The sequence below is a fragment of the Eretmochelys imbricata genome, chromosome 12, assembly GCF_965152235.1.
Source record: "Eretmochelys imbricata isolate rEreImb1 chromosome 12, rEreImb1.hap1, whole genome shotgun sequence".
NCBI lineage: Eukaryota > Metazoa > Chordata > Testudines > Cheloniidae > Eretmochelys > Eretmochelys imbricata.
The window spans coordinates 25,736,923-25,881,101 of record NC_135583.1 but is presented as its reverse complement, the minus strand read 5'-3'; the positions used below and the strand labels follow the sequence as shown (position 1 = coordinate 25,881,101).

Genomic DNA, 144,179 nt, shown 5'->3' with positions numbered 1-144,179 from the left:
CTATAATTGAAGTGGACTGCATTCAATATTAAAGTTAACTAACAGGAATCTATGACAATCAAATTATGCTTTCATATCAGATTGTGGCTATGCACGTTTACTAAATCACCCAAAAGTTGTTATTTGCTTGACTAAAATGCTGTAACAATGCATCAAAGAAGAAATTGAACAGTTCTCTCCCAGAGGAGAGACTACCGTATGAAAGCCCCATTAGCAGTGAATTTCATTATGACCTACGCTAACTGTGTTTGATGGCCTCTGTGCCCATTTCCCACATCTAATGTAGGTTTGTTCTCTGTGTTAAATGGGCTGTACATCACATTCTAAACCTAATCTGCCTTTATGAGCATGAATATGTTTTTCTTGTTTGCCATTCCACTCTCAAAAAACCAACCCACTCTCAGTTTAATTCTTTGCAATTGCTTTGAGGGTTTGTTGTACATATAAGGGGAAAACAGGTGAATTAAGGATAAAGGTGACCTGGAACAGTCAATTGGGAAGGACCCTAAACTCTTTGTGGGAAAAGGATCCTACTGGGAACAAATTCCACAATGTGTCTTGCCATGGGGCGCCAGAAGGTTTCAGTCAGTTGCTGCTTTTTTTGTTTTTTTTAAAGACTGCTAGTCAGGGGGTGTTGCTGGGGAAGGAAAAATGGGATCCCCCTTCTCTGAGCATTAGTGTCCCACTTCAGAACACAGAAAGCAGATAACCCGTTCACAGCATAGTGCTGAGCGCTGTCAGCTCTAATGGTAAAAACATCATAGCTCTTCCTATAATAGTGCTAATGAATCTGTTATCAAAGGCTTGGGGAGTGGAGGGGGAGAGAAGGATTTCTGGACATATTTCTGTTTAAGAAAATGTTAAAAATAATGCTCTGATTTACAACATTGCAGTCAGAATGCCCAAGCCTTCCCCTGAAAGAGTCCTCCTGGCTTTCGAAGCAGAGTAATAGAACATCAAATATAGATGTGGATCACTAAGTGGATCCATTAAGTTGTACATGAGAAGTACAAGGGGTCAGGGTTGGGGAGGTTGCCCTAGTGATGACCATTGCTGAAAATTTATATTTCAAATGCAGCTATTCCTTTTCTGTGAGAGGTCAGCGTCTCAAAATAGATGCTGTAAACTTCTGTAGTTCCTGGTTATGGAAACACTTAGAATATGCTAAGCTTACTCTGATTCCAACCCACAAACCTCATGTATAGAATTTCTGGCAATCTACTTTGTGTTGGCATCTTCTAAGTGGTCTATTTGTGTCTCCTCCTGGACAGGGGGAATTCTGCCTTTGTGAAATAATAAGAGTGAAACCATGTGACACCGTTAGCCTGGAGGAATCTCTGCAGGCTCCCATTGATAGTTGGCAGGTGCACATATTACACAGATGAATAGAGCTATTCAGTTCTGGGTAAAACACCTACTGACTACTTATCTACCTCTTCCTTGCCAAATGTTAATTACAGCGATGTCTATGTGTGTGTGTGTGTGTGTGTGTGGTGGTGATATCAGACTTAGTGCAAAACATGTACCTTATCAGTCATCTGTGCTGCTCTCAGCAGAGTCTGTTTTCACCCATCTCCTCAAATGAGGAGGACAGGAAAAAGCCTTCCTAAAGATTAGGCTCCTGGCAGTTTTTGTTGTGCATCCTTTAACAGCAAGGTTCACCTTTGGCACCAGATTTTTAATAAAGGTTCATAAATGAACTGATAACATGTGCATGAACAAACAGCATCATGACATTCAGCTGTACAATTTTCATCATTAACGGTTATTTTAGTACCTTCCCAGCCAAGAGTAAGTTAGAGAGTTTCAGGTGTTTATACAGCACCTAGCACCATGAGGCTCCAATTCAGGAAAGAATTCTCCTTCACCATGGCTAGATATTTTTCTGTACTTTAAATTCTGGTTGGCTGAATATAGTCTGACTTGCTAGTTATCTTTGTCTAGCTTCTCCCCTCCACCCTTCAGAGATTTGTGCAAATGAATTACTTGGTGAAAGATACAATGCAGAAAGATGTAGGTAATAAAACCTACAATAAAACCAGTCCTCCAAGATTCCATTTAGGCAAACCTTTACACCAGTGCAGAGTCCCAGTTAAGTCAAGGGGCTATTCATGGGTGCAGGGATGCAGCCACACACAACCGCTTGTTGGATCAAAGCTTTATTTCTTTCCACTTAACTTTTGAAAGACTAGACTTTGCCACAATTCTTTGTGGGGTTTTTTTTTCTTTTAATTTAGAGTTGATTCAGTCTAGGAACAGCTTTCAGCCGGAGGCTGCCATCTCTTTCAAAGTTTAGAATTGAACAAATGTTAACATGAAGGGAGATTTTGTACTGAAAAAAATAACTCATTCGCCTCCACCAATAAATGCACTGGACAAAGTGACTGGGGAGAGGAATTTTATCTACGGGAGGGTTCAATTAACTTAATGATCAATTGCATCTACATTATCATGCACCTAAAATAAATAGGTATGTGAAGTTCTAAATTCAGCTGTTGCAATGGAGGACCTACCTTTGAAGCTAATTAGGTCAGATTTCTAATCCTTTCAAAGTAATTGTGAATGGATTGCATTCAGCAGCCTTAGAATATATTTCCTGATGCCTGCTACAATAACACTGGTTGGAATCATCCTACTCTCAGATAAGCAACCTTATCGCACCAGTACTTAGGAAAACATTAATTTGCAAGAAGAAATTAGGGACTATGAACTGACTTCATGTAAGTGTTGCTTTTAAAATGGTTTCTATTCCTGCCTCTGCTGATGACCTGCTGTGAGACTTTGGACAAGTCACTTCATCTCTCTTTGCTTTCCCACCCATTGTCTGATATGTCTAATTAGACTGTAAGCTCTTCAGGGCTTGTGACTTTCTTTTGCTCTGTGTAACACAGCACCTAGCACAATCATGTTGGATCTCAGTGTTACGTTAATACAATTCTTTAACAATTCGTAAACAGATCCAATTCCTAGTATTACAGCTGCCTCATCTTACTGCAAGTTGAGAGAAAATTTGCAATATCTGAAGAACTCTGAACTGGAGTGGAAATGAGACCTAAGTGAGCTGAATAAGAGATATGGAAGAAAAATAATTGCTGAAAATCATAGTCATATAAGTAACAGTTTTAGCTCATGCGGGGACTAGACAGCTATGTACATTGATATGGGATATCGTTTTTTGACTTTTAAATCACTGTTTCAAATTCAGTCTAGTTCCATAGAGGCCAGGTGTCCATCTTCTGGTGTTTTAGATAAAATGACTTTGTAGTCTCAGTCCAGTTTCTAGCAGGCAGGTTGCAATTGTCATGAAAATTGCCATCCTTCTTGGTAATCTCAGCAGACAGGTCAAGGTGTGAGTGGGACAGAAGCTTGAACCCTCCATCCCCTATTGCGGGTCTCTCCAGATAAGACTAAAGGCACGGTCTGGTGCATCTCCATTAGCAAACTCAGTAGTAGTAATAGGCTCCCTTGCACCCTGGTGTTGACTACACTAGAAAATTTCGTAGTCCTAATTCACCACTGGTGCATCACGGGGGTATTTCCACTGGTGGGGGCAGTGATGGAAGCTGTACTGCAGGCAGGGCTGGTTCCAGCTTTTTTGCTGCCCCAAGCGGCGAAGGGAAATAAAAACAAAAAACCAAGCCTGGTTGAGCTGCTGCTGAAGAGGAAGAGAGGGACTGCAGGGCTCGCTGCCAAATTGCCGCCGAAGACCCGGACGTGGCGCCCCTTTCTATTGGCCGCCTCAGGCACCTGCTTCCTTCGCTGGTGCCTGGAGCCGGCCCTGACTGCAGGCAGGGCCTCCAGCATGTTTCCTAACTGTACTGACAACTTCCAGTTTTGCCATTCCATCGCTGTTGGAGCTGCATTAGTGGTGAATTATGTTTACAAAATGTGTAGTAGTGACAGGGCCCTAATATGAGGAAGCCTGCAGCTGTCTGTGTTATGGACAAACAGGACTTTGGTCTCCAGAGCTGTGAATCTGGCAGCTGTCACTAGTACCATGTTCACTTATTTAAAAAATATTATACAAATAAATTGTTACCGTGTAGTTAACTCAGAAAACATCTTACGGCTGCATGATAACCAGCAATGGAATGTAGCTGGGCAGTGGAATTCAAAGCTATGCTTTGGTGTTGCACTGAACCTCAAGCCGTGAGATAATTTAAAACTTCTTGAAGTGACAAGTTCTTATTATCCCAGCAGTAAAGTAGAAAAGCACATGTGTGAGAGCAGTCTCCATTTTCTAGGCCAGCTGTTTCTCTAGTGCATATATATGTATGCTAGAATAAACATATTCCACTATCTTTAACAGAAACCATAAGCTCTGTGACAGGATCCAAGCTGTGCATGAAGCTAGTCACATGGGCCAAAGGTCCTGGAAAGTTTCTCCAAGTCTTTATGCCAAAAATAGCAAATGCTCAGTATCTAAAATCAAAGGGTTGTTATAAATAGACTCCTCTAAGCCTGCAGAATATCCATGTCATTTGTCAGGAGGGTTTATTTTCGTTGAGAGCGTTGACACCACCACTTGAAAATCAAGGCTGATAGAAAGACAGCGGGTGAACTGTGGGCTCCAAGAGTAACAAAGAACAACGTGACTCTCATGTGTGCTAAGCAGGGGAAGGCTACCACTCGTGAGCTTTATATAGTTATCTGGTCTCTTCAGTGTTGTAACATGGACCTCCCCTCGTTTTGCTTGGGTCCTCCAGTATCCCTGCATTTTCCTTCACTGAAAGGCCTTACAGCAGGGTGACCCTCCCTCTACCCCATAAGGGCTGGATGCTGCACTGTATGGCGGCCACATGTTAGATATTTGAGTGTTACAAGATATCATTCTCCCAAGAGCTGAGTTTGCAGCCTCTGCATTATCCCAGCCCTTTCTGACCCAGAAACATTGAACTCTGACGCAGTGATCTGCTGCTAGACTCCCCGGCTCCCTATATATCTTCTTCAGATGGTTGATGTCCAAAGTCATGCTTCAGGAAAAAGTCTGAATCAAAGGGGTCTCTTTATCTACTTATAGATCCATCATCATCCTGTTCATATGAATACCTCACCATCTTTAATGTATTTATCGGCACAACACTCCTGTGAGGTAGGGCAATGCTATTATCCCTATTTACAGATGGGGAACTGAGACACAGAGCACTTAAATGAGTTGACCCACATCATACAGGAAGTCTGTGGCAGAGCAAGGACTTGAATCCAGGTTTCTCCAGTCTTAGGCTAGTCGCCTAACCACTAGGCAATCCTTCCTCTCCCTGAGGAATGGTGAGTTCCTCTCACAGGCTGATGAGTTCAGTACAAGGTGGTACAGCAGAGTTGGAAAATTCTGTGAACTCTGAAAAAGGAAGCAGTCAGCTATTCTTTTTTTTGGTGTATTCTGCAGTTGTCGTAGATGTACACAGCGGTTTGCGACACAGATAAAGAGAGACTCCCTACCTTGAAGCTCTTACCAATCTAAAGAAGATAGATGAGCACAGGAAGAACAGATGACACAGAGCAAGGGAGGATGAGAGAGAGGACAGTATAATGACTGGTCACTTGGGAGGCTAGGGAACCGACCTTGAAAGTGACAAATAGGTTACATGAAGACTCCCCTCGCCAGAGCAGCCAAGGCTAGGACAGGCACCATCTGGTATGTCCTCTGTGACAGGAATCCTTTGGATGAAGGGCTTCATCCTGTGGGCCAGGCTGGGCTTCTGAACTCGAGCCACATCCACCCACTATCTTCTGGCTAGAGACTGCTGCTGATGGCAGAGCGCACACTGTGCCGCTGTGGAGCAAGATCCGCCCCTTTGAGAGCGTGGCGTGTGGGATGGCAGCTTCGCTAGCTGGCCTGCCAGTGCATTGCTGTGTGCTGTCGATTCATCCTGCCTGACTGCTTGTCTGTGTGGTGGGGAAGAGGGCTCCTGTGGCCTCTTGGCCCATCGATTCTGCAGAGGGCAGGACTAAGGCGTTAATTTCCTTCCAATTCATTAAAACTAATGAATTACCCAACTGGGAATTCCAGTAAATCCGAGAATATGTCATGCCTATATTGAGTGAGAACTCCATGGACCTGTCTTTCCTCTGCTTTCTTCCTCCTAAAAAAAAAATTATATTTTTTTAAATCTCTTTTGAAATCAGACTCCTCTCCTCCCCTTTTCGCACCCTCTGAGTGACGTTTCTGATCAGCCAGGAAGCACATTAAATATAATGCAGCTCTTGTTGGAAGATACATAGCTCAGTCTGGCCTGGAAGTCTAACAGCAGGATTTCCAAGTTCCCTATGCCGGCAGGGCCTGGAGAGTACTGTGGCAGCAGGATGCTCAGCCCTTGAAGTCAGAAGGAACTTCACATGGCCATGGAGCGTCCCACCAGCAGACATGCAGAGTGTGAGAATAGTGCAGGATGGGGTCTTTTGGGAGGAGTGATGGGGAGGTAATGGGCAAGAGGGGAAATGCCACTCCTACCCTAGAAAATATTAGACGTAGATAAGTTACTGAGCAAGTCTGTTCTGCTGCAGGGGGTGTATTTATGCAAAAATCTCTCCTTTTGGTTTTTGGGTTATGTAAAACAGATAAAATATGGAGAAACCTGTGCATCCAATGCTCAAATAAATGAGAGCCTGCATTGGCCTCCAGCCTGAGATAAGCATCCTTACAACCATGCAGCACACACAGTTTTGAATGTACTTTTTGCTGCTTTTATGAAATGATTAAATCAGTTGTTATAATAAATCTCTTTTGTATGAACAAAGTCATGAGGTGTGATTCTTTTCTCTTTACACTGGTGTAAATCTGAAGTAACTCCACTAAAGTCAATGGAATTAAACCATTACAAAACCAGCTCGCATGAGAGCACAATCAGGCTTTATAACCTACATATTACACAGGTCCAGCTCTACTTAGAGGTTCACAAATTCTTTGTCACACTGGTTATGCAAATTTTCTGTATGAACATGGAAAAATTCAAACAAGTCTAAAAACAATACAATTGATTTGCCCCTGGGTTCTTGTAAAAGTGAAGCCCCTGCCAAGTTTCCAGGGAATGTGTTTGATAAGGGCTGGGCATCCTCGTGACCTTACTAAATACTACCCCTAGTGTGGGAATATATCTTACACACCATGCTGAATAAGAATAGTAACAAACAGATAGCTAAAAACAGACTACTTCACACCTTGCGTAAATTATTCCAGTATCTGGTGGGCGATGTGCTAAAACCAATGTGTGAGACTGGAAGTTTGATTTAAAAATAAAGGAGTATAAAAAGAGAGAACTCAAATGGTAACTCTAGGGTAATTAAAATACTTTTTTAACTGGCTTCTTTCTGAAGCTAAAGTTACACATGCAGGCTTACTCTGCAGTTCACCACGTTAACTATGAATAATAAGATAGATAACAGGGGAGCTCATGTTTCCTTCTTTTCCATAGGTTGCTAGTGGAAAAATAGCATTTCAGAAATTACAATGTCACAAAGTGAAACTAAAAGTATAGGGGTCACCACTAAAGAAAAACACAACAACATTTCCCTTCAGTATCACACCATGGCATCTGAAAACCACCCTTTATTTCCCATTTTAAATATAGGGAAATAATACAATTTCTCAGGTACCACGGTCTGGTGACTTAATAAATGCTGACTTTTTTTAATGATGACACCCGCCTGGCTTGGCATGTAATGAATAAATAGAAATTCATTCAGTATCAAAATGTATACCGAGAGCGTTGTCTGTATTTGACATAGTCAATCTTTCTCTGTGTCCCAATACCACCTGCCAGTTTAATGTCCTTTCTTACTATGCAACAGTTAATATACAGTAACCAGGCCAAGTGAAAAGGTACATATGAGGGTTTGATGTTCATTTTAGTATTTGTCAACTGTCTGCTTTATAGTGCATTTAAGGTATAATGAGAAAGTTTACAGCAGAGATCAGGCTATATTGATAAATTTAATTCATTATTGAAGATAAACATACAAACTCTTTGCAAATATGTTTGATTGCCATACTGCCTAGTTCCCCTGGTAACAAGGCTTTGCCATTATTTAGTAAACTACAATAAAATATTACAAGAGTACAATTTGTTCTTATGTAGTGTTGACAGCCAACCAAACTGGTTAGCAGCATCTAGAATGATTCAACTCATCCAAAACGCACGAGCACACTCAATCAATACATCATTTTTTTTCCTCAGTCACGATTGTGAAGAATGTCAAATTACACTGACACAGAAATGCTCTTTATTGTTTAAATGATCAATTAGGCTTCTCCCAAAGCAATACCTCTATTGTGTTAACCAATGAAAAACTGTGCTGTTCAGTGGTAACAAATCTTTAAGATTAATTAGGAGTCTCATTATTTTTTTAATCAAATGTAGGTTTTTTGTTTTAAATTTCAGCCATCTCTTGTTGTTGTTTTATTCTATCTTAAATAACATTTTCTTCTAAGTAGTATTTTTTCTGGTCACACAGTTGACCTTCCAACTAAAGCAACTAGTTTCAGCAGCATAAATACACACTGGAGCTCCTTTCATTCTGATTTTGAACTGGGCTTTGAGAACATACTCTCCTACTAAGATTAACATCACATCACCATCCACTGTAGACTACTGGAAGCTGAGGCATCTGTCTGACAATAGAAGAAAAAGACTTTGATAGATTATTTGTGTATTCGAGGTGATGTAATTTAGTTCATCTCTCATAATCAGACCAGAATAATGCTTTCTGTTTTATAATCTTATTTTTAGATTCCAGTGATTTCCTCTCCCCCCCCCCTTCTTCCATACACACCAAGTTTTCATGAAAGATGCTTTATAGTGAGCACAGAAGATTGCAAACCCTTCTCACTCTTATCATAGGACAGGTACAGCATGGACCAAAGAAATTGGCCAGATTTTCAGCAAAACTCAGCCATACTTTCAAATGTACTCAGCATTCATCACTGGGTCCGATTTTCAGAAGTGCATGGCTCCTCTTTAGGCAACAGTATCAATTGTGCGTGATGAGCCCTTCTGAAAATTCTGTCTAATGTGCTGAAAAGCGTAAACTGTAAGGGACTAATCCTGTAAGATGCCCATCGTCTTCTGAGAGTTGGTTAGTCATTGAAACCAATGGGAGATGAAGGAGCCTAGCAATTTGCAGGAATGGGCCATAAATTAGGTAGGTAACTAACTAAATAATGTGAGTAGGGAGTAAGTAAATTATGCAGAGAGAATGCAGCCACTGGGAGAGCGTTATTGGGTACAAGTATATCGTGTAAGCTGCTTTGGTTTCATTAAAGTTATTGATAGACTGTTAAAATCTTGTGCTCCAACGCTGGTTGAGACAGCATCAGAATGGATATTAAGGGCCTCTGAACTCAGTGGTAAAACTGACATTGATTTAGTTGGGCATTAGACTGGGTGTGAGCCCTAATTCAGAAAAGTTAACCAAAATAAATCCGTTTTGAGGCGGGATTATCCATACTAACCTTAGTATCTCTGCTTGGTCTGTCAAGAGATCCTTATCGATGCCAGTTGTGATGGTGCTTCTGGTGATGTGTGGACAACTAAGAAATGGACTGGCTCCACCAATTTCATAAACTATTAAGAAAGTCCGATGATTTATTTGTTTTTCTTTTAAGAAAACCTGTATAATACTATTAGCAGTATATTATGTGTCATTGCCATTTTTATTTTTTGTGCTATCAAGTTGAAAGCTCTTATTATTAGAGCTATATTTTCAAATGCAAAAGGCTAATACATTATTGACATTTGTTACTGAAGCAAATTAAATATTGAAACTTTCTATCCCATGGCTGAGTGGGTTGCAGGATGTTTACTTCTGCACTTTTTTCTTTTTAGATAAAAGTAATGTTAAAGTGTTTTTAAATCCTAACATCCACATTATTATAAAACGTGGCAGAAAAATCTCACTTTCCTATCATACGTTTACGTATATGACTTTTCACTTTAAATTTTCCTATGTAACTGTTATTTTGCTCTTTTAAATTATATTAAAAGATGCAATGATTTACCATTCAGAATCAAGACAAAATAGACTGTACTGTCTGAGAAGAACTATTCATATATTCCCCATTGGCTCCACCTGCAAGGCACCCTTTCTGCTAACAATGGGTTTTTTAATATTACAGCTTTTACTCCATGCTCTGCAGATATAACTTTCAACTGGAGACTGCAGTGTTCTGGGAATCCTTGCAGACTCTGGAATGTGCCATAAATAGAGCATGCACTCAGTAGCAGGAAAGCATGACTTACTTCGTAACTATATACTTGCCACAGATCCAGCTTCCATCCAAAGTCAAATTGTTCTTGTCAGGGATGCCAAGTTGTCAGTCCTGCAGAGAAAGCACTTGCAGTGTGCAAGGTGACTTCTCAGATTGGGGAGGGGGAGGAGGCGGAGTGAGGTTTCCCTTTTGCTGAGTAACTGCTTTCAATCATTTCACTAGGCTGTGTTTGTTTTTAATTTGAGTTACCTTCCCAGACTAAGATCAGACTGATTTTGTAGGTTTTCAAGGAAGCCTGCAGTACACTATTCTGAGGTGTGATCTCTGATGAGCCCATATTGGGAGGAGCGGTTCTGCTATTGAGAGGAAAGTGAACCCCCGCCCTCCCCCGAGGAAGATGAGAATATAATTGGACTAAAAAAGTGAACCTTCCTCTTAATTCTGTGCAACATTCTCAGCTGTTAATATAGTAACCCTTCTAGCTCCTCTAGAGGAAGGAACCAATGTGGGGATAGCTGCTCCAGCACCTAGACTATATAGGGCGTATATTCATATTCTAGTAAGCCACTTCAACACCACAAGACTTCATTGAACTGCTGAGCAGCCAAAGCAGAGGCATAAGGGGCATTCCCAAAAGTGCCCCAAATTAATAAGCATTGGTGCAGTTGAAATAGGGAGGAATGCCCCCTCTCAACATTGAAGCTATGGAGAATACTGAAGAGTGGAATACTGGAAAATCTCTTGTTTCTCGGGGGGGGAATTCCATTGAGTCCTATGTATTTTTTGAATAAAGAAATGAAAGAAATATTCAGTACAAATGTTGGGGAATTATGGGACTTTATAGGGTCATGATCTAGGCACTAGACTCTAGTGGTCAGAGCACAGGACTGGGATCCAGAAACCCCTAAATTCTAATCCTAGCTCTGGCCTTAGACACATCAATTGTCTTTGCTTTAGTTGCCCTACCTGTAAAATGGGATGATAAAATATTGCTCCTAGCTACCTCCCAAGAGTGTTGTGAGAACTGAATAATTAATATTTGTGAAGAGCTCCAAAGATGAAATTTGCTATGCAGTGTCTAGGCTAGGAGCTGTGGTACCTCCTGAATTACTGAATATCAGAAATATGTAAAGAGGCAACTCATAAGGGCTGCTACTTACCCAGCCTTATCCAAAGGGGACAGGGCCAGTTCTCAAAGTGAAGCTTAGCAATAAAGGAAGCAGCAAATACAGAATGAGTTGTCTCTGGGATCTCTTTTCTTGGTCTTCCTGTTCAGTTTTTGGAGGAGATTTTGGAGGATGGGCAGTGGCTCCCGTTCACTTGCTCAAATCTGTGACTAAAAAGCTGTGGGATTCTGCTTTTACCTCATGAAAGTACCTGGATTTCATTTGCCAGATATGAATCATTTGTTAACATCACCAGTGGGGGAAAATTATTATACACCAATCTGGTCCCATGAGATTTTTTGTCTTTCTCCTCAATTTCTTCTCTAGGGGGTGATTACCCTCCTCTATGCAGCTTTAGTATTGATATTGGCACTTCTGGCCTGTAAAAAACTCATTACTCAGCTCATCAAAGTAATTACTCCTGCCTTTACTCCTTATAAGCTGAAATGAAGAAATCAACCCTTCTTGTCTGATTTCAGAAAAACAGCAGGATCAAGAGACCCAATCTTGGATGGGACTGAAAGTAATTAAAATCAAGTTCAGGGGGATGGCAATCATGTTCTGAGTTATTGCTTTCTAAAAGTGTCACCCATGTGATTCTCAATTTTGAAAGTGTCAGAATGAGACAAAGATGGAGACAGGTCATTTATGGGTTTGTGTGGGCTCCACTGTTGCTAGTTTTGTCTTTAAAACACCAGCAGTCTTTAAGGTGACTTAGCCAGCCATACTAGAATCACCTCAGCCTAGGTGATTCTCCAGTAGCATGGTGCCAGGTATCAGGGGGTAGCCATGTTAGTCTGTACCCACAAAAACAACAAGGAGTCCGGTGGCACTATTTGAGCATAAGCTTTCGTGGGTAAAAACTCCGGAGCAGGTCTAATGACTCCTACACCACTTTTCTCCCTTCTGCCAGGAAGGGAGGCGTGGTTGGGGAAGGGAATGTGGTTTGGTTTCCCCCATGTCATAATGATTCCTGGTTTTAATATCAGCTCGTTGGGACTTTTGTGTAACTCTGAGCAGCCTTCAGGCTGCTGTAACTTATACTTGGGGGAACTTGTCTGAAACACATCCAACCCAAGAGTGACCACAAGACCTCCTCTGCATCCCCCTCCTCATCTGAGCTAGATGTAGCTCAGGATGTGTGCCAATATTATAAGATGTATGTAAATTCCAAAAATATTTGGGATCATAGCTTCAAAGGGATTCTGAAAATGTGGAGCATTTGAAATAAAAACTTTGCTGATAATGTGAGGGATTGTTAGTGGTAGCGAGAGCTAGGTACCACGCGAGTAACTTTCCTTGCTGTTAAGCCAAGGTCCTCAGTCTGAGCCTGTCGTAGCCCTGCTTTTCTAGCCCTGGCATCCTAATGACGCTGAATTATCCAAATTGAAGCACTGAAACCCAACGTACCACCAAACCTGTATATTTAAAAGCTTTTTCTATTATTCTTTTCTTGGTAATTCCATTGGTTCTAGTTAAAGCTTGGTCTGTCTCCTGAAGTAAGTCAGATGGGGCCTCTTTCCAGTCTTGTCAGATTTTTGTCTTTTTTGCTATTGGGAGGCACCATGAAAGTTTAGTTTGACAACTGTGGTTCTGCTACATGTTGCTATAGTGCTCTGATTTGGTCCAAATGACAGAGGAAAATCTGAGGCACGTAAAACGCCCTTTGGTACATCTGTGGTAATAAAGCAATAATACTTATAGCCTCTGGCTGGATCCTGCAACATCTTCACTTTTCATTGGCTTCTGTGGGAGCTGAGAGGATTGGGCCCTTGTAGAGCATTTCATCTGACGAGCTCGAGGTACGTCACAAAAATCTTGAAACCCCCTCTGCCAGGCAGCAAAGTCTTATCCCCATGATACAGAAGGGCAGGATGAGTGCCAGAGAGGATAAGGAGCTTCCTGGCAGTCACACAGTGAGTAAAATTCAACTGTCCAGTCTCCCACTCTAGCCACAAGGTACATTAGAAAGTAGATGGGAAAGACTCAAGAGGACCCCAGGCAAGGGGGGAGCATATTGCAGCGCAGCCACATCAGGAAAAATGATCTCCTACTTAGGCTGAAGAGGAAGCTTTAAAACCAATTTGTCTTTTATTTTGAGCTCAGGGACATCATCGCCTTTCACCTAGAAGATGGCGTAAAACCTACTAAAGAAAGAAAGCCACGCTGACGGCAATGGAGTTCTGTTGGGGTACATGAAAATAAACCAGTCGGTAGAACTCAAATCTTAAAGAGTCAGGGATATTAGAGGAAAAATTAACAGACACTTTGCCTGGAATTTTCAAAGGGGCCAGAAGGAGTTAATTCATAGAAGTTCATTGAGAGTTGGGTGCCTAACTCCTGTAAACTTGAAAATCGCACCCTGCAGACTTTTCTAAACTATTACCCATTCATAGGGGAACTCTTTTTGTATTATTGGTGCACATGCACTATTTATTCTTTGTTCACATATAGAAATCATCCAGCCAGGGTCTGGGCACTGGACAAAAATTAAAAAGAACATGGCTGTGGTCAGAAACACCCTGTAACGGGCCTCCCCACTGTTCACAATGAATCATTTTCTTTTGTTCTGCCCATCAGCCTCCCCCAACCCCCCACCCCTCCAAAAGCTATGGAAAATAGAAACATTTTGCCAAGTGTTGTGGGGGTCAGCACACATGGGCTTTGCTGGACACATGGGCTTTGGTAGAATTGCTGTCCTTTGGGACAGTGGTTGCAATCTCTGGAGATTCTGAGCAGGGAGGAGAAGTGGGGCCCCTGGTCCTCTCCCTAGGATTGTGCACAAGAGAAGCAATGAGCCAGATGAATTCCTAGTGCAACTCCATCTAACTCAGTGAAGTAACCATAATGGGACAAACCCATCCCTAGTGTAATCTGCTCCATAAAACCCTAAAAAAATACAAAGTGGTGGGAACAGCTCTTCCTCCTGCCCCCCCAGTGCTCCCAGGGCATGCCCTTGCTTTGCTCCTTCTTTTCATAGAAATCCTGCTGTGCCTGTATTTATTTCTGGTTTCTTCTATTTTGATACAGCTACAGTAGATCCTTACTTGCTGGGAGGGTTACAGAGAGTTCAGCCTTCTAGTTTCTTTGTATAAACAGCTCTAGCTTTGGAAAAACACTCCCAGCCTCCTTTTGGAAAAGGATTTTTTTTTCTTGAACAGGGAGACCTCCTCTTTCCTAAGGGCACTATCCAAGCTTAACAGCGATTCTTTTTTCACTGATTCAATTGAAGTAGCCCTTAGAAGAAACCTGTGTATTAAATACAGTCAGAGCTGCAGTGTGGTTTCATTTGAAAATATGCTCTTGGAGGTCTGTAAGCCCTATGAATTACTGCACTGTACCCTGAGAGCCAAACACATGTAGTTCTCATCACCTTTGTATGGCATTATGGCTCTGATTCAGCAAGGTACTTAAGCACATGGCTAACTTTCAGCACACGCTAACATCAGTTGTTAATTAAGCACATGCTTCAATCAATGAATTGTGGGTGCAGTACTGCGTGCACAAATTTAAAGGCAAACAGAAATGCCACAGAGCTATCTGAATAAAAATAAAGTTACAGTGGGCTCTTACTAAGCAGCCACACAATACATAGCAGGGAACACATTTGGACAAAGGGTAAAATGAAAAGCTCTTTTTGAAAATCTGACTCAGTGGTTTATTCTTAGTAATTTGGGACCTGATTCAGCAAGGTGCTTAAGCATGTTCTGACTTCAATGAGGTTGTTCATGTGCTTAAAGTCAAGCACATGTTTAAGCACCTTGCTGAAGCAGCCATGACGCATACGAAGGAGTAGGTAAGAGTCTGATTTTATGGTCGAGCTACATGCCTGATTTACTCTAGATTTAACTTGAGCAACTTTTATAATACTGGTTTTTGCAATTTTTTTCTAAGATCTAGATAAAAATCTGAATCTTGTATAGGGCTTACAGACAGCCTTATTCCTGCCTTACTCTCTTACTCACTTTAGACAGAAGTCAACTTCATTGTTCCAGTCACGGTATTTAAAATGTGGTGCCCAAAATAGCAGGCGGCTGACAACAGGCCCCTATCTAAACAGAACATGTTTTCCATTTTATCATATATACGATTTATAAAGAAAGAAGCCGGGTTGCTGTAACGGGAGAAGAGATGTTACTGTCTCTGTCATGGTGAGATAATAAAAAGGGGTTTAAAATAAGTGCTAAAAGGCAGTAGGTGAACCCACTGGTGTTAGTGAAACAAAAAGTCTGAGCAATGAATTTTTAATAGCATCATAGGAAATAGGCAGCTTTGGGATTGTCACCCCCTCTGGTGCAGAGTGAATCTCATGGTACCAGAAAGGCCCGTTTCATTCTAGGGGAGGGGGGAGTCATCCTGGGGGTAGGAGTAGATTTAATTCTGCTGGAGGTAGATGGGCTTTAGGAGCAGTGGCTGCAAAAATGATGCAGTGACAGTACCTCCTTCTTGACCGGTGCCCTCATTATGGGGGCTGTGCTGTCTGGCTGTGAGCCAGCCCAGCGGAAGGTGGATTCAGGCACCACCGCAGCTCCCTTCCTGGCTAACTTTCCAGCTGCAGGAGCCCCCCCACCAAAGTTATCACCGGCTCATACTGGCACAGACCCTGCATTAGGGACCCTGGCCCTTTAAATCAGTGCGCTGTAGAGGATTGTCAAAGAAAGCTGATTAAACTAAAATCAGAGCATCTGTGGGATGGGTGTGAGCTGCCAAGTTCTCAAACGTCCCCCAAACTGTGGGGTGTCTTGGTTCAGACCCATCCCTGCCCTGTGCTAGACATGTGCAAACCTTTATTTTGAATGTACTTAATGTGCTGTGATTCCAGAAAAGCAAAGGGGAATCCTAGCCCTGTAACTGACTCATTCAGGCAGCAGCCTGAATTTGCACATCATTGTTCTTTCTTCCATTAGTTGTTATTATTTAAATCATACTTAGTACTGTCATGGTTTTGAAAAGAAAGAGTTCCCTGAGTGGCTACAGTTTGGATTTAAAACATCAGCAAGGAATTGCCAAAACACTACTGTTTAATGTCATCCGACAGAAGGCAGCCATTGGCTAACATAAGGCAGACTCTGAGACATGTCAGGGTTGCAACTGATTATATCGGAACTCAAATCTCAGAGCATGCTTTTGCACGTTTGGCTTATATGTAGTGCGTGAGTATTGGTTTGTGCATTTGTGGCAGGTCGGTGCACACAGATCTGCACTTCAAAAGATTTGTAGCTGAGCGGGCCGTGTCCCAGTGACAAAGGGCTTTGGAAACTTGAATGTTTCCAGTATTGTATGGAAGGACAATGAAACAAGGCTCAGAAAGCCTATGTGTGGGATTTAAAAACAAACTTAGTAGAAATGGACTGAATAATAAACCTTACAGAGAAGCATAGTGGAATCTCTTCCTCTCCCTGAAAGATTTATCTCCTGTGGTCATAATATAAACATCACAGTACTGTGGAAAAAAGTTCTGAGTAACTCCTGCCTTGATTTCGGTGAATCTCTGTCGGAGTTACTCTATGCCGAGACATCTATGGCCGAGGCACTTTATTGCTTTCAAGTTAATTGAAATCCTGCCCAATGTGTCAGGTCTGAAACTTCAGAATCAGGGTACAGTATGTGTAGAATATTTCCAAGGCACTCCAATACCATGGTGATGAGTACAGTATAAATACTTAGGTAGATAACATGACAATGTAGCGATTTCTGGTTCCCTGGAACCTTTTATCCTTTTGAGAATATAACAGTGGAAAGAGTACATTGAATTGCCTTGCTTTTCTAAGTCAGTGCTCCTTAGCAATGAAATGATTAGGATCTGAAATAAAAAAAGCTTGCATTAAATTGTTATATCGTCAACTCGTAGGTGTCACTGTGGTTACTGGAACAAATTCCTAAGTGGTAGGGATGGAACAAAAGAAATAGTTTATAGTGTTTATCTGGTTAGCTAAATATTTAGTAGATCCAGACTTAGCTCTGTGCATAATTTATTAATAGAAACTATTTCACCTTGTTTATTTCTGGTGGGGTTTATAAGGAAAGCTTCAGGAAAATGTTTTGAAACATTATAGTGTTGTTGTTTATATCTGTTCTGCAGTGACATAAGCTGAACTTGCCAACTTTGTCTTCAGGGAAGACTCTGCCACTTGGGACTTGATTCGTTTATGAGATTATTCATTGAAGGAGAATCTATATAAAGTAAATTTACTCCAAGCAAAAATAAACATATGTTGCAGTGTTTTCCTTCTGTCTTGTTAACAAGGTTGTTTATTGCTTTAAATATTTAATACAACTCTATCTTTGTGCTTCTTTTCACTCCACAGTATATTCATTTCCAAGGATCTTCACACACTGGGCTATTGAATTTTTATCTTTTTTATTGCATTATGAAAGAGAATTCCTGTTTTAATGGAATTCTGCTGAGATGTTGTATGAATCTGTTATTCATCATGCTGAAAGCCAGATAAATAAAGACTGCTAGTGAAATACACTACATTTTAAATAGATTCACTGAGAAATGATTCAGTCTTCAATTGAATATTAGGTAAAGTGCAAAGGAGTGACAGGAGTAGGAAACTGTCTCAATGGTTTATCATAGCACGGAAAACACAGGCAATGATTGTCAGGTTGAATGCTGAAAACAGCTGAATTACTACTACTTCCTTCAATGCTTTATGTGAAAGCACATTAACAATGCTCAGATGCCAGAGTAGTGGGCATGACATAGTTAGACAGAGGCTGGTGACATTGGGTCACAATTGTTGGGTTTACAATTGTTATTTCTCTGCATTCTGTATTGAAATACAATATGGAAAGGGCAGAACATCTCTGGAACTAGGTACCAAGAGATCTCATTCTGGGATGTGGCCTGAATAAATGATTCCAAAACGGGGTGCTTTAAATAAGCTTTGGGGAAAACTCAGTCTGTGGGTCTACAGTCCTGAAGATCCTGCCCTGGAAAACATTTTTGTTGCCCAATACTAAGACCATGGGATCATAACTTATGGGATATTTTCAAAGAATACTTACCGTACAGAAACACATGATATTTCCTTTTTTCACAGAAATCCATGTAATAAATCTGTCCAGACACCCTAACGAAAATCTTTGGCCCAATTCAGAAGTACTGTGAATGGGTGCAACTTATGCCGGGTCTGCGTTTAGTCTTGTATCTCTAGGCCTCTTCTTTCATTGGAAGGACCCTACCAGTCCTTGGATGTGTCTTGTGGTAAAAGATTCCAAAATAAGTTACATCAGCTTAATTATGTCATCTTCACATGGCTGATTAACATAATGAAATGAGCTTTGAGAAGGTAACATGCCTGGAGGTAGAAGGGGAAATATAGTGACTGAACTGATTTTGAGAGGCAATGAAAATAACCACAGGTTTGCTGACAGAAAGACACATGCTCAGGTAGGAAAGATGGAGGCATAGCCAATATTAGGATAACAGCATATCCGTACTACTAACGGCTGTCCATACTACAAACACAACTGAATCAAGTGACATGATGGCAACACAGTTGCAATTTGTAGAGTGGACAAGACCTAACCATGTTTTAACTGTGTTTACAAAGGTAAGGTCCTGTTTATACTACAGGTTGCAAGTATGTTCTGTCTAGGTCAGGGGACAACTGAATTGTAACTGGGTTTCCTGACTCTCACATATATGTACCATGAATGAGCCCTTAACACGTGGCTGGTGAAAGAAAAGCAGGTTAGCTATGCTGGAAGCCATGACCTATGTTAACATTGGTTTTCCTATAGAGGTTGGGGTCTGAGTAGGTTGCATAGTGCCAGGGATCAGAATGTAACCAGTGACTGGCCCAAGCCTCAGCATCGGAGCGCATCACAGCAGTGCCCCATCTGACACCTGCCAACCTGAGACCTCCGACACAATGCAGGGTTAGCCCAGATGAAAGCGGACACCTGAGATGTCTATTTCTGTAAGTACAGATATTTGTGGCACAGTCCCATGCATCAGTGCAAACATTGTTATTTGACCAGATAAGGCCTGTCCTGTGAGAGCTATTCATGATGGGTCTGATCCTGTGAGATCCTATGAACTCCTTCAGGACAAGGCATTTGGGATTTTGCAGGATCAATCCCGATGTAGATACTCAGGGGACAGAGATATGTGCTTTTTCTTTTTCCTGTTTAACTTCCTCCATTATATGCAGTGTCGCTGTAGCCATTTCAGTCCCAGAATATGAGAGAAACAAGCTGAGTGAGGCAATATCTTTTATTGGACCAACTTCAGCTGGTGAGAGAGACAAGCTTTCAAGCCACACGGAGTTCTTCTTCAGGTCTGGGAAAGGTACTCCCAGCGTCACAGCTAAATGCAAGATGGAACAGATGGTTTAGCATAATTAGTTAGCACGTATGTAAGGGACTGCTCAAAGGAGAGTGGCCCATTAACACCTCTGCAGTCAAAGAAGGGGGTTACAGATTGTAATAAGCCATAAATCCACTGTTCCTTTCCCAGGCCTGAAGAAGAGCTCTGTGGTATGTCTACACATACCAGCTGGCTTGGGCTGCAGGGCTCTTTCATTGCTGTTTAGACATAGCATGACTGAGGCACAGGCTTTAAGACACTGGAAGGTGGGAGGGTCCCAGAGCCCAGGATGCAGCCTAAGCCCAGAAGTCTACACAGGAAGGAAACAGCCCCGCAGCCCGAGCCCCACGGGCCCAAGTTGGCTGGCACTGTCAGCTGCAGGTTTTTCTTTGCTGTGTAGACATACCCTGTTTGGCGCGAAAGCTTGTCTCTCCCTCACCAACAGAAGTTGGTCCAAAAAAGATATTACCTTACCCACCCTTTCTTCCTCCATTATAAGTTTCCTTCTGTGCTTATGCTATAAGAACAACCCGTGTGACTGGAACTTGAATATTTTAGTGTTCCCTGGCTTAGCCTAGGTTACTTGCTCCATTCTGGATTGTTTATGTGCTGCTGCTTTGCCTTTGCTGTTAGGCAAATGCTAAAAATAAGAATTTGCTTATCTAATTTGCATGGATCTTGGTTCCATGTGTGTGATTTCATTGACTTCCTTTCCCCCAAGCAGTGCACAGATGTTCAAAGCCTTATGACTATGGACTATGCATTCATTGCTGTCATAAGGCAGTGTGTTTTTTTTCTTTCAAAAGTGACATGCCAAATTGAGACAGCCCTGATTCTTTCTATGGGGAACAGTTAGAGAGCACAGTTCCTTGCTCTGTCTGAGCAGACTCTGGGCTCTGTGCTTTGGGGATCTAATTATATTTATTTCCAGGACTGGAAATCTCATTAACAACTTCCTAAAAATCTATATCATAAAGATGTTTTGTAAAATGTGTTTTACAGGGGTTAAACCCATTATTTTCTCCCTCTGTGTCTTTGCTTTAAAATAAATGTAGGGCTTGTGCATGGCATAGTGTTGATAGTTGGAAGGCAGAAGGTTACTATTTATCCAGAGACTGGTTATGGTACAATTAGTGTCAATGTCAGCTTCTCCCAGCTGCCCCACACATGTGCTTTGAGACTTGCATGGAGAAGCCATCTCTGGGAACAAAAAGGTAGCTTGGTCTCCAGGCCCGTCTTGTCCCTGGCTGCTCTGTCAAGACAACCAACACAAGTGCCTATTGATCAGTTGCAATATTGTTTTTCATTGTATGGACAGCTGTCCTCAAGGAACTGGACTTAGACCACCATCTTACATCACATTGGTCACCAGGCAGGCCTTAGATGGTAATAATGTGGGCAGGGTTGGAACCATAATGGCCATGTATTCCATTACCAAGCCCGGCTCTAAACCACTGGAATGTTTTGAAATGTTACCTCATGGTGATAGTTTCAGAGACAGGCACAGCTGTATGCACACAGTGGCACATACCTAATTGCATACAGCTATCTAGTGTATGCACTCTTAGGCAGATAGCTATACGGTTGCACTCACAAATTCCTGATTTACACACATGCATTCGGTATGTACGTTCACTAGAAAGACATGCTCAAATGTATGAGTATAACTGCATGCACCAGACTTCAAAAAGCCTGGTTCCTGATCGTCTCCTTCCAGCCAACTGGAAGCATGCTGGTAGGTGATATGCCTATCATGCCAAGCCTAGGTCTTAAATAAGGCAGAGCAGCCATTTTATTGATATCTGTTGTATATCCCAAATCAGTAAAAAGCCACACCTGGGTTGTACACCACTGATGCTTACACATGACAGGAACCCCCCCATAGATTGATTTCCCATTGTTTCTGTGGTCTTGCACAGCCTTCTGCACCTGCTTACAACTGATAGGTATGGTTTTTATAACTGAATTGAGCTATTAATCATTGAGAAATATCACCAGATTCAGTCTCAGCCACACCTGGGTAAATCCAGAGTCATTCGAATGACTTCAGTTGATTTCGTCCAGATTTACACCAGAATTGCTCAGATTATAATTTGGCTTCTGGACTGCAATCTCTTTTTCGGTCTGGGATGGGTCAGACTCTTTAAGGGAATAATGAAACAACTAAGGAAAATCAAGCAAATTTCCTCTCTGACAATGTGATGTGATGGCAGAAAAGGCCATTGTAATTTTGGGTTACATGCACTGAGACCCCCCATTCTGGATCTGGGACGGATAATCTAGTATCCTCCTACTACAGCCCTTTGTGAGAGTACCAGCAACATTGCATTCAGTTTTTACCAGTGAGGTATAGGCAGACGTAAGGGAGTACAGAGAGGAGAAGCTCAAAGGATTAAAGGGCTGCAAAGACAAGCAAGATTAAAAGAGCTAACTGTGTCTATGTGATGCATTAAAAGGGCATTGATAATTATATACAAATATTGATGCATGGAAACACTGAGGAGGAAGAAGAATTTTTAGCATGGTGTATTGCACACTGACTGGTGGTTTACATACTTCCTCTGAAGAATAATCAGCAGGGAATAACCAGAGGCAGTGTAAAGAAATTAAGAAAAGGATATTTTAAACGAAACACTAAGAAACATTTCCCAACAGTGTTCTATGCTGTAGTCTCTCTGGGGCTGTGGTTGAAGCCCCTGTTGCATGAGATATTTAAAAACCTTCCCATCTCCAATTTCTATAGTTCTGAGCCTGTCAGGTTGTGCAGATGCTACCTTGAAGATTCCAGGTGAAATTCTGGCCCAGTTGAAGTCAATGGGAGCATTGTTATTGTCATCACTGGAGCCAGGATTTCACCAATAGTTTGCAAGAATAACTTCTATGTATGTGGTTAGAAGAAGTGGATAACCCATTATGGGCCCAGAGTTTCTTAAATAGCCTCTGTTTAATGAAAAAGTGCAAGATACATCACAAATGGCTCTAATAAAGGCAAGGCCTACCTGGATGTATCTCATTTGGTGTTAATGAAAGGACCTGGATTTACCCCATTTATTGTAAATCCAGACCCTCCGCTTATCATCATTTATTTAGCTTCATAGTCCTTCTACTGAAAAGAGCTTTCAGAAAGACATTTCTGAACTTTGTGGAAACATTCTATGCTCAGAACTGGCAATGAGGAAGTAATGTAATTAATTACAGTTATGCAATGGCACTTGATAAATGAATGTGGACTGTAATGGAAGAAATAAAAGCTAATGCTATTTCTGGGATTCCACTTAGTAAATATCTTGAATAAAGACATGGAGCATCCAAACACAGAAGTTGTGCAGTAAGGTACAGATGGGTTTGATCTGAAGGTCTTGGTAGGTTACACTGAACTTAGAGAGGACAGAGGATGTTCTCTCTTTGTTTCCCAACTCCCTGTCCAGAAGGACACATTTCACCTGAACATTTTTTAAAACTTCAAAAGAAGTTGGGTGAAATGAATATTGGTGAAAGGTGGTGTATGGAGAACCCTTGAGAAGGAAGTCCTCTGGGTATCCATAGAACAGGGAAAGCACAGGTAGGATTGCCAATACCCATTTGCCTCAAACTTGCCTCAGTCGTTCTTTAGTTCTTGTCATCTCTGCTGGGCTGATAACAAGTAATCAGTTAATTCTAATTCTGCTGGTTGGCTAGGTGATGTGGGAACTGATTACTAGGGACTTGAAATGAGACCATCAAACTAATTACATGTAGAACCGCTGAACAGCTCTGTAGGGGAAAAACTACAAGTTCCATTTTGTTTAGTCACTTTGCCATTTTGTTTGTAAGGAGTTGTTGTTTCTCCATGTTGGTGACCTTCTTCTTGAGACAATTGGCACATTTTTCTCTCTAAGGCGGGAAAAAGAAAAGGTCACATGGCCTGTGTTCTGCCTAATAACAGGAGAGCATAAATGACTCCTGCACCCAAGAGGAGAGGCTTTCCTTCCTGAATGGCAGCGCAGTACATGTCCTAGCCAAGACTTCGAGGGATCTACAGAACACCACAGAAGAAGATCCTAATTCCATAGTTCCAGCTATCAGTTCCTGATTGATTCCTATCTTACCTGTATCCTGAACTCCTGTGTCCTCACCTAGCTGTCCTAATGTATTTCATCCATGATGTGCTCTGTCATGCGTCCATTCCTCTGAACTTGGTGTAGTATGCTGTGTACCTCTGTACACCTCACCTGTAGTAAATTCCCCTTTATCCTCATGGGTTTGGGACCTTGACTTTATGTCAGTTTTGTTGTGCCAACCTGTACCTGTATGCCCTTTGTGTATTGTTTTGCTGGGGTCCTATAAGTTACTGTTCCCTGTTTGAGTCACTGTTTAATAAAGCAGTTTGCTTTATAGTTAATCCTCTCCTTAATCTTCTCTCCATTGATCAATGCGGTTTGGGGGAACGAGTCTTCTGGGTGGGGACTCTGAGGTGTGGAACCTAGAGCACATCCAGTTAATCATAGGCAAGATCTGATTTCCTAATTAACAGCTCCAGCTACATACAGCTGCTACCAACCAGGGCACATCCCCAGCTGAAGCCAGGATGTATTTGTGTGTTGATAAGCAGAGGACTGCAATCTCTGGGATTATTAATCCAATGTGTATTATGAGTACTCCATTCCTCTATGATAGAAGCTTGACCATTTCTAAAGCTCATAAATGACCTTGCAAGGGCAATTGCACAACTTCAGGGGACAAATTCCAAGCATTTTGTGTGTGGTGCTTGCCTCTTGTGAAGCTCCTGATACCGACATTCTGAAAGAGAGGTCATGCGAAAGCCAGCACTCCTGTAGGTTAGGGCTGTGTCTGGATTGCTCACCCTGAGAAGAGCTGTGGGTGGATGTAAATCAGAAAGGACAGCAGTGTCTGAACAAGCTCTTCAGATGAGGAGCTCCCACGGATGAGTAGGGGAGTTGGAGCTGACAGGTAGAAAAGCCAAGGCATGAATGTGTGGGCTGCTTAACAGACTTCTGTCACAGATGTATGAGTTCTGACACTAAGAAAGAATCAGTCTGCAGCAACAGAACCTGATGTCACAACCCAGCCCTTGCATGTTGTTCTTCTCATCTTTGTCCTCAAAATTGAAATGCAAATTAATCTTCATTTTTTTAAATGGATCAACAGAACAATTCCATTCCACCTTAATGACCAAGAAGGATTCAGCTAATCTTGTTGTCTGGGTTTTGGAAATTTTACAGGAGATTAAATTATTCCCTCTCATTACATTTGCTATGCAGACTACATTTATGACTGTATATTGTGGGGTGATGATTTTTTTAAGTAAGGCTGCTTTGATAACATTTCCACTATATTATCTTTTACAATTTCATTTGTCCATTTACATTGCTTTTTAAATTCCTTCCTCCCTTCACATTTGACTGACAAAACTGAGTAACAAATTTGAGTTGCTATTTATAACTTTCAGTGGGGGAGGTTGTTTTGTGTTGATTACATGGTATAGTTCCTTCGGTTCTGTTCCTTCAAGTTTATCCAGTTCTTGTTCCTCTCCTAACAAATCAATTGGGCAACAACAAAAACAGCTGCACTGATCAGAAAAGCTGCTGTGCAAATCCTTTCTTGCACTGGGGATCCAATAGCACATAATGTGGTGACCAATTTGTTTGCTTTCAACTATTTATTTTTTAACTGCATGTGTTTCCTGTCCTGAATGGGGAGCAGCTTCAGTAAGAGAACCAGACAGCCCTTGCAATAGACCTGAAGCTTTCATCCATATACATTAAATGTATACATTTATAAAGCTTGATTAATGTTGTGTTATCTCTGCTTTCCCATATAAGAAGGGAGTTTGAATATAGCACAGCTGCTGTGTAGGGTTGCCAACTTTCTAATCGCACAAAACCGAACACCCTAGCCCCACCCCTTCCCCAAGGCACCCCCTCCCCTGCTCACTACATTCACCCTCCCTCAGTGGCTTGCTGTCCTCCACCCTCACTCACTTTCACTGGGCTGGGTGAGGGCTCTGGCTGGGGGTGTGGGCTCTGGGGTGTGGCTGGGGATGAGGGGTTTGGAGTGCAGGATGGGGCTCCAGGCTGACGGGTGGGGCCAAGGGATTTGGAATATGGGGTGGGCTGCGGGTTGAGGCAGGATTTTGGGGTCTGGGAGGTTGTAAGGGCTCTAACTGGTGATGTGGGCTCTGGGGTGGGACCATAAATGAGGGGTTCAGGGTGCAGTAGGGAGCTCAGGGCTGGGGCAGGGAGTTGGGGTGTGGGAAGGGGTGAGGGCTCCAGCTGGGGGTACGGGCTCTGGGGTGGGGCTGGGGATGAGAGATTTGGGGTGCAGGAGGGGGCTCCAGGCTGGGGGATGGGGCTGAGGGATTTGGGAACAGGGAGGGGGCTGCAGGTTGAGACGGAGGTTGGGGTGCAGGAGGGGACTCTGGGTTTGGGGGGTGCTCAGGGCTGGGGCAGGGGGTTGGGGCTTGGGGTTGGGGTGTGGGCTTACCTCAGGCAGCTCCTGGTCAGCAGCACAGTGGGGCTAAGGCAGGCTCCCTGCCTATCCTGGTTCCGTGCTCCGCCCTCGAAGTGGCCAGCAGGTTGGGCTCCTAGGTGGGGGGCAGAGGGGGGCAATGGGAGCGTGGGGCTGGTGTTTGGGGCAGGGACAGTGCGCAGAGCCCTGTGGCCCCTCTGCCTAGGAACCAGACCTGCTAGCTGGTTCCAGGGTGCAGTGTGGTGCCAGGACAGGTAAGGACTAGTCTGCCTTAGACCCACAGCATTGTGGACCGACTTTTAATGGTCTGGTTGGTGGTGCTGACCATAGCCACCAGGGTCCCTTTTCAGCTGGGAGTTCGGGTCGAAAACTGGACACCTGCAACCCTACTGCTGTGTGATGCTGTTGTGTTGCCTTTGAGAAAGGATTAAGTGTGTGGAGGAAAATAGCACAGAAAGGGGAAAGGTCTAAACTAAACTGACCCCTCAGAGTTATCTTGACTCTGTTCCTCTGCATTTTTCAGGAATATGATTCTTTCTGTGTGACTGGTAGTGAGTCACTTACTGGCTGGGGAAAGGAATCTTGTGGACACACTTTCAAAATCTACCTAATTCTGCATCCATCTTTTTTCAGGCATGCTAATTAGCACCTGTCAGAACTCTGATTGTGAGGAAAAGGAGTCAAGACTGTTTTTTTCCACTCCCAGGTTTGTTGTTACCATCATTTGCCATAGTGCCTTTGACATTAAGAAGGCAGAATCTGCAAGCTAGTTGACTACCCAGTAGGGCTGAGCTGCCTACTTCAGTTGCAGATCCAAACTCTTCCAAAGTTTGGAGGTCTTTGGATCTGATTTGTTTGTTTGGGCTGTTATTTTCCAAATTTGTATGCATAAATGCTTACTGATGGGGGAATTTTGCATCACTGCACAGAATTAATGCCCCCCGCAGCTTTCTTTGCTTCCCTGTAGAAAAATGACTTCTGACAGGGAAGCAAAGGGAAGCTGCAAGAGCGGTCACGTGCCCCTCACCAGCAGTGTAAGCAGGTTAGTTTGGGCGCTGAAAGCAGCTGGTAGACACGTAAATCACTGTTGGACGGGAGGGCTCAGCAGTCATGCATGTTAGAGAGAGAGAGAGACATTCTGTCCTTCTCACTCACTATTGCAGCATGCTCGAAGTGGAGGGGAAGGGCTTTGGGATGTTTCTGACGAGGTAAGTGTGAGGTAGGCTCTGTCCCTCAGGCAGAGCAGAATGTAGCAGCCTGCCTGCTTAGTGAATTGTTCTCATTGTTCTTAGAGCATTCCCCAGGAGTATAAAACATGTAAAAATTTTAAGGATCCTTTATATTGCCAAAGTGGTGTAAAGGAGCCTTATTGTAAAGAACAGTGTGACCTTATAAATGCTTATGGTGCTTTAGTGATTAGAACTGGTCTAAATTTTTGGACTGAAAAAATTTCCTATCAAAATGTGCTCCATAAACTGTTTGCTACTGACCTTTCTGGAGATGGTCAGTAGCCAATATAAATTGTGAGTTTGAGTCCCCAACCCTCACTTGCTCTCCAGTTGCCTATGATGTAACACTGAGAATATGGCTGCATATATTTGTTAATAACTAAAAGTAGAGGCTATGTTGCTATTAGACCGGGGGGGCGGTTTGGTGACTTCCTCCAATGCTCCCCACTCCCATTCTCCATCCATTGTTCTATAGTTTAAATAAATTACTAAAATAATTGAAACCAGCATGATTATACTGCATTATTTTAACAAATAAAATATGCAGAATTTTGCAGAATTTTAAAATATTGTGTGCAGAATTGTTAATTTTTTGGCGCAGAACTCCCCCAGGAGTAAATGCTGTTTCAGTGTGGTTAACCCGCATGATGTTAAAAATGCCTCAGCAGTTAATGTAGCCAGGATAAGGGTGTGTGTGTGTACATGCACATACAAGGTAGGAGTATATTTACATATCCACAATTGCATACATGCCTGCTCCCTAAAATCAGTTCCTAGCTGATCCAGGGGCATTTAATTGAGCCATGTCCCCACTCTTTCACCTACATAGCAGTTATGTATTCAAGTCAGATGCATTTGTGCATAAATCAAAAGGATCAAGAGAGAGCTTATAAACTTTTACATCTGTTTCAGGTCTAGAGAAAACAATTACCATATTTAAGGTGTTATAGCCACTCTGGGGATGGAAAAAAGTTTAAAAATACACTTCGTGTTTACATTCCTTTTACAGTAATGGCTCTATTCTCATTTTTGGTTCATTTGTTTAATGGCTGATTGCTGATTTTTAAGCTTATTTAGGATTGGAAACTGTCTAGTTTCGGCCCCTCTTTAGTTGCGTACTATATATGGATCTAGACAACTATCACCCAATTTCTGTTTCAGCCGTGACTGCAAAAATTGTATAAGGGTTGTGGGAGTGGGAACGGATGTGCTGTCAAAGTCATCAGGGTATAACTGTGAATATCTTACACTTTTAACAGTCTGGTTTTAGACTTTAACAAAGTACGATTTCTGTTCCCCTTAACTGCTTAGCTGCTGAATGTTAAGGTAGGTTCTGCCAGAATGCACTTTCTGTGCTGCTAAAAATAGCAGGTATGTCCTAATGATTTCCGTGTAATGTTAATGGTGTAGTATAGACCACAAGTAAAAGAATTAAGGAACTTGGCTGCATTTGATATCTGACTACCCGAACAAAGGCGTTCCACAGGACAGATCTGAATGTTTTATTCAAATATGGAGGTGCAATACTGGTTTATCACTAGAGCACAAGAGACTTTCATCTGACTTGTTCCTGAAGACGGACTATGATACAATCTGTTACCTTTTGTGCTGCATGGCTCCTGTTTACGATTTGAGAAGAACCTTGGGAGTTAAGTTCTTCTTGATATAAAACTTAATTCTCAAGGAGCTAATGCATTTTCATTTGCCGCTTAATCTTTTTTTTTAAAAAAAATCTCTTACTCACTGGAAGAGGCATCATTGCTCCATTTGTTTAATTATAGCTTTACTTTTTTTTTTAATGAATGCAAGTGTTTTTACAGTTTGAACTATAACTGAATATACTGTATTAATTCCATGCTGCAATGCATCTTGCATGATTGCAAGGAGTGGGTTTGTGTGACCATCTCCCGAGGACACTCTTTGAAACAATGGTTCAGCATGTATCAGGCTTGCTTGGCTAAGTATTGGTAATACTAAGCAAATACAGTACTCCTCAAAGTGCACCTGCTTGAATCATAGAATCATAGAATATCAGGGTTGGAAGGGACCTCAGGAGGTCATCTAGTCCAACCCCCTGCTCAAAGCAGGACCAATCCTCAATTAAATCATCCCAGCCAGGGCTTTGTCAAGCCTGACCTTAAAAACTTCTAAGGAAGGAGATTCTACCACCTCCCTAGGTAATGCATTCCAGTGTTTCACCACCCTCCTAGTGAAAAAGTTTTTCCTAATATCCAACCTAAACCTCCCCCACTGCAACTTGTGACCATTACTCCTTGTCCTGTCATCTTCTACCACTGAGAATAGTCTAGAACCATCCTCTTTGGAACCACCTTTCAGGTAGTTGAACCTGGACGCTATTCCATGAGCTAGGAAAGAGATTTATTTTACTCATAGGTATCATCTTTTTAGGACAGGGGATGAATATGCATAACACAAGGACAACAAGAAGAGCAGAAATTCAACTGGTTTTCATGCAGTGAGGTTGCACATTTATTACAGGAAGCTTTACCTAGCTATAGCAAAGCCATTTATGGAAATGCCTCCACGTTCCAGACCCTAGTTCCTTCTGCCTCTGAGAGAGCCTCTAACCTGGTAGAAGCTAGTTCACTTGGGTTTAGTACTAACCCCACTGCGCCATTGTTCAGGGTTCTAGGACCTAAAGATCAGCTCTGCATCCCTGTGTTGGGTGGTAGAATCCAGCACCCTTCTGCTACGGGATATCAGTTGTCTCTGTTTGCTAGGTGGAAACTCTACTGGAGTTTACTCTCTTCAGAAATGGAACGATGGACTCATGGAAGCATGCCCACCCCAGAAAACCAGCAAAGCATATTTTGGTCTGACTTCTGTGTGGGGTTCAGTCCCAAGTCTAAACTGAACAGGCTGTACTGCATGCCCTAGTCACTTCAGCCTCAGGAGGTCAAAAAAGTTACTAAAACCAGGAACAAACAACATGCAGATGGTGGATTTAATTATTTTACAAGTTACAAACTTTGAGATCAGTTTCAATTGTAACAAAGGTCTCCCCCCTTCCCTTCTCTTTCAATAGAGCTTTGTTACAACAGAACCAAAACACTCTTCTAATCCCCAGGGATAGTTGTGTGTATGGGTTTTTTGCTGTTTTATTTTTGTTTTTTATGAATTATAATTCAAATGACTGGATTGGCAAAAGCCCCCTCAGCCAATTGACTGCATTTTAGTTTCTAAAAATGATGGTTCATTTTTAACTGTTTAGACCAGGAAGGGGCTGAAGTTTCACGATGTGAGCATGACCATATAGGAAAATGACCTTAAATGTGATCATAGGCACAGGCTGTGGTTCTTAAAGGTTACTTTCATCAGGCACTGAAATGAAACTTTCTGCTAATCAAACGTAAGCGGGTTATGTCGACAGAAAGCCGATGAGCAACTCCAACTGTAAAGCTAGCTAATAAGGAGGTGTCTACAGCTACCAGAAAAACAATAGGTGGCTGGATTTCTTCTGCTTGACTTAGGAATAGTTCGTGCTGCTTTTGCTCCTTCCTTTATCATCATGAAAACCTAATTGGCAGTGACATTCTCAGTATGTGCTTGTCTCTATATTTGCCACCTTGGACTAATAAAACAGGACATCTCTGTCTGATTAAAAAGACAACGTGTAGCTTGTGGTGATAGTAGATATGTGTCCAGAGGGTGCAGAAGGGATGTTTGCGCTTGCTCACAGAAAGCCAAAAACCAGTCAGGGAAAGGCCAGAACTGAAAGCTCCTTAAAAATGGTTCAAAAGGGGAATTAGAAAAGGGAGGCCGAGTTGACAGAGTGGCCCCTCAGTGGATTTTCTCTGTCCTCTCAGAGTTCTCACACATGGGTTAGTGTCTGAGCTCCTGTAACGGTCCATTGCGGGGAAGAATGAGAATCCTTGCTGTGAATACAAGAGCTGTGCAACAGAGCTCCTTCCAGCAGGTGACATGATGACTTTCAGGACAAAATCTCTTATGGCTAAGAACGTCAAGTAGCTACTTCTTAGAATTGCCTACCCGTGGCTTGAGTCCGGGATTTTCAAAGGAGCCTTAGGGAGTTAGGTGCCCAGCTCTCAGTAAATTTCAGTGGGAATTGGGCACTTAACTCTCTGTCTCCTTTGAAAAAACCTAGCTTTACACATTAGATTGTAGTGACTGTAAGGGATCATTATGGAGTATTGGGTAAAACCCACATATTTTCAAAATGACTGCCTAGCCCACAATACATAGACTCCCAATACCACAGCAGGTTATGGAGAAGCCAGGCAAGTCTGTCAAGTAAATAACATGTTTTTTGGAAAAGTACAAGGTTGTATTTCTAGTGAGGCCTAAATCCAGCCTCCCACTGTGTGCATGCAATCTTGAACATACACATGCATGCACACCTTGGTGTACCATGACCCATGAACCCTATTGAGAATCTCTCACCTGCATATCCAGGTGATAGAATTGTAATTTCCGATCCCATCGGCTGAGTGCACAGGGGGTTAGAGTCTATTACCTTTGCTTGCAGGTGGTGCTGCATCGAAGTGTTCACTCAGGAGTGTTCCTGCGCAGAACAGTGCAAACACAAATGGGAGCCAAGCTCTGAAAATCCATGCCCACGCTATGTAGGTATCTGATTCTGGTTACACAGCAAAAATAAAGGAAATCACAAGCCAACAACTACATTCAAATAACACTGATTACAAACAACCCTCCCAGAGAGTTGAAATGCCACCCACACCTTGCCTCCTCCGTCACCATCGTTGTGCTGAGGAAAGTAGGTTGTTATTACTGTCAGCAACTGTATCTGCATCTGCCAGGCATATTGTTACTAATGAAATACAAGAACACAAACTTTTGTGCTATCGTTGCAATGATCCAACTTTTGAACATACCAGTTTGGCTTAATGAGTTATGAAGAGGGTTTTGGGGAGAGGAACTGTTAATATCAATGTCCACACATGTCCTTACCCTTCTCCACCTCTTACAAACTCTCCTTGTAAGCCTCCGCTTCACATAACCTGTCTTCATATTTGGGCATTGAATGCAAAGCAGAAGTACAGGCCATCTTAAATAGTCAGTATTTTAACAGATTGCTCTATGACCTGCAGCTGGTTTATAGGTAGTTCTGTGGCTGTCTATGAAAGAGACATCTCATTTTTCTGGCTAAAATCCAAGTTGTGTGTTTTAATGGAATCTCAGTAACACCTCGCCCACAACTAGAAACACGGGGGGTAACATTTTCAAGAGTCACTGAGGCCTGGTGTACACCTAAAACATAGGTTGACCTCACTATGTTCCTTAGGGCTGTGAAAAATGTGCAACATAGTTAAGTCGACCTAACTCCCACTGTAGACACAGTGGATTTACTATGGAGATGGAAAATCCCATTTCATCACTGTAGCAAGTATCTACACTACAGAACTAGAGCCATGTTGCTGCAGCATCACAGTGGTGCTGCTGTAGAATTTATAGCGTCGTCAGACCCTAGGTAACTTAGGAGACTTAAGGTCTGATATACAAAGATAGATAGGCATCTAAAGATAGGTACCTAGTGGAATTTACACCTAAGTAGTTGAGATACTTAACTCCCCTTTACTTCAATCCTGATGATGTCAGTTAAAGTCAATAGGTTTGCAGAGTTTGTAAGTCAACACAGAAATTGCCCCACAACTTTAAGTGTCATCGTCCATGACATTCAAATTCCCTAAAAGCAATATTTTAACCTGCAAGAGACAGCTCGTAGAATCAGTCACTGTCAGTGTAAGTATTTAGTGTGTGTGTTTTATACAGAATTGCATGTGCGGTCAGATAACTACAAACAATGGGCTAGATCCTTGACTATGGCTGAGATATGCTTGGTGCAGTTGGGCTGGCTGGTGAGCAAAGTTACCTTTGTGTGCCTTCAGTCTTCGAGCCAGGCCAGTCCCCAGTGGAATTCTGGGTGGCTTTAGCGTCATTCTGGCAGCCAGGGATCACCAGGATGGAGTGGGTATAGGAGCTTTTCTGGCTGCTTTTCCACCACCCAAGGATTTCACTCACACTAGGGATTTCTCAGGAAGTCAGTTCAGCCAGCTTCCCAGCAACTGGCCTAGACCTGAGATTCAGGCTCAGTAAATATTAAATCTGCATGTTTATTGGCAGTGTTTCCTTGCTGATGTTTCATGGCCATGGGAAACAATGTGAAAAGCAGTACCTTCTTATGTAGATTTAATTGAACAGCAGAGATCTGAAATGAGCGTTAATGTTGTTGCTTTAATTTCTTATAGTGCATATTTATTTTCCAGCATAATAGCAGAGAAATACTTTAGTGAACAGAGTCTAGTTTATAGGTCACTTAACTTATCAGAGAAAACAAAAGGGTCATTTAATTACAATATTTAATTAACTCTATTGGATTCATACAATTTATAGCACTATAAAATTCATGAGCTCCAATCATCATTTAGCCTCCCAAATTGCTTAGTGCCCCATGAAAATTTCACAGCAGGTAGAAAATGATAGCTTCCCAGAAATCTACAATTCTTTAGAATCTTTTAAAGCAAAAGTTATTATTTTTCAGTTGCAGTAAGCTGGAGCAGAAGGAACAGAAGAGTATTTTTCCACAGTGCTGAATGAGGCCACTAAAATGGTAACTCTGAAAAGTACTTCAGCTTTCATTTGCAGTTTCTGATCTTGTCACTGAATAACTAGAACCCATGAACTTCCAAGGGGCAGGAAGAAGAGAGTTGAGAGTACTATTTGTAAGAATGAACAGGGATGTAAAATAGCTACTGGTTGTTTTTCAGCAATTATTGTTAAAAATTCAGTCTTACAAAGGGGGATTGAAGTGAATTATACACAGACAATGTGATTGGGCTACTCTATTATATTGCAAGACAGGCTAACACTGCTTATCGCATCAGGGATACAAGGCAATTTTCTAATAATAAGTACCCTATCTAAAGAAAAGAGGGAACAAGTTTCTACCAAATTAGCAAGGCTTCCATGGAGTCCAGACTAACCTAGACCTTGTGCTGCTCTCTTACTTACTTATTTGGGGCCTGATCCTGCTTTCATTCAAATCATCAGGAGTTTCACCACTGACATGAATGGGAACAAGGTAGGGCTTTCTATTTGGGCTCAATCCTGTAAGGTGCTGAATGCCCTCAATACCCAGTTAAGAGTACCTATTCAGTACCTTTTAGAATCAGGCCCTTAAAGAGAGAAAGGAATCACATTTCTGCTGGTGAAGATGATACAAACCTGGAGTCCCTGGGTCTTTGATCCTCTCTGTCTGTTCCCAATTTACTTTTTCAAACAAATTCAAACAAACATTCTTACAGTAACAAAAAACATTCTAGTTTGTTTTCTTAGTTGAAGGAGGTTTCCTAGATTAAAGAGAGATGACATTTCAGTTACTTTCAGTCACTGCACTCTTTGTGTCATAATCCCATATACTGTACCATATTGAATGTGATTTGACACACACACTGTGTTGGCTGACCTATCCATTTGCAAGTGTTTTGTAAAATAAGCTGGGCCATTATTTTGCTGTGTCATGCATGTCATGGACTATAAAGGTTGTCACAAGCTTTGCGTTTCTTCTTTTTATTAGCTCCCAGGAGGGTCAAATGAACAAAGATTATGAGCATGAAGAAACCTGGGGGGAGAAATGGAAAACAAAATGAGTTGAAGCTAACGAGTTGAAGCTTTGTCAGTGTTCACATTTTTGTATTAGAACAATTCATAAACCAGACGTTGTTTTTTGCTTTTTTTGTTTTTTGTTTTTGTAAATGATATTGGAAGTGAAGAAGAAAAAAATGTGAACATTATGGCAGATAATAATAAGAATATCAAAACAAAGCTTGTGTATCAGAGAATACTTCCACTGAAATGCTACCTGTGCTAGAAATGAGCAGACATAGATTCTCTAAAACAAAGTAGACTCTGGTTTGTTTTGTTTTTGTGGGCAATTCCATACCTATAGTTCCCAAGGTACCAACAATAACGCTCACTGCAGAAATCACTGTAGGCTTCCCTTCCATTCTTCCAACCTCTTGCATGCATTCTCCTTCCATGGTACACAAGCAAATAGTCACTGGGTTCAAAAGGAAAGACAAAGAATTCAGGATTAACTCCCACGAGGGAGATCAGAGATGAATAGGGACAATCCCCTGAGTTGAAAGAGCATTCTCATCAGAACTCAAACTGGAGGGGAGGATGATGAGCTCCACATGGACAGATCTTGTGCCTGCCTGGAGCAATCAATTCCCAAGTGGGCACATTCTCTAACATGTTCCCCCCCTCCCCCCCCTTTTTTTAAAAAAAGTCTGTACTAACAATAGTTGGATAAGGCATACCTGCCTATATTGCCTCCTCCACCAAGTCCTGTACTGATTCTTGTGGTAAAGTTTAGTACAAATGTAAGGCAGGGTGTGACGTTGTCTGATTAGAGTATGACCATGCAAATCATTGTTGCTACAACTGTTATATAATTGCAATGAATCTTATACAAAGTGTGATGCATGGCCAGAAAGGGCTAAGCAGCTTGCAGGCTGATTGACCCAGATTCAACCTTTAGGGACATATTGGTAGATAATGTTTGTGTTTTTGTGTGTTTACATATATATTGACAGGTTTCAGAGTAACAGCCGTGTTAGTCTGTATTCGCAAAAAGAAAAGGAGTCCTTGTGGCACCTTAGAGACTAACCAATTTATTTGAGCATGAGCTTTCGTGAGCTACAGCTCACTTCATCAGATGCATCTGATGAAGTGAGCTGTAGCTCACGAAAGCTCATGCTCAAATAAATTGGTTAGTCTCTAAGGTGCCACAAGGACTCCTTTTCTTTTTACATATATATTGTTATCAGTGTAATTGAGCAGTCCCTGTCTATTCTGTTAATTCAGAGATCAAAAGGAAGTATTAACATTTAAATGAACTATAAACATAGGATAGCACAGTATTCTTCTCTCTTTGAAATGTATAGCAAATCACCTGCGAATGGTGGAAAACAAGCAATTGTCTTATGTTAATCTGTGAAGCTAATTACTGGTGATGCTTAGGAAATAGGTTTACTTCAAAGTCTCCATGATTGCCTACTGTTCGCCTGAGGACTCCGACCTGTCAAGAGAAGGCCTGGAACTGTATAAAACCCCCTCAAGTCCTGATCCTTTTTACCTCAGATCTACTTGATGCTTCATGCAGGGGAAGCTTAAGACATAAGGCTGAGATCTCCAGTCCTAACTGGATCACCCTGAATATGGACATTGAACCTATTGACTAAATCTGAAAGAACCCTTTGCAACTATAAAGCTCACCATCTCCACTATGAATCTGATCTCAGAACTGTACTCATGTCTGTATGCATACTGATCTTTTAACCAATACTCTCTCTTTTCTCTTTTAATAAATTTTAGTTTAGTTAGCTGTAAATTAGCTGTAGATTAGCTGTAAGCGTGTGTTTGGGCACGATCTGGAATATTCATTAAACTGAGAGGTAATGTGTGTAATCTTTTGGGATTGGTAGAACGTTTTGATATGATGAATAAGATTTTCAGTAAGCCTCATTACATTTGACTTGGGTGTCTGGGAGGAGGCCTGATGCTGGATTGCTTGAAGGGAACTGTGTTGGCTTCTCAATAACCAGTAAGGTATTATAGAAGCAGTTTTGTGTTGGTTTGGTAAATTTAAGTGTTGGAATATCCACCAGCTTTGGGGATTGCCTGCCCCATTCTTTGCAGTTCACCCTAATTGAATGACCTCAGTGCGGCTCCCCCGGGATCCCGGTTACACAGGGTTACAAGGTTGGGAAAGGAAGAGGAGCCTGAGTTTGTAGCTGAACTCAGCTCTGCCTTATTTGCAACAAAATAAATCCACCTTCTTGACAATCCAAGAATGGGAATCAGAGAAAATTACCTAAAACTATGAAAGAAAAGGATAAGCAGACACAGGCAAGGACCTGGTATTCATATGGGTAAAACTCAAACAGATGGGAACTCAGGTCAGCTTCAGATTAGGATTCAGGGTTTAGTTTGCCCAGATTAGTTCACCCATCCCCATTCTCAACCAATTTTTTTGATGAGCACCTCGCATATCAGAGGTGTAAACAACCCTGAACCAATTCTCTGCCCTCGCCTAGCTATTTGGCAAAAATAAAAACCATCTTCGGTATATTTTTAGCCCTAGCTAGCAATGTTACAGGGAGAGAAATTGCAAAGAAATCATTAGCAAAATTATTTTAAAGTTGTAACATCTTCAGCAATAACAACTTTCCAACCCTACTTAGCACAGTTAGCTGTATAAACTAACATTTTAAAAGCAAGAGCTTGGCTTGTAATCAACTCTGTACGTACCAACAAAGCCTAAATTCTGAGATATCAGTTTTAACCCTTTCGTGAGAAAATCATTTGCATTAATAGAACCAGGTGAACAACTTACAACAAATAATTTATAAGGTGAATTTAGCTCTTTTTCCTGTTCATAGATTATCTGCAAACAGACCTGTGACTTTATACATTTATTTGAGATTCAAATTGTTTGACAAAAGCTTTGTGTGACCAAATCTCTGTGAAATTCTTAAGCACCCATCCTGCAAAGATTTATGCATGTGCTTAACTTGCACGAGTAGTCCTTTTGAGTTCAGTAAGACTAATCATGTATTTAAAGTGGAGCATTTGTCTACGTAAACTCACAGATGCACTAGTCAGTTTCACTAAAGACCCAATCCCAAGACCATTGAAGTCAAAGGGAATCTTTCTATTGACTTCAATAAGACTTGGATCATGGGACATTCAATGAAATTAAAAGGTGGCAAATTCAAAACCGCTAAAAGGAAAGACTTTTTCACACAATACATAGCATTTAGATGTCATTGCAAAAGAAGTCATTGAGGCCAGGAACTTAGCAAGATTCAAAAAGGGACTTGTCATGTAATAGATAACAAGAATATCCAAAATTATAACAGTTAATGCTCACAACAATTTTGGAAAGGATATTAAATCTCAAAAATCAGGGTTTAAACCAATGTCGATTAGATTAGATTGGTAGATTACTGGGGTGGGCTGGGGGCGTCAAATTTCCCAGGTCTGCCTACTGTGAGTTCTTAGATCTTCCTCTGAAGCATCAGACACTGGCCTTTATAGCTACCTCTACAAAGGGAAAAAAAAACCCACTGCTGGCCCAGGTCAGCTGACTTGGGCTCGTGGGGCTCAGTCTCCAGGGATGAAAAATCACCATGGAGACGTTCGTGCTCAGGCTGGAGCCCAAGCTCTGGGACCTACAGAGGTGGAGGGTCCCAGAGCTTGTGCTCTAGCCTGAGCCCGAATGCCTAGACAGCAATTTTAGCCCTGCATCCTGAGCCCTGCAAGCCTGAGTTAGTTGACCCAGGCCAGACACGGCCATGCTGCGGATCTTTTATCCCTGTATACACATAGCCTATCAGAGACTATGGAGTAGATAGACTTCAGCCTGACCTGATATGGCAATGCCTCCATTCATAAGGTCCATGCCCTTATGTGTTCAACGGAGCAATAGCTCAGTAGCCTGTCATGATCTTGTGAGGGTGAAAGAGACTTTTAGTGTACTCTTCTCTCCTGTCTTCCCAGCACTATAGGTGTGCTATGATTTTGCCACTGAAATCACAGAATTCTCTTATTTGAAAGTAAATGCCTGTGTTAATGAATTGTGTTACTGCTACAGTTCATTATATGTATTTACTTTCTTACTGCAGTCTTTGGAACAGTAGTCTGATTAACTGGTGCAGAGGAATAATGATGCATCGATATTAAATGTTTCCATTTATCTTTTCAGTGTGTTCGCACTAAGGATGTTCCACTTAGTGATCCTTAAAATAGCCCCTCTAAATGGGTCTTTTTCAAATACAAGTGCAATGCATGCAGATGAATCTGTGTAGCAATTTTAAATACAAATATCAAAACATTACAGACTCCTGAACCCGCGCACATCTATTGCGATGGGTTCTCAAAAATGTAAGTGCCTGCTGACCTTATAAAATGTAACTGAGGCTTTTGAAACATCTTATGAATTCAGACAAAACAAACATAAGCTCATATAAACTGCTCAGAATTACGCTGGCACAGACCCAAAAGATGACACCTGTGATACTCCTCCTGTTCTGAGCTGCTTTCACTTTTTAATGTTATAATTTTCTCTACACCACTTAGAGCCACGTAGGACAGGTTTGCTAGCTTTATATACTAGCAGACTGTGCTGTGCTATGGCACGTGCCTTCTTTTGAACCTGAAGTAGACTATTCGCTGTGTTCAGTCCTGTATGTTCTGCTCATTATCCCCTAAGTAAATTCCACTAAGTTTGTCAAATAAGATTTACTATTTATGTAGACTCATTCTTAACAGCTCATGTTTCTTCCCTGTTTGTAATCTCATCTCTTGTTCATGTGTCTTGAATCTCTCCTGCCACTGAAGTGAGACTTACTGGGCTTGCCTTCTCTGACTTTAGACCCTCATTCTTCCTCCAGTCTCCATACTTCCCCTCTCTGTCCCTAAATAGCAACCATTATTAGAAATCTCTGTATATGGATCCACAGCCACCCAGCCATCTCTCACATCTCACATGTGGTGCTTCTCCATCCAATTACCATATCTTCATCTGGGTCTGTAGTAGGAAAATTACTGTGGATATTTACTCGGGAGAGGAGCGGTAAGCGAACTGTTGACATGTGCACTGTCTGTAGTTAAAAATATGTTCTGCATTGTTCATACAATCCTTGAACAGGGCACCTTAATTATGTAACTCTTTGGGGCTCTAACATCCGGTGTTTATCCTTGAGGAAAGCTTTCATTTTCTTTACATGACACAATTAACATAAGAGGTTCCACAAGAGATTAATTCGGTCTAGGTTCTTGGTAATGAGACACAGATAAGGTAGAGAATAAAATAAGTGACTGCATATCTTTTGTTGAAGTTGCAAATGTTTTCGCAAAGGCAACAGCTCAGGTGCAAAACAGGAACATAGACTTTTGGTTCTTGGCCTAAGGCAAAAATATCATTCATGCATTCATGTACATGCTGTCCGAGAAACAAAACTGCTCTTCCCAAAATGTGTTCTGGCACTCAGAACAGTTTGAAGGAACGTAGCAAAAATAGCGTCAGTGGGAATGCACAGAACAGCCTCAGCATTAGGCCACTAGAAGCTCAATGCTACGTGGTTTAATTCTCTGGAAAATTCATTTTTATTTTTGCTGAAGCATGTTCCTAACTTGGACGTTTTGAGTAACAAGCATGAAATCTTTCTCTGTTGTGCTTAATAATTTGCACTGGCTGGAGAATTTTGAAAGAATCTACAAGTCCTGCACGTATTGAATAGCTTGCTGTGAATATTTCACCTCTTACTTCAGACTTGTGGATTTTAAAGCCAGAATGGACCATTCTAATTATCCAGTCTAAACCCCTTGTCATGAGTCTCCCTTATGGGCCAAATCATGGACTGCTTCTCACCAGGAGGTATGGGGAGAAGGTGGCTGACTGGAGATACTCTGAGGACTTTCATCAGTGCAAAGCAGACACATGTACTGTGCTACAGTGAACATACTAAACTGTGCTTACACTGGCTACAAAAAGGAACAGCATGTGCTGTCACACACTAGGAGGCACACAGTGTGGCAGGGCCCTGCCCATGCTGCTAGCCTTGATGACCATGCTGCTTGGTGTAGTCACCGGCCCCACACAGCCTGAATATTAGGTCTATGCTGTCTGGCTCCTGCACTGATGTGCTAGTTGGAGAGGCTCCCTGTGCCTGCTCCCTTCCTAGGGTATTGGCAAAGGGGAGCTGTAATTATTTAGCCCTTCATTTGGAAGTGACCAAGAGTGGTCCAAAGAGTATCCTTGGATTTTCTGGTCTTTCTTTGTGTGTCTTCTCTTTGCCAGGCGATCTCTTAGTGATCCTTCTTCCTTTCAGAGGGTTGCCAGGGGTGCACTGTGTCTCTAGTTGAAATGTGGAGCAATCACCCACCCCAAGACGTTCTGCTGTTGCTATTGGCTCTTAGCAGGCGTTCCAGCTTTGCAGCCAGCATATCTGAGCAACCGTGTCAAATCAGGGACTTTCCTGAGGTTGCACTTGACCCTGCATCTCCCCCCGTGCGAGATCTCTCTGCTGTTACCAACTCTTTGTGCTGCCTGAGGTGAGGCAAAACTATTTTTACAAGCAGATGTCTTTACTGATAGCTTTAAAATTGCAGCTCCAGGGTGGCGCATGGGGTGTTGTATATAATGAGAACGGCTTGAATAACAGAACACCAGTGTGATTATAAAAAAACACCCTCTAGATTAAAACCCAGAAAGCGAACTGAGTGAGTGCGACCTGAGATGACATTCCAGTGCAGGCGGTACATTACAGGTGCCACATGGAAAGAGCGGAAAAGAGAGGCTAGTAGAGACCATAATTTACAAAGGAAGATCTTTGTAACTCCTTAACTTATTAACGTGGAGAAAAGAGTAGATGGGGGTTCTCAAACTTCATTGAACCGTGACCCCCTTCTGACAACAAAAATTACTACATGACCCCAGGAGAGGGGACCAAAGCCTGAGCCCCACCACCCTGAGTGTGGGGGGCAAAGCCCAAGCCCCACTGCTCCAGGTGGGGAGGCCAAAGCCCAAGGGCTTCAACCCCAGCAGGGGGCCTGTAACCTGAGTACCCCTGCCCAGGGCTGAAGCCCTTGGGCTTTGGCCCCGGGCAGTGGGGCTCGGGCTTCAGCTCTGGTCCCAGCAAGTCTAAGCCAGCCTTTGTGACCCCATTAAAATAGGGTTACGACCCACTTTGCGGTCCCAACCACAGTTTGAGAACCACTGGAGTAGATTAATGGACTGTGTTATAAGAACCCTCTCAGCATGAAATGCCTTCTTATTACCTGGTAGTTGAATGTGTTGGGCTTTAGATGGAGTTCCACTGTCTTTCAGGATAAAGGTAACAAGGTGCACTTTGGGTTCCAGCCAACTGATTCCCATGGTGAGATAAGCATGTGTGTCTGCGGAGTAACAGAGAACATGCAAAATGAAACAGAAGGACAAATATCAGAACTGGGAATGAGGAGGGAAGGAGCGAGGGGACAACAAAACAAACCAGCTGTGGCTTGCAGTCACTCCCTCTTTTCTAACCTTACACTGATCTTGGGCTGCTGTGTACCTTAGGAAGCTGTGGGGCTAAGTTACGGCAGCCTCCCTGCGCCACCATATGGTCTGTAGCACTGCCTGGAATCTCTGCAGCACTATGTTCTGCCCTGCCTCTAACGTACCCCTCCCAGGCCAGCCCCTGCTCTTGTCCGGGGCTTGCAAAGGGGTGCTTGTGAGACAGCCGTACAGCTGTCTTCCACAGACCTGGCGCCAGGATAATTGTCCCCCAGTTGGAGCCAGGATTTGTAGGCCTCCTTTTTGCTGCTCTGGCAATTTTACCTGGCCACTAAGAGGAGGGGTGATGATTTCACCCATTATTTTTATCAGAAATGTGTGTTATGTCACATCATAGCAACCTTAACTCTGACCCAAAATAAACCCCATTCCATCAGAAACCTCAAAATACACAAAGGAGAGAGGAAATACACACACACACACACACACACATATTAAGGACACACACTGATCAATATCAACTGCAAGGAGCATACATAATGTTACCATAACAACGATATATGCTTTCCTATTAAACTATATTTACAACATTATTATCAAGAAACAACAATAACAAGGACTTACTTCCTAAAAGATCTTATTGTCCATTGACAAATATATTAAGTAATATTTCCCATTAACAATAGCCCTTAAGAGAAAATACATTGATTTTGGTATCTGACTAACACAAATATTATACTAAAATCCCTACTGACCCATCTATCTCTCTATCTTAGAGTTTTATACAGCTGGTATCTATGCATCTTCCATGTAAACACCTCGTAGATCTATTTGTCAGATGTGAGAACTTCCTTTGACTTTTGAAAACTAACCAGAGGTTGAATTAGTTCAGAGGCTGATGACAAAACCTTTCTCTGTTGCTATAATTCCTTTCTCAGTAAGCTTCATCATTGAATGATAATCACATCTGGCTTTCAAATACTGACAGTTTCTTAAACACTCTACTGCTCCTGCCTTTAAAAACTGCCACTTGTGGGAACCAAACTTGAAAATGTTTGAAATTTTCTATGTAATGTTATCTAATGGTGTAGGCAGATGGGCACAAACACACAGAAGACAATTTCCAAAGGTTTCAACAAGGAGCCATTTTAAAGTCTTTTGATCTCCAAGTGCCTACTCAGTTTAATCAGCATTTTCAGAAAATCTTCTAGTTGCTATTGAGACTTAACTGAAAGAGCTGGAAAGCATGAGACTATTGCTCTTCTTTAAAAGTTACAAGGAGATCAAAATCAGCCTTATAATGGGACTATATTTTCAGTCTTACCTAAGGAGGGAAAACCTACTGGTTCTCCCTAATAAAACGACCCTTATGTGCTGACCTGGAATGCTGGCCCCCCGACCCCACTCCAAAAATACTGCCCTCCACCACTTGAGTGGAATGGAGAACTATCAGTTCAGCAGTTAGCTATGGAAAAATCCTGTTGCTCTCTCTAGGCTGAAACCAGTCAATTGAAGGAGCATGATCAAGTGCTGATCCTACTCCTACTTGAAGCCAATGACAAAAACTCCCATTGGCATTATTAAGGGCAGGAATTGGGTCAGTAACTCCCATTGAAATCAAAGGGAGCAGGATTGGACCCCCAAACCATCCATAACAAATAATATTTCACCACTTGGCTTAATTAAAACTCCTCTCCTTCAGATACATCCCGAGATTTCCAGGGGTGAGAGGTTTCAGAGTAGCAGCCGTGTTAGTCTGTGTTCGCAAAAAGAAAAGGAGTACTTGTGGCACCTTAGAGACTAACAAATTTATTTGAGCATTTTCCACTGAATGCATCCGATGAAGTGAGCTGTAGCTCACGAAAGCTTATACTCAAATAAATTTTAGTCTCTAAGGTGCCACAAGTCCTCCTTTTCTTTTTCCAGGGGTGTTTAACCATGTGGAACGTTTGAAAGTGTAGTAAAAAGCTGTTGGTGTAAGACCAAAAAAAAGGACAAAAGGCAAATTTTGAAATCAAAATAACTTTTTAGTGACCTGTAGTTCAAAACCATTTGCCAGATGTCCTTCCCACTTCCCACAAACATTCTCCTTGGCCTTCGTGTTCAACGTGGGAATTCTCAGCCCAAACAATTTTCCTAAGACAAAGTTAGAGCGGGACTAAAACAGGGTTTTGATCACTTCTCTGTAATGAACCATATAGTTACCATTCACACACCATTGATCAGGTTGATCCTCCAGTTTCTCCGAAGCATGGGGCTATTGGCAAGAGCAAAAATCAATGGGACACTGTTTTCTGCCCCATCAGGGTCAAATGCACTGATAATGATGGATTGCTTTTCCCTCTGAGGTGTGCAGAGATGGGATCTGGAGTAGTCTCCTACTAGGAATGGAGAGTTATCATTGACATCCAAGATGCGGATTGCTATATCAGCAGTGACCATCATTGATGGGCTACCTGCAAGAAAACCGCAAAGTGAAACAGATAAAATTGCAGTGAAATTATTTCTGAGCTGGAATTACAGCTGTTTACAATATTTCCTTGCTCTTCTGGAAATCTGGAACCAGATCTTCAAAAGTGTTCAGTACCCAACTGGCACCCAGCATACTGAACTGTTTTGAAAATCTGGCCCTGATTCTGGGTGCTGAGCCCTTTTGAAAGCTTTGGCCATAAAACTTGAGGAAGTGGGAAGGTTTGTGTAATTCCGTGAAACCAGACAGGCATATAAAGGAAATAAGGTTCACAGAAAGCCTTAATAGAATACAGTTCTGAATCAGATACTATAATGCAATCATGGGCGAACGTCTTAGGTAATATAACAGCTAGTATCTTGGAAGCTTCCTCACATTTTCAGCCCGGCCATACAGCATGACTCATTTGGTCTTGAGAACCTTCAAGTAACTTGTAATGAGGAGTATGAAAGCACATTTCTTTATCTAACTTTGTCAGAAATCCTAACCCTTTCTCACCATAGGAAGTCAGTGTAGACTTTCCAGTGCCAAATTTTCAGGTGTTCTCAACCATTTACACCTATTGATTGCTAGCATACAAGTGAAATGCACTCAATTCCAGCATCCAGTCTGCATGACCAAATTCTTGTTTGTGTGCACACATGTATGCATGCATTTTTGTGTCTGCACATTTAGTGACAACAGCTGAAAACATGGCCCCCAGCTGTCTTTAGTGCATTGGTAAAATTAAAACCAATAATCTTTATTTTTTTAAACTCAGTACTTGGGTCTGAATGCAGTCTTTCATGTGATGTATGACATAGATATCACTTGTAGGAGAAAGGGATAAAAACACCTCTTTATGCTGGCTTGATACAGCCACACTCAAAGGAACATCTGTAATTTTAAGCTCTTCATAAAAGACATGTTCCTAGATCAGAGAATCTAAAGAAGGATGACAAAGATGTTCAACGGATGAGAATTTAAGTCTCAACCCATGTGAGGAGGATGCTCTTAGGTGAACCCATTGATATTTCTTAGAAGTTGCAATAAAACAATATGTATTGGCAAATACTTCCCAAATATCAGACCTAATCAGTATAGTCATGAAATTCCTGTCAGAGTTAATGGACAAAGATACGCGCCAAGGCTGTCCATGTACTCTGTCCCAACCAAATGATCAAAAGCCAGAATGACTCGTATTGTGTGGCAAGTCCTGTGAGCCTCAAGTTGAGTCACTAGCACCTTTACCAATATAAATTTGATAAAGTGGCGGTAGGAAAAAAAGATCCCTTACTAAGTAGTAGCAGCCAGTATCTGTGTTAGAACTGTAGAGGTGATTCCACTGTTGCCAGGTCAGTAATCAGAACACTATGTGTACAGTTACAGATAGTTCTATGAATGGACCCTCCCGCAGTAATGAGGGAACACTAAGCTAAGACATCAGGATGCAATCCTGGGATGTGCCGAGTTCCTTCCATAAGGTGCTGAGCTGCCTCCACTCCTACTGGCTTCAGTGCCTTGCAGGATTGGGCCTTTTGAACACTTGTGGCTATTTATATTTTAGAATGAATCATCCTATTTGTTTCTCACTGCAATTGTGTATAAAGAAATGTGATCAGTCATTTCCTTGACCTTGCCCCTTTAAATGCATTCAGTGATTTACCATTCAGTGGTGATGTTGGGTTTCGGCAATTTGAATGCCAAGCCTTTCATCCACTACACACTACAGCCAGATGACTACTGCTTCATATGACACACAAGATTTTTATATAATTACAATACTTGCGTTCACATATGATTCTTTCATTGACAGTGACAATAGTAAATTCTCTGTCTGGTGTCAGACACAGGTGTGAATCAGACAGGCTGAAAGACGAATGTTCTTGTCTGAATTAGTTGGGGTTTTTTTTAAGTAAATTTGTTCATGACATCATTGAAGTGTGAATCATTGCTGAGAAGCAGCGTTTATAGGAATAAATGGTTGATATGCTTTACTTAACAGCTTTGGTCTTTAAAAAACAACCTCGTCATTTTCCATCCATACAATCAGACCACGCACCTGTGTCCACTGATTGCAGTGGTGGTAGAGTTAGAAAAATCAAAATCAAGTTATGCTGTTTGGGATGCTGAATGTGAATTGAATATCACTCAACAAGCCCTCTTGTTAAATACAACTGAAAGAGTTTTTTAAGTCAGGACATTTCAATAAGGCCATCCATATACAATTCTTAGTGTGGAGGGGGATGGGAAGACAGACTGTTAATCAAAGCCATTTCACCACAGAAAGAGTAGCTAGTTTTTCTTTAGGTATGTTTCAAAATATTTGTTAAATAATTTGTTTTCTTGGCATTAATCAATTTCCCTTAAGTTTCCCAGCTCTATAGTGGTCACTTTATTTTTAGATAAATAAATAAACAAAACACCCTGGGGGGGAAAAAGTGATATCTCAGGTTGGTTGGTTGGTTTGAAGGTGAAACAAAAGATTAGAGTCTTCTCTCAATTACATTGATGTGAATTTGGTGACTTAGTGATGTTACTTCAAACTTACATCATATAAATGAGAGCAGAATTTGGCTGTAACAGATCGTCAAAACTACTAATCCTTGCAGTCTGTATATCTCAGACTTGGATGCATAGATAATGCATAGGTCCAGGAGGTGCAACCTGTCCTTTTCAGTAGTAAATGGACCACCAGTAAGTCTATGAAGGAAGGATTTTGGTGAAGGTGTGTTCTGCTGCACATTTCATATACGGTAATGACAAAACTGTCAGTTTTTACCTCATAATGTAAACACAAGCCCAGCACTGCTTACAGAAGTCTTTAGTCCCAGGTTCCTAAAGTAAGCAGGAGTGAAACCTTAAGCTAGAAGTGGCAAAGAATCCTGTGGCACCTTATAAGGTGCCACAGGACTCTTTGCTGCTTTTACAGATCCAGACTAACACGGCTACCCCTCTGAAGCTTAAGCTAGAAATCTCTCTCTCCATGCTGTTTGCAAAATTAGTGAAATCATGCAAGGTTTCATAGACTCATGATGCTCCTGTCTTTGTAATCAAGACAAACTACATGGAGAAACTCCAATCTGAGAGGTGTGTCAAAGTCTAGAAAAAGTAAATCTTTTCTGTCTCCCTTTTTGCAAATGCATATGTTATGCCAATATAGACTGAATGTCTTATTTAGACATATATCCACTTACAAACCTGTTTGCATCACCTCTGAGTTTGGTCCTCTATCTCTTCCCTGTGCCTGAGAGCAAAAGAAACCTCTCTCATCCAAAACCAAATACACATTCTTACCTTTGTCCTGAGCAATAACCTGCACTGTGTAAACATTCTGCATCATTTCTCTGTCCAAAGTCTGCATGACTCTAACTTCTCCAGAATGCTCATCAATGGAAAGCCAGTTCATTGAATCATTTCTTAGGGAGTAACTGTAAAGTGAAATGTGATAGAGGTGATCTATAGTATGTTCATTTAATATTTTATTAAATGAATAATCAGACCATGGCCTACTGTTTTGTTATTAGCCTGGAATATCATTGCACATTCACAACGAGCAGAATATGCTTTATTCCTCATTAGCCTGTCAATTCTACTATGCACAGTTATGATGCAGCTATTAATTATATAATTCCCTTCACCTTTCCCCTGAACAGTAAGATTCAGACTGTGGCATAAAGTCAAAATCACGAACGTGAAAATAAAGGAAGAAAATTCCAATCTGCTAAATCATAGAATCTGCTAAATCAAAAATTAAGATGGAATTGATAAAAAAAATCTAGTGAGTCTGAAATATTCAAGCCCAGAGCTTTAAAAACAGACACTTCATTGTATCAATAAATGTGAAAACAACCCTGTCTCCTTTCAGGAATTCTTAAAGGAGTATTATCTTTAAACTGGAGACAGTAGATAGAAATTCTCCTGGGCCATAGTCTCCCATGGAGGGATACAGGTGATTTCCACTGAAGTCAATGAGAGGGCCTCTTATTCTGTGGAGTGTGTGGGCTGTGTAGATCAATTTCAGTTCAGTGAGTTAAATCACTTGTGGGCCTGATTCACAAAAGTGATGGTTTTATTGCTACGGGTGAAGAGTTATGGGTGGCAGGCAGAAGAGATGGGGTTGGAGAGAGATGCACACCACTATTCTCAATCTGACGTTTTATCTGACTGGTGGTGGTGGTGGTGGTGGAATTTTTAGGGCCACATCATCAGCTTCACCAGCACTCCATTCCAGCATGCCCCTGGCTCCAGCGCATCCTGCAAGGAGGATTCCTGGAGCTAGCTACACCAAGTCTGTGCCAGTTGACAATTCCATGACATTGAAAGAATCCCCACCTGCATATTCATGGACTTTGATATCTGATATGGTGGAGAACGGGGAGCCAGAAAATGAACCTGAGGGGGACGAGATGGATGTTAGAAAGGCCAGATGAGAAGGAAGCTGCAATAGCCAAAATGGGAGAGGAAAAGACAATGCTAGCATGTTGTAGAATGCATTTGGAATAGAGCCATGCAGCACTTTCTGAAGTTACCTCTGGCTTTCCCAGGGAAAACTGTATTTCAAGTACTGAGTACAAAATGGAAATCCAGAATTTTGAAGGCCCCCAGGAATCTGTTGGATAGGATTCCCTTTGTGTTTATATTTAATATTGAACACTACTAGACCAGCAATTAATCCATTTTTTAAAGGATCAGATTAAAATTGTGTCCTTATTTTAATGCTGTTTGGGTACATGTTTACAGGAACAAATAAGAGGTAATTTGAACTGTAGACTGTGCTCTGAAGGAAATTATACACTGGCTCATTAATTCCTGCTTGCTTTCTGGCAGGGTGCCAGGGCATCTATAATTTACCTCCTCCATTTTAGCCAGAAATCCAGACATTGCCTCTAAAACATGCAAGAATTTTTCATTCTCTTTTGCCCTGGATGCTCTTTAAACAACTGCAATTTCCATTTTAGGTTTTGAATAAAAAGTGAACCGTTAACCTTCTATTTGGTCAAAAAAAAACCCCAAACCCATGCTTCATGGGCTATTGCAGATGAGTTTAGAATTTTGAATGTATTCATCTATAAATATATTTTTCTATCTACTCTCCCCCATTTAAAGGTAATGCTCACATGCTGGTATATGCAGTTCCTGTTCATGTGTTAATTTGACAACCTCTCCAGCATCATTAGGGAAACAAACTCTCCATGTCCAAATGAACAAAACGATCTCGCAGTAAGCATTCCTTATACTTGACTTTTACATTTATTCAGACAGTGAAGGATATAAATGTGATCACATTTATGAAAGAATAGGTACTGCATTGCCTAAACAGGAGCCAGATTATGGCCTACACAGGAGAAGCTCGAATAAAGTCTACATGTTTCAACTCAGTTTCCTACAGATCATCCCTTTAACTTAGGTGTGGATTTACTTCATTGCTACTAGCAGGAGAGGTGTGGGTGTAGCCCTCAAAGCCTCTGGGTAATGGTGTTTCTACAAGGAATTTTCATGGATCTTGGGGGAGCCATGGAGGGCTGGGGCAATTGTGCCCCCTCTCTATTCCCTGCTCCCACTCTGACCCACTTCTACCTGCCTCTGTCCCTCAGGTTGTTTCACAGTGCAGCGTAATCACTGGGTTAGGAAACTGATAACACAGGGCTTGATCTATTGCCTATTCAACTCCACAGCAGTCTGTCCATATGGATCAGGACTAGAGATGGCAGTATTATACATAAGGAAATCCCTACAAGTTTGAGTGTGGTATGGTGCTTTTCTTCTGGTTCCTCACTGCCCAGCCACATTCCTCCCAGTCATGGATTCACCAATGTGTGGATGTGGTGTTTTGGACTCAACCTTTATACCTTTGGCTCCCTTCTAGGGGAAATTCACAATGCCACCCACTCCACCCTTCCTGGGGCTTTTCTGAGGGTTGGGCCTGGCCCCAAGTGTTGGAAAGTTGCCAGGGTGGGGAATGTCCTTTTGGACTGAAATAACATATTTCCCTCTCAAATCAAAAGCATGCCAGCCTCTCATATTATTCTTTTTGATCAGCCAGTTCTCTCCAGGCATCACCTCCTACAGTTCCTTAGTGTGATAAATTCCCTAGTATGACTATTCTAGTTCAAGGTGTTGTCATTTCAGGGTTATAGATTCATTACTGAAGATGGTTTTGTCCCATATATCACAGAATCAGGCCAGGGGTGGCTGTCTCTAATGATTCCTGCTGTTGGGCTAAACGCCATGTCAAGGCGCCAGAAACAACCATGTTAACTGAACACATCATTCTGGGCTCTTCAAAGGAGAACATTTCAGAGTGCTTTAAAAAATCATCAGTCCCAAAGGATGCAATATAGCACAATTTCATCAGATAAAGGGAAAGTCTTACCTTAATGATGGTGTGTAGATGTCAGGATCAGTAGCCTTAACAGTCAGTAGCACTGTTCCCAACTCTACGCTTTCTGGTATGCTGACCTCATACCTTTTCTGTGTAAGTACGGGTGCTTCGTTTACATCCTTAACCAACACATGCACTGTAGCTGTAGAGCTGGCATCCTGCTCTTTCTCAACCAGTTCTTCATTGTTTCTCACCGAGACAATCAAAACATACTCCTGAACAGTCTCGTAGTCAAATTCCTGTAATCACATTAATTGGGTGTCTTTTTAAGTCAGGCTAGTCAAAAATTTCCTGACAAATTTTTTGACAGAAAATCGGGTTTTGTGACTGAATGAAGGCTTTCACTAAAAGTGGCTGCTTTCTGTGGAAAGTATTGTCTTTCAGTTAAAAAGCTGAACACCCAAAAGCCAAAAAGTTTAAATTCATAAATGCTGTTGCCTCAGAGCAACAGTTGTAGTCTGTCTGCCTCGTGCCCCCATCCTCCTCTGTGGGCCAGGTTCCCTCGCCAGACTACATCTCCCATGATACACCAACATTAAAAAATCCCATGATGTTCAGCAGGCTGTGACTCAGCAAGAAAGGAGACTGTGGTGCATTATGGGAGATGCAGTCTGTCCAGGAAGCCCAGACCAAAAAAGAGAGAGGGGATACAAAGCACACAAACTACAACTCCCTTGAGGCACTGTGGTACCATTTTTACTAGAAATTTTTGGTTTTAAATTTTTTGCCACAAAGTCAAAATTTTCCATGGGGAGAAACCATTTTCCAAATAGCTGTTTTTGTACATCACCATGTTTAAAGATAAGCTATTTCAATCACTGTGTTTTGAATTATTAAAAAAAATAGGAATGAAATAAGTGTTTCATCTGAATTCTTAACAGAGATGAACTGAAACCAACCACCTATATCTAAAGCCCTTTGAATTTCACTGAGAGGAAATTTGAATAGCCAGATCCAAACCTATGCCTAGATTTTTGATCTGGGTTGGAACCAAAACTAGAAGGAATGTAATTTGGGTTGTCTGTGAGTTACATTTATTGAGAACATACTTTTTCCATGACAGCTTCAAATGGTGAGAATTTGAGACTTCTACCACTTAGCCCAAATTCAAACCCTACCCTAAACTTAATCTCAATACCAGTCCTTCTTTAATTCATAGGACTGAGTTCTGCCTTCAGGTATCTTGACTGGGGGCTTACACCTCAAGGCATTTATGTTGTATTATGTACAATAAATCTTTCAATCTATAAAAATACAACAGTAATTACTCTTGTGTTTTGGACCATTACTATCAAATATCCTATTCTATTTGTGAAAGGGTTTCCCATTACATTATTAACATTTGTGGTTTAACATGTAAAACCTGCAGGTCAGCAAGCACAGCAGGAACAGTTCAGAGAGATGCTCATTATATGCAATATTTCACTAAGGCTTGGGTGTAGAAATCTCCTTTTTTCCTTATTTGGTCATGGCACAATACTCCATGAGCATTCTGCCTCCTCTGTGTGCATTGAAATCCCCCCATTAAGAAACTACAGGTGAGTCGCATCATATGCTTATTTAACTTACGCAAATTCAACTCTACGTGCTTGGCAAAAAAAAAGAAAAATAACAAGATATCTGTAAATAGTGTGGGTGATTCTGCCCACCATTCCACTCAATGAGCATATGCCCCGGAGTGAGCGTGAGATGGGAGATGTGAATTTGCTGTTCCTTCAGTCAGTCTCAGTTCCCGCGTGCCTCTCACAGTGTGAGCATCTCGCCATGCTGAGTGTGATTCTAGTGTTTAAAGATACTGGACGTATTTTTCATACAACGTGGCCCCTAAACGCAAGCTAACAACTTCATCTTGTGCCCAACTGAAGAAACAGCAATCTGTTCCAACGCTGGAGGAAAAACTGGCTGTGTTGGACTTATTGAGAGATGGTATGTCGGTCTCCAACGTGGCGCATAAATATGGCTGCAACGAATCTAGCATCTGTGCCATCAAGATTCGAGAGAGAGAAATTCGTCAAGCCGTGGGATCAAGTGCTCCAATAACTGCTAAGGTGACGAGCCAGGTGCGTGATAAGACTTTAGTGAAGACTGAAAAGGCATTAAACTTATGGCTGGAAGACATGAACTGTAAAGGTGTCCCTATCGATGGCAACACGTTGCGAGAAAAGACTCTTAGCCTCTATGCGCTGTTCAAACCTCCCGCCGAAGAGGGACAGCCTTCTGATGAGAAGGAATTCAAAGCCAGCCAAGGTTGGCTTAACAGCTTTAGGAACCACTTCAACTTCAAAAATGTGCAGACTACTGGTGAAGCTGCATCTGCCAATGAAGAGGCAGCAAAAGCCTACCCCGAACAATTAAAGAAAATCATAAAAGAAAAGGGCTATCTTCCGGAACAAGTTTTTAATGCTGATGAGACTGGGCTCTTCTGGAAAAAAATGTGCAACCGCGCTTACACTTCGAAATCAGAAAGACAAGCACCTGGCTTCAAAGCAGCTAAAGACCGTGTGATTGTGTTGTTTTGTGGCAATGTGGTTGGACATTTAATAAAGCTGGGCTTGCTCTAGAGGGCTTCAAATCCCCGTGCCCTAAAAGGCGAGAACAAAAATCTCCTGCCTGTGTCCTCGCAATCAAATAAAAAGGCTTGGGTGACAGCAGCATTATTTCTGGATTGGTTCCACAAGTGCTTCATTCTGGAGGTCAAGCGGTACCTCGAAGAGAAAGGACTTGACTTTAAAGTGTTGCTGTTCGTAGACAATGCTCCTGGCCACCCTGTGGCACTCTGGTTTGCGCATAACGACGTTGAAGTCGTCTTTTTTCCCCCTCAATGCCACCTCCATCCTCCAACCTCTTAACCACGGCATGATTCACTGTTTCAAGGCCACGTACACGAGGCTTACATTCTCATGGATACTTAGCACTATGGATGCTGATCCCAATCTTAATGTGATAGAGTGTATACTGTACTGTATGGGCGATTTAAGGGATTTTCAAGGGTAATTTTGTCTATACGCGATTTTCGCCTTACGTGCTGACTTTAGAACCTAACCCCCGCGTAAGATGCGACTCCACTGTAACTTGTTCTGTAAGTATTCCTCTAATAAACTGAACCTGTGGAGACTTTGGTATACTGCCTCTGTCATAATGAGGGGTATGACAACATTACTGAAAGGAAGATGCAATTGTTTTATGGGATCTTTTAGAAGAGGCAAAATAGAAAAATATAACACTGCCTCTTTAATTCCAGAGAGGAAGTGTGATGTGCTGGTTAAGTACAATATTGGGAGTCAGGAGATACTGGTTCTATTCCCAGATCTGCTGCCAAGTCACTCGGGGACCTTGTTCAAATCATTTCACATCTGTGTTTCATCTTTCCTATGGGTAAAGTGGGGCTAATTTGTATCTAATAAGGACCTGATTCTGTGCCACTGAAATCAATGGGAGCTTTGCCTCTGACTCTAGTGAGCATAAGATCAAGCCCTAAGGAAGCAACTGATAATGTTTTTGAAGTGAAATCCTGGTGCTATGTAAATTTAAATTATTAGGCACTGTAAAATATTTTGTTTTATTCTACCTATAAATTGCAATCATTGTCTAATGTTTTTACATGGAAATACAGAATGCTACTGCCACTACTTAGCACTGATCTAATACTTTTGTCTTCCAAGTTTTTTGTTTTTAATTATTAGGAGTGTGGGAGGGAGGGGGAGGTCCCAGCCAAGCCAACCAGCACTTCTGACAAGAAAACCAAGGGCCCCAAATTGGCATTAGGGAGGAGGACATTAATGAAACCCAACAACCACAATACAAGGTTGATAAACACTATTATCCCCATTTTCCAGATTGAAAACTGAAGCAGAGCCACTTGCCCCAGGCCACAAAGAGGAGTCAATGTTAGGATATGTTTACATTGGCGCTCGAGTAGGCATATCTGTGTTAGCTTTGATTGAGCTAGCATGCTAAGAATGGCAATGCAGCCATAGCAGGGCAAAGGCATTGGGATGGGCTAGTTGCCTGAGTACATACCTAGCGTTTTACACAGGATTGTACTCGGAGCAGCTAACCCATTCTGACACCCAGGCTGTTGTGACATTATTGCAACTTTCCGCTCACTAGCTTGATCAGAACTAGTGTAAGTATGTTGAACCGAGCTGGAAATTATACCTCCTGGTCCAGTGTAGACATACTCTTAGAGCCGCATCTTCTGCTCTCTTTTCCTGTCTGAATTTAGTTGAAACTCACTTCTAATGTGTTTATTTGTTTAGATACAGAAAATGCTTTAATTTCTCACTTCCTTATATGTTAAAAACCAGCAAATTAACCCCCACCCCAAAAAAGCCCCTAAAAAGGAGAAGGGATAGGAGTGTGGGAGGGAGGGGGAGGTCCCAGCCAAGCCAACCAGCACTTCTGACAAGAAAACCAAGAGCCCCAAATTGGCACTCGGGAGGAGGAGCATTCTGAAAACAATGATGACTTGATAGAATCTTGGTTTTACAATTCTCAGCAATGATTTACTTCCAGATGTGCCTGGTTTACGTCAGAGAGCACACAAACCACAGAGATGGGGTAGAATTATTAGTAACCCTGCTGGTTTACTAAACACTAAAACAAAGTTAACATTCCTCTCAACGATTTAAAATAATATTAGAATAATGTAATCATCATCATTCTGTAAGGGCAACTTTTAAACCACAGACCAAATAAATACATTCATGGATTGAAACAGCACTCTGGGATTGGCTGCAACTCACTTTTTGATGCAGGATTCCTTCCTGTCTCCTACTGATTACCATTGTGATTATGTGTAGCTATCTGGGTTATAAGAAAAGGAGTACTTGTGGCACCTTAGAGACTAACCAGTACTCCTTTTCTTTTTGCGAATACAGACTAACACGGCTGCTACTCTGAAACGTAGCTTGGTTATAGTATCCCTCTGAACTATAGGCTTGTGAGAAGGAAGGAGATTGATAGATTACTCTCCCAGTAGGTTTAACCATAGTTTTGAGCGTTCTCTGGTAATAACAATTACACTTAGCACTTACATTTTCAATACACTTCATGCTTTTTAACTATAACTCTCACTGCACCCTTCTGAGGTAAGTGAATTGTGTAATCCCCATTTTAGGAATGAGGAAACTGAGACGTGGGAGAAAGTGACAAGACCACATAGCAACTAGAAGTTAGTGTCAGAGGATTAGAACTCAGGTGTTCCTGGCCTTGTGCTCAGTACCCTCTCCTTTGGTACAGAGATACAAGGAGATTCTTCTGTGTAATTTCCATCTTGGCTATGAGCCAAGTGCTGTCCAGATATGTGTGTGATTTCAGCTACCCCATTAACTCCAGTGATATGCTAATCTGATGGTGGAATTTGGTCCGATATCCCTGTTATCAAGATTAGAATTTACCCCTTAAATTTTGTGCTTCAGGGGCCTGATCACAGCCCATTGAAATTCATGGGAATCTTTCTGCTGACTTCAGTGGGCTCTGGATCAGGCCCCTGGATCGTGACTTGTGGTTTACGCCTATAGAGCATTCTGGGCAGGGTCAGCGTTTTGTGTTCAGATTTTAGGGTCTAACACTCGTGGTGGCTGAATACCACAAAGAAATTTGTGGATTCAAGAGCTGCTTTTTCTGAATCATTCTCATTACATTGTTCCTGACTGTTGGGTTCTCAGTCCTCCTGCTGTTCTAGAGGAGACCCTCAGAGCAACTCAAACCTTCAGATAAGACAAGTGAGACGTCTGCTGCAGTCTAAAGGCCAGAATTTGCAGCTCATGACAGTGAAATACTGGCTCAAGCCAGGGATGGTGCAAGGTTCTCCATGCAGTTCAGCACAGGCATCTCAAACCTAACTTGCCACATCCCCTGCTATTTCAGTCCTGGCTATCTCCTGAGCTAGGACTCCCACCTGTGATATTAGAGGGTGTATTTGTCTACCAGGTATTCAGCTGATACTGCCAAACTCTAGTATTTATGACCCAGACACTGCAATTTGGACAAAGAACTATTTGAATTTTTCCTATATTGCTTATGACCTCTCGCCTCTGTGCTATACAAAGTCATATGCTAAAAATGAAGCTCTGTGCCACTGAGCTCCTAGTTTTTAAATATTATGTTTAACATTATACCACTAACTTTTTTCAAGACCTTAACTCTCCTTATAAGTGTCACACAGCAAGTAAAAAGGTAAGGCTTTAGCTGACTTCACTGAAAGGATATTATCACTTATACTGCTGTCTATTGAAGAGTATCAGCACTTTCGGTGATGACACTGAAAAGCCAAGCTTTTACCCTTTCACTGACGTCAATGGAAAGGTAAGACTGGTTTACACAGATATAAACCAATAAGGATGTACTGCATTATATAATTACTAAAAGTTAATCTCCTTTGTTATTAATGACTCATATGGTCCCAGCACAGAACCCTCATTGCCTTTTTATGGCTTTGATTGTTCCTTCTTGAAAGTGGAAGAGAAATGGATACATGATAATATAGAAGGGCTCAATCATACAGTCCTTACCAGGCAAAATTCCCACTGAAGTCAAGGAGTGCAGGGTCAGATTTCTAATGACAATCTCTTTTCCTAGGGATGACGGCCAAATGACTAATTCTGATGTTTGTTATTTAACAAGTACAATGACTTAATTATTTACTCAGTCTGTAGTTGACCACTTACTATTTTAATTCAAGCCAAAATTGCCAAATTAAAGTGAATAGATAAACTGAAACTTAATTCCCAGGAGTTTAGAGATTTTTTTTATGAGAAAGGAAATAGTTTAACTCCAAAGTTTTAGAAAGTTGTGTATTATTGTCTTTTCCCCACCTTTCTCCTGTAACTTTATACTGCATTCTGCTGGCTCTCTACAAAAGAGCAGAGTAAAAGGAATATCTGTCATAGGAATGAGGAGTTTGCTATAACCCTGCTCACAGCCTTGTCTGTTTTTCTTCAAATTTTCTATTGAGACTGCCACTGGTAGGAGCGCTAGTGGTCACTGGTGTTCATGAGCAGCATGTCATGTAGACCTTGAGCAGAGTTAGACAATACCATGCTTAAAACATCAGCAGTTGTGTAGAACTAGTGCTCCCACAATTGGTACCAGTGGTATTTTAGCAGTGGGATATTTTAGCAAAGAATTCCTCCCAGAAGTGTTGACAAGGCCATTGTGAGCAGAGATCGCGCTAACTCCTTTTTCCTATTGCAGATGTTCTTTTTAGCTTAGTGCCCATTAACTCGGCTCTTTTTGTGGATCCTCAGAAGAATGAAGTATCAAGTTAGAAGAAGAAAGAAGTCAAAAAGATAAGTTTCAAAGTGCCTCCTTTTTGGATACTGATCGTGGAACATTAGGCATCCCATGAGCCTTTTAAAATACAAGGCAGATGGACAATCCTTTCTAGGGGTCTTGTCTTCACTGATAAAAAAATGCATTTTATTTTTTACCTCCGGGTAACTAATGTGTGTAAGCTATCCTGAGGTAAAAACACAGTGAAGACAAGGCACTTTGGTTTTATCACGAGGTAAACTACATACGGTCAACCCCAGGTGAGGATATAGTGCTGACCTCACCTAGCTTAATTTGTCGTAGAACTCAATTGGCTTGTATTCACTGTGTTTTTACCTCAGGATAACTCACATGCATTAGATACCACAAGGTAAAAAATGCACCTCTTTTTTAGCAATTAGACATGGCCTAGGTCTGACAGTCGGGCACCTTTCACAAACACTATATATGCTTAAAAAAAATTCAGAACAAAAGCCCCTTGGATTTAATGTTCGGAGGTAGAGCTGGGCTGCTTCTACAGTCTCAGTAACCCCTATCCTCATTAAACCATAAACCAGAGACGGGTGAGACTGCCTTCTAAGATATGTTCATACACTGTGGGTAGAATCTGGAATGTCATTTAGAGCTGGTCAGGTTCATCCATGTTCAGACAATTCAGTGATAATGACATTTACCTTATCATATGGTGCCACAAGACAAAGGAAAACTACACCATAAGTAACTGTAGTGACTACAGAGAGTGCTAAGTAGTAACTAAATAATAGTATTTTAAATTAAAACAGTTCTGTTATCAATATGGTGGTGTTATCAATCTGGTACTGTTGTCACAGCAAGAGACCAGCTTCTTAACACTTTTCAGGAGAGCCAGTCTCAAGATGCAGAACAGGACGTGAATGGGCAGATTCTGTTCTTAGTTGGTTCCACCAGAGTAAATGCAGAATAACTCTACTAAAGTCATTAGGATTACTCTACATTTACTTTGGAGGAACTGAGATCAGAATCTGGCACAGAGGTTTTAATTCAGAAGTGACACTAAACTGCTGTAATTTACACCTTATTCCTGAGCATCTGAGTAAAACCAGCTAAGATGCAGGGTTTGTCTATAGGGAGAGTTAGTGTATGGCAAGCCCACATGTAAATCTATAGTGCACTAGATTGCTATACTCTGATTGGCTGTGTGGATCCTGGTACCACACACTAAAAGTTCTATAGTGCATTTTGACATACTGCTGTCACTTCCGAACTTTTAGTGTGTGGGTAGCAGGATCCGCATGGCTAGTTAGTGTACGGCAAGCTAGTTCTCTGTAACTTTTCACTCTGGCTGGCCGTGCACGAAGTCTCTGTGTAGACAAGCCCTCACTTTTTACACTCTCACTCACTTACAAATAGGTAACCTACACCCAGTTACATATCGCCTCTAATTTTGGCCCACTAAGTCTAAGGGAATCTACATTAGTGTACTTGACTGGTTGGAGGAAAGGGGTGTAGAAGGAATAGGAGGTGGTAAAAAGAAGTATATTAAAATAGCAGGGCAGCCTACTGATCTGAGGAAATTTAAACATAGAGGGCCCACCCCTGTAGTTCTTACACACACACGCTCCCATGGATTTCAGTGACCGTGTTCCAGACTAAAAGCACATAGTACCTTTTCAAGCCAGATGCTGGCTGTGCCATTTTGTGGATTGCTTAGAATTTTGAAAGTTTCATCTTCATTTCCCAATTCCACGGAAAAGTTTACGAACTTGAACTTCATCTCTTCATCCGCGTCTGTTGCTGTAATAGTTGTTATTAATGTACCTACTTCTGTATCCTCAGGAAAACTGAATGGCCCATACTGCATTTAAAAAGATAGAAGAGAAATCAGAAGTTCTATTTCTTATTGTGCTACTGTTTTACACCTTCCCTCAGGTTACTTTTAGGTGCAGTAGAAGAAAAGAAGTTGGTATAAGACACGATGATTGCACCAGTGGTTATAAGTATAGGATGATTATTGGACAGTCTCTATTTATTTAATCTAGGATTGGTTTAACTAGGATATGGTTTACCCATATTATTTGCATTATTCCTATTATGATAGTGTCTAGAAGTCCTATTGTGCTATGAACTGTATAGCCATGTAAAGGAAATTATCCATGCCACAGCGATCTTACCTATGAACATACCAAGTAGTTATAAAGAAAATGGAGGGGATGAGGGGAGGAGGAGGAGATTACAGTAATATAAATATGTTGTTGCATAGACAAGCTATGTGCACAATTTGTAGGTAGCCAGTTTTTATATAAACGGTAAATAAGCATGGTAGTATCTTAAGCCCATAGAAACTCTCCATTTTTCATTTTTTTTTACTGTGACAGGTCTTTGACTCTCTAGCACATGTAAATGCATTTGTTATTGTAACCTTAGACATAGTAAATTAACATTTGTGATGAAGTGCCAGGTCTCATACATAGACATTAAGGGAAGGATTTTCAAAAACACTTATTAACTTAAATCTGCTCTCACTGAAGTCAATGAGAGTTTTATCATTGACTTAAGTGGGAGCATAGTTAGGCCAACACTGAGCATGTTTGAAAATCCTACCCTTAACCTTTATTATATCTATCTACATATGGAAGTGATTAAGCTGGAGGGCTATTTGCATTATATTCAGTGCACCAGGGTGCCATGCTGTAAGATGTCAGCACTCCTTTGACAGCTAGCTATCAGAACAAACTTTCCAACTCTGCTGTGTTAATCTTTGAATTCTGTCCCCACTGAGATCAAACATTGCACCTTCTATAATAAGAGTGACAACATCTTAACAGGGCTGATATTAATCAAGAGCACTTGGAATTTCTTCTGTGTTTTGTGCTGTGTTTATTTTACCCTTAAGCAACCCAGGGAAACACTGAAATTACAAGCAAAATCTGTTGTCATTCTTTTTGAAGTAGTACTCAGTTCATCAGGACCGTTTGTGTGAAGCAAGTGAGCCTTTGCTTTTATAAAATAATGTTGCCATCAGTAAATAGGATGTTGTCAAAGCTGCTACAGTCAGTCAAAACCCTGACCTGCCGTTAAAAGTTTCATGAGTTGCTTTTCAGTCTTTTAACAATTCTTTGTGTCTTTATACACCCAATTCAGTGTTGCTAACGCTCATGATTTTATTGAGAGTCTTGCGATATCTGGTGGTCTTCTTATAGCCCAGCTCGTAGAGACAGGTGATGAGGTGACAATCTCAACCTTTATTTAAAAAAATATGAAGAGTAAGTTTTTTGCCCTTGTGTATGTGGAGAAAAGCGTAAAACTGCGACCTGAGGGTCACCTCTACAAGTCCAAAAATTAGAAAGGGAAGAAAAGAGCCGCATATTTATTTTTTCTAAATTTTGTGGGGGGGTTTTAAGATAATCTCATGATTTGCAGGGCCAGACTCATGGTTTTTGAACATCTGCCGTTGTCAGTACTGTAACTCTCTGTGCATGGAACTACCCCTCCATGAACACACCCTGGGGCTGAGAGGTGTTCCCTTAGTTATGACTTCTGCGATGAGTAGGGAGGGTAACAGTAGCTCGAACTGGAAAATACAGAAGTGTACATACCAACACAAGACATCATAATACCTAGACTACATTTTTATCTTTCTTGCTTGGACTGTTGAATCTAATGTGCTCTGGATTCCCTTCATCAATAGAACTGAGGGGAGAATACAGCATGTGTCTTTACAGTGCTGTAATATCCATCACTTTGTGGATATCTTTAAGACCATACCATATCTTCCCAGTCACTGATCTACAGATGTTGTAAATCACTCGCATGCTGTGTAAGAGGGTTACCTTTGTCTGTGAGAATACAGGAGGGCTGTCATTTACATCCACAACTTTAATCAAGACTGTACAAGTGCTGCTGAGACCTGGAAACAAACACAGAGGATTTTTGGTCCTCAGATTTCTTGACCAAAGTAAATATTTGGTGCAGAACAGCTATTCTGTAATGGAAGGATGTCTGGGATGCCTGGTACAAAGTCAGCAATATTGTGCTTTTGAGAGGAGATGATAATCTGTTTCTATTCAGGACCTGATCTGAATCTGAAGACTACAGAAGCCAGGAGAGCAAAGTCTGGGTGCTGTGTGTAGACATCATAAATGGGAGTTGAGATAGCAGTTCCTTAATTCCAAAATTGTCTGTATTTCAATGTGTGTGCACACAAATATAAAAAAAAATTATCTAACACATACAACGCACTGATCCACTTTAAAAATTATCTTTCGCTCCCTCTCTTCTGTTCCCCAGCCATTCCAGTATGAAACCCTGCCTCCCCTTCAGTTGCACCGTATGTCTCTAGTGCATGGGATCACTCACAAGAGTTCAGGAACTATTTTTTTCTCCAGGGGTTGCAATGTGTTTAACACTATAATCTGCATGTGTGAGGGAGCATGATACATTGGTTAGCAGATGAGATTGAGCCCAGATTCTCAGATGGTTTAAATCAACAGAGCTCCATTCACTTCACTGGGGTTACACCAATTTACAGTAGCTGAAAATCTGGCTTTTGAATCCTAGTTCTGGCACTGCCACCTTGTACAAAGTGTTAATAATACTCATTTCTTTCCCAGGGAGGCAGGAGGTTAATTGCACTGGAGAGAGATAGAAACTTTACAATCCAGCCTGAGTAAAGTGCAGCTGTGCCTGGAACGGAACTAAGACTCTGACAGACACAGACTTACCTATGCTTGGCTCCTGGAGAAGGTCAACTGTGCCGGCCCTTTTATTGGTTTATCTTATTGTTCCCTTCCTTACAGCTCAGCTGCACAGACTGGCCCATTGCAGGGGTAGCCCTCAGGCTCCTCTCACTACTTCTGCCTGCCCACTCCCAACCCATCTCTGCAGCCTAGCAGCAGCTGCTTTTCCTCCCACCCCTTCATGCAGTCTGGCAAGGCCAGTACCCAGTGTAGGGACGAACAGGTGCTTCTTATTTTTTGCACAGGTGGACTACCAGACTCATAAGTGGCCTTTAGTATTTGTAAAGTGCCTTGAGATCCTCCAGTGAAATGTTACAGAAAAGGCAAGTGTTGCAGTCGCTAAGCTGCACCGCATGACTTAAACTAGCAGGTTTAGTGGTGCTGTGTCACTGGGTGATCGCTAAATAATCATCTCAAGTCATGATAGTGGGCCATATAACAAATTTGTATCCAGAATGTGAATGCCACAGCTACTGTCTGACTAAATATTTACATGTAGGGGACCTACTATACTGAACAGTTTCCCCAAAAAGGCAATCGTTTTTGGACTTATTGAATTTCTAGTCCTGGAAAGTGATGCATGTTATGACAATTTCATGCCAACTGCAATTTGATCGATGTATTTAACTGAGGGAGTGTTTGTTTTAGGTGAGGTGGTTTTTTTTTTACATTGGGCACTGCAACAGGTTAGTAACAAATCACTGATCAGACCCCATGATCCTTCAGAAAACATACCCCCTTCAGTCCCAGCAAGATCTGCTGCGAGAACAAGGAGGTGGTAGTACTTTGCAGCATTGGTCTTCAGTTCAGAATCCTGTAATGTTATCACTCCAGTGTCTTTCCCAATATGAAATAAAAAGCCTTCTGACGCTTGAGGCTCTTGGCTCAATATCTCATAAGCAATTTTAGCATTGTTGGTCTTTGGGTCATCAGCATCTTCTGCTTTTACTGTGATAATCTCACTCCCTGCATGCAGAGAAACATTACCAATGAATAAAGGAACTATAAACACAGCAATTAAAAAAATGACTTTTTAAAGCAGTGATTTATTTGTCATTTCAACTCTTCAGTTAGCATAAGAGATGAGCCTAAGTTGCAACGTTTAGAACCAGATCCAAACTTTTCCCAAGATCAGTGTGTTTTGATCTGCAGTTTGGAGCAATTTCTTCTTAATATACAGGATTCAGTGAATACGTTGGTACATGATATCTTCACAGGAATACAACCAAAACAAGAAACTAGACAAAAGGGGCATTTTTGAACATGCCTATTTTAGGTAATATTACTGTAGGCAGGTACCATTTTCGGTAATATAGTTGCCAAATTTTCCCATAATTAAATTACAAAGAAAAGGAGTCCTTGTGGCACCTTAGAGACTAACCAATTTATTTGAGCATGAGCTTTCGTGAGCTACAGCTCACTTCATCAGATGCATACCGTGGAAACTGCAGCAGACTTTATATATACACAGAGAATATGAAACAATACCTCCTCCCACCCCACTGTCCTGCTGGTAATAGCTTATCTAAAGTGAGCATCAGGTTAGGCCATTTCCAGCACAAATCCAGGTTTTCTCACCCTCCACCCCCCCACACAAATTCACTCTCCTGCTGGTGATAGCCCATCCAAAGTGACAACTCTTTACACAATGTGCATGATAATGAAGTTAGGCCATTTCCTGCACAAATCCAGGTTCTCTCACTCCCTCACCCCCCTCCAAAAACCCACCCCCATACACACATAGACTCACTCTCCTGCTGGTAATAGCTCATCCAAACTGACCACTCTCCAAGTTTAAAACCAAGTTAAACCAGAACATCTGGGGGGGGGGGTAGGAAAAAACAAGAGGAAATAGGCTACCTTGCATAATGACTTAGAAGTTACCTACTACAGGACAGGCCTAACAAAGAAAATAACAGAACTCCACTAGCCGTCACCTTCAGCCCCCAACTAAAACCCCTCCAACGCATTATTAAGGATCTACAACCTATCCTAAAGGATGACCCAACACTCTCACAAATCTTGGGAGACAGGCCAGTCCTTGCCTACAGACAGCCCCGCAACCTGAAGCAAATACTCACCAACAACCACATACCACACAACAGAACCACTAACCCAGGAACTTATCCTTGCAACAAAGCCCGTTGCCAATTGTGCCCACATATCTATTCAGGGGACACCATCACAGGGCCTAATAACATCAGCCACACTATCAGAGGCTCGTTCACCTGCACATCCACCAATGTGATTTATGCCATCATGTGCCAGCAATGCCCCTCTGCCATGTACATTGGTCAAACTGGACAGTCTCTACGTAAAAGAATAAATGGACACAAATCAGATGTCAAGAATTATAACATTCATAAACCAGTCGGAGAACACTTCAATCTCTCTGGTCACGCAATCACAGACATGAAGGTCGCTATCTTAAAACAAAGAAACTTCAAATCCAGACTCCAGCGAGAAACTGCTGAATTGGAATTCATTTGCAAATTGGATACTATTAATTTAGGCTTAAATAGAGACTGGGAGTGGCTAAGTCATTATGCAAGGTAGCCTATTTCCTCTTGTTTTTTCCTACCCCCCCCCCCCCAGATGTTCTGGTTTAACTTGGTTTTAAACTTGGAGAGTGGTCAGTTTGGATGAGCTATTACCAGCAGGAGAGTGAGTCTATGTGTGTATGGGGGTGGGTTTTTGGAGGGGGGTGAGGGAGTGAGAGAACCTGGATTTGTGCAGGAAATGGCCTAACTTCATTATCATGCACATTGTGTAAAGAGTTGTCACTTTGGATGGGCTATCACCAGCAGGAGAGTGAATTTGTGTGGGGGGGTGGAGGGTGAGAAAACCTGGATTTGTGCTGGAAATGGCCTAACCTGATGCTCACTTTAGATAAGCTATTACCAGCAGGACAGTGGGGTGGGAGGAGGTATTGTTTCATATTCTCTGTGTATATATAAAGTCTGCTGCAGTTTCCACGGTATGCATCTGATGAAGTGAGCTGTAGCTCACGAAAGCTCATGCTCAAATAAATTGGTTAGTCTCTAAGGTGCCACAAGGACTCCTTTTCTTTTTGCGAATACAGACTAACACGGCTGTTACTCTGAAACCTAAATTACAAAGGTTTTCATTTCCCTTTTACTAGTCGTATTGGTTTATGTTTAATTTTTATGTTTTAAGGTGAATACAAGATTCACAAAGTGTTTAGTTTGCCATAATCCACTTCTTGATGCTGCTCACTTAGTGGTTTAAGGGAACAAGCACTCCCCTTCGAATGCAAGGGGACTGAGTTAAAATGCTCTCCTGGCATTTTATTTTAGGTCAGACTAGAGGATCCTATTGGCCCTAATGGCTTTAAAAATCTGTGACCCTCCGAATTATACCTCCTGCCTCTTGTGCAGGCAATGCTCTCACTGAAGTTTTGCCTTGTAAGGACTGCATGACTGGGCATGGGGTAGAGAATGATCATATTATCAGTATTGCTTCTACCCACATGTTGGCCACCATAAGCATTTTGCTTCCTGTGATGCCACAGATAGACAACTCTCACCTTTGGCTGTGTTCTCCTCAAGTTCTACCTGATAAATCTCCTGGGAGAATACTGGCCCATTGTCGTTCTCATCCATCACTGTTAGCAGGAGCTCTAGTGGCTCATTATACAGCATTCCATCCTTGTTCTCAGCAAAAATCTGAATCTCATACTGACAATGTTTAAATGAATTCATAAGAAAATTTATAATTAGCATAAGATTTAGTCAACTTTATTCATTTAATAGAAGTTAACATTTATATTTGCCCTTTTGGAAAAAGTCCTACTGAGTGCAATGGGGATGGAACCAATGTGCTTCTGTAAAAATGATATGGGAGTTCTATAGAAATTACTCTAAAAGTCTATAGAATTTAATAGAGAATGAGATGCTTTCTTTAAGTATTTTTAAGCCATCCTATAGACTATCATAGCAGGGCTATAATTCTGTGTGAAATTATATAGACTGGTTACCATTCTCTGTTACACTGTACAGAATTTTTCTATGAGACTTCTTATGAATTACATACGGCCTAATTTTGCACTACTTAATCTCCTATTGAAACCAATGGGAATTCTGCTGAAGAGAATTGTAGGACTGGACCCGTAATATTTAAAATTCTCTCCCCTTTCCAGTGCTACAGATTGTCCCTCCAGCTGGGGGAAGTGATCCAGATGAAATTAATTCTTATGAAACTCTGTGCTGCATGTGAACCATGACAGTGGATACTATAAACAGCTAAATTACCAGCACAGTCTCACTTGGAAACTAAGCTTTACCAAAACATGTTAATCTTGGGTCATCTCTGGAACATGAGACTTTGTCCCATGAGCTAATCGTTTCTGAACTAGCATGTCTGAAAGACAGAGCCAAAATTTCATTCTATTTATAAACTATACAGACAAGTATTGATCAAGGTTCAAATTACAGTATGATAAAGGGTTTTTTTGTGACAGGTCTTTAGACCCTCACGTTATTGGACATGGTGGTCTCCGCTTTATACGTTCCAGGGATAAGAATCTAGAGTTTAAAGGTAAAACTTGTATCACTGATGGTAGAAAATCGACTTTAGAAACCCAGATGCCAGCTTGCAGGCTTTCCAACTGTATGGAAGGTCCAGGCCTCCTGCTATAAATACTAGGGCCATATGTTCCCTTAATACAGAAAAATGAGCAGACTCTGTTCTGAATAATCCCCTTGGCAAAGTGTGACATGTGGCATTGTGGTCAGGACACTGCCTCCTATCAACATGGAGACCAAAACTGTGCAGCCAATAGGGTCCAAATCCTTGAGTCCAGCCATGCTCCACTTGGCTCAGGATCCACACTCAGTGCCACCTCATTATGCCCCAGGTGACTGCTGGGAGCAAATTCAGAAGCGACCTCAAAAGCCAATTACAACCAGGGATTTCTTGAGAATAGCAGTGCTCCATCCAGGCCACCCTTGCCTCAGGAATGCCCCCAAACAGCCATCTATACTGTCTATCCCGCCTGGGGACTCTTTGCAACACAGCTTAGGCCAAAATCTGGCTCTGTTCTTCTCAGTTGGCCAAAGCCTGAGGCCCTTACTCAAACCTCATTCAGGTAAATGCCTGTTGACAGTTATGACATTCACCAGAACCATGACTGAATACAATCTGGCTGAAGATCTTAAGATTTAGCCCACTGGGAACAACTACATGAACAAGCAGAGGTCAGAGTGATAGTGGCATACAAAGACAGATCATATTAATGCAGTCCATTGTATCTGGATGAAAGAAAAACTAAATACTATCTTACTTATATTTGGGAGTTTGCTGAAGGTTGAGTGTAAAGATGTGAGAGGTGCACTGGTATAAATGATAGCAAAATCTATCACTAATAAGAGAGGAAAGCTAGTCTAGGGGATAGGGAACCAGGCTAGGTTTAACTCCTGGCTCAACCACAGACTTCCTATATGAACTTGGACAAGTCACTTAATCTAGCCCATGCCTTATTCTATCTGTAAAATGGGGATAATAGTACTTCCCTACCTCCCAGTGATGAGGGCCATATAAGTACACAAATAGATAGATTCTAGTTGCATGATTCTAACTTTAAGATTCTGTTTCACACACATGCAGGTTTGTTAATGAATAAGTTTCTAGTGAATTTCCTCGTTAGTCAAATCTTCAAGTGCTAATTAAGGGTAGGGTACTGAAACTTTGGACTTATTCAGCTAAACTCCCTAACTGATCCCTATATTCATACGTACCTCTGCTTGGCTTTCTCTGTCCAGTGCTTGTGTCACATAGATATTCCCTTCTTGGTCAATTGAAAAAAGGCCTTGAGGGAAGCTCTCCTTCAGATAGTAATGGACTTCTCCGCTATTCCAGTTAACCTGGAATCAAGGGGACAGACAGCCACACAAATGACAAGTATTCCAAATTTCACAGGAAATGGCAATAAAATAGGAAAGGCTCCATCTCCAGAATGTGTGCCAGTGAAACAAGTTGGTGGTCTCAGTTCAGTCCTAGTGGACAAGAGATCACCCACAGTCACTATCACAATGATCACTAATTGGCACCTTTAGTGGCAGTCTGAGAAGAGAAACAAGAGATTGACTATACATAGAAAATGAACTGCCTTCTCACCCTATAGGTCTTCCATTCAGATCAGTGTTGAGGCATATTGGCAGAGCAGCATGGGGTTGTTTGCACAGTTTCCCTGTTTGATGGATAAATGGAGGCTGTTGATCTCTGGAATTACCAGTTCAGCACCTTTCTTTAAAATTATGTTCATTTTTTAAAAGGCAGTCATAGGAGGTGTAACAAGCAGCATTGCACTGATACCTAGACAACATGTAGTATCTGTCTTTAAAGCAGCTGTAGTTAAAAACCATGCCCAGGTACTTTGCCACAAGAGATTTTAAGAACAATTTATATTATATGAAAGTGTTGTATAGATGTAGTCTGCTGGCTACAGCATGGTTCTGGGAATCAAGAGAACTGGGCTCAATACTGTCAGATTATCGTATGGCCTTTGGCAAGTCACTCAGGGCCTGATTTTTCAAGGCTGAGCAGCTCCCATTGACTTTAATTAGGTTTATGAGTCTTCATCATGTCTAAAAATCAGGCCTTCCCTAGCCCCTATGCCTCTGTTATTGTGAAATAGGCATAGTAGTTTCCTACCTGCCCTTTGGAGTGCTGCAAGGCTTAAATACTTAATGTTTGTAAGTGTGCTTTGAGATCCTTCAGTGACATGCACTATAAGATCATATCGGTGTTAGTCAGGCTGCAGACAAGAGATGGCAAATGTCCACTGTACCCCAATCAACATTTATATCAATTAAATTCAAAAGGCTAATAGTGCTTTGATCACTGGATGCTAAAAATAACTGAAATTCTTTGAAAACTTTTGGACAGGTTTCCTTGTAGTTCTATGGTATAATCTGTACATCCTCTCAAGCCAAAGCGAAATCAAATCAGCGTAAGATTTGCCTGGCATCCTTTAGCAGACTGAAAGTTAAATCACTTCAGATTGATTTAAATCCAAAATTAAATTACTAGAGCTACAAAGATCTGCAATATCATACCAGCAAAAAGTGATAAACAGTCTTAGGCCAGATATTATAAGGGAAAGTGGACAAGCAAACTCAGAGCAATTTTTTACTGTTGCCACAGAAATGTTGTAGCTAAAAACACTTTTGTTTAGACTGCACAGCCCTGGTAAAATATTACCTGTCAGTTGTTTTTACAAGCATAAACCCTTTCAGCTCCATGGGTGCAGAACAGTTCCTAACAAGGAGAAAGTGGAATGGTAACTCTTAGAAACGGGATGTGTGTAATGCTTCATCAAGTCTCAAAATAACAGGGGAGAAGCCATTATGGAGGCCTTATTCTAATTTAAACATCCATTTATTTATGCTAGCACTAATGTTTCTTGGATGACTTTGTTTAGATTTCATGCTTCTTAGCCCGTATGACTCTATAAACTATGTACATGGAGTTTTGTGGCGGAAAGCTCCCTTACTGCATTTCTTGACTAACCACCAGAGGCGAGTGGGAGAGACAGTGCAGTCTGTGAGCAGTGTTTAAAATAAGAATGTTATTTTAAGCAACTTTTTTTACCCTCTTCTTCTGTTCATTCCTGAGGGATTCCCTTCAGAGTTCCAGTAAACAGAGCAACAGCAGGTTTCTGTCCGTACATTACACAGCAACAGTGCTGCATTTCTAGCATTGCTGGAATGGGGAGAGCTTTACAGGAAATCAGGCAGGTTTGGATGAAGAAAGTTGGGGCAATCCAACAGTGATATCAGCTATTGTGTGTGTAGAGGTATGAATGGCAAACACTGGTGTTGAGCTTTGACACTTTGATAAATAGATATGGCAGTCTGAAAAACCAATGGGTGTTTAATACTATGGCATGGAGGAAGCACACATCCATCAGTCATCACTTTAAGATCACGGAATAACCCTTTTCAGTACTATACTCCCAATTAAACTCAGCCTGCTGCCATTCTGGTTTACTTTGGCTTTTTAGATTTCTGACCATAACAATCCTTTCATAAGGAAGCTACACTCCATGGCTGCAGTCTGTAAGTACACATGTAAGTAGTAATATTGAGTTTAATGGGACTATTCATATACCCAAGGTTGCTCACATGCATAAGAGTCTGAGGATCAAAGTCTATCCTACTAATTCAGGAGAGCTCTCAGAAATAGTTCTAAGGGGTGTGATGTTAATTCAGCCAAGTAACATGAATTTGAAAAATCTGCTCCCTTGACTCACCTTTGAAATTTTATTTGGATAAGTCACATTTAGGTGTTCTTGAAGGAGAACGGGACTTGGGGTTATCCAGGTGTTCTCCACAACTGCAATTTCAATGTTCGCTAATGCACGATATCCCAGAGACTGATTTCCCAGGTCTTTGACTTGCACAACTAGTTTATAATTGCTGACCTGGGATGAGTCTAGCAAAGAGCTACCTGCAAATAAAGAGAATCTTGTCAAAGACATCTTTATATCCTTCATCAGAAACATGAAAACAGGACAGGGGACATGAAAACTGTCCCCTCTTCTTTGGTAGGTTAGGCCAAACGATTAGGCCAGTTAGTTTGCAGTGGGGGTCGGGATTTCGTGACTTTCTATATCCCTCCCCCCATAACTCACAGAACACTAACTTCAGCTTCGCCATTGCCACAAAGTCAGGGGTAGAAGTGCCACCTCTGCTTCCCCTGCAGGTGGTAAGCGGTAAGTACACTGTATCCCTGATAGCTTTTGTTGCTGGTAGTGGTGGGATACTTTCTGTTAAATCTTCTCTCAGAGGTGGTTTCTGCTGCTGAAAGCCACAGGAAGCCGTACTGCCTGGGGCAGACCATACAAGAGCCGCAGACTGTAGAAGAACCTGCCAAGGGAGGGAGATGATGCATTTGAACTCCCTGGGGAGGGATGTGGCAGGGAGGTAGGTGACAGGGAAAAACGAGAGTTGGAGCCAGGGAAGAATTCAAGGTGACTCACCTATTCTGCTCAGGGCCGGGCCTAATTTTCCATCTAAATTTTCCATCACTTACCTGCAATGTGTTCCACAAATTTCCCATGACAGACTGACGGTGCCGTGTGCGATGTAGCACATGACTTCATCCCATTGCAGAAAGTCAGGGTAAAAGGTTTCCAGTGGCTCTCATTAGGACTATCCTGTTCCCGGTCACTAGGGCCCATTCACCCAGTGCTGCCACATCTTGAGCTATGTTGGGTCCTAGGGCCTTTGGCCCCCACCATCCATTGGTGTGATGTTTGCTGCTCACACTCTAGTGCTGAAAGGGGTTGATGCCAATTTGCTTCATGCTGACCAACAGCTTTGTGGGGGAATAACTTCAGGATGTTTCTCACTATAGTGCAGCCCTGGCTGGAGTGTGTCACACGTTTCCCCCCATTATTCTTCTTTAAAAGAAAACCACCATTTCCTCCTTCCCTAACTCCCTTCACACACCCACACTCCAGATCCGAACCCATCTGTTATTACCTTACCACCATCCCAGTCTATGTGCAAATGAGTCTCCCTTGCTGGGAAGTATGGAGCAGGTAGGGGAGGAGAAGTTCACACATTGACTTTTGGGCCTTTTAGTAGGGGCCGGCTTTGCACGGGCCCCCAGATTTACTTTAAACAGCCCTTCCTGCCCTACAACTCTGTCAAGTTGGACATGAGGGTCTAAACCCACAAGTGATCCCAACCAAAACCAGCCAATACTTGAAAGGGCTGCCCCTGAGTGCTTGAGTGAAGCAGGCTGTGACTCCAAGGAGCAGGACTGTTAGGGGTCCTGGGGAGAGGCAGAGGCAGCACCTTGCCCCACACCAGAGGCCCTAAGGCTTATCTCAGGTTGCTTTTTCAGTAGGAAAAAGAATAGGACCAGGAGTCAAATAAATAAATAAAATGGAAGTCTGGGTTCCTCAGCCTGCTTCCCCTGGTCTCTGTTTAAGGTGGCTGTGTTCCATAACTAAACTCTTTTTAGCACAATAAAAGTCAATTCCCTATAAAATGTATTTCAGACACTTTGGGAACAGTGCTTGAATAGATACCTCCATATGGCTTTCAGCCTCAGGTTAGCTGACCCTGCCTCATTATGGGTTTGCTGCTGGACTCAATACGCACATTTTGATTAGTCTAATTAAAACAGAGCTCAGACATAAGTCAAGCAAACAAATCTCCATGGTTGGTCTCTATGTTTCCTGACTGCCCCTGTGACCTTTAGCTTTGATCTAAGATGCAGACAAGAGCTCTCCTCAGAGATGACCCCTCACTATTTTTCAAGGCAGCTCTTGAACCCCAGTCTCATGGAAACAGAGCTACTATCTAGCCTTGGGTTTGCTTTCAAGTGCACTTTACATACAGTAGCAACTCCTGTCTAGCATTTGAAAATGTAAAACTAAAAGTAATAAGTACAACTAGGGCCTGGTTTTCAGACCTAGGTCTTGCATTTGAACACCTAAATGATGTGCATTCACTGTACTACTTCAGTAACGCTGTGCACAAATGACCAGCTATTGCAGCTTCTTAAGCAGTTCTGATGCAAACATTTGTATGTGTTGTTGAAACAATTGTACCTTTGCTCATGCAGGCCTCTGTAAATCTGGCCCGACTATCTCTTTCTTATTTTTGTTATTTTCTACTTGCTGCTATATTTATTCCTGTATTTTGAGGGAATTTTGCTCTATAATAAGCTATCTTCATACTTTAATTAAAATCATGGAAATAGTCTCTTTGGTTAGACAATATTCTACAACACATGGCAGTTAGAAAAAAAAGGAAAGTCTAAGCCAGCAGGACCTGCTAAGAGTAATATCCATTGAAACCCACACAAGGAGATTCCTTCTTCAGCTGTTGTAGCATGGAATGAAAAAACTTTAAAGCTAGGTATTCTGATGTGGGGGAGCAGTAGACATTTAACCTATTAAGGACTTCTCTTTGCCAACATTTAATATTATTCCATTTTCTTCTAGGCTTTTTACAAGAGTTATTTTTCTCTTAAGCCATTTGGTTCCCTACTCCCCATTGATATCAAATAATAGGTTAGGTACAATTTGTGCCATGAATCAAATTATGGGTTTAAAAAAGCTGTAAAGATTGATTTAATCCCCTCTCCATTTGTATTGACTTAATTTAGCTGCACTTTCCTGATTTTTCTGACTGTTACATTCACATGGGCTTAGTCTTTGTAGCCTGTTTCATCCAGTTCATGATGACTGCTGGTATGTGCACAAAGTGAATTTCTAAAGGACCGTTCATTGCACTACAAAACCAAGAGTACAGCCTGTCATTACCGGTCATGCAGTATGTGGGTGTACACAAAGCAACTGGCTGTATTTTTCAAGGATAACAATGTTTAAGTGCTCAGCTGTATTTTATAATCTGCAGCTTCAGAAAAATCTAGTACAAAATAAAACCTGGTTCCATGCAGAAAGCATTTTAATCACAAGCCAGGTAGAAATCTGTGTGATTAAATAGTTTCGTACAGTACGGCAATATATCTGGGTAGTCTGGTGGCACAGTTGAAAGGCAACTGGAAGCCAAAAGCAGGGATTCCACCCAGGATAGTAGATGATCTACTCAATTTGGAGGTTATGATGAAGTGATACTAAAATGAGTAATGTGATCGGATTAGATTGGCATTATTTAGATGATTTAAAAATCTGAATCAGAGTTTTGGCAGAGACTCTTGGAAGGGGCTTCCCTACTTTGTCAAAGGTAGTGGAAGCTCGTGGAAATGTAATATATAAAAATTTTACAAGGAGTTCCATCATGGAGTGGATATTGCACTCTGTTACTTTTCCATTGTGTAGAAATTTGACTATCCAGAAGCCTTATCAGCGGCGTGAGTTATGTGTGAAATAGCCTTGCATATCCAATGAGGCTTTCCAGTCTGAAATAGCCTTGCATATCCAATGAGGCTTTCCGGCCTATTGGTACATAAACAACGTAGGTGCCAGCTCTCAAAAGGAGTGCCTGCTTGCTTTCCACATGTGTGCACACAAAAGGAGGCAACTGACCTCGGGCCCTTCAACCTTAAGGACCGGAATTATTCAGACACTTCAATACAAAGGACAAAGCTACCCAGCGGTATCTTACCTTCTGCAGATAATGAAATACCCCCTGTCCTTGAATCTACCTGGAACATATTCTCTGAGGGTTGGCTTGGAGTCTGAGTGAGGATTTTATACCGTAGATCAGCATTTGGTGTGGAAGGGTCATCCAAGTCAATAGCACTGACACTCATGAAAGACGTTCCTGGATTTAGAAAGATCACAGGTTGGGTTTGGTGGCACAATGGTTTATCTAAAAAAACATTTTAATTCAACATGAAAAATGCTTTCTGTCGCAGAATTTCAATTCTCCTTCCTTAGCTTGACTCTTGCCATCTATAACCAATTTAACTGTGTTGTGACTATAGACATTTTATACATGAATTACTTTTTTTTCATGTGAAGGTGACAGCGTAAGTATAGTGTGTGTAACTTCCCCTCCGTTGCTTTATTTAACCTGGCTTTGGGTATTCACGCTAGTATAATAATTTCTTTTGTAAACTTACATCAATTAAGATTTTAAATCCCATGGATCCTTCAGATGGCTACCATATATGAGCTGGAATAATAAATGCTTTGCAGTTATGTAGCACCTTCTACACAAGGCACTTGGAGTGCTGTACAACCAATGAGTTAAACCTCACAACATTCCTTAGGATCCCTGTTTTACAGGTTCTGTGTTTCCAGCCCACACTGTAGTTGGTGTTTTTCTTAAAGCACCGACCCCTGGAAGCGTTTGATCAGGTGAGACTCTCAGCTTTCAGTGGGGAAAAAATAAAATGTCTAGCATGCATGGTGGCCAAGACAAGTTTGAAAATGTGACCTAAGTGCACCCTAAAGGCTCAGAAACTGGAAGGCAAATATAACCCTGCACACACCCAGTATTATTATTTATTATTATTTTATTTTTAATCTTGTGATTTTTAAGACAATCGCATTCTTTTTGAGGCCTGACTCAAAAACACCAGAGCTGACTATCTTTAAGCAGTGGTCAAACTAGAGCCAAGTTCTGCCCTGATTTTACCCCTTGTGTAAGTGGGGTAATACAGAGAGTGGAGAGCAGGAATTGGTTCATGGATTATACAATCAGTATTCATAAAGTGCTGATGTCACACTGTCATCACAGTCATTTGGCGGGTTAACAAACACAGACAGACATTGACAGAGACCCAAGCTCCTGCCCACTGACCTAGCTCCCTTCCTGGATAAGTCATAATGATGGTCCAATAATGTCTTTAAGGATCATTCCCGGGGATGAACGGTGCAAGCTATCTGACTCTATACTTCTGCTATGTTCCTGTTACCGTGTAGTGGGGGAAACTATAGTAGCATAAGGGTTAACAGTTGGACTAATAAAAATGAGAAAGTAGAACCAGGAAAGTGCTGTTTGGTTAAATGCCAGTAATGCATTCGGATTGCAGTAGTTTAGTTCTCTGCCTGTTTTCCTCAGTCCTCAGTTTTTGTGACAAATTGTAGCATATGACAAGTACCCATTAAAACTCATTTAGTCTTCACACTATGAAACCTGTTACTGCGGCATGAGATTGCTTCCATGTCTCTCGCAATCATATGGAAATGCACTCCAAACTTTTTATAACATTCTACAATACAAAGAATGCTGCTGTCAAGAATCCCCTCCTGGGATATGATACAAAGCAACACAACCAAAGCAACCCAAATGAATGCATTGAGGAAGCTGTCACACTTAAGGCAACTACAGATTTAAGACAAAGAAATTATATTATTAATTAAGGGCCTTATTCTCCTCTTATTTACACCTGCTTTACAGCAATATAAGCCAATGGAGTTCAATGGAGCTACAGCTGATTTTCAGTAGTGTAAGTACCACTGCCTCTTAGCTGGTGTCCTGACTGACACCTGTATTAGCATAAAATGCTGCCTTTCTTAGATGGGAGCTTTTTTACACCCCCTTTGCTCTCAATTTGCAGGGGGTAAAGTCAGTGGAGAACCACCTCAGTGTTTACCCTAGATCCTCTTAGGGTATGTTAGGCAAGGATGAGCGGTGTTTTTTAAAACATGTTACCAAACACCCTTTTAAACTTTACTGTAGAAAGGACAAGGTGTATTTTAACACACATTAGCAGATAGAAGCGACCCATAAACTCCCCCTTTGGGGTTCACCTCAACCGGCTAATGTTAAAATACAACTTGCCCTGTCACCACTTGAAGCTTAAAATTTATTTTTTTAAAAAAAAATCTTCTCAAGACCAATCCTTATGCACCGAGGAGCCAGAACCATAAGTTAAAGTAGGGTGGGGGTTACTCCTACTTTGGCCTCAGTAGAGTGAATGTAGGTAGTGCTAATGGAGTCTGTTCGTGTAAGGGGAACTCACTTACTCATCTTTTCTGATCTTGGCCCTCTCTGTGGTGCTGGGCGAGCAATTTAGGCCTAAGTGTTCAGAAGTGTCCACTAATGTTGGATACCTCAGTTCAAGGTGCCTGATCTGGGACACTTACCCACTGTGTCTTGGTTTCACTCAGCTCTTCCACAGGGGAGCTGTGAGGTTTAATGTTTGCGAAGCACGTTGAGATCATCAGTTGAGAGGCTGTAAGCACAAAGTACCTCAACGTCTACCACAAGGTATCACAGCTCATGAGATGTCCCAGTGCAACTTGCATGTACTCAGTGGAGATGCTGAGCCAAGGTGGGGTTGCACTAGTGTCTATGAGAGCTGAGTTTGGCCCCTGTTTCATAGAATCATAGAAATTTAGGGCTAGAAGGAACTTCAAGAGGTCATCTAGTCCAGCCCCTTGTCATCTCATGCCATCATGATGTATCTCTTGGAAGATATCTCATTTCACTGAGGTGCCTGACTTTGGAGGAAGTAAATTTTCAGGAAACCTTTCTCTGTGTTTCTGATAGTGTAGATCACATTAAAAGGTCTTTGTTGACACTAGGAGTTAGATGCATAGGCAGATTAAGTTGATGGCTTAACCATGTCAAACTTTCTGACTCCCTGCAGGAAAGCCCTAAAATTACCTTGGGTTCCATTTTAAAAATGTTCTCTTTATGACTTTATGCTCAGCTAGACAATAACGTTTGTTGTTTAAAAATACGTTGTGAAGTTTATCTATAAAACTAATGATAGAACAGTCTAGCTTCTAAGATAGGCTCCTTTTAGCCTGCTTATCTCCTCCCTGACATTTCACTACTGAGCATCAGTGATCAGGAAGCTTTGTACTGACATCTGAAAGCAACTACACAGCAGCCCTGTGCAAAAGGCTATGGAACAAGCAGTCACATGGTTTCTATATTTTCTCTCTTGTTTACTGCATATATATCGGCCAAATGGCAAATAAAAAGAATGTGCTAATCCCAAAGAGAAAGGCACTTAGCTTCTCACATCCACACGTATGGTTATGGTTATCTCTAAGGAGGGAAGCCATTTTGTACTTGTTCATTTTCCCTCTAGCTCCCTCGTCCTCAGAGAGCAGATAATCTCTGAGTTGTTTCTAATACAAACATGATACAATTTATATAAATGGATGGTCTTAAAAATGGAACATTTCATCAAATGTACAAAGATTAGCACACGCAGTGTATAAAGACCTTGGCATGAGTCAAGTGGCGGAGGAAAGTAACAATGAAACAGATCTTAACAGACAGGAGTCAGGGAGGTCACTGTTACCTTGCTTTGTCCCTTTGCTAAGAATTCCAGGGAACATATCCTCAGTCAAGACTGGCATGTTGTCATTTTCATCTTTTACTGCTATTGTTATGGTTACAGGGTTAAAAACCAGCTGCTTCTCTTCATCTTTTACAGTCACCTGATTTTAAAAGAACACGTACTTCAGTAGTACTCATTTGCACATGCTGCCTTTTAAGGTTAGTGTGAGGGTATGTGTACTGTTTCTGTAAATCTGTAACGTGAAGCCAAGAGGGAGGGGTGCTGAGGAAGGTTCTAGGCAGAAGCAGTGGGAAACTAGAGTAGGTTTATTTAAAGTTCCTTGTTCAGTGTTAGAAGAAAGTTGTGATTCTTTACTGTTGTCACATGACAGTAAGATTAATATACCCTGTGTATACACCAGCCAGCTATGATTTCTTAGTGACAAATGTGATGCTCATTGTGGCCACCTCTGACTTCATTGCAGCAGTGGGGATTGGACCGAAATACTCCTGCACTGAAGGCACAGGCTACTAGCACTTGAACTGAAGGAGAATCTCCATTAGCTATTAGCAGTATGGGGTCTATGACACTCAGACCAGTTCTCATTCTATCCAGTAGAGGGCAATACTCAAAATGCAACAGAAAGAAACAAAACATAACATAGAGGTTTATATGATAAAGAATGGTGACCTCTGGCTCAGTGCTGACATAGACAATATGCCTCTGGAGGCTGTGGGGAGAGGTTGATCGGAGACAGCTGCTGTACTTCTTTTTGTGAGGATGCAGTATACACTGCTCTTCTGTTGACTTAGGTCCCCAGCCAGTGCAGAAGGGGAAGGGGAGCACGGCCTTGCCTTCACTCCATGTTCCCCAGGCCTTTCAAGGTATTTTGCACCACTGTCACTAGTGCTAACAGCCCCTCAGGAAGCACAAGTTTGGGGACTGTGGTTGTCCCTGACTAGGTGAACAATGGGAGAGAGTTTCTTGCACCCTCTTCTGCACCCAGACAGGGCTAGCCACAATCTGGCCCTGTGGGTTGTCCAGAAAGAAGGCTGTGTGGACAGACATCCTGATATCTGTATTAAATGGCATTCCCATTTCATATGCAGAAAACAGCCCAGCTCTTTTACTGCTGGGCAGTCTATTGAAATGATTGTCTAACTTCAGCTTGTCACAAATACACATTTACATCACCAAACCCCTGCGTGGGAAAAAGTACATTCTCTGCCCTACAGAAAACAGGCTTATGCATCAGCCACACTGGGAGGAGGTCTCTGGATCAGGGTTGAGGGATTAGAACAGCAGTGAGGGATGTTAGATACTTTTGATGAATCTGAAGAAGGATAAATAAAAACTCATGTTAGGAGCACAGCACATGTTAGAGAGAAGGGGATTGGGCCAGGAAGAACCAGCTGGAAGCAGCCCAGATGGTTTCTTAGGAAAGGCTAGACATGGTGCTGAGCTACTGTAACTTCTGTAGAACTCAGTGGAGGTTGTCAGTTCTCAACAGGTGCTCAGTAACCCATCAGATCTGGCCCAAACAGCTGTAAAAGGTGGTACAAAGTAAACTCACTGCGCCAGTAATAAATGTATTAATGCACAGTGCGCTAATGCAGTTTTGTAAGGCTCAGTGTGTAAACAGGACTCTGTACATAAGCTTTACTTTGTGTAAATGCTGAATCAACTGGAGCAGACTAGATTTAATGCATTTATTCTGTAAATGGATTCAAAGAAGAGTGACAGACCCTCATGGAGTCAGAAACAAGGAGGAACTCAGTCTCGGCCCCCAAGTCCAGGGCCATTAGTTATTTAATTCAAATTTAGGCACCTAAATGAATGGCCTAAATGATTTCAGAGGGGCTGAGAGCACCCATAGCTTCTGTTTATTTCCATGGGAGTTTGCCAGTGTAAGGGCTGAATAAAAACTGAGGGAAGGTCTTAGGAATTTGTCCTTGAGTTTTTTCCTTTTGGTGTCTGGCAATATTTACTGCCAACAGAACAAATGGCATTAATGGTATTAGACAGCTGGGGGATGTGTAGTAGGGCAGTGAGATGAGATGGGGCTTGTGCCATTGGAATGTGCCATACCTGAAGGGTGTAGAAAGCTTGTTTCTCCCGGTCCAGCGGTCTATTGACGTACAGAATGCCAGACTCTGGATCTATTCCAAATAGGCCTTCTTCATTTCCAGCCAACTGAATGTCAGCCTGGCCATTGAGCGTGATGTTTATCTGAAGTTGGAAATCAGGTAATCAAGGGAGTATTTTAGTGCAAAGCAAAAGGGGAGAAAACATTTTACTCCTAATAGATGCATGTTATTTTCCATTTGGGGTTCACAGATACTAATACTCAAACCGTGATGCCTGCCATTTTTAATAGCTGGCCACCAAGGGCCATTAATTCTTCTTAGTTCATGCTCAGATTCCACGGATACTCATGGAAGTTCACCACTCCATATGGCCCAAATAGCACAACACATCTGTGGGGCAGGCAGAAGTTGGGGAGGTCTTTTACCACTGGATACCAAGAGAGTATTGTCATCTGGAAGTGACATTTGTATCTGGGAGAGTTTTGAATCCCCAGGTTCCACTTTCAAAATGGGAGGCTGTGGTGAGCTAGCAAGTCGGAAAGGCAGAGGGGCACACTGGGGAATGATGCAAATGAAGAAGGCTCTGCTCTTCTGACAGGGGAGCTCTTGTGTAGCCCAACACTCGACATGTATCCAGGAATGGCCTTCCCCACCATGGACCCAGAGCAATCCTCATTTGCAAATTCACACTAGTCAGATGGGGATTCTGGCTGGGGGACGATGTTAAACAGTTGCATGGTTTTAAATTAATATTAGTTTTTAATTTCTTTTGCTTTTTGGCTCCTGTTCTGGTACTACTACAAATTCTTATTCTTTATATAGAGCTGCACATGGACATGGCACTGTGCAACAGCTGATCTGTGTCGAACAAATAAACCCCTGTCTCAAGAAGAACAATAATATTTAGCTCTTATATAGCACTTTTCATCCATAGATCTCAAAATGCAGGGCTTAAAATCTGAAGATACAAACAAGAATAATACACAGATAAACCCAGAGTCCAGTCACTAAGGGCCTCATTCTTTCTTTACTTACTCAGGCAAAACATCCAGTGACTTTAGGGGACATTTTGCCTAAGTAGGAAATTCAGGATTAGCTCGAATGCTTCAAGAAACAAGTACATTTTGTAAGTTTTTTCAAGGAGGAGGCATCTTGACACACAATAAGATAATGAGTTTATTATTCTCTAATTATTCTGATAAAAATTGGGGGACAGATTTTCAGTCTTCAAAATATGCCTACAAATATTTGCAGGCATATCCATTTGCATGCATAAAACTTGAATTTGCACACACAACTGGACAGTTGAGCACTCAGACAGCCCCATGACCATTACATGTTGCACATGCAAGGCTTATTTTTTCAGGCCCTCTGAAAATATGACCCTTAATATTTTTATTTTTAAAAATGTCTCTGTCCCTGGCACCAATCCATGTGTCCATGCCCTTAGAAGGTACCAGCTCTGGAAAGTGGTACTGCTGTTACTATCGACAAAGTAGTTCTTTGTCACCAAAGATTCAGGCCTGGAAATACCCATATTTTTGTGCTGATACTGGCTTTATCTTTACTGACTATCAAAGCTGACTTTAAAGCGTCCTAGTTGGTGGTGCAGAGAACAGCAGCCATAAAATGGCTTGAAGTCAATTTAAGTACAGACTGAGTCACAGAAAACACTTATTAAATGGCAGATGGTGCTTGTGACTATGAAAGAAAATGCTATTCTAACAGAGATCAATTATTGAATTCAAACAGGTTATTATGAATTAAAAAAAAACAAATGCAACTATCAGTGATAGTTTCTGGTCCTGTTTTGTTTCAGTAAAGCGCTCTCTGACTTTTGTGTTAAAATTACTTAGCTTTTTATTTTCTTATACAGTTTTGTCTTTTCCCCATTTCTAGGGAATGACTTTTTGGAATCCATTAATCAGAAGAATATCTATATGGCATTGGATTATTTAAAATACACATTTAACCTGAGTGACTACAGTAAATGGTGTTTACTTACAGATTCGGGTCAGCGTTTTTTATCTTCATCAAACATTATGCAAGCTTTCAACCCCTTGTTTTTTAGTTGAAACATTTTCAGTTTTTTATTTTTTGCTAAAAATTTAGACATTTCCATGGGAAATTTTAACATTTTTTTTTCATAAAATTAACAACAAAAAAATAGAAAATTTCTATTATTGAGTTCTCTGCTCTTTAGGCAAATTAAAATGAATCAAATCTTTCCCTTTTATTGTTCACATTGAACTCCCAATTTCAAACCACTTCACTAACACAAGACATGGCTGAAATAGTTAATCACTATGGAGCAAAAAACAGATTGCCAAAAACAAATATATTCAATTCAATATATATTTATATCATGACAATGGCTGTCTCCTGTGTTTCCTGGATACTCTGAGGATGGAAGAGAGCTAGTAGGGATTAGAAAGCAGACAGAAAACAAAGAGTTAAATTGACTTTTCTATATATAGCAAAAAGGTTCTATTATACAATGGCCCATTGGTAGAGGGCATAGTAGTCTGACTCTCCTCTTCGTCATGCCAGTTTTGCCCCGGCATGACTCCATTAATTTTGGTGGAGATAGTCCAGATTTTCACTAATGAACATGAGGATCAGGCCAATGAAATCTTGATTAGGTCTTTAGCTCAAGTTTAAAGTATTTTACCATTTGTCACCTTGTTGGTTGTATAAAACAGTATTTAGATTCCTACCTTCTTCAGATACAGTGGGAATGAACCACCATAATTTTCAGGTACCTCAATGTGTTCTTCACTGCCAGTGGGAAAACAGTGGAAAACCTGTGAAAGAGGATTTAGCCTCTTAGTTTTGTCAAAAGCAAATGAAAATATTTCTTAATTTAATTTTTCTCCTGACAACATGTCCCTTGCTTTAAGATCATGGCCCAGATTCTGATCTCATTGACACCAATGTGACTCCATAGAAGTTAGTGGAGTTACTCTGGATTTACACCAGTGTAAAGAGATTAGTATGGGGTTCAGTGTCCTCAGTGAGAATAAATGTGAATGCAGTGTCTGTAAGGTGTTACTCTAATCCATCTCTGCTCATAAGAGATGTGAAGCTGATATGGAAATGGCAATCATTTTGCTATAAGTTAACAAACTAAATAGACCACCCTATTACATATCCATCTTCCTTTATGGTCACTGTCAGCGGCCTGACACAGAACAGCTAGTCTCAGCCAAGGTTCAACCTGCTTCTAGCAGCAAGTAGGATAAGGTAATAGGTTCTCATATAGGACCTGATTTTGAAAGGTGCTGAGAGCCCACAACTTCCATTGAAATCAGTGGAGCTGTGTGCTCTCAACACCTCTTAGTATTAGCTTTTGGTCACTATGATCCTAGCTCCCTAGCCTGACAACAGAACCAGAAACTGCTTCTCTCCTCCTCCCCTGCCCTTAAAGTGGTAGCTTGCAATTGCAACACAGTCCTCAATATACCACAATAAATGTTTTGAAGACCTCTTCATTGTCAGAGCTGTCAGCTATCATGATGATGAATATAATGCCTAGATTGACAGATGTCAGAGTAGCCTTGTACACGACTTTTCCTTTGTTGTATTTTACAGACTTCATGGATTCCATCTTATATAAAATGCAAAACAGGAAAACTCTGAATATGGCTATAAACACACCTTGCTCAGTCTGTTTAGTTAATATGATGTCATCAGAACTCCTTGCTATGCGTAGCATTGTTTCTCAGTACTGGTGTAGCAGTGTCTTCAGTATAAAATTTCTCTGTGAAGTTGGGTCCATATGTGTGTTTTATAATCTGTGTGTGTGTGTACATAGAGTATATGCCATCCTACAGAAACTGAAATCACAAGTAACACCCTTTTATTTATTTGATAATTAGAATTAACAAATTATATATGCAATAGAAACTGAGAAAGGAATATACACTATTACTGCTCATTATTCTAATACAGAGACATAAAAGGTATAGCCAAATCTTGAATCTCAGAGAACTGTATTGTAATGTACACTGCTACTCTAATGGATGGTGAATGTATTACAAAAAAATCCAAAAAAGTACAAATGATTCACAGAACAGTAATATAAAAAAATCCTCATCTAAATTATGAGAGGGAAAGAAAGCCTTGAGTAGGCAGGGACCGCTCTTATAACCCTTCACAAACACACAGAACATTTCCTGCTGAACACAGAAGTACTAATAACTAGAGATGGGAAGAAGTCACCAAGCATGTGTCTCTTTGGTACTAATGTCTAGATATCAATACCTAACATCAAGAGATGTCAGTGAAGTAAATATTCTTCCATTGGAAGTGCATGTGTGTGTGTGTGAGAGAGAGAGAGAGAATATGTTTTGTCAGTATGTGTGTAAGAGAGATTTATTTTAACCTCTATAAACTCTACATCATTAACCTCCTGCAGTGTTTCGTACTTGTGTCCATACTTCTCTACTCTTGTTGTGTCATTTCCCTTATCAACTTGTTCTCTTTCTACATAATTATACAACAGATGCATTAGTAAGTGCACCTTGGTCAAATGCATTATGGATTTATTGTGTTCAAAGCATTCATAATCATATTTAGCTCCTCCGCTCATGATGTATACACGTGTGGCAGTTCACAATATGCTTCAGGAATAGGTTCAAATTAAACTTCTTCCCATGCCCCACAAATAGTGTTTGCAAAGCTAAGGGTTCTTCCGAGCCAGTAATATGGGGAGATTTGTGTCATAATATCATGGGCCAAACAACATCACATCACAATACAGCACTGTAACATTATGGTTGCTAACCCCAAATTCATGGAAGTTTGGGTTCAGTTTGCTATTGTTTAGCACTCAGCCTGTTCTGGTGAGACTGGATTCCAGTCCTTCCCAAACCATCCACCCAGCCATAACCAACTTCATGAGTTGGTAAATGTGGCAATGATGAGAAGCTATGGCTTCAGCATTTATAGGCGTGGATAAGAGTTGTGTTGGAAGATGTGTTCGGTAGGCTTCACAATTAGGACTTTTTTTTTTGTTATAGATACTGCTGCATATCCAGAACTAAGCTCTCTGGGTCACATCTTCTGCTGCATTGCATCTTGTGTATGTAATACCGACACACCCCTGTTGTCAGTGGGCGGGATCAAACCTGGGACCTCTGGAACTAAATGCATGAGCTAAAAGCCATATGGCTGTTAGCTAAGGCTGTAGAAGAGACTCATTAATCTCTCTCTCTAAGTGGTCTCATTGTCACTAGATGGGACAGAATGCCACACTCTGGAGGTGTGTGGGTTACATACTTCCCCTAGCTGAGGAAGCACATGCCGAGCTTCAGAGACTTCCCAGTTGAAATCCCAGACAAGCCCCCACTTGTAATACCAACAGACCCTAGTCATCGTCAGGTGGGATCGAACCTGGGCCCTGTAAGCTAAATGCATGAGCCTCTACTGCATGAGCTAAAAGCCATGTGCCTGATAGCTAAGGCTGTAGAGCAGACTCATTAATCTCTCTGTCTCTTTCTAAGTGATCTTGGTGCCACTAGATGGGACAGAACTCCACACCCAGGAGGCGTGTGGGTTACATGTAGCCATTTACACCTGAGTGCAATATTTCTGATTTGGTAGCATTTTACACCCACTTTGTACAATGGCTTCACTAGGTGCACGACAGTGAAGAATCAGGCCCTGCACACTTCATCTGATCTAACTTACCTCAGTGTAAACTTGACTGAGTGGGTAGCTCCTAACTGAGACCTGATTCAGCAAGATTGTTAAGTATGTGTTTAACTTTAAGCACATGAATAGGGGGACTAGTCATGTGGGACAGCTCCTGTACTTAAAGTTAGTCATATGCTTAAGATTTTGCTGAACTGGGGCCTTACATTGGTAAGCAAGGTCAGAATCAGCCCCAATAGGTGTTGCCGAGCCAGAAATGTCTCTAGACCCAGTAATAAAGAATCTAATTTCTGTTTCTTCTCTTATTAAAAGGCACAGCCCAGATTTATGGCATAAGAAATCTACCCTGCACTTTGCATCATAGGAGTTTAGAAACAATGGGGAGTGGATGGGTGGGGAATTACAAAATTGTTCTTAAAGCTAAAAGTTGTTGTTTTATTTAATTGACGTATATAAATGTTAATTTTGGAGTTTAATATTGCTTTCCTCTTTGTCCTTAAGAACTATATCTGATACTTTATGATAGAATATTGTACTAGTTTACATTCATTCTGTTATAAGTGCCTTTTATTGTCTGACTTCTAGGTTATTTAGTATATGGAGTCTTGCAGTACGTACCATAGTAAAGTTATTAACATAAGCAATGCATGAATGTTCATAGAAACCTAATATGCAATACAAGCACGACGTGTAAAATATATCACTCACTTGAATAACAGAAGAGCAGACAATCAGTAGCCAGACAGGAAACATGCATTTAGACACCCTAAAGTTAAATGAAAGAAACCACATGTTGGAATTCACTTAAGAAACAATCTTTTTTCCCCCCTGACTTAAATTCTCTGTTTTGCCTCTGCAATCACATAGCAAGATAAAATTGATATGGTGAAACATGGTTATAATACATATCTGAGCCCATTTGAAATAAAGTCAGGGACCTAGAAATACACAGGACCTGACCGGGAAATATGTAGATTGCATAGCATCTAATGTAGAACTGGCAGATGTTTCTAATGTAATAGAAGGTACTATATGATACAGCTGGTCACTCCCATTTTTGAAGTTATGTATTAAATCTATCTATGATTATCCATTAAATGTTTGAATGTATGTTGATATGACTGGAGTACGAAGCTCTGCACCTAACCACAGAAGAGTTTCAGAGCTAGCAGAATTAAAGCAAGCTCCCCACAAATTACTGTCAATGCCTCTCAGCCTGGCCCTGCATGGACCACCCCCACAGGAAAGAGGGCAGTCCTAAGCCCCCTCTCTGGGACTGCCAACAAGCATTGCACTTGTTACAGTGACTTTTGTGATGCTGACACCTTTCAAGACCACCAAACCTATTTCATTCAGTTAGTAATGACTTTCAATCTGTGCTGACCCAAGTCAGATTTCAGTCAGTGACATCATAGTAGGTTCTGTTGTTGCTGCTGCTGTTATTTTCGCAGGGCTGAGAGGCCCAAATCCAAGGGGGCCTGTTGTGTTAGGTAATGCTTATGTGTAAAGAAAGAAGTGCCAGGGCTTAAGCGAAACAAAATGGCATCCTCCGCATCACATGACCTCGCACTCACCGTAAGTGCAAGGTCACGCCTTGCATGCAGTGTAGAATTGCATGCCTTACTAAATGCCACTGATGGAAGAGGTTCCGGAGCTGTGCCCAGCATGAAAAGAGGGGCCAGGGCTGAGCCCCGGCAAGCCTCAGGACAAATTAATCCCTGATGCTAGGTAGAGCACAAATACATAGCGAGAGATAGTTCCTGCCCAGAAGATGCTGCAGAGATGATAATGGGTGGGAGGGCAAACAGCGAAGTGAAGTGACTCACTCCAGATCACCCAACAGGTCAGTGGCAAAACCAGTAACAGAACCCAGGACCCCCAGTCCAGTGCCAGTGGATGTGCTGGCCATCTGGCCCCTATACTTCTGATTACTCAAAGCTTCACTGAAAGATTTTTGTTTCTTTAACTATTTAAAATAAGCTTGATGTCCGCAACACTTTTTTGTTTTGGTGAGGTTCAGCCAAAGAATGGATCATCAGAAGCGCAACACAATGGTTTGATACCCCAAGACAAACCATTGTAAAGGAAGTATCTTGCTAGAAAGCTCTTAAATTAGCCCTTTTTTGTTTGGTCACTTAAAACAATGGAATTTTGGCCTTGTGCTTTATTATTGTTTTGTGTGTCGATGTATTTTAAAGGACCTACAAAGAGGTTAAAATATAGTTGTGCCCTTGTTGCGTCTTTCTGTTGTTTAAAGAAGACTTGAAAGGAGTTCTTAAAGCACTTTTTTCTTCTTTGCTTTTCACAGCAGAAATAGGTCTTGATTCCCTGTCTTTGCTGGAATGCTACTTGTATGACTGGAGAACTAGTTGGATTATAACTTCACAAGACTGAACCCTGAGCAATTTAACAGAGAAGGGATTTTTAGTCAGGCTGTTTAAAAATTGTTTTCTTCGTTTTATTAACACCTATTTAACTCGAAATTCTTGCAAACACTTGGGAGGAAAGCTCTCTTTGTTAACTAGTGTCTTCTCCTTCAAAGGACAACTGAGAAAGCTCCTACTCAACTCCAAAGAATTAAGTAGTAGATAAACCAAAACCAAGACTTAATATTCCTGATGTTTCTAATGAAAAAATACAAAGCAGAAAATTTTTAAAAAAACTTTCAAGCCTTCTTTATGCAACATAAAGAATCAAAAAGAGGCACAAACGCATTTTTTCTTCTGTAGGTCACCTTTAACATAATCCTACAGTATGCTTATTTTCTCTCTCCCTGAATCCAAATAACTTGAGCTGGTAGTAGGCCTCTTACTATGCTAGGTTAATTCACTTCAGGAAAATACTGGCTCACACAAGCTCAACCTGCCTTAAATACACTGCTCATGTTTCACATTAATTTACTTGCAGACCCTCAAGCCAAAAATTCAGCAGAAGACCAAAACAAAAACAAAAAAACAAACAAATACCAAAACAAACAAACATCAAAACAAGGGTGCCAGGATTTCTAAGCTCTTATTTGTGGTTTCTAAAAAGTTTTGCCTCCTTCCAAGGCTGGGAGTTTTAATCTAATGTAAAGATAACACGTTAATATTTTCAGTGTTCTAAACCTTGAATATTGCTAAACAGAAATATTTGAAAGAGGGTAAATACTTATAAGGAATCTCAGCTAACAAGGGAGGCTGGTATTGCTAGTGAGGTTGGAATGCTAATGTGCAAGATTGTTATAGCATAATAGCCCTTAAGGTAGATTAAGTGATGGTACTGTGGGCACAAATTGGACAGATTGAGCCCAATTCTCAGTTACCTCCAAGAAAGATAAAGGGGTTGCAGGGTGTAACCAAGTTGTTCTTATTCTACACATGTTAGAAATATCAAATATTAAAATAACAAAATAATTATGAATAACAAATACATTTCTTATCCACAAATAAACCCACTATTAAGAACATAAGAACATAAGAATGGCCATACTGGGTCAGACCAAAGGTCCATCCAGCCCAGTATCCTGTCTAGGACATTTGGGCTTAATAAAATGTTTAAGTTTATTAAAAGACAAACAGCAAGGGAATAAAAAGCAGGGGGGGGGAAATGATTCTTCAAAAGCCAGTTGTGATTTGCTGTTCGGCTCAGTGTGAGAAACTTGGTGTATTTGTATCCCTGATGTACAATATTTTAAAATAGTTGACAGTTCCCAGGGTACAGGGCACCAAACCCAACAGCAGATGAATCATTTTAATTTCTTCTGTTTTTATATGTGTACTGGACAAGGTAAGTGATTATTCGATCCCTGTTTCCTGATGCCTTTAAATCTATTATTTATCAGGGAAGGAATATTGGATTGAACACTGAGAAGAGTAATGCCAAAAGAGAAAGAACAAGCTGATAACAAAATTAATCACAAGGGCACTAATCCAGCAAAACCCTAACTCATGTGCTTTAATTTAAGTACTATTGACTCTTATATAAGTAAAGTTAAACACCCGTGTAAGTGTTTGCCGGATCAGGTCAAATTAAATTCTTTTGCATGTTAATTTTAGTTTGGATTTTTTGGTTGTTCAGTAAATGGTAGCTTGGTATGTCCTGGTCCTGCAAACACTTAGACATAACTTTACTCACATGCATAGTGCTGTTGAATTCAGTGGGACTATTCATGTGAGTAAAGTTAAGCAGTGCATATGGTACATCTTTGCAGGATTGTGGCCTTAGTTTCCATTTTTAATCAAATAAAGCCAAGAGCTTTACAAAAAGAAAAGGAGTACTTGTGGCACCTTAGAGACTAACAAATTTATTTGAGCATAAGCTTTCGTGAGCTACAGCTCACTTCATCGGATGCATGCAGTGGAAAATAGAGTGGGGAGATGTTATATACACAGAGAACATGAAACAATGGGTTTACCCTACACACTGTAACAAGAGTTAAGGTGAGCTATTACCAGCAGAAGAGCCGGGGGGGGAGGGAGAGGGGACCTTTTGTAGTGATAATCAAGGTGGGCCATTTCCAGCAGTTGACAAGAACATGTGAGGAACAGTGGGGGGAGGGGGAAATAAACATGGGGAAATAGTTTTACTTTGTGTAATGACACATCCACTCCCAGACTTTAGTCAAGCCTAAGTTAATTGTATCCAGTTTGCAAATTAATTCCAATTCAGCAGTCTCTCATTGGAGTCTGTTTCTGAAGTTTTTTTGTTGAAGTATTGCCACTTTTAGGTCTGTAATCGAGTGACCAAAGAGACTGAAGTGTTCTCTGACTGGTTTTTGAATGTTATAATTCTTGACATCTGATTTGTGTCCATTTATTCTTTTACGTAGAGACTGTCCAGTTTGACCAATGTACATGGCAGAGGGGCATTGCTGGCACATGATGGCATATATCACATTGGTAGATGTGCAGGTGAACGAGCTTTACAGTAGTTTTTGTTTTTCTACTAGACATAGAAACATAGTTTCATATTTAGATCATTCAAATATTCAAGATTGCTGCAACAAAACTAATCAACAAATCTTTGCTGGGTTCATTTTCTGGGTTGCTCTGTTTGGGTGCATGCATCTGTCAAAACATTCTTGTCCAAAACACAGAGCAAGAAGAAGTAACAGATGCTTCCTATTCATAAGTTCATCTCTTTCCTCATTTTCACAACTCCCTCCCCCTAAAAAGGGCTTTGAGATTGAATACACCCAATCCTGCAAGGAATGCAAAATCAGGTTTTATTACATCTGGGACTGCAAGGAAAATATAGGATCATTGGGTGATGTTCTGGCCCCACTGAAATTAAGGCAAAACACTCACTAGCTACAAAGAGGCCAGGATTTTACATACTTTATTTTTTCATCATTGGTCCCTGTCATGGCTTGCCAGCCCTTTAAGGCAAGCTGAGCTCAGCTTTGCCCATGATTTAGCAGCTATCCCTCACTTGTGAGCTAGCAAAATAAGAGCTAATTAGTGGTCCCAGCTGGGTGTAATGGTGCTGAATTAGAAAGGATGACCCCAGTAAGTGGTGCTGAAGCAGCGTGAGCACTGTTTAAACAGAGATGGGAGCTCAGGAATACCCTGAGATAGTCAGGCTGTCACCCACAGGGCCTGCCAAAGGAGAGAAAGACTCACAGGGATCAGAGTAGGTTCCTGTGGGGAACTCTGTGATGGGTCCTAAATGAAGTGGGGAGATCATCAAAGGTAAACTGCTGGAGTCCCTGGCAAAGGGAAGCAGCTGGGGAAGAAGCAAGATAAGAGAGGCTCTGCAGGGGCCAGGAAAAGGGGTGGAGAAGCCCAGGACTTCAGTGGTACCTGAGTAGGGCAGAAGAACGATTAGTCTGAGCATTTGATTTGGACTTTAAGTTGGATCTTTTTTGTTACCCCAGATGGGGAGTACATTGTTGTGTGACTTGGCCAGAGGGCTGAGCTACAGAACTCCTATAGAGGGAGTGAGGAGAAGACAGTGGCTGGGACTGGCCATTAGAGCCAAGGAAGTGCCCACTGAGGTATAAGTGGTATAAGAAACAAAGTTCCCTGAAACATGGTGCCCAGGCGTGAGGGGCGACCCTAGAGGTGAGGGCAGATATATACACACCTGGGACAAAATTCTAAATGATATGGGATTACTTTATACCATAAAATCTCTAAAATCTTCATAAATCAATATCTGTCAATAATTTACATAAATGAAAGCAAAACCCAGACCTCAAAATAGGGAAAGAGTGTGTGATATACTGCAGCTCTGTCAAACTTTTCTTTCCTTTCTTTTTCCAAATGGTAGTGAGTGAGAACATAACCATCTCTCCAGTTAGAACATTGGTGATGCCCTAAGATCCAATTTAGGTCTACCATAGGTTGTCCTCTCTCCTAATGAAGCGCAACTGGTACACTTCATAATGTACTGAATCACTGTGAAGAGTTAATAAAGGAAGGTTTGGGTGTAAGGAGAAAAAAAAATGTAGACCAAATTCTACTCTGAAGTCGACAGGGTCCCTCTTGATTTACTCTGGTGTAATTTGGAACAGCAGTGAATTAAAGAACATAAGAACGGCCATACTGGGTCAGACCAAAGGTCCATCTAGCCCAGTATCCTGTCTTCCGACAGTGGCCAAATCCAGGTGCCCCAGAGGGAATGAACAGAACAGGCAATCATCAAGTGATCCATCCCATTGCCCGTTTCCCAGCTACTGGCAAACAGAGGCTAGGCCCACTGTCCCTGCCCATCCCGGCTAATAGCCATTAACAGACCTATCCTCTATGAATTTATCTAGTTCTTTTTATTAACTGAGTTTATTTTCTCTCTAGTGAAAATGGACACTTTCTACTAATTATTGCAAAAATCCTCAGTGTTGCCAACCCCAAATGTTTAAAAATCATGAGTCAGGAACCAAAATATTATGAGATTCAAATTATTTATTTATTTTGGTATGTCTAAGAGTAATTGTGATTGTGTGAGGGAGGGGATTGGGGTTTTTTGCACCTTTTGAGGTTCATTCAAGTCACATTTTCATGCTTTTCTCTGCATCCATAGGCCTAGAAAGCTGTGTGTCTCACAAATCACTTGTTTCCAGGAGCTGGGGCTTGAAGGAAACCATCATGTATTGCCAGACTCCTGAAAAAATAGGGAGAGTTGGCAACCCTGACTCCCCTAATGTTGAATCATGGCCTAGTTCTCCTTTGTAAAGTTCAGTCCCCCATTACATTCATTTGCTGAGTTGATGATTTAACTATTTCTTCATGATTTTTTAACTATTTTAATGTACCATGCAGAACTATATTTGCAGTGAATATTCTGAGAAACAATGTTTAATTTGGTATAGATTAATTTTAAGTTCTCCTCCTTGTCCTGGTGATGTGTACCTGATAAATCCTCCCCTTTCCACACCCCCATAAAAAAGGATTAGGGTAAAATAAAAGCAGCAATTTGGTGACGCAGGACAGGGGTAAAAAATGAAGTATCCTAGCCTTGTTCAGACTTTCCCCAGACTGATACCTGCAGGTTTTGGTTTTATTCCAGGTCAAAATATAATGCCTGGTCCTGCAAACATACCCATATAGTCACAAGAGTGCTACTTACACAAACTGCCTCATTAGGCCAAATGCTGCTTTCGGTTACCCCATTGCACAGCATGAGTACAGCCCTAAACCTGAAAAGATTTAAACACGTTTAACTTCACGCACAGTGGGTAGTCCCATTGATACAGTGCATAAGGTTAAGCATGTTTTTGTCTTTCCAGGATCAGGACCTAAATCCACTGATTACCCTGGTTTTACTAGAAGCAGGGTTTGGTCAATTACTTCAATGAGATTACTTGCATGAGCACTACTCACAGGAGTAAGGAGCTGCAGGGTAGGGGCATACATTTTGAAATAAGGTTATTCCTTTCCCTGTCACTGCCCAGATAATGATGTTAAAAGAGTAAGTAATATTATGATTTTAGCTGAGCTCTTTCTTGTTCATCCTTGTGGAAAAATGTAAAGTTGAAAGAAACAGGAAAATTAAAATGCTCTACATCTACTTAGTCCATTATGCACCCAGTGACCCTAACAAGCCACATTCAGGGTCATGTAAAATGTTGAAGATGTTTGTACGGTTTTGACAGCTTTCCTCACAACCCCCTAAAGATGAATTCAAGGTAAAGTCTAGGAAGAGGCCTAAACTTCATCACAAAGGTTTACAAACCTGATCTGGAATTTGTTCCCTGAAATGGATGTTAGTAACCCATTGAGTCTTAGTTAAACCTCTATCCTGCCTGTTTGGAAAATGAGCCTTGCAATCAGTGAATTAAAAATAGCTTGTTGTTTCTTAGGGGGCCCTTTGAAATACGCAGTATAGGAAACCTCCCGCAATGCATGACGCTGTGAAGAAAAAAATTATCTGGCAACATCAAGCCCCCTCATTCGCTTGCTCTCAGTCAAAGCTCCCATCATTTGTCTGAGCTAAATCCAGACCCTGGCTTATGCAGCAGTAAGGGATAGATAAGCTCCTTATAACTGTATAAAGCAGCTGCACTCCAGACTGATGAATCCTTCAGTGGGTGCATGAGGGTGGGGCAAAGGGGACCAGTGCCTGCTGGGAGTAGCTCAAGGGCAAGGCATTAATGCAAGCCACCCTTTTATTTCCTGTCCCCAACCCAAGCAAGCTCCGTGTGTATCCAAGCCCGCTCCATGGGTTAGCAGAAGAAAGTAACCTCTGCCCTGGACTGGGACCAAGGCTGTATATTTTTGAATATGGTGTTGGGAACAGGGGAGTCTGCGGTCGTCTTATACCCCTGACTGATTGCCTTCAGAGGGGTATTCTACTGCCTATTGGTCCTCTTGTTCCTTCCCTGTCCATGAAACAATATCTCTGGGGCTGGGGTGAAGCCAGAAGGCTGATTGCTGCATGGACACTTGAGTCCATCTCCTGCGTGGACACATCAGGTTGTCATAGCCCCCACATACCATGTCTGTTGTCACTCTCCCCCTCCCCTTCCGCCCGCCCCCCCTGGTTACCCAGTGCTCAGTCAGGTTACTCAGGCAAGGGACTGTGGGCTGGTTTGCCCTTGCATTTGGTCATATGGGGTCAAATCCTAAGAGCTGCTGAGCACCCCTGACTGCTATTGACTCCAGTCAGAGTTGCAGGGGCTCAGCACTTCCCAAGATTAGCCCCTGACGTTTTTTATGTATTTTTCCCCTTAAATCTCTAACGTGCCCTCAGCATATTTGTCTAATTTCACCATTTTTGTGTTTAACACCCAGAGCTCTGAGAAAAGTCATTAAAAGAAAAATTCCAGTTAAAACAAATGTGATTTTTTAAAATTTAAATAACCTTAGCTTTGATTTCTTATTAGTTTGCCACCTCAACAAATCACATCTAATGCAAAACAAAAACCCTAAAGCACAAACACTTATAAAATCATTAAAATCAGACTAACAATATTGGTTTGTTAATATAGTAAATGTTCAAAACCTTTACTCAAGAAAGATCTGAAGCTTATGCCCAGAATAGTAACTTGCCTTTTACAATAGTCACATAGTTTCCACCCCTTCCAAAAATTGTCAGCAGGTTTGTTTTTTTTTCTGTTTGACGTTTGCTCGCCATCACATCCCCACTTTAATACTTTGTTAGCATGTTTGCAAAACAAGACGCTTCAGAACCTAAAATCCAAGCAAAACTGCTAGCTTTAGGGGTCACTTTCAGAAGGCCAGACTACGATTGCCTTACCGTTGGCAAGTTGGGGACACACATCCCTTCAGTGGGACCAGCGTGAGTAAGGAGTTCACAATCTAGCTCTTAATCTTGGCAGCGGGATGAAAAATCTAACCTATTCCATGCTTTTCTTGATAAAAGGAAAGTGCTCCTTACCTCATCATGTTCCTTGAAGGGCAGAACATAATATTGAGAGTGAAATAATAAAGGCCTGGTAGTTAATTATTTACTTTATAATTAAAAATGTACCAATCACTAACTAGGATCCCTAGAGGTTAACTGCGCATTTAATTTACAGCTCATTTTCCAAAAGCTGAGTATGAAATTGTTCATCACAAATCTGTTAGTATTTTGGGAATTCATGGAATTTTTAGAAAACAGCATACCTTCTCTTTTAAACTCCCATAAAAGCATGAGAGTCTTGTCATTGATTTAATTGGGAGCAGGACTGGGCCTTAATCATGACTGATAATTCAAGATGAATGTTAGTGCAAAGGAAACATTGGGGATCATTAGGATTAAGGGTGTGTTGTTGAGTGTTTCCATACTATATCCTTTCGGGGATTTATCCATTTCAGTTTTCGATCTGACATTTAATTAGCTGTGCCTTGTAGTAAAGGTAGGTTGTGTTATGCATGCATGACTGACTTAGCTATCCGGTGAATGTGTGTGTCTGGCAAAATGTGCATTGAATGAGATGGTGTTCTGCAGGAGCTGTTATTGGCTTGACCACTGCCCCTTATTCCTTGAATTTAATATTAATTTGATCTCTGCACCCCATTTATTTGAACATTTAAAAACTGCGTACTAACTTAACTGTGAAAAAAGAAACAAAAGAACTGTTTGTTGTTGTTGTTTTTTTAAAGTGGGACATTCCAAGAACGTTTACAAAGCAGTGACCACTCCAGCAGTGCTAAGCGGTCTCCTAGCAAGTTTAACTGTCTAGTAGAGAATTCCCTGCTTCTCAGACAAATTCTCCAGTGGTGTAGGGTTAATATAGTGGCTCTTATGCTGGCTTTCTCTTAGGACGCAGTACGACCAGCATATCCTTTGCCTGGGTTCCCAGGCGGGAGTTTAGCAGCCAGGGATCACCGGTCATATCAGGTGTAAAGTAGCACAGTCTTGAGGTTCGGGTTGCCAGCTGTTTTCTAGTTTTCACCTGGAAAGTCTGGGTTTCGGCTTGTGTCCAGGTGCCATGTGACAAGACCTGATGTCCAGTTTTTTTATCTGGGAGGGGAAAGCGGAGCAGGTGGCAAGGCCTCAGGAGTCTGGTTACCAGCCATTAGAAAGGTGACAACCCTACTTGAGGTGGCTCCATTTTACACTGGAGTTTAGCCCATCTGCCAGGCAGACTTGGGATTTGGGGGGCAAGGTGGAAGAGAGGACATAGAAGTAACTTAATGTACCCCTTTGGATACCTTTTAGTTCAGCATGAAGCTCAGTTCAGGCCACATTCTGTCAGGCTCTTCTGCTGCTGCCTGTCACTGTGGTATCATGTCCACATTAGCTCTTATATTGTAAGCTCTTTAGGGCAGGGGTTTCGTTTGTACAGCTCCTAGCACAGTGGGGTCCTGGTCCATCACTAGGGCTCCTAGGCACTATCACAATACAAATAAATGGTAGTAGTAACTCACATATGCATGTGCACACTACATGTGTATTAATATAATTCTAGTTCCTTACCTATGTTACAAGTAAAACCTTATCTTATTTGTACTGAAAGAATTAAAAAGCCTAATCTACTTTTCACTACTTCTGCTTGGTGATGTCTTTGCATTTCAGCCTGGGCAGTGAAGAGAGACCAGGTGCTCAGATAATACAGAGATGAGAACATGGTATATAGATTGATAGACGCTAACCAGTTTTGTATTTTCGTAGTCAGTTTCCACTTCCAGATTCTCCTGGACTAGCACAAGGCTGCAATGTGTAGGTTGCAAATCCTGCAGAGAAACGTTGATTTGTTGAATAAAATGTTTTAATTAGAATTTTAAAAAAATCATGGAAACCTTTCTACTGCTCTTAACTGACCTGATAGCGCTTCTTTAGGATCAAGCTTCTAAGCATATTTTCCAATTTGGACTGGGTAGCCTGGCTGAGCTGCAATAGTACAGTATAAACCATTCTGTGAACAGTGAGTGCAAAAGAACATAAGCAACTGTGGCCTAAAAGATTTCCACTATAGAATGGATTTAGGGTAAAAATGAGGGAAGGATGTCAGATTGCATTAATTATTAAACGCTTCATCCCTATCCATCAACAGATTGGCTACAAGTCTACCATTCCCCATTGCCTTGTAAGCACCCAGGATCCCTGACATTCAAGGAGAGAGTAATTTAATTTGCTATGTTGTCTTAATCATGGATGGATGTACAGCAAAATCTGACATTTTAATCTAGACTTTATTATGTAAAACAATGGGCTGGGGGACCCAGTTCATATTGCAACTGTTGACAGCTAATGTTTTTCAGTCATTTTTGTAGCAGCAGAGGAGTGTCACTCTCCTGCTCCCACAGAGCTACTGCTGCAAAAGTGACAGTATGGAACAATGGAGGGTGGAAAGATATAGGGGAAGTTGGCGTAAAATACTGAGCATATGATAAAAGGGAGTCACCCAACTGACATACCTGCACAGTACTAGCTTAACATTTGACATATCAAAAGAGCATTTCATTATTGTTTGTGCTGAATATGGTCGATGGATAGACCTCATTACCAATTCCGGCCGTGCAATGTCATTGACTTTAAAATGGAGTTCATGTGAGTTGGTTTGCTTTTAAAATGCATTGTAGGTTTTAGTTCAGCCATGTTTTGTTTGATTGTTCAGGGGTTTGGGGTTTGTTTTGTATAACCCCCTGGATCTTGGGAGGTAGTGAACAGATCTTTGCTACGATGCCTCATAATGTATCAAGTCATTTTGAGCTGAATATAAATTCCACTTGTAAAAGCAACTGTTAACTTTAAGCACTCTAAAGTCAGGAAATACCACAGTCCTTACAATAACTTCAACGAGCTCTGCAGCTAACCAGAAAAGATGCAATAAGAGGAGGCAGCCTCAGTGTAAGCCAGCAAAGGCTATTTACAGCTTTATAGATAATCCTCTGTTACATGCATTGCACCTAGAAATGTATAAAAAGCCAGGCCAGAGCACAGAAATTATGTGCTTCTTTTGGCCTGATCAATTTCATTCATCTGGCCATATTTTCTACTAGCTGAAGCTTCTGGGTGTTTTGTTAAGCAGAGCATATTGCAATCGTTCAGCTTGGAGGTGATAAGGCTCATCCTGTTCTGCTGCCATGCCATCTGCAAAGTGTAGACTCTTCTGAGTGGGGGACAACATGGCACAGATTCTGTGCCCACTCCTCAAGCCCTGACCATTAGCTACCCACAAGGCACCATTTTGGGGCTGAGTGGAACTGTTTTTTAGGAGGATGGGAAAACAGATATTTTATGTATAAAATACATGTTCTTGGGCTCAATCTCTTCGCCAAATTTATGCCAGAGTCTGATCTTTTACTGCTCATGTGATGTGATATGATATGGGAAATAGAAAAGGTTTGTCAGCTCTAGTTTCCATCTGATTATTTTAAACAGAACAGTTTGAAGAGACAAAGAAAAAACAGAATGAGACAAGAGAAATCCTTTAGATGTTCTCCATCCGTTTTTGTCTGTGGTGGTAATTCACTGGGGGGGAAGAGTGACAGTGTTCAGGATAGGTGATTATTAGGGCATGGTAGTTGTGGGAAGGTAAAAAGTCCATAGATGTGCCTCCTAGAGCGGAGTGCTAGGACTTTGTGTAGGCTTCTAAACTGAATCAGCTGTTCCCCCTTTGATTTTTAAATAGTGTTTCAGGATAACTTTATGTAGGAATAAATATCAGATCCCTCTTTCTCTCCCTCGAGGTGCAAACTGTCATTGAATAGGGGGCAGTTCAAACCACTTGAACTCTTAATTTTTTAAACTGGAAATTTGTTTAAAATTTTCAAAAATTTCAATACTGGCAAGATATGGTTATTTTTATTTAAAAAGGAAACCAAACTGTCCTAGGAATGATAGACAATAAGAAATAAAATAATAGACAATGTTAAATAGACAGCACCTTTGTTTAGGGATAGAGATGCAGTGAGATCTTTGCGAGGTACTGGTATGTATGGTCACGCTGTACATAATTTTTTAAATAAAATTGGCCATTGTTCTTTACCCAACTTCAGCGTAATATTATTATCCTACCTTCATTGAACTCCTGGTAAGCATTCCTTTGGGTTCTTAATCCTTAATTCACTGTTCATTCTTTTTCACTGAAGAAGAAGAATAACAAGGGCTTAAATTCAGCCAGAGCTGTCCAGAGCAGAGCTCTGGTAAATATTTTTAAACCTGTGGGGCTAAAGCCCCAAGCCCTGGCATGCCCCCTCCCCCACAGGGCTAAAGCCCTGAGACCTCCCCAGTATGCAGCTGAAGGCTGGAGCCCCAAATGGGGGGAGGGAGCATGGGGAGCTCTGGCATATATTGTTTGAGAATTTAAGCCCTGATCATGACCATTTTCTGCCACTTCCCTATAGTGATGGTGGGATGACTTTAGTAATACCTTTTTTTGAGAAAATATTCCTGAGTGAAACGATTATTTGATAATGCTACAATTTACCCAAGAAATGGGCATTTAGGGAATAATAAAGCATCCAGGGATTTGACTCTTTCTGTTGTAAATATTTTGGTGTGAGAAAGAAATTATACTTGTTTAATATCTTTCCTATTGTAAAGCTACAGTGCTATTTTAATAATAATAATTTGAGGAGACTTCACTTTGTTTACATGTTATCAGGATCAGATGTAGGTTGGATATTAGACTATTTCCTTTCACCATAGAACATAGGTGCTGGAACTAGGGGTGCAGGTGGCTTGAAGTGCTTTCCATCATATACAGGGTTCACCGTTCTGGTTCAATGGCTCTCAGCACCCCCACTGTACAAATTGTTCCAGCATCCCTGCCATAGAAGATGCTGATAAATCCACTGTGAACAACTGTAATTGTGCCAAGAACACAAAAGGCACCACCACCGAATAATAAGAGACTCATTAGTTGGCAGTCAGCAAAAAGGCAGAGGATTAAATGGGTGTGGAGGCTGAATTACCTTCCTATTCTAAAGGCTGTCCCTCAAAGTCAGGGCTGATGGACCTTGGCAGAGCAGTACAGGAAAGCTTGCAGTGCCACTGCCCATGCTGTGTGGGTTCTGGAAATAAACAGAGATTTGCAGGGAGCAGTCTTCTTTCTGGTAACTTTCATAAGCACTAGAGTCACACACACTAACCATAGCATTCCGAGCTTACTTTCCAATTGCAGATCTCAAAGTCCAAAAAATTAGAGATGATACTGATACTCTTAAAGATGTGAGGTGGAATTTTCCAAGGCATTTAATAGAATTGGGAACCCAATTCTCATTGACATTCAATGAGAGTTCGGCACCTAACTTGTGTAGGTGCAATTGAAAGTTCCACCTAATAACATGAGACTGCAGGAACTTCATGTTTTATTTTATTGATCCCAGAAGTATTACCTCTAGAAAACAGTGATTCTACTGTTACAGGAAAATGAATTGGGATTAGATTACTATTAATTATCTTAGTGTGGCTCCTAAAGGACCTAGTCATGAATTGGGATCCATTGTGCTAAACCCTATACAAACATAACAAATAGATTAGTGTTTAGAATAAACATTATTGTACATATTTCACCAAGGGAGAAGATTAGACTAGTCATGGACTCTTTAGACTGACTCAATTTGTTTCATACAGTTCTACCATGTGACAATGCTTTCTATATAAACAAATACTTTGCATTTTATAAAATCTCTGGCAGTGTATTCATAAATATGTCAAGTTAAAGAGTTGTTCAAAATCCATTCTTGTGAATTCATGAATACAGAAAAAGGTCTGATTTACAATGCACAGTATTCATGAGCACAACTATTAACCATGACCTTGAGGAGGCTTTAGAGCTACATTCATGTTGTAGCATGAAGAGTGACACAATCATAATAGTGCCTTGTGAGACCCCAAATTCTAACCAGTGAGCTTGTAGCATAGTCCTTATTTGTTAAAAATGCAATTCAGAGCTTACGTTCAATGAAGCAACTGTATCTAGTGTCCTACAAACAAAGAATAAATCTGACAATCAACCCTCCAGTGGTCATTCTAAAAGCACAAGGTGACTAAAAGAGCAAAGCTTCATGAAACATAGGGAGTCACATTGTAGTTTTGGCACTGAGTCTAAGAGGAACAAGCTCACAGTCTGTGCTATAGCAGGTGCATGTGACTTGGGATGTTTTGCAGCAACGTTAAAGCTCCAGAGTAAATAGATACAACTGTTTTGCCATCCCTGAGCAGGGTTAGATGATAGTGACCATAGTTTAGTGCAGAGTACTACATTCAGTTGAAATTTCAGGGGGGAAGAGAGTTAGGGATATGTATGGAATCAGACCACCAGTTAACACCTCTTATGAAGATCATCATGAGCTCTTTACAAGCTACTAGTGTTCAGTAATTTGGTTTTATGTGTGACCCAGGAGTTGGTGCCTCCTAGCACCAGGCTGGAGTATTGATTCACTACAGACTGAGCAAAGAATGCCACCTACAAAAGCACTGATTCCTCTTCATGCAGTACCTGGCTTTTCCTTGGAGGTCTCCCAAGTATTGACCCAACCACACTTAGCTTGTGAGCACTAACAGGATCCAGCAGTAAGATGGAATGGATATGCAATAGTTATTCTGCATGTGGAAAAAGTAAAAGCCACCCATACAAAATCTTGGGCATGAACATTTGTGAGTGCAAGTTTAAAGCTCTCTTTTGAAAATATCATAGATAGGAGGTAAGGGAAATAGAAGAGAACAGGAAGACTGTTTTGGTCAGAGAGGTGGAGTTATGAATTTAACTAAGAGAATAAGTTCTATACCTGGAAACTAAAATTGATGCAACGAGTGATTTACTAAGACAACAGCTAGACAAGCCCTCTAATCTCATCAATAGGGATAAGTCAAATAATAATGAAGCAAAAAGAGCACAATAGACCAGAATGGCATGTTGTCACGCATATTAGCCACAGTGCTTCCAAGCTGAGGCTTTTAGCAGAGCTGCTCAGAGATTTCCCTGATCTGCCTCTTCTACAACAGGCCAGTTCCCAATAGGGGGGTGGGAGGAGGGAAGGAAGCTCATTTGCTCCTTTAACACACTGTAAGGCCATAAAGCACCTAAGGAGTAGTACAGCATGAGCTTCATCATATCATCTATTTAGATGAAAGACTTGCATCTGGCTAAAGGTTTTACACAGCAGGCTTATTCCTGCTCCTGTTGAAGCCCATGCAAGTTTTGACACCTTAAACAGGTGAAGGAACAGGCCCTTACTGACATGAGTAGTCCTAGTGAAATAAATGGGTCTATTTATGTGGCCAAGGATCTATTATACATATTTATATCAAATACTCTTGATTTGGAATGAAGGACATCCATTTTTAAACCCAGAATCTTATCTGGTGTACATCTGCACAGATCTACTGAAGTCTATTTCTACCAGCTGAGACTGTTTCTGGCTAACTTTGTCTGGACACTTATTCCATTTTAGTTTAATGCACTTCCTTATTCTGGAATAAGATTGTCTGGCTCAGAAGTTATTCAGAAACCCTAATAATGAAAAAGTCCATGCGTAGACAAGTCCTTTTTTGTACAGTAAACACTGTCTCACTTTGTGCTTGCTATGAGAAAAAACACAGCCTAATAGTATAACAGGAAATAACTTTATTATAAAATCTGCATGTAAACAAGTAACAAATTGAGTAACAGTTAATGGAAGTGCAAATTAACTTCATAAATGATATTTATTCTGTATCTAACTATATATATATATATATAGCTATCTCCCATTCTAATGCTGTTTGAACTGCCCCCCCACCATTTAAAAAGTATTTATCATTGCTTATTTTATACTAAAAAAAGCGTACGAGCCTGCGTACAAACATTTTCAAGTTTTGCTCTGCAAAGGAGACAAGTTCATGGTGATATTTCACTTTATCATCCTTTATCTTTGCTTCTCTGGTATCCACAGAACAGGAGGACATGTAACAAATGTACACCGTGAAAATGTGGGCATATGAAGCCACTTGTTTAAAATTAGTTCATTTACTTGCACACACACTGATGCTTAAACCATTTACCGCTGAAGTGTACATGGTAATGTAGCTTCCAGGTTTTGCTTATGAACCTTAAGGCATTAAGGAGAGTCCCATATAAGTCATTCATTTTTATCACCATGTAGGTTTGTTCATACTTTTCAGAAGTCAAATGCTTGTTCACAACCCATGTGCAGCATCTGGCCTTGCTGAAAGATTCTAAAGCACAGATAAATCATGGCAAGACTTTGACTTTGCCTTGAAAGCCATCTTCTTATTGTTCTTTGCCACAATTCTCCCAAGGAATCGCTTTGCCTTTTTGCTTATGCTTTCTCTTCTTTTTGCATTGGCCATTCTCCTGGCATTGTCTTCTTTACTGTCTTTGCGAAGTCTGATTTGTCGAATGATACCTTCAAACAGGTCCTTCACATTATGATGAAGGGCAGCTGACGTCTCAATGAATTTGCAGTCAAACACCACAGCGCAGGCCCGTCCCTCTAGAAAGACAGAAAAAGGGGCAAGTGAATGACAGTAGAAGGAGATTTTCCTTCATGCATATTGGCATCCAAAGCTGCAATGTGACTTAAAATACCCTTATTAGGGGAATATGGCCTTTATACCACTAATATACTTTGATGCATGTTGAGATGAATATTCCCAGTCACAGAATCATAGAACTGGAAGGGACCTTGAGAGGTCATCTAGTCCATTCCCATGCATGGACTGGATCCTCAGAGAAGGCTGTCCCGTCTTTTCAAGATTATACCATACTAGGGTTGGAAGTCTCAAGTCCACCAATTTGATGGAACATAAGGCAACAGAGTCCCTCAAATAAACTGGCCCACTATGGTTCATAGCTTGAACAAGGCATGCAAACATGCTTGTACAAGAGGGCAGCCAGCATAAGACAGAGCCAGTATCACCATTTCTTTCAGGTGAAAGCCCTGGCACAGTTGTGCTGCCACATTCTGCAAAAGCTATTACTGTAAAAGCAGTGAATTTTCTAAGATAGGCTTTATTTGGAACAGTTATAGCTAGGAAGGCCAAAATCACCAGACCCATTGTTAGAGGTCAGGAAGGTATAGTTCATTTTGGTGTAGCAAGGTCTGCATCCACAGAAGGATGCAACTCTAATATTTCAGAGATAAAGCTACTTTTGACCACTGCTGAAGCATGAATTTCCACATTCAGCTTGTGGTAAAACAATGACCCTGAAGTTGTAAACTTAATCAGCTTGAGCAGGGCAAACCACATCAATAAATAGAATCACCACTGGGGCAATAAAGACCTTCTGGGCACTGCACCAGCCCACAAGCAAGCAACTGCTCCATGTTGCCTTTGCAGGCTAGTGGGCAGTCTAAAGCAGGGAATGAGACAACACCATGACAGAATCACGAGACTGGAAGAGCTAGTATCTCAACATTCCACCTAGTGAATATAAAAACAAAATTTTTAAAAATGATGTGGATTCAGTGCTGTTGGTAGGTGCTTGGTTGACAGTCTTTGACATTGAAATACTCAGAAGAGTCACAGCATAGATTCAAGCAGGGCAAGCGTCCCCACATTGCCCTGCCAATATATCTCCATCCCATCATGAGATCACTTTATAGGAGAAAGGATTGTTCAGTCTCTATTGTCTTGCCCTCAGCAGAAATTGCCAGTTGTGAGCTTTGTACCTCTGTGCATTAGGAACAGGACTGAGACATCAAGTCATTTCATAAGTGTCCTTGGGCAGCCAGAAGTTGGCTAATGACTTTCAGTCACTATTGACCTTGAGACACATGCAGTAGCACCCTGAAGCTGCAGCTCTAAGCCACTCCTTTACTACTGCAGCTTCAGGGCACTATGCCAAGGATAGTCACAAATCAACCAGCTCTGCTCCTGACAGTTTGCTCCTTCTCTGTGCTCCAAACTCTGAACATGGAATGTCTATGAACCAGACTCTTCAAATCATGTCCCTTTCTGCAGTAGAACTGGATTCTCTGCAGCCTTGGTTATTAACTTTCACTTGAATTCACAATTCAGTAGCATCTCTTACCATCTACTGAGACTTCTCTGGATCGGACAAGGTCACTTTTATTCCCTACGAGAATGATGGGAATATCTTCCGTTTGTCTTGCTCTTCTTAGCTGAATTCTCAGTTCTGAGGCCTTTTCAAAACTAACTTTGTCTGTCACTGAGTACACAATAATATAGGCATCTCCCATTTTCATACAATGATTCTGAAGCCACTGGGTGTCATCCTAAAAGGAAAAAAGAATGGAACCATTTATTGCATTGAAAATACATAAAAACTACACATTCCTGATTCTAATAAGTGAATTATTTTGGAAACCCTGCTACAGCTGGTTTTGTTAAAAATGTAATAAAAGAATTGCAAGTCTGTATTAAATTTTACTAAATCGTTCTTGGGAGGGAAAAATCCCAGTTTTGGATGTTCCATTATAAAGAAAGCTTTTCTATTTCCACAAATTGCATCAAGGCCTGTGATGGGCCAGATTGTGACCCCCTTACTGACTGATAAGCAGCTACTCACAGAACTGCCTCATTGGCTTGACAGAGTCTGCTTGTTCCGGTAACTCCCTAGCAGCAGGAGTAAGGGGTTCAGTCTGGCCCTAAACATGGTCTGAAATAACCTAGCTACTAGAAATGTACTACTAGAAAACTGAGTGAACGCAGAACAAAGAATCTCAATATTATTTTCTGTTAGGATGTTAGATAACAATAAGTAGCCATACACTACCTTATTCTGAAACTATGCCTATGCTGTGCAATTAACAAGTGACCCATAAATAAAATGAACTAATCGTACCTGCTCCCATATGTCAAACACTATGAGAGAAGCTTCTTCTCCGTCGACTATAATCGATCTGTTATATGTATTCCCTATAGAGAGAAAATTTAAAATCATTATTTGACTTCGTTGACTGCAAAAATCTTGGCAATCAGAACACTTCACAACACCTGATTGACTAAGGTAAAGTGGTTACCACAGTTATTGCTTCCAAACCGGTTCTTACTTAATTTACTATTTACAGATATTTTCATTATGGTGACAAAGAAGGTTGCATAGTGTGTGCAATATGAAATCAATACTGTTTCTCTAGCAAATTTTGAATTCAACAATTTTTTTTTAAATGCTTCAATGGTCAAGTAGTGACCGCAGCCAAGAAAAAAAGTAAATTCAGAGTAAAGGCCATCACTCCATCCTTCACTCGCCTTGTAGCATATATTTAAAAATAATCTTTACTCAAGGCATTCTCATTGACTCATTAAGGACTTCAGTGCATAATATTCTACACCCTGGGGCACAATCCTGAAGTCTCACCCCAGAGACTTCTGCAGTCCATTTGCAAACATAGGTACAACTATATGGAGTGATAAACTTAGCTCTGCATTTTCCTGCTGTTTGGGTTTAAGTGAGAATCCTCATTATTTAGGGAGGTTTTTTACCTTAATGTCTGACTTTTTAAGGAGTAATGTTTGAAAGTGCCTAGATTTCCTTATTCCACATGAAGGGAGCTTAGAAAACTTTGCTTCAGGGCAGTTCTAGTCAATTGACTGCCATCTATGTGGTCAATAAGACAAATTTAGAAACATACTATGTGTAAAATGGGGATAATGATACAGCCCTCCTTTGTAAAGTACTTTGAGATCTACTGATAAACCTCAATATAACAGTCGGGTATTATTTGTTACATGAACCTTTAAACCATCTAATGGGATGGTGTATTAAATGATGAAAAATTAGTTTGTTCAGTAGCTAAAGTGTTAAGAAAGATTAACTGTTACGTTTCTTAATCATAAAAAGCCTTTGTTTATTCTATAGAAAAATGCCCTGAAACCAAGCCTTTCTTTACTAAGAGGAGCACATATTGGGTATCCCAAATCAGCTACATTTACATGAATATTAATATATTGATGTGACTGAGTTAATCATCAACTATAGTCATACTTAATATGCATTCATACAGTAATAGGCTTATGCAAACCTATTAGTGTGTGAATACATATTCATTTTGTTTAAACCACAAATTGTTTTATCCTATACTTGTCTAGGTCTAGATGTAATAGACATGTGAGCACACGGAGTTGATGGACACACTGCATGTCCAGCTCCAGAAGGGGTCTGTAAATTCCTCCACACTAAGCCTGTAGTTCAGGGCCAGACACTTCAAGCGGGCGGCTCTGTAGCGAAGCTCCAGCCTGGGACTCGCTGTCCGGGCAGGGCTGGGAAGGGGGAGTCGCTAGCGGCGGGGCGCTGCGGCTGTGGACGGTGCCGCTTTCCCCCTCAGAGCCCGCTGGCCCCACTCCCTCCCCGGCCCCGCCGCGCTCACCTGCCTCCTCCGCATCGGGGCAGTCCTCGACTCCGCCGAAGATCCTGGCCAGGCTGGTCTTGCCCACGCCGTGCTCGCCCAGCAGGATCACCTTGTAGAGGTTGCTGTCGAAGTCGCTGCCCGAGGAGATGACCGAGTCGGAGGAGTCGGACGCCCAGCTCTCCCGGTCCGGGTTGTACGAGGTGCAGCGGCCCAGCGGGGAGAACTCGCCCAGCAGGGCGCCTGGCGGGACGGACGCCTGCAGCTCCCGGTCATCCACCGGCATGCTCCGCCGGTGCAGGTGCTGGTGGGCGGCGAAGGGCGTGCTGCAGCGCCGCTTCTCCAGGCAGCGCGGCTTGTCCCCGCGGTTCAGAGTCATGGGGGCGCCTAGCTAGGGGGAGAGCGACCCGGGCGGCGTCAGGCTCCGCATCCCCCTGCTCGCCGCAGGGAGACTCCCCGCTCCCGCCGGCCGCTCGCCCTGCCAGGCGCTGAAGCCGCCGCCGCCTCCCCTCGCCCGCCCGGGGGCACCCCGGCAGCTTCCCCCTCCCCAAAGACCTGGGTCGGTTCCCGGCCGGCTTACCTGGGACGGGGGCCAGAGAGGAGACGGGATTCCCCGGCAGTGCCTTCTCCCTGTCGCTGCGCTCAGCCACGCGAGCGCCGATGCCAGCTCCTAGCAGCCCGCGCCGCCGCGCTCCTATTTATGCCGCGGCCAGCCCCGGCCCTCCCCGGCGTGACGCGCCGCTGAGACAAGGCCCGGGAGAGGCAGCAGCAGCGGGCCAGCCCCGCCCCCAGCGCCCCCGCGCTGGAACCCGGGTGGGGGGATTCCAGGCTGGCGGCTGGGTCACTGCCACGCGGCCCGTACACACCGGGGTGCAAGGGAAAGCCCGGGTTGTGGCCTCTCCTGGGTGAGGACCCAGGGGTCCGGGGCATCAATTACTTAATGTGCGTACAACGCCTGGGAGAGGTACAGCAGGATGGGAGTGCTGAGGACTAGTAATGGTTCCTGTAAGCCAACGGTCTGAGGTATCTGGCTCATCATTGTGGTGTCTGAGTGTCCTTAGCCCTAGTTACAAATACATAAATAAACATGGGCAACTTCTATTTATTTAATTAGCAATGGGGTCACCTTGAGCGGACTGCAACAGGGTCAGGCCCCACTGTGCGAGGCACTGGATAGTGGTAAAGTAAGAGACAGACCTTGCCTCTGAAAGATTACAGACAAATTTCAGTAAAACATGACAGTATTTGTATATATATATTTTTTTTGTGTATGAATTTAGAAGAGGTGAAATGTGCCAAACTGACATTCTGGAGAGGAGGGTGCTCAGTTTGTTTAGATTCTGGAGCACAGGCACTGTACGAACAGCGCAAAGCTCCCGTCTTGACCCTGTGAATGTGCTAGGTGTCGTTTTGTTTCCTTATTTATTCAATCCTTGGCTTTTTTTCTAAAGGCTGCAAACAAGGTGCCAGCCAAGATGGTAGGTTGTCCCTTAATGAGTTTGTCCCTTAATGAGTCTGCTGGGAAATGACTATGACCAGCAAATTTGTTTCCCATAAATACCTACACCATTCTAGAACAATGATCCATAATCACACAGTTTATGATAAGGATGATGGTGTTGGACTATCAATGGACTATCAATGGACTATCAATACAACTCTAGTACTTTTTGTAAGGGTGAGAATTTTGTAAAGCATGAAACCAGTTTTGTGAGGCTGTATTAAGAGAGTTTGGAGCCCCAGAACCATAGAAGTCTATATTATAACTCAGCAGTTGATATTCGGGACACTGCCATATTAGAAATATTATGAAAGACTGGAGTCTACCGTATTAACCAAGCCCCTGGTTTGAAATGCACTATAAAATTATGGAAAACTGATCAATAACATAATTTTAAAAGCTGAATATTTCGGTAAGAAATGTATTCCACACTTCAATTTAATAATGTTTGTTATAAATCATTATAGAGCTTAAAAAACCCTTCTTTTGTGAAAGCAAAGGCACGTTGGCTGGGTCCTACATCTAAACAGAGCCATTTCCAGTTCTGCTCCCTCATGTGTGCACATCTTTGTTGAAGATCCCAACACGACCCACTAAATACACAAGTCTAACTGCTTCCTTTGTTGTTCCCTATTACAGTGATGTATTTAATGTTTGCATGTGTGTATTTGTGAATGGTATAGGATGCAACAATCTTTTTCACAAGGCTAGTGTTGTGGTGTTTTTTTGAAAATGTCTGTCCCACAGTTTCTCAGATTTCACTTTACTGGTCAGGAGTTTAAACATATTACTGCTGTTTTACAACAGCATTAGGAGTTAGTACTGTAGCACCTAGGAGTCCTGCTCAGGGACAAAGACTGTATTATGGTAGGTGCTGTACAAACACAGAACAAAAGCACAGTCCCTGTCCTAAAGAGCTATGTGTCCTTGTGTAAGATTCTCATAGACCAATATGAAACATAAAGGGACAGAGTCTTCTCAATTTCACCTGGGCAACCTAATGTAACTGTGTGACATTCTCTCTCCAATAACACAGAGCTCCTTTAGTCGTTTACCCTGTAACCACATGCGTACATATAACTAACCAGACATCTGTATTTATATTCTGTATGGCTCATCCGAGCATTATTTAAAATTATTTATTTTCACAGGACCCAAACTGCTACGCACTTTACTGACATACTAAGGCAGGTTCCTGCCCCCAAAAGATTATAAGCCAAGGCCACACTTCTGCAAACTGTTGGGTGTGGGCAAATCCCTGCAATCATATGGAGTCCTGTGTTATTGGGGTTCCATGCAGGTATAAGGATTGTCCATGTAGATCAGCCTCCAGGATCAAAGCCAGCGTGGACAGCATACCAAGGACAGGAGAAAGGAAGCAAACAGGTGGAAACAGATGAGAGGGAGGAAAGAATCCGCAGAATAGGTTGTGAGGTTGTTGGACCAGTTCAGTACACAGCATGTTTGCACCTAAATTTCTATTCTCTTGTAACATGTTGTGCAGTTGAAGGCACTTGTGTGGGACACACAATCAGGGAAACTACTATAAAGGGACAAACCTCAGGAAACTGATTTTTTGGCTCTTAAATGGAACAGACATCCTGCCACTTTTGTGGAATCGATGTAATAGCTCAGTTGATGTTGGGATGGCTTTTGGCCTTACTGTCCTGTTGGTTACAATTAGAGGTATTCATAGGCAGTTAAAGGTCAGCAAATGCTCACAGCTAGTGCTCTCTGCCTGCCTTGCGACATGGCAGGCAAAAAATGGCCTTGAACTTGTCGGTTGTAATTATAGACTTCAACAGGTGGTTAAAGGTTGTAAATACTTCAGTTAAATTGACTAAATTGCAAAGCCAAAGCTAAAATTTTAAATAATGTGCAAGTACACTCGGTTTAAAAAAGAATATTTCTTAATTGGGATAAACTGGGATCTATCAAAACATCTTGACTAAGCTCCTTCTACATACAATTAAGTGTGTCCCATTCTCAAAAACAGTTCCTCTTCAGCTGATTGTTAATAAGAGCTGTGTGTTCCTTCCTAAACTTGATCCTACCGTGAAGTGATCACTTAATAAAATATTCAGAGTGGATTTATGAACTTGTTCACTCAACCTTTTTGGAGTTCCTGTCTTGTATTTGAGGGTCAAACCATGGAAGCTGGCATGTAAGGTATTTCCCCCCGTTCCCCCAACAATTCCCATGCTGAGGAAGGCATTACTCCCTGAAACAAAGTAAACACACAACATCTCTGGAAATCAGTGAAGCATTGGCGGGGAGGGCAGAGGTACAGGTGGTTCTGTCAAAACCACCCCATATGTCATGGTTACTGACTGAAAAAAAAATGAAAGGGAGGGGAGGAGGGACTGAAAAAAAATTGGGATTTATTGGAACACTACTTTGATCCATCTCCTGCTGTGATGAAAATCTTACATATTTTTATGGTGTGATTGCAAGATAGAGCTCTCAAGGGAAAAGAGACAATATGAGTAGGCCTTCGCAACAATCATTGAACATAAACATCCTGAGAACAATGCTACAGGAAAATTAACTAAATCTAAACATTCACAGTAACAGCATTCAAACAAAAGAAAACGTTACAAGGACTGTGTGAGAAATATAGTGTGTGTTTGTGTACATATATGTACAATGAATAGATCCAAAAATATGATAAGAAGGAGCAAACTCACAGTAAAGCATTGAATCTACTATAAAATACCTATAAAAGATTAAAAAAATATTTTTTCTAAAATTCTAAAACTATCCTGTTCTGACCTCGTGGAGGAAGTCCCCCTCCGGACACATAGGATCCAGTCCATTCTTTAGAAACAGTTGTGTGGCTCTTTGACAAACTTGGGAGGATTGTTGGAGTCTTCTCTGACTGTAGTTTGAGGAATACAGTAATACACCAGGCACGTGGGTACTGCTGAGGCATGATACCTCCAGGCTCTGCGGGACTTGATGCTGGGTTATGTGAGTAGTTTTTTTTACAGAAAGTGAGATGGCCTTGGATTAAGTCACTGAGGATGGGTGGGTGAGATTCTGTGGCCTGCGTTGTGCAGGAGGTCAGACTAGATGGTCATAATGGTCCCTTCTGACCTTAGTATCTATGAATCTATGATTCACTTATTCCTGGTGGGATGACTAGAAGTTTCACAGAGGGAGCACAGTGGCTAGGCAGTTAGGTCTGTTTCTCATCTGCCTCTGGATCTGTGCCTGGAACCCGAGAAAGAGATTCATGACTGAGCTCATACAGCTACTTGATGCCCTTTGATCTGCATAGGACCGACTATTCAGTGAAGTTGGAAAGAATTAACAGATAAGGCAGGATGATTACTGGAGATGGATCACAACATACTTCTTTGCATAACATGTAATTCTATTTATTATTATTTATATATTAGAGTAGCATCTAGTGACCTGTTGTGCTAGGCACTATATAAACAGAGACAGTTCCTGCTCCACCGTGATTGCGATCTAATAGAGAAGATGCACAAAGAATGGAAGAAAGGGAGCATTCTAATAACCAATGACTTGCCCAAGGTCACACAGGGAGTCTGTGGCAGAGCCAGGAATTGAATTCAAATTTACTGTGTCCCGGGCCAGTGATTTAATCACAAGGCCATCCTTGTAAATTGAGTTAAAATTTGAGGTAAGCAAAAGCCATTGAACCCAGTGAAGATACAGCTGCACTCCAAAGTGCCCCGAAACCCAAGGCTAGATCATCTACTTTATCACTTGTGGCATTTCCAAACTTGTTAACAGGATTATCTTATTTTACATCATTCCCAGAAGTACCAGCAGCAAAAGCAACTGTACCGTAGGATGAATAAGGCTGTTCTGATAGAAGAACAGTCTCAAACATTCACCCACATCTGGAGCTGCATTCAACTGGAGGGCGGGGAGTTGTTTAGGCTGGCTTTACCTAGGAATAATTGGATGGAAATTAAATAAAGGAAACTTCCTAGTTAAGAGCTAATGAAATCAGAATATTTTTCTTCTGTTGCACCTTCATAGTACCCTTTTTTAGGATCTCAGTTCACATTACAGACAATGTATAAAGCCTCAGAATATCCCTATCTGGTAACTTATTGTTATCCCCATTTTACAGAGGGGAAAGCTAGGGCACAGAGCAATTAAATGACTTGACTGAGGATACACAGGAGGTCAGTGGCAGAGCCAGGATATATTTTATTTAGTTGTCATATTTAGATACCTAAATAAAAGTGGCCTGATTTTCTTCTGTGTTGAGTACCTGTATTGCAAACCGTCTCACTGAAATCAGTGGGAGTTGCATGTGCTCAGTACCCGTGAAAATGGAGTCATTTTTATTTAGGCATCTAACTGTAGGCACCCAAGTTTACAAATGTTGACCTTAGCTCTTTGGCGGATTCCCTGCCCCCACAACCACCTCCCTGTGCTTTTAATAGGTATTTCAGTTGTATTTAATCACTAATTAAAAGGCAATTTTGATTATTGGTTTTTTAAAAACCTTATTTCTGCTTCTATTGGACCAATAGCCTGTCTGAATAAGTGCTTTAATCACGTACCGTAGACTTGGTGTCTTTAGCAAATACAACACACAGTATCTCTCATTCTTAACTGGAAGCAGGAAATTACATAACTATTGGTTTTGCATAAAGCCAGACCCTGAGTCTATTCATGTTTATGGCAAACCCCATTCAAGTCCTGCATAGCAGATCTCTGGAGCTTAATGAGTGAAGGCTATCACTTATGGTGAATTCTGAGCACAAGGTTCTTTATTAAAGGATCATAAATTTGTCTGTATTTCTTTCCCCCCTATTTTTTTAAATCCTAGTTTATATTTTTTTTTATTTCAGTTGCTTTCCTGCTGAAGGTTTTTTCCTCCATACTTCATTTTTCTACCTTGCCTGGTTTCTTTCTCCTTATTACCTCCAGTCCCTTTTCTTCTCTGCCTTCTTTTGTTCCCTTTTCAATCTTTTTCTAACTCTTGAAAAGTGCCAGTGTTCAGTTCCGGTGTGTGTCATATTGGCCGGACCACTCTCCATCATACGGAAATTGTAAAACACACAGTCTGATTTTTTTTCTATTATTTGTTGCTGGGAATAATGCTTGTTCCTTGGGTTGCTTTGTACCATATGAAGTGTAGGATGCATTTCCCATTCTAAATAACAGCTACATTTACTCTCTTTGCAAGCTAAATGCTAATAACTGGAGATGGGGGCAGAAGAAGAATCTTATTCCTTGATCCCTTTGAATTTTGTGTCGGGGAGCAGCAGGTTTAGATTTGATTAATTGTACATGAGTCTGTTTCAATGGTATTGGTTCCAAGCGAAATGACTCATTAAGAGAAGTATACTACAGTAGAACCTCAGTTATGAACACCAGCGTTACGAACTGACCGGTCCACCACAAACCTCATTTGGAACTGGAAGTACGCAATCAGGAAGGCAGCAGCGGAGACCAAAAAAAAAAAAAAAAAAGGGCAAATACAGTACTGTGTTAAATGTAAAGTACTAACCTGCATTTTTCTTCTGCATAATAAAGTTTCAGAGGTGTGTTAAGTCAATGTTCAGTTGTAAACTTTTGAAAGAACAGCCATAAGGTTTTTGTTCAGAGTTATGAACATCTTCCATTCCCAAGGTGTTCGTAACTCTGAGGTTCTACTTTATGTAAATTTTGTAATATAATATTTATAGCATTTTTCTGCTGTAATTTGTGTGCAGTATTGTTGTATCCATGTTAGGTCCTAGGATTTGAGAAGGTGAGTGAGATTGGTCCAATAGAGGATATTACCTCACCCACCTTGTCTCTCTTTCTTATAATTGTAATTCCAGTCTTTGCATTGCTGTTTGTTTTTATGTTTGTGTTGTTTCATCATCTTCATTTAAATCAGTTCCAGCTCATAGGCTGGAGCAGTGCATAATTTGTAATGAAAGAGTTGCTGGGGCTCAAACAATTAGTTGCATGGGCTCAAGCAATTTTTTCCTTTCACAACTGATGTGGCAAGCCCAGAGGAGCTGGAGCTATGAACTGCCAAGCCTGAAAGAGTCAGGGCTCAGTGCTGGCACAAATTAAGCACTTGGCTGGAGTAGCAGCACCGGGGCAGGGAAGATAGAGTTGTCCATCAGCCTGGCTCCATGCTGGGAGAGGTGGATATCAGCTCTTCAATCTCTCTCCCCTAGTTCCCTTTAACTCATCTGCATAGAGCCTAATTAATCAGGCTTTATGTGGGTGAAGGTAATTGTGCCCAGACTGCAGAAATATCCATGGAGATCTGATCTTGCCAAGGTGTATGACACATTGCTCTGGCTGGAGAGTGAGGCTGGCCATTTCCCAAATTCCTGGACTAAAAAAAGATATAGAAGCAATATTTTTATTCTTTTTTAACTACAAAACTAGCACACTGGGGCCAAAGAGAGGGGAAACGGGAAGTAGCAATGGGAAATGGCATCTTAGTATTTTACACAAGCAAGAGACACAGAAGTCCAGGGAGTAAAATAATAGACTGTTTCAATCACCTAAAGTGTTCTAATATCCCTTTATGTGCAGAATCTGCATTAAATCATGGGGCTGCCTAGGTGTAAGTGAGGGCAGAATTAGGGTCTGTGGGATGTATTTAAAGGAACATTAGATATTCCGGTCTGTAGTGTACCATATATTGCATTATCTCATAGACCATTCTGTATTTTATATCCTATCCATGAAGGTACAGATTCAGGATAGAGTGTGCATCGTTCACTCTGCACTTCCTTTGTTCTGATCGCTTCATTTCTCAGCATTAACTTGGTCTCCATGCTAAATCTGTGCATGGAATATTCCCAAGGGATGGTGTTACACCTGTCTGTCTAACTGAGGAGCCAAATGAACGAGCTCTGTAGCCACATCTACTATTGCATTTAGTCATATCCAGTCTTCTTTGATTGAAGACTGGTGACTATGAATTGGGGCCTTGAGGATGAGGTGGAAACTGTGGTGGAAACAGGGGAGCCCTCATGGCTTTGAAAGGTTACAGAACTCACCAGAGAGAAAAAATGCCCAAAGGGACTTCATCAGATTTAATCCTTGTATCTATGGAATTAATAGCGGTGTCACGAACCCAGGAGTTGGCTACTGGCACAGATCCTGTGATGCCTTTTACACCCAAACTAGAAACTCTAATGCCTCAGTTGTTAGGGACCTTAAAGGAATTTGGTCCTTTTCAGGATTTTAGATCAGTATTTCAATATATGTAGCTATGCTTTCTTTCCCTCCCCTTCCCGCCCCCCCCCCCCCCGATTGCCGCATGAGACAGTGAAATTGTCGGTAACTACTTCTCTGAAGTGCCATTAAAAGGCTTCAAAAATAGCTTGGGATAGGGATTACCCAAATGTTGTCCATCTTCCCATTGCTTTTTACTTCCTATTGCTTTGAGAAATTTCCAGAGATTTTATCACTGGACTAACCTCCAACTAGACTGGATGAATCACTGCTCTGAAAAAAGACAGTCTGGAGAATGGTATATCTAGTTTCACTTCTGCCCACAAGAAATTTCCCAGTTTCTTTTGTGTAAAATGGAACAGATGCTTGGGGCTGTGTACTTGAAGGGGCTAAACTGACCCTCTGGGACACAGTAGTAAGGAGTGGTCTGATGCAGTCTAATTTCAGACTTACATTTATTTTTAGCGTTTGGTCTTCAGGTCTATTTCTTACTGGTACAGTAATATCCGGATAACGTGCCCTGACTTAGTACTAAAGTCACAATTTGGGCATGCCCTTGAGTCTTTCGGTCACTGTGGAGCTGAATCATGAGCATGTACCGTATATGATCATCTGTTTGCTCCTATTGCATTACAAGTCTGGAATAAAATCAGGACGTGACCTAAGCTTTTTCCTTAGTTATTTTCTCGTAAACCAGGGATGGGCAAACTTTTTGGCCTTAGGACATCTGGGTATGGAAATTGTATGGTTGGCCATGAATGCTCACAAAATTAACAATTCAGAGATATTCAAATAAACTTTATTAAATAAAGATATATTTTAGTGGAAATAAAATTAAACCGTACTTCCTATTATAAATGTACCATCATACAGTATTACAATAATTAAACCAAACTAACCTCCTTTCCACGCCCTCTTTGATTAACGTGAACAATGCAGCTGGCACTCCCTGGCCAACTACTCTTTGTTTTATCCTCAGCAATGGAAAATGAACACTACTAAAACAGCAGAGTCACAGAAGCCAACAAGTAGCAGGCACGTGGGCTTGCACGTACTAGGGTCTGATGGCGCGTTTGGGTTTTACAACTGCAGTAACACGCGTGCCGTCACACAGGTCCCACCTGAACAGTACGAGCGTCGGGCAGGTAGAGCGGGGCAAGCCCCCAACCCCGCTCCCGGGGGGGGGGGGAGGGGCGGATGTGGCCCACGGGCCGTAGTTTGCCCACCCCTGTCTTAATCCCTTTCAGTGTCAGAGCCTGTCAAGGCCAGTGTGTGCAACATACACCATCCATAATTTGACTAAGCATGGGATAATAAATATCCTGTTACTATTACTTAGGGCTATTTGCTCTTGAGTGTTGAGTGAAGAAGACTATCTCAGCCCATAACAAAAAGCTCCTTGCAAGAAGCATAATATCTGCCTACTAGTCTGATGTCATGACAAGTTGAAACTCGTAAATGGTGCAAGACACAACGTCTGTGTCTTCCAATCAGCTAAAAACATGGTGTCTGTGAAAGTCACCTGTATAGATGCTTCTTCCGTATGATACCCCAGAAAAAGTGAAAAAGCTAAGGCTTGGTCTACACCTGAAGCTTAGGTTGATCTAGCTTTGTTGCTCAAGGGTTTGAAAAATTCCCAGCTCTGAGAGACATTGTTAAGTTGACCTAAGGCCCAGGATAGACACCGCTAGGTGACAGAAGAATTCTTCTGTCAAGCTAACTACCACCTCTCGAGGGGAATGGATTTATTACAGGGACAGAAAAACTTCTTCCATCATTATAGCCAGTGTTTATGATACATAGGGGATAACAAAAGGAGAGAGGGCTGTGGGATTCAGGGACTGACAATCTGGGCTATATTTAAATAAAGAATGATCTCAGATAAGGCTAACATATGATGGATACTTTTATGAATATGGTTCTCAAAAGTCTATTGAGAACTAATATAATCCTGGGCAGCAGGATCATTTTCACCGGAGTCTTTGCACTGGGATTCTTTCTGCATATGCGCAATTGTGGTGATGTGGTCTGTCGTCAAACCTGCGGTAGATTTCACATGACTGATGCTGGGTTTTTTTACATTATGCCTTTCTTGAGGATTATGCTTCATACACTTGCTGCTCTTTATGACAAATGGGACTTCATGTAGATTTTGTAGCATGCTACAATGCAACTTGCTGTGACCATGTACCTCGTCTTTTTCACTGTGATCCAATAAATGATGCCGTTTTCCCTGCAGGTCATAATATTGTCCTAAACAATGAGATCTAGGGAGCTGATGTTAACAAATCCATTTTGTCAATTACCACATATTTTTGTTTTTAAATTAGAATCTTCCCCCTCAGTACCAGGCCTCATGTCATGATATCCCTTCTACAGGTGATGGTCTCATTTTGAAACTTCACCTCTACCATGGCTAGAGTGACCAGATACCAGATGTGAAAAATTGGGACGGGGGTTGGGGGTAATAGGTGCTTATATAAGAAAAAGCCCCAAATATTGGGACTGTCCCTATAAAATCGGGACTTCTGGTCACCCTAACCATGGCAAACTGCAGGGGGAAAGCTTTCATTTTAATAAAAGCTTCTGACTTTCTTTTGAAGACACCTTTGATTTAAAGATGAAGAGTGGGTCTCTTAGATTTAGGTGGTGATCCTGTGAAGCATGTAAGCATATGCACAATCTCATTGACTTCAATGGAACTTTACTCATGTGCTTAAAGTTGAGTATGTGTTTAATTGCTGAATCAGGCCCTTAATAAGAGAATTGACTTCTTGAATCAGAAATATGGTATGTTATTTTATATGCTGACATGTGCCATGAGTTCATTTTACTCCGCTCCACTGTGTGCTGAATTAAAAGTTGCCTATTAGTTGGAAAAGAGGTTTTTGGAAAATCTTCTTCCGGTGAAAATCCATAACTATGTATTAGACCGAACACAGGTATCTCAGAGGAAATGATGGGAAAGCTATGGGAATATGTATCAGAAGGTTAATTCTCAGAGGAGACTAGACAGAAATGTAATTTAAAATGTTTGTTTCAATGTAAAGTGAAATTTGAATTGCACTGCCCTCTTCTGTGTGCTGGCTAAGGTTAAGGGCAGGGTATTCTCCTGTCAGCAAGTTTCAGCCCTTCCTTCCAAATGCACATTTCTAGTTTAACCACCTGTAACAATGGGCAGCGAGTTCTATGGGCCTGTGGTGCCCGGGCACCAGGAATATTCCTGTCTCAGGGGCCCGGCTCCAGCAAAGTTTCCCACCTTCCCCTCACACACACACACTCCCCCTGTGCTTTCCCTGGCCTCACCTGCCGCCCCCAGGTGATTTAAAACAACCCAGGGGCTCCCGCCGCCACCCAGCAGCGCAGCAGGGCTGAGCGGTTTCCTGTGCACTCGTTCCACGTGGCTGCCAGCAGGTCCTTGCAGCCCCTTCCCCCCACAACTCCCTCTTGCACTCCCACCCCTCCCCTGCACCTACTTTTGCCCCCAAACTCCCTCCCACCCCCTCCTGCATCCCCGCCCCCTGCCCAGAGCCTGCATCCAGCACCCAAACTTGTTCCCAGAGCCTGCACTCCAGACCCTGCACTCCAGAACCCCTCCCCCACCCAAACTCCTTCCCAGAGCCCGACCTCTCACCCCTTTGCACCCAAATTCCCTTCCAGAGCCTGCACCCCACACCCCTCCTGCACCCCAATCCCCTGCCCCAGCCCAGAGCCTGCACCCCGCACCGCTCCTGCACCCCAATCCCCTACCCCAGCCCAGAGCCTGCACCCAAACTCCATCCCAGAGCCTGCACCCCAGACCCCATCCCCCCCAAACTCCCTCCCGGAGCCTGCACCCAAACTCCCCTCACACCCACTGCACCCCAACTCCCTCTCAGAGCCTGCATCCGCACCCCCTCGTGCACCCCAATCGCCTGAACCCCAGACACCCTCCCCCACCCAAACTCCCTCCCAGAGCCTTAGGCAGGTGTGTGGGGGGATTTTGCAGGGGGGTCTGGGTGTTCTGGGCACCACCAAAATTTCTACAAACCTGCCGCCCCTGCCTGTAACAAAATATAACTCGTCAGTGCATGGAGTTTTGGTGTCCTTTGCTGTAGACCCCCCAGCCGATCACTATGAACACTTAATTAGCCTCAAGTCTCATGCAGCAAAATATGACATTTTTTTGGTTTTGGAAAAGCTCCAGTTTCCTTTTTGTTCCAAGAAAGACTGTAGCCAGTGTGAGAAAGCCCAGTCATGGAGAACTCCACTCTTTACTTTAAGGTGAATTGGAAAGGATGTTCATCTTTTTAGACCTGATCTTAGGACTCTGGTTTTCCCTTGTTAGCAATGTCATCAAGGGATGTAAAATGATATCCCTTGGCTGTTATTTGGCTGTTAGTGATGTCATCAGCTGTTTCAGGAGACACCCAGAATTTGCTCTGTTGGAGTGACTTTGCTGACTAGGTTAAGCTCCACAGCTGTATAATAATAGAGAAGTCATAGGCCCCCATACCTCTTTAAAAAAATGTATTCTTTCCTGTTCAGTCTCTGCTATCTTAAATGGGGATATTTTAGTGGAGATCAATAAGCGCATTATTGTGAACATAATAAGGTCATATGAGCTCTGTTCTCTGCGTGTCTGTGATTTTGCTTTGTGTTTAATTTGTCTCTATTTTTGTCATTGAGAAAGTACTTAATAATAATATGTGATTCAGTAACTATAACTTTCAGCCCAATCCTCACAAAACTGAGCCAATGAAATCTGGATTAACCAGCCTGACTTCTGTGGACATAGTATAAATTTCAAATGATCAAGGTTTAACACATATTGCAAAAGAGGTAAAGAGCCCAAACGAAGGCTGGAATAATAGAATGGTTTGAAATGTTTACTCTGGTTTGTGATTTGTAGGCAGTCATGTGATAATTATTAGAGTGATGCATGTATATCTTAGCACATGGAAAATTTTTTCAAAAATAATTATAAATGGACCCAAATCAAACACAGATCCAACTTCATGGCCAGCTCTTCTTTCTAGAATGAGCTAAACCAAAACCCCTCAAATTTTGTGACTTGGACCCATCTCCAGAAGTAATCCACTTCTCAACCAGCTACTGCAAAGCTACTATGAAATTATTCTATTTTGCTGTCAACCTTACTAGCCCTGGAAGTAATCAGTTGTTTTCAGGTCCAGAGAATGGCAATGTAATGGAGTCCTTTCAATTGTATTTTCATTACACTGGGTTGTGGTGGTGGTTCAGGCTCACGTTCTTGTACTCTATATGTTATACTTGTGATGGATTGGACCCCACTTCTGGGTTGCCACCTGATGTGGTGGGGTCTCACTGAGCCTGCCCTTATATTTGAAATACTCTCTCGCTGGAAAGGGACTTTCCAATAAAAGATGCCTTTAAAATGAACAGTACAATAGAAATTCTAGGGTCTTAGTTGTGGTTTTAAGAATTTCTTAATTTTGTTAATTGTCAAAGGTATCTGGGTTTAAATAAAGGCAGACAGGTCATCCCCTTCTTCTGCAGTAAAGGTGTAACTCCTAATTTGCTATCTCCATTGCTGTCATGGAGTTGCTCCTCATTTACATTGCTGTAAGTGAGACCCAGAGGGTCTATTACCTCCTTGATACCTAGTCTCAGTGGTAGTTAACATGAATGGGATTTACGTGTGAAATCCAGAGAACAAAAGGCCATGCAACCACTTCCTTGATACTAGGCTCTAACATCAAAAACGTCAAGTCTATGACTTCACTGCCAGCTCATGCAGCAGTGGCTGGATTATAAGGGGAAAAATGGTATTATTTAGCAGCTAATAACATAAAATATGAGTACAGTACATTGCTCCTAGTGTAAATGTTCTGTCTTATTCACACGTTTCAGAGTAACAGCCGTGTTAGTCTGTATTCGCAAAAAGAAAAGGAGTACTTGTGGCACCTTAGAGACTAACCAGTTTATTTGAGCATAAGCTTTCGTGAGCTACAGCTCAGTTCATCGGATGCATACTGTGGAAAATACAGAAGAAGTTTTTATACACACAAATCATGAAAAAAAATGGGTGTTTATCACTACAAAAGGTTTTCTCTCCCCCCAGCAGTCTTATTTGTCTTATTCACATTTGCCCCGGTTCATGGTCTTTCTTTAATAATAATCACCAAGCAAAAGATTGGATATTGATCATTACACCTCTGCTCATATTCCGGCAGAAACAACACACACAAAAATCATTCAGATGACTTTACAGCCTTCTAAGGTAACAGCAGCAAGTAACTAGGCAACGACAAAGAATATAGTAGTTTGTCGAAAGGATCTCACTCCGATGCAGTGCATTTTCCCTTATAAGAAGAAAAGTGTTCATTGAAAAACTAAAGCAATGACTCTGCCATATGTCACTGCAAAGTCATATGGAGATATGTGAAACTACATTTTTTTTGATTAACTGATAAAGAAAATACCATACCAGTATATTGCACTTTACAGATGTATAAAGAGCAGACAAATAATTTGCTTCACAGAGGCTAAAAACCATACTACTTTGTAGATTTCATTAACCGTAATCCTAATTAAAATTGAACGTTTCAGTTATTACCAGGTCAGCTGGGATAAATCCCATCCCAGTGCAGTTGGGACAGCCTCAGAATTGAAAAAAGATTCCTTATTTCAGACTGAGAAGATACTATGATATGAACAGCTCCTGTGCAAACCAGTACATTACGATATCTCTTGGTGCAACTGCTGTGATTCTGGATCCTATGAGTCTAAGACTTTTGGAAGATTCAGTTCAGTGAAAACAGAAGAACCACCAAGCAGAAAACCTGGAGTAACAGATACAGTGTGGGCACTGGATACTACAATAGTTCAGTCAGAAAGGATGGACAGCTCTTCATTCTACAGCTCAATCTGGCTCTTACTATAAGCAGGAGACAGCAAGAGTTCTGAGACGGGGATAAAGATGGTCTCCTCCCAGCTCTCAGATGTATTTACATTCAAAGTAAAATCTCAGAAAATGCTGACCTGTGTGAAACTGCAGCACCATCTGCTGGTATAAGGCTAACATCACCTAAGGAGCGCTACTTTTATGAGGGTGTTATCTTGAAGTTCCAAGAGGATATTCAGTTTCTGCTGTGGTGAACGTTCATGTAGAGATGACTCCAACCAAAACCTTGTATCGAAGCACCTCTGAACCTGGGGGAGGGGAGTTCAAACTTTGGATCCAGATCCCAATGTTGTACTGAGCTCCTGGAGTTCACGCTAGTAATGCTGTAATATTACTAGAGGGATCCTTGAGCAGGAGGCCTGACCATACTAGCCTCAGATCAGTCACATGAGCAGTCAGCCCCTTTCCAATTCCTCCATAGACTTTCCATACCATATCTGTTTGTGGGAGAGCATGCAGCACTTGTTGTTTCAGTTTCTGTGGTGAATACTGTTTACCACCTACAGCCCATATGGGTAACCAGAATGCAGCAAGGGTTTCCCCTAGGCAGCTTTCATCCATGCAGTTTCTCTCTTTGGCATATTTGTTTTATTTGTTTATTCTAGATCCTTTCCAATGGGAGCCTTTCCAGTAATCCCAAAGGGTGATGGATTAAGGTGCTATTCATGCCACATTGTTCTGTTTACTTGACTTTCTCTCCTTTCTGGATCAACGGCCTAGGAGAAGAGTGGCCAATTATATGTACAAGAACAAGAGGGCAATCCAACATCCATTGCGGTCAGTGGAAGAGTCCTGTTAACTTCATGGGGAGTTGGATTGGTCCCCAAGAGTTTTTACACATAATAGAATGAGTGCTAACATTTGGGGAGAAAGTGATATATAATATATGCTTCACCTTTCAGCTGCTCTTCCACCCTCAACATAAAAATGGCAGAGGGTGCCATGCATACCCATCCTGTATTTCCATTGTGATAAAAATATTGCACTTATTTTTATGAATTAGTGGAATCTATTATTGCAATTTCCAGTTCAAGTTAATGGTGCTGAAAATAGCATTATCTGGAGTATATTATCTTAGCTATAGGATTAATTTTGTTCAGCTATGAAGTAAAAAAAAATCAGTAATTTACTACATAATCTAATAATCATACAGTACAGTATCTGATAGACCTAGATGCTTATCCAAGAAAATTTAGATAATTCTACCTAGTGTATGAATCAACTGCATCTGCATCTGAAGTGAGGCTGTCAAAGGTGATAAGGTTAAAATTTGATTTGATTTGTTTTTTGTATATTTGTTTGTCAAGTTGATATAACTGTTGGATCATATTAAAGAAGTTCTATATTAAAATCACAAATGAGTTTGATTCCCCATAGTTTAAATTCCAGGGTATTACTAATTAAGAAGTCTCTTGGTTTTTGGTACTGTTTCTCTCCCTCTATGTGTGAAACTTGCAAGCTGCTAATTGCGTTAGTACATTCTAAGACAGAGTCTGAATTCACAGAGAGAGAGAGAGACTCAAAGCAATACTCTAACAACAGAAACAGCACCCAGAGACTCCCCGCCCTTTTGTTGTATTAACAGTTGTGATTAAAATAGAGATACAGGATGTATATGGATGGATGCTTGGGGTGGATAATAACTGAATGATCAGGGAGGTGCCAGCCTAAGAATCCAGTGTCCATCGGCTGAAGGTGTCAAGTGGAAATAACCAGAGGAACCCCCGGAGGGCAGATTGGAATCCACCCAACAGCCTCAAGAATGGGAGAACCAAAGAACAAGATAACATCTGGCAGCACAGCGCCATCAGGAATGTGCTATCTGCTGATTGATTCAGCAACAGCATGATGAAGCAATTCCCATAGACTGGCATAGGAAGAAATTCCTATAAAAATGGACTCTACAAAGTGAGAACTTTGGGGTCTGATTCTGCAAACCAACTTCCAGGAGCATCAGATGAGCATCTGACAAGGCCCTGCTCCCTCCTCATGTCCAGGCCACCTGGCCAGTGGCTTGGCATGAGCAACTCTAAGGCTGGTAACTAGGATAACAACCTTGCAGAACCTGTGTGTGTGTATGAATGCATGTGTGAATAAATATGAGATTGAATGGAATGTTATAACTATAACTAACTGCTTACTATGATTCTTTCTGTATTCACAATAAATGTGGTATTTTGCCTTTTCCCCTTTAATAAGATCCTGCTGGTTTTTATTTTGTTGGTACAACATAACCTGTTAGGGGGTTTATTCCTTCACCCACTTACTTCCCTGGTCCTTCTCACATGAATAGAGAGCAACAATACCCGAAGTCCAAAGGTGCAAACAATTTGATGTTTATTTGGGTGAACTTCCAGCAAGCGTGATTCCAGGTTCCTTCCTTAGTGTCCCCCTTCCCAGCTCTGACACCACAGAGCCTTACACCTGTGTCCCTGTTCCGATTCCTACCCTTAGCCAAACATGATTCCAATTTCCCCACTCCCATTCCCTGTTCCCATTTCACGCACCCACACCCTCCCTGATTGACTGCAGACTATATAGTAAAATGTGAGTTCTGCTTAGCTATACTTTAACCAATCATTTTCCTGAAATTTAACTAGCCAATCCTAACATATTGTAACATGATTATGTAACCAATTATATCCCACCACCTTAATTAGTTTACACCCAGCAAAATTAATTATACAGCAGACAGAAACAATCACAGAACCAGACAGAGATTATACAGACAGACAATAGGGAAATGGGGACTACAGTGATAGAACAAACACAGAAATAAGGATTTCACATCCCAGCTATCGATAAGTGAGTTCTTGCCAGACAGGATGCTATCAAACTAAGTTTCCTTTTACATTTTCTAGGCACTTCCCTTTCTCTGGAGGCGATAGGAATACAATCCTGTCCTGATAGTGCCTAACAGCCCAATAGCACCTTATTTCAATGTGACTAGTTTGGAATGTGAGTTGACCAGTCGCTTCCCAGTTTAAGGCTGCCTCTGTTGCTTAGCCAAAGGCCTTAGCCTAAGAACAGGGCCTCAGACTGTCATAGTAAGAGAAGGACCTTACACTGGCAGACAGTGATTTTGATTTTCTTTCTTTTATACCTCTAACTAGCCAAGTGATAATAATACACTTAAATTCTTAGAGTATAGGCCTTTACAGACAGGCCTGAATATCTATTTCCTAACATAACCCTTTATTTTTGCTACAAATGACTCAGTGCTCTTCTTTCTGGAAAAAAAAAATGCCAACAGCTCATCACTCATGCGAAACCCTACAATAACAATCAGTATGTGACCTCAATATGTGACCAGTGTCTTGTGAATGTGCAGAATGAGGCCCTGAACATCCAGCGTGCGGGGGGGGGGGGGGGGGGGAACCAGCTCAGAAACAAACGTCTGTTTCAAGCTCCCCATCGCTTATTAAAAATAGTGACCATCATTAATGGAATGTAACTTCACAAGGTATTTTTCAGGATCTGCCTTCATTGTCCAAAAACAAGTTATAAAATAAATCATTTACTCACGTAACAGGGTCCACAACCCATCCCTCTTCCTGGGGCCCACTTGCTGCCCCCAGTAAGGTTCAGAGAGGCTTCAGGGTTGTGCAACACCCATGTCTTTATTTACCTGCAGTCATCCCACCACCAGTGTTTATCTATTTACAAGCTTTACAGGATCATTCAACCTCTTTTACAGGCAGAGTCAGCCTTCAGCTAGGCCTCCAGTTCCCTCTCTGCCCACCTGTCCCCCTCCCAGCCTTTATAGCCCGTGGCTTGTCAGGTCAGCAGGTGTTGCCAATCCTCAGGCCAACATCAGGCCTTTTCCATCAGCCCCAATCTGTTTCCCCTGATTGGAGCTGACTGGGCAGGGGCTAATTAGGTGCTTTTGCACCAGCACCCCACTACACTATGAAAACAGAAGCCAAAACTGAGATGGAATAGTCTGTCGGTCATTGCTGTTTATCAGATTTTTCTTCTCTATCCCAGAAGCAATTGCCCTTAATAAAATGTTGACTACAATGCTAATGCAACCACTTTTTTCAAACACTATATTTTAAATAGCCAGGCCTTATTAAAAAGATGTGAAAAGCTGTTAGTGTCCTTCAGTTTCCACTGTGAAGGTTTCAGATTATTTGGATGATTTATTTATTACTTTGCAAGGGGGGGAAAAGATGGCTGAGTAACTTCTTAACCCTTAAATGCCAGCACTTCCATTAGCACAAATCATCTCAAATTGGAGAATTGCAACCCTCCGACATCAAGGGTTAAGAGCTCTTTCTAATAATACAGCTGCCCCTATAATCCTTTGAGACTATTGGAGTCTAATTCCTATGTGTTTCAGATGTGATGGCAGCCCACATGAAACCTGACTAGGTAGGTTGTGAAAATAAGGAATACTATGAAGAACACAAGTGTCTATGAGAATAATAGAAATTCCCTTCACAAAAGCTAAGGGGAAGGTGCTGAACGTGATGGGAGTTTCCCTGACCTGTCAGGGATTGTGTCCAACTCCAGCAGCAGGGAAGGAGAAAATTCTCCAAAGTGACCAAAGCCTAGATCCTCAACAGTATTGAGGCAGCGAATTCTCATGGATTTCAGTGGGAGCTAGTGTCTCAATTGTAACCCTTCTGCCCGTCAGAGTTGGCAGCAACAAGGGCCGGGTTCAATATCTAGGGGATCCATTCCAATAACACAATGCAAACCGGCTCGAACCCCCACCCAGTGACCTGGGACAAATATATACCACCCCTGCTGGGCGCCTCCAAGAGGCAATACTTCCCCTCTCGCAAGCACATAGTCTGAGTGTAGCAAAAAGCCTTTTAATAACAGAGAGAAACAATGTAGCATTATGTTGGGGAAACACCACCAACAGGATTCATAAAACAACCCATGAGCAAACAAATCCACCCCAAGCAAATTGGGGCATGCCCTTTCCCTTTGGTTCTTGAGTCCAGCAACCCCAAATCACCCAAAGTCCCAAAAGTCTAATGACCCAAAAGTCTCTGTCCCTGGTCAGGGCAGCCCCAGAGTTCGAAAATTTATCTGCAGAGCTTTACTTCCCAACCTGGGTGAAGATGGGGACAGGGGTAAGAGGCACCTTACATGATCTGAAACTGACCGCCCCACATCTCCGTAGGCTTTCGCTCTGCTCCGCCAGCCGCCCCACGAACTGCTTCACTCAGATCCGCTCTGCTCTGCGGCCCACCAGCTGTCCCACGAACTGCTCCGCAGCCCACCAGCAGCTCCTGCCATCCTATGAACTGCTCCACCAGCCTGTCCACAAAGCACGCCAGCTGACCCACAAACTGCTCCACAATATATCTTCAGGCTCCCCCACTACTTAACACAACACTCAGTGATTTCAGCTCTTAGGTGAATTCAGCTTGTAGTAGGTGAGCCTCAGTGCTGGTGCACTATTAGCCCAAAGTGAGCTCAGCAGCCTGTAACTAGACTTCTAATGAAATCAAAATTAGCTCTCAATATTCCACAGTGGAGAAAGAAGGAAGGACAATTAGCACATAAGGCCCTCACCAAGGGGTCCATACCACCAAGTATTAATACTTGTCCCCAACCTCTCTCAATTCACAGAGTTTTGGAACCCATGACCCTTGCCTAGCAAGTGCTACTTAGTTGATGGTGAGTCCCTCCATCATAACAAAAGGCCTAGTACAGTTCCAAGCACAGTTCCCATAATCAGGGTAATAACAATTTATTCTTCCTGCCCCAATAACAGAGACACTGGGGATCCCACAGCAGCCAAAGTGACCATTTGGGCAGCTATAGCCTCATTCTAGGCGGGGTGGGTGTGCCCATGCAAATGAGATCAGCCCCTGAAGTTCTTTTCCACAACTTGCCACACCTCACCACCAGGTGTCAGGGTGGAGCTCATCTTGACACTGCTTACACAGTATCTTTGAGACTCTGGGCCCAAGTCCCTGGCTCAGATCAATCCTGCTCTGCCAAGGCTGTGTGCAGCTGCTATTCAGGCCTGTTCTGGTTCCCACTGGCCCCTTCACTCATGGTGTCTAGGGGCTCATGGACTCCCTGGTTATATTCTCTCTCATCTTAACAGCCTAACTTTCTGCCACCTGAAGATCTGGGTATCCCCCAGCTCTCCTGGGCCTCTATGTCCCTAGCTGCTGTTTGGGGGCCAGGGATTTGGAGTGACCTATAGGGGGCAGTATGGGATTTCCTTTCCCCTTGTGCTGTTTGAGGGAAGTAACAGGGCTGCTTGAATGGCAAGGAAATGAGGAAGAACTTAATGAGAAATACAGGGCAAAGTTTATCTGCAAGGGAGACAACGGCTGATCCATGATACCTCAACCCCACCCCCATTAGTATCACAGTGCATCACTGAGTGGCCACGACTTGGAAACTGGCTTCTTATCAGATCCACCTCTGAGGACATTATTTTAGGTACTAGTGACACCCTAAGCATGGGGCAGGGAGAGCTTACTCATGTCGGCCTGCAGGTGGGAACTCCTCAGGACAGCAAGCAGCCACTTGTAGGTCTGTCTCCTGCCATAGGCTGAGGGGTGACTGAGGCCGGACGGGTAGTGAGGGGTGTCTTGGTGATAGGAAGCACCTGGGTGTGTGGTGCAGCGTGGGAAAGAAGCAGCCAGATTGCTCTTGACTGGTGGGCTTGGGTGTGGTTGCAGCACCTGCTCCCTCCACACACCATGCTCCAGATCTGCCTGTGCTCCTGCTATGCTGGAAGGGAACCTCCTGCTCCCTGGCTCTCCCCAGAGCCCCGAGAGTTCTAGGGCTGGGCTGGAGACAGCCTCCTAGCTGGGGTGCATTGTACCCTGCCTGCGTTGTGGGGAGCTCTGGTTGGACATGTTGCGGGAGCGTGTGGGGTGGGTTGTACTGCCTGACGAGCATGCCCCCATGGAGAGGTGGTTGATTGTGACTCCTGCGGGGTTTGGCTTGGAGTTACTGGTCCAGTGTGATGCTGAGATCACAGCTGTTAATGCTCAGCAGTGAGGAGTGGTAGAGATCTGTGCCTTGTGTGGACACTTGGCTCTGCTCAAATACATGAGTCTAGCAAGGAGTCCCAGACTCAGTGTGTACAGCTGGTTGCACTAGTCGGTTCATACTGGGATGTGCGGGTCTGGCCATTGCGTAAATCACAATCGTGGCACCAGTGTCTCAAGCTCTAGGCTTTGTAGAGCATAATCGGGTTCCTGAATTGCTTGGTATGCTCAGGAAAAATCTTGGTGATGCTGTGAAAGAACAAGCATTGCATGTCCTAAATAACTTCCTGAAAGGCTGGGGGTGTGTCAGTGGGGGTGTCCAGGCACAATGGCGTCCAAGTTCTAATGCCCTTTCTCCAGAAGGGATCAAGACAGTTGCTGCTTGGCTCGGCAAGGGCCATTTGTGCAATTGCCCACGACAAAAGCTTTGCTGAAGCGCTGTGCTCAGCTCACTCTTTCCCAGCACATCCGAGGGTACTTAAGTGCAGCTAGTAGAGGCAGCAGCAGCAAGTCAGAGAATGGCAGTGAAGAGACTATTTTAACATGCGCTGTCAGGGGCTGGGCCTTGAGGGCTGAAGCCTGTGAATGCTGTGAGGATCCTGGGAAAGCAGCCTTGCTTCCTGTCAGGATCGGTGAGCTGTCTAGAGCATTGAAAGTATGGTGATGAAAGGGTTCCCATAAAAATGACACTGCTCCTCATTGTGTTGTAGGATTGAACATGCTGGTTGAGTTTTTGGGCTCTCTGTTGTGGAAGCTCCACCAAATAAGAATAGAAGTACTTAGTGTACTTTTGCAAGGTCCTTGTGATGTGAGAAATGCCATTTCCTCAGCAAATGGAGTGGAGCATCTTGTAAGGTTGCTGCTTTCCCAGAGAGAAAATATGGTGTTAAACACAAGCTGAGCTCTTCACTATGTGTGTCTTGGTGTTGGTAGGTGTGCCATGTGAAATCTGGACATGTCTTTAGCATCTTGGGCAGCTAGGAAACAGGCAGTATCATAAAATTACCTTACTGGTAATGGGTTTGCCACAACACTTCAGTGGACTTAAATGCACAAATAGCTGCATCAATTTCAATAGGACTTACTTGAATAAAGTACACAGGATATGGCTCCTGTGGATGGCATTCACATTCTCAAGGGAAAATTTGCTTTTGCTTGTTATATAAAAGTCTCCATTTCAGATGAGGAAACAAACATAAACCATCATTCGCTCACCCTCTCTGTTTATTTCAAATTATCTTTTGTTATGAAGGGGAGAAGTGGCATAGCGGCCTGTTCGACAGACTAATGGGAAACATTTGCAATAACTATAAAACCATTGCAAAAAATGTAGTTTATAAAATGAGATTCCAGAGGGAGATATTTATCAAACTGCTCCATGGATATAAACACATTAATCTCAAACACAGGCAAAAGACCAAAATAACAAAATATTCTTTTTACAGACTGTTCCAAGTGTGTGTGGGATATATGTTATAACAGCCAGGGATATGAGAAATGACCAGGAAAAGTGTCATCCATCGGTATGCAAAGTTAGGACTAACACATTTTCCCTGGATAGTGTTTAACTGTGTCTCTAGATACAAAGCTAGCCCAAACCTTTAATTATCCACGCATGGGGCTCTCAGAATCCCCAAGATGAGACTGCTGGAAGGCAAGGACTACACAAATGTTTCCATACTCCATGGAGCAGAACTCTGTGTGCTGGCCCAGAATATGTCAGTGAGTAAAAAGTGGGGGAACTGAGGGCTTCCCAGGAGCAGAGATACTCAAACCATAACAGTGCAGATCCAGTGGCTCAAACCCACCTTAGTGCGCGTATTAGCTACAGCAGCTATTCCAACATCTAGGTTAGAATAGTGCCTGTGGGTGGTCTTGTATTGCCTGCAAGTTTGGAGGAATTAATTCTATTCTCCAACCCCCACGGAAATCCTGGCACAAAGCCTATGAACTTCATCTTTTCTACCTTGCTCTATACAATGTCCAAGCAGAAAAACTTTACGGTGCTCTGTGTGAGTTTGAGTTTCTTTGTATCCCATGTGCCTCGTAGAAAGAGGGATATTTTCTACTATATTATGAAGCATTATAGAGACTAAAATACTTTCAAAAAGACAAAGTTTGGTGCAAATTACTTATAAAGCTGAATCTATGTTCAACCTCTTCTCCCACCTTTGTTTTTTGCAACTCACGTTCTTGCCACCTTTGCCGATATATTCTCATTCAGAATCAATCCAAGTGAGGCAGCCTACAGTGTAGGTTGGGTGGTCCTAGATATAGCACTCTCAATAATGCCCTAGACTGAGTTCAACTGTAAACAAACATGATAACAAGGTAACTCGGGATAGCTAGTGGGTTTGTTCTTACTGTGGATTCATGCTTGGAACTGTCATCACTAATACAACATCTGCGTTGATCAAAGAAATACAGCAGATCCAAAGCAATACAGCGTTTCCCCTTCACAAAGCTCTAAAGGGTGGTGCCCAGCTGCGTTTCATTGATAGCCTCTAACATGTTCCCTTCCCTGAAAGCTCCTCCTACGTTTAATTAATACAAAACCAAACACTTTAACCACATACTGCTGACTAAGTGACCAGGCAGGTGAGGCAAAGTGCATCTCCAGAGCTGCTGCCTGTGCCAGGTGTCATCATACAGATGCCAACACCGCAAGGGAAAAAAAGCACCAGGTACCACCAGGTAGTGTGCAATCAAGGCCAGCGCTGAAGTTGTTAAACATAATTTCCAGACCTCTCCCATTAGAAGACAGAGTTGTGAATAGAATCCAAGGTTTCCTTCCTGCCAATGCATTACTTTAGACCAGTGGTTCTCAAACTTTTTTTTTTGTGTGGACCACTCGAAAATAGCTGAGGGTCTTGGCGGACTGCTTAATGATCTTTCCAAATGTTGTTTGTACCATTAGCTAACTATTGTAAAGCGCTTTGGATAAAAGTGCTATATAAAAAAAACAATTAAGGTTTTTTTGTTCTACAAATAAAAGCACACAACTCATATTTTTCTATCAGTAGTCTTACCTTTGTAATGCGATGGATGTGCCCTCTCTCTCCCCCGCCACAGCAGCCCCCAAGCTGGGGCTGGGAAGGAGAGGGGGTCTCTACCTTGCCACAGAGCTGAGGCTGGGAAGGAGGGCCATCTCTCCCCAGCAGCCACAGCCCTGGAGCTGGGGAAAGTCGCCTCTTTCTCTGGCTTCCGCAGCCTTGCACATCCCAAATTCCCCCCCACCCCCTCTTCTTACCCACTGCCCCCTCCCACCTACCCCCTATTCCCCCCAAGGCCACCACCTCACCTTACATGTCGGTCTTCTCCAGGGTCCAGGCACCTAATTAGTGGAGCCAAGCCTGTGCAGCTTCTAGAAGCCAGATGCTTACTGAATGCTAATGAATGAGTAATACAATGGTGAAAAACTCTTTTATTTAATAGTATCCATTTTGCAGTTTGCATAGAAACCTGTAGTCACTGAGGGGAATGTATTTTGGCAGATTAGTAGCTTGTTTCCATCCTGTTTTCAGCCTTTTAGCTTTCATTTGATAAACAGTACATCAATTATTTCCTTTGTCTGAAAAATTAGTGACTAGTTGGTCTGCTTCTAGAAAAAAAAAAATTACTGGCATAAGTATCTTATGCTGTTTTTAATGAGATGACTGACTCCTTTTAAATGCCTGTATCCAGTAGTTTACTACAATCTTAGGACCCTTATGTAATATGCTGGTTTAGTTCACATGACCATATCGGGTTGCCAACTTTCTAATCGCACAAAACCAAACACCCTTGCCTTCCCGACCCGCCCATTCTCTGAGGCCCCACCCCTGTCCTGCCCCTTCTCTGAGGCCCCGCCCCTGCTCACTCCATCCCCCCTCCTTCCGTCGCTTGCTGTACCCCATCTTCACTCATTTTCACCAGGCTGGGGCAGGGGATTGGGGTGCGGGAGGGAGTGAGGACTCCAGCTTGGGGTGCGGACTCTGGGTGGGGCCAGGATGTGGTAGGGGGCTCTGGACTGGGGCAGGAGGTTGGGGTATGGGAGGGGTGAGGGTTGCCAATTTTGGTTGGCGGTATTCCTGGAGGTTTCATCACATGACATGATCTCTAATTAAAGATTAATCTGTAATTCCTGAAGACTCCAGAACAATCCTGGAAGGTTGGCAACCTTAGAGGGGGTGCAAGTTCTGGCTGGGGGTGTGGGCTCTAGGGTGGGGCTGTGGATGAGGGATTTGGGTTACAGGAGGGGGCTCACAGCTGGGGCAGGAGGTTGGGGTGTGGGCTGTAGGATGGCGTTTGGGTGCGGGAGGGGACTTCGGGCTGGGGTATGGGGTTGTGGTGTGGAAGGGGGTGAGGGGTGTGGGCTCCGACTGGATGATGTTTACCTCAGGCAGCTCCCAGAAGCAGCTGGCATGTCCAGCTCCTAGGCAGAGGGGCCAGAGGGCTCTGCATGCTGCCCAGGCCCGTAGACACCGCCCCCACAGCTCCCATTGGCTGCGGTTCCTGACCAATGGGAGCTGTCGAGCCGTCACCAGCACTTGGGGTACGAGCAGCACATGGAGCCCCTGTGGCCACCTCTGCACCTACGATTTGGACATGCCGGCTGATTCTGGGAGCCACGTGGAGCCAGGCCTTAGCCCCACTGCGCTGCCACCCGGAGCCACCAGGATCCCTTTTCAACTGGCAATGCTATGACCATATGACACTCCAGGGACTGGCTCCAGTGTTGACGCTCCGCAATTTACTCTTGGCTGAAGGAGTTTCCCTTTAGCTCAAGAGGTAGAGACTTGTGTGTTCACTGCTGCAGATCCTATGATCCTCACTGACAGTGAGGAGTGTTTGTTGTCCCTAACCAGCTCTCATAGAAGTCAATAGAGAGACTTGCATTGATTTCAATGGGAGCTGGATTAGGCCCTGTGTATATGCAGCCGTGGCTCATTCCACTAGCATCTCTGATTTCATACAGTGAGAGTGTAATGTCCAAAGGGTCCAGAGAGTTCCACAGCAGTTGAAAGCCTTTTTCTATGTAAGCAGGGTGACCATACTTCCCATTTTGGCCAGGGCAGTCCCCTGGTTAAGCCCTGTCGCGAACGTCGCAAAGTCTGGGCATTTGTCCCATTTGCTCTTGCCAACTGATCATTAGTTGGCAAATGCCCAGTTTTACCAAAAAAGTGGGGTGTGCCCCCCCCAGGGGGTCGTGGAGGAATGTTCAGGAGGGGCCGCAGTGATACCAGGCACTGGCTGGGCAGCAGGGCTCTGGCTGTCAGCCCCAGCCCTAGGCAGCGGGGTGAGTGGCGACGCCAGGCAGCTAGGGCCAGCCCTAGGCAGGGGGTTTGGGAGAGACTTTGGCTAGCCCCATGGGGGAGGGGGTGAAGAGGGTTTGGGCCAGCGGGAGGAGCCGTGACGCCAGCCCCGCATGGTGTCCCGTTTTCACTTTGGGAAATATGATCACCCTATATGAGGGGCACGATTGAACTCTCTAAGTCTTTCTTTCCACCTCTTCTTTCACATCTCTCAGTGCCTTTCCCTTTAACATACCTTATATAGCAGCTCTCCCCCATGCTCCCAAGTACGTTATATGTACTCAGATTTCAAAATGCACAGCTCCGTTTTACCAGAGTCTTTCTGGCTGTATTAAAACATCAGTCTTCAGCTAATCCTTGTATTTCTGTTTTCCTTTGTTTTATAAATAAAGAAGACATTCAAAGAAGGCTATGCGTGAAATCCTTGGCCTAACTGACGCTAACGGCAAAACTCCTATTGACTTCAGCGGAGCCAGGATTTCACCCAGTTTATGGTGTAAGGGATTTATTGTGTAAGGGATTTATTTTAATACAAGCACAGATAAAGAGAATTAATTTCAGAGCCACATTCTGAGCACTTTTCAGTTGTATGTATGAGCTGGCTCATAACTCAGAGTTTCTATTGTGGTTTTAGATTGGAATACATAAATGACTTGTTTTTACTGCTGTGTTCAGCCAAAAATGAAAATCTGGAATACAGGCTTCCAATGTACACACATCCTTCCTCTGTTATAGCCCACTGAAGGAGAGAAGCATCTCCTGGCTGCTGGTACCTTAGCAACATTTGCTGGACATACACAAGTCCACGGGGCCAGATGCAATGCATCCGAGGGTGCTGAGGGAGTTTGCTGATGTGATTGCAGAACCATTGGCCATTATCTTTGAAAACTCGAGGTGATCGGGGGAGGCCCCAGACGATTGGAAAAAGGCAAATATAGTGTCCATCTTTTAAAAAGGGAAGAAGGAAAATCTGGGGAACTACAGACTAGTCAGCCTCACCTCAGTCTCTGGAAAAATCATGCAGCAGGTAATCAAGGAATCCATTTTGAAACACTTGGAGCAGAGAAAGGTGATCAGGAACAGTCAGCGTGGATTCACCAAGGGCAAATCATACCTGACCAACCTCATTGCCTTCTATGATGAGACAACTGGCTCTGTGGATATGGGGAAAGCAATGGACATGATATACCTTGACTTTAGTAAAGCTTTTGATATGGTCTCCCACAGTATTCTTGGCAGCAAGTTACAAAAGTATGGATTGGATGAATGGACTATAAGGTGGATAAAAGCTGGCTAGACTGTCGGGGTCAGTGGGTAGTGATCAATGGCTCAATGTCTAGTTGGCAGCTGGTATCAAGCGGAGTGCTCCAGGGGTCGGTCCTGGGGCCGTTTTTGTTCAACATCTTCATTAATGATCTGGATGATAGGATGGATTGCACCCTCAGCAAGTTTGCGGGTGACTAAGCTGCGGGGAGAGGTAGATATGCTGGAGGGTGGATTGCACCCTCAGCAAGTTTGCGGGTGACTAAGCTGCGGGGAGAGGTAGATATGCTGGAGGGTAGGGATAGGGTCCAGAGTAACCTAGACAAATTGGAGGTTTGGGCCAAAAGAAATCTGATGAGGTTCAACAAGGACAAGTGCAGAGTCCTGCACCTAGGACGGGAAGAATCCCATGCACTGCTACAGGCTGGGGACCAACTGTCTCAGCAGCAGTTCTACAGAAAAGGACCTGCGGATTACAGTGGACGAGAAGCTGGATATGAGTCAACAATGTGCCCTTGTTGCCAAGAAGGCTAATGGTATATAAGGCAGCAGTAGTAGGAACATTGCGAGCAGACTGAGGGAAGTGAGTATTCCCCTCTATTTGGCTCTGTTGAGGCCACATCTGGAGTATTGCGTCCAGTTTTGGGTCCCCCACTACAGAAAGGATCTGGACAAATTGGAGAGAGTCCAGCGGAGGGCAACGAAAATGATTAGGGGGCTAGGACACATGACTTATGAGGAGAGGCTGAGGGAACTGGGCTTATTTAGTCTGCAGAAGAGAAGAGTGAGGGAGGGATTTGGTAGTGCAGGAAGAGGCTCAGGGCACGGGATTAGGGTGCAGGGGGGTGCAGGCTCTGGCCTGCCGCCGCTTAACTCGAGCTGTTCCGGGGTGGCAGCGGCGCACAGCGGGCCTAAGGCAGGCTCCCTGCCTGCCCTGGCTCCGCACCGCTCCCGGAAGTGGCCAGCATGTCCAGCAGTGGCTCCATTGGCCGCAGTTTCCCGTTCCCACCCAATGGGAGCTGCAAGGGGCAGTGCCTGCAGGCGAGGGCAGAGCACGGAGCCCTCTGCCTTCCCTCCCCCAGGGGCTGCAGGGACGTGGTGCCAGCCACTTCTGGGAGCAGCACGGGGCCAGGGCACGTAAGGAGCCCTGCCTTAGCCCCGCTGCGCCACAGGGCTGGCAATCCCATGGGCTGGATTGAAAGCCCTGACAGGCTAGAACCGGCCTGTAGTTGCCTTCCCCTGCACTAAAGCTTAAACTGCTGGGAAAATGGAGTCCTAGAGAATGTGGCTAGGAAATGTGCATTATCTGATCATGGGCTGCACAAGAGTGACCTTTATGCACCACTGGGTGATCACAGTAATGAAATAAGAGTACGGCAAAGTAGAATTTCCTTCTCTTTATACCCCTGCTGCTGGCCCAGAAGTTATGTTACCCTCTGCTAGAGCAGGCAGGGAATGAGCACACTGTCATAAACTCTTTTACATCCTTGTGATTCCCCCACAAGCTTTATGCTCCCTTCCAAAAACCCCCTCATACTCTGTCTTTCTGTCTCTGACAGGCATTTCTTTTCAGTAAGACCAGCAAAACACTACATGTTTGGAGGCTGCAGGCTAGGGAAGTGTGATGGACCAAAACAGTTAAATTGCCTTAATAATGTCAATGACAGGGACATATGTAAACATAATTCTTAAATTCCTTTTCTGATCTGTTACAAACTTCCCAGAAGAATTCTACCCTGGGCTAAGATGTGGGCTGCGAAATTTCAGAGTGATTCATTTCTTTGGGGGACTGTGGGGGCTCTTTCAAATATTGGGTTTAAATTGTAAAGCTGGGTTCAGCTATATACCCACTACAAAGCAGCATTTTGGAGCCTTTTTTTTTGCAATGAGCCCTCTATAACCTGCCTAAATAAGCTAGTGGTGGAACAATAATACATGGGGTCAAGTCTGTATTCACTTGAACGTCCTGGCCTGGAAATCTGAACGGCCTGGCCTGGCCTGGCCTTGAGGTTTGAGTTCTGTTTAATGGGCAGTTCCTTTATGGCCACGCAGACAGCTCACACACCCTTACTGAATGGCAGTGACAAAAGAGAGCACAGGAAAGGGGGAGACATGGCTGTGCTGAGGCTGTTACTAGTGTTAATAATTGGCAGTGTTGTTAAGGGCATAATAGTGCTGCAGTTCCTCCCTCAGAGCTCCTCCAAGAAGTCAAGCACTGCATTCTCCAGTCTCTTTGCTCCATCTGCACACTCCAGGAGCTCTGGTTGGCTCTCTCCTGCCAGCTGGGTCTCTCTCTCTGATATGCCAAGACTTGGCTCTGTCTGCTACCTTCTTAAGTTTCCTTTTGGTCCCTTTGATTGTTTCTTTCAGCTTCCCTATGCCCACAGTGGTTCTCTTCCCCACCTCTACAGCCACAGCTAGCCACAGCTGGATATAGCTGAAGGGTGGATTCTTAAAAGTACCTTTTACAAAGCACTGCTGGAGCTCAGCCATTATGAACTCAGACCACAAATTACCAAGGCTCTTCCATTCTTTAAGACTGTTGCACAAATACATCATTACCATTGTACATAGGTGCTTCACAGCCATTTGTTAAATGACTAGTCTTTAGAGTCTACAGTCTAATTCAGACATAGCACCACAAGAAATGACAATAAGCCAAGTTGTGGGTGGCGTGTGAAGACAACGGCGAGGGTAGTAAAAGTCACCATGCATATGTTATATGCACACCATTATCACCTGTGTCTGCATTCCTTCAGGAAGCACAGCATCGATGCCGCTCCCATAGATGCAGATAGTTCACTGTTTCGCCTGCTCTCCATCTCTGCAGACCAAGTACAGGATTGTACTGCTATTGCACTTGGTTATCTAAGCTTCAGTCACATAGCGGAAAGACAACTGCTGAAAAAGTAGAGTACTCGGAGTGCAGCTGGGGGAGGCAGTTAGTTTACAGTGTCAAATAAAATGACAAAGTCTGTTTGCAAAGCACATTAAATATCAGCCTAGACATGTTCATATAGGCAAGCTAAGGAAAGGGGTGGGGAAGTAACCTTTGCATTCCGCTGATCTTTGGCTGTGCCACAACTGTCCTCCAGAGTCACTTAGAGCTGCCTGAGGAGGTTGATTTCCTGTAATAGCATTACATTGCAGTTTGTTAACCCTTATGGTACTGTCTCTGCCTACAGCTGCAGGAAGGAGCCTCATCTTCCTGAGATATTGTCTCTCTGCCTCAGAAGACACAAGGTATCCTCAGCTTTTCTAGAAAGGTGGCAACTCTCCCAAGCATTGAAGCTGCCTCTTATTTGGTTAGTTGTAGTTTACACAGGTCTAGTCATGGTAATTTTATGAGCCTGAAGAGTTGTTATAATTGTAACTTATGCATTTATATAATATCTCATCTCAGGAAGGCACTTGAAGCATTACATATTATAGGTGTATATATATAGAGAGAGGGAGAGAGCGCGCGAGCGAGCTTACTTACCATCAGTCCAACTGTACCAGGCTCAGAGGAAGCCCTGCAATATTGTTTTTTTGGGGGGGAAACCTCTTACTAATGGTGTAAAACTTCAGCAAGATATTAGACTTTAAAGAAGTGCCATTTTTATGTACAGGAAAACTCTCACACACCCATAATAAATACTGTTTGTCCTGAGCTTGACTAGGTGTAGCTCTGGGGGGCAGAAGAGGAATACATATCTCTGGGATGCTTTTTTTTTTTTTAAATGATGTCTGTCTGAATCTGTTCAGAGAGCTTGGAATGTTAGAGTAAGTCCCATGGAGATGTCCTCTGCCCATGAATCTTAAGTGTGGCAGTCATGATAAACTCTTTTACAATAGGGATATCATCACTGCATATGTGGTGAATATGTGCACATGCATACTGGACATATGTGTGTAAATACAGATTCCCACAGAGCAGCATTTGGGTTAAAATGCATCATCAATTAAACACACAGGTTAGGAGGGACAGGAAGCACACACCTTATCTAACAGGAACTCAGGAATTGAGAAGCAAAATTTAATTACTGAAGATGGAATCTGGTCAGGTGACTGGCACTAGCCTTAATTCTTGTGAAATATTCCCCAGGATCTTTAATGATCTCAAGCAATCAGCCCCAGTTTTGTGAAAGACTAAAAAGCCAGCAGCAGATTTCCCCCATCTCTAGGTTGGAACAGTGGTTTGTTACCATAGAATTACCAGCATCGATATTGTTCCTGTGACCAAAGCACATTGTTTATAAAAACTACAACAAAATCTGTATTGTATAAACATAAGAGGCTTCTGAAAGCCATTTAGTCATGACAATCTCAATGTCTGATCATACCAATGGAATAAGACTACATTTGCATCATCCAGCCCAGGAAAAGTAAACTTTTCAAAGTTAAGACCCTCTCCAGTAAGAGTCTTATTTTTATTTTCTATTCCCTCATATTTTATCACCTGGCAAGAGGAGCTGAAATAGACACATGTGGAAATGATGATGTGACTAATTCTGGAAATACAGCAGCTCATATTGGATTGCCCATTTGTTCTCATTGCACTCTCTGATTCATGCCTAGCTCCATGGTTTGTATTTAACATGCAGAAATAACAGGTGCTGCTGAAATATTCAAGGTTTCCCTTTGGTTTTTCTTATAACTAACAACTGGCCCATGAACAATTTTCTGTTGCTGCAGTTCTCTGCTGTGTCTGTTTTTTTTCTCCCAACCAAAAACCTGAGGTGCCATTAAACTTATGTCAAATAAATGGGTCCCACATGGACTGATCTGGAGGTAAAGGTGTCATAGACAGAGCTGGTATAACGGACAATGAAAACAAACATCTACCAGGTTGTTCCACAGCCACTAGCTGGTTTTATGTATCACTGTATTTAAAAATTGTCAGTTTCCTGTTTTGAGTTCTAAAGACTCACTAACCAACAGTCATAAAACAAGATCTATGAGCAATCTACATGAAGATACCAGCCACAGCACTGGAACATTCTTACAATTCTCACTAGCACAACACTCTTTCAGAACACACACCATGCCCAAGTCTGAATGTACAATGGCATAATGAATAGGATAAATATCTGTATTTTCAAATGGCGGCCAATTTGTTACCCTTTCTACATTCTCCAATGCTTTCAACTTCTGCAGTCTCTATATGAACTAGTTGTTGCCTTCATTAAAAATAGTTCTGTCTCTAAGGTGGCACCAAAAAACACTCTGAACTCAGTTGCGTACCTGCTTTGGACTGAAAGCTATACAGAACCTCAGAGTTACGAACATCTCGGGAATGGAAGTTGTTTGTAACTCCAAATAAAATGTCATGGTTGTTCTTTCAAAAGTTTACAGCTGAACATTGACTTAATACAGTTTTGAAATTTTACTATGCAGAAGAAAAATGCTGCTTTTAACCATCTTAACTTAAATGAAACAAGCACAGAATCAGTTTCCTTATCTTGTAAAAAAAAAAAAAAGGTAACAGTACTGTACTGTATTTGCTTTTTTTTTTTTTTTTTGGGGGGGGGGGTGGGGGGTCCTCTGCTGCTGCCTGTGGGTAATTCCAGTTCCAAATGAGGTGTGTGGTTGACCGTCAGTTCGCAACTGAGGTTCTAACTGTATACGTTTACTGTCACTGTAATATGTATACACTGTATATGTTCACTGCCAAAGAAAACATCTACAATACTTCTAAGGAAAATGCCATCTTCCCAAACCTTGTAACACAGGATAGGTGTTGCTGTTAGCTGGCCAACTATGATGCCTTACCCCTTGCTGACATTTTTATAGTGAAACTTAACACATTATTATTATATTAACATTGGGATTCAGCCGCCAAAATTTGCAGGGGAGTACAGTGAAGTGTTGCAGCAAGGCAGAACTGGAACTAGCTGTAAGCCACCTTTATTCCCCCTCCTGAACAGAACTGGGCACAGAAGAGCCAGTCCTAAGGATCTTTTATATTATTTGTATTCTGGTTGAACCTACATGCCCTAGTCAGGATCAGGGCCCTGTTGTACTAGGTACTATATAAGCGTACCACTAGAGGTTGCTTTATCAACAAAAGCAAAGGAATTCAGACTAACATATTCCAATATGTTGATTATATCTTATACCAAATATTAGATGGCTCCTCAGGACACATGAGTTAATGTAGCAAAACAGGTCAGATTTTTAAAAGTACATGCACACTTGTGTATATGCTGTGTGATATACAC

The 144,179-nt window shown here is 42.1% G+C and overlaps 2 protein-coding genes across 2 annotated transcripts; both read right to left on the bottom strand.

Moving 5' to 3' along the window:
- Positions 1 to 34,645: 34,645 nt before the first annotated feature.
- Positions 34,646 to 96,555, bottom strand: CDH16 (cadherin 16). The gene is made up of 18 exons (XM_077831079.1): positions 96,527 to 96,555; positions 87,416 to 87,473; positions 83,770 to 83,856; positions 81,054 to 81,194; positions 78,987 to 79,125; positions 75,383 to 75,541; positions 71,548 to 71,744; positions 69,032 to 69,157; positions 66,823 to 66,973; positions 64,011 to 64,241; positions 62,370 to 62,446; positions 60,206 to 60,394; positions 51,277 to 51,524; positions 48,198 to 48,331; positions 44,668 to 44,907; positions 42,235 to 42,351; positions 35,330 to 35,446; positions 34,646 to 35,008 (listed from the first exon to the last, which is right to left on the bottom strand). Exons 1-18 carry the CDS (start codon positions 96,553 to 96,555, stop codon positions 34,914 to 34,916), a joined length of 2,535 nt encoding a protein of 844 aa, XP_077687205.1. The 3' UTR covers positions 34,646 to 34,913.
- Positions 96,556 to 104,138: 7,583 nt separating this feature from the next.
- Positions 104,139 to 109,607, bottom strand: RRAD (RRAD, Ras related glycolysis inhibitor and calcium channel regulator). The gene is made up of 5 exons (XM_077831084.1): positions 109,421 to 109,607; positions 108,862 to 109,231; positions 107,337 to 107,410; positions 106,563 to 106,767; positions 104,139 to 105,021 (listed from the first exon to the last, which is right to left on the bottom strand). Exons 2-5 carry the CDS (start codon positions 109,217 to 109,219, stop codon positions 104,744 to 104,746), a joined length of 915 nt encoding a protein of 304 aa, XP_077687210.1. The 5' UTR covers positions 109,220 to 109,231; positions 109,421 to 109,607; the 3' UTR covers positions 104,139 to 104,743.
- Positions 109,608 to 144,179: the final 34,572 nt, after the last annotated feature.

Coding starts and splice junctions, on each gene's coding strand:
- CDH16 (XM_077831079.1), bottom strand. CDS start 96,555: ATGTTCTGCCCTTCAAGGAACATGATGAG. Junction 81,195..83,769: donor TCCCACTGTATCTGAAGAAG/GTAGGAATCTAA, acceptor TTCCAACTTCAG/ATAAACATCACGCTCAATGG. Junction 51,525..60,205: donor CCAGCATCTGGCTTGAAAAG/GTACTATGTGCT, acceptor ATGTGATTACAG/GAATTTGACTACGAGACTGT.
- RRAD (XM_077831084.1), bottom strand. CDS start 109,219: ATGACTCTGAACCGCGGGGACAAGCCGCGCTGCCTGGAGAAGCGGCGC. Junction 107,411..108,861: donor CCCCGATGCGGAGGAGGCAG/GTGAGCGCGGCG, acceptor TTCTCTCTATAG/GGAATACATATAACAGATCG. Junction 106,768..107,336: donor TGTTTGACATATGGGAGCAG/GTACGATTAGTT, acceptor TTTTCCTTTTAG/GATGACACCCAGTGGCTTCA.